This window comes from Manihot esculenta, chromosome 13 (assembly GCF_001659605.2).
Source record: "Manihot esculenta cultivar AM560-2 chromosome 13, M.esculenta_v8, whole genome shotgun sequence".
NCBI lineage: Eukaryota > Viridiplantae > Streptophyta > Magnoliopsida > Malpighiales > Euphorbiaceae > Manihot > Manihot esculenta.
Window position 1 is genome coordinate 34,681,023 of NC_035173.2, and position 140,042 is coordinate 34,821,064.

A 140,042-nucleotide genomic window follows, 5' to 3' on the forward strand; every position below is an offset into this window, starting at 1 on the left:
AGAAACTAAAAACATTATATTAAAGTTCATGCTTTCATGAGATGCATCATAACACAGACAATTCACATCAAGGGTGAACCTGTCACCAATTAGTCCCAACATAGTCTCGTGCCAGGCCGTAGCATGGGGTCCTGGTCTTCCTGTCATAACATACATAAAGTCTCGTGCCAGGCCGTAGCATGGGGTCCTGGTCTTCCTGTCATATCATATATAAAGCCTCGTGCCAGGCCGTAGCATGGGGTCCTGGTCTTCCTGTCATATCATATATAAAGCCTCGTGCCAGGCCGTAGCATGGGGTCCTGGTCTTCCTGTCATATCATATATAAAGCCTCGTGCCAGGCCGTAGCATGGGGTCCTGGTCTTCCTGTCATATCATATATAAAGCCTCGTGGACTAATTGGATCATACAGCATTCACCCACAACCACAAAATAAAATGCAATGCGACATATTCGTGAACTAATGCAATCAGCCTATTACATGTCATCATGATGCGTGAAGCATGCTCAAAACATTTAATTACTTGATTTAAAACATTAAGCTTGTTTCCACTCACCTCTGGTTAGCTCTGACCAGACACTGAAGCAGCTCACTCACTGCTGGGGTCCTCGGTTCCTCGGGTCCGAACCTACACAGGTGGACTCCAATGAGGGACCAAACATATATAAACATAACTCTAATATATCCCCCAAAAACCCCCTAAAACATCATGAAAACATCATAGAAAATATGCATGAAATGGCTAAACAGGGCACCTTCGGCGGCACTTTCGGCGGCCGAAAGTCCTGGACAGAGACGAAACTCAGCTAGGTTCGGCGGCACCTTCGGCGGCCGAAAGTGCCAGACAGAGACGAAAGTCTCTTTTCGGGGGCACCTTCGGCAGCCGAAAGCTGCCTTCACAAGAGGGGTTCGGCGGCCGAAACTCCCTTCGGCTGCCGAACCTGGTTTCTGCCAAACGGCAGAAACTTGGTTCAAATGAACCTCCTGCCTCCCAAAACCATAGATCATGCATATTTCTCAACCAAAACACACATACAAGTTCCTAGGGGTCTCAAACATGCATATACCCCATCTACAACACTTCATACACACACAATCAAGCTACATTGCTCAAACATCATCAAAACCCATAAACTCAACATATGTCCTAACATGCATTCCTACCCATAGATCTTACTTAAAACTTGTTTAGAACATAAAAAGGGTTCAAGATCGACCCTTACCTCTTGAAGAAACGAGAGGAAAGCGATCCTAGCTTGGAGATGGAGAGATTAAGCTCTTTGAACCTCCAAGCACTCAAAACTTGCTCAAAGCTCACAAATCTTCAAAACAAAGTTATAAACTTGTTAAAACCATGAAAGATCTAGAGGAAACACTCAAGATCGAGGGAGGAACGGTGGAGACTCACCTTGGCCGACAATGGGAGAGAAAAAGCTCGCCCGTGCGGACCAAGGGGACCCTTTTATAGTGGCTGGCCAGGCCACGTTCGGGGGCCGAATGTGCCTCCGCATCCATGCAATGTTCGGCGGCCGAACATAAGGTTCGGCGGCCGAACCTGCGCTTCCCTCACTTAGACTTTCGGGGGCCTAACGTGCCTCCCAAAGTCCATGCATGTTCGGCGGCCGAAAGTGAGTTTCGGCGGCCGAACCTGAGTTTTTCCTTAAAGAATTTTCATGCAAAAACTTATTTAAAATCATACTTAAAACATTAAAATACATGAAAACATTTTATAAAAACATGCTTTTACCCTTCTAGAGGTTTCCGACACCCAAATTCCACCGGACGGTAGGAATTCCGATACCGGAGTCTAGCCGGGTATTACATTCTCCCCCCTTAAGAACATTCGTCCCCGAATGTTCCTCAACTAGTACATGCATAGCGAAACAAACATAACATACACACATATAGCACATGGAACACATCTCAACTAACCTTAGAAGAGGTGGGGGTACTGCTGGAGCATGGACTCCCGGGTCTCCCAAGTGCATTCTTCCAAATTGTGGTGGTTCCAAAGGACTTTCACCATCGGGATTTCCTTGTTCCTCAACTTTCTGATCTGAGTGTCAAGAATCCGCACTGGCTGTTCAACATAAGTGAGATCCTCTTGGATCTCCACATCAGGCTCGCTAAGAACCTTGCCCGGATCTGACACGAACTTCCTCAACATGGAAACATGGAAAACCGGATGGATTCTCTCCATAGAAGCAGGTAAGTCCAGCTTGTACGATACATTCCCAATCCTTTGCAGGACTTCAAAGGGTCCAATGTACCGCGGAGCTAGCTTACCCTTCTTACCAAACCGAACCACCCCTTTCATCGGAGACACCTTGAGCAATACTAGATCCCCCTCCTGAAACTCTACCTGTTTCCTGCGGATGTCTGCATAGCTTTTCTGCCTGCTGGTGGCAGTCTTTATTCTCTCTCGGATAATGGGCACCACCCTGCTGGTGATCTCTACAAGCTCAGGCCCTGCTAAGGACCTCTCTCCAACCTCTTCCCAGCAAACGGGTGACCTGCACTTCCTCCCATACAAAGCTTCATATGGAGCCATCCCTATGCTAGCATGATAGCTGTTATTGTAGGCAAACTCCACTAAAGGTAGATGTTGCTTCCAAGAACCGCCAAAATCTAGCACACACATTCTGAGCATATCTTCTATGGTCTGGATGGTCCTCTCTGACTGTCCGTCTGTCTGTGGATGGAAGGCAGTGCTAAAATCCAACCTAGTACCCATAGCACTCTGCAGACTCCGCCAAAACCTGGAGGTAAACTGGGGCCCTCTATCTGACACTATAGATACCGGGACCCCATGTAGTCTGACGACTTCATTCATATAAACCTGCGCTAACTTATCCACAGAGTAGTTGCTCCTAACTGGAATGAAGTGAGCAGATTTGGTGAGTCTGTCCACAATCACCCATATGGAGTCTAGTCTGTTGGATGTTGCCGGTAACCCCACTACAAAGTCCATAGCTATGTTCTCCCATTTCCATTCTGGAATAGGTAGCGGGTTAAGCATTCCAGCCGGCTTCTGATGTTCCAGCTTCACCCTCTGACATATTTCGCAGGCTGACACGAATTGTGCCACTTCCCTCTTCATAGCTGGCCACCAATAAACCTTCTTTAGATCTTGATACATCTTGGTGGCTCCAGGGTGAATGCTGTATCTTGCATTATGAGCCTCTCTCATAATGTCTCCTTTAAGCCCGATGTCATCTGGTACACATAGTCTATTCCCATAGCGGAGGATCCCCTTACTGTCGAATCTGAACTCACTATCTTTGCCTGACTGAACAGTCCTGGCAATCTTTACTAACTCTGGGTCCTCGTGCTGTTTCTGAGCCACCTGCTCCAGAAACACGGGTGTTACTTTCATCTGTGCAATCAAAGCACCTGTACCAGACAACTCCATTTGTAGACCCTCCTCAATGAGCTTATAAAATTCCTTCACCACCGGTCTCCTCTCTGCCGTGATGTGGGATAGACTGCCAAGTGATTTCCGGCTTAAGGCATCAGCTACTACATTAGCCTTACCCGGATGGTACTGTATCTTACAATCATAGTCACTGAGCAGTTCTACCCATCTCCTCTGCCTCAAGTTCAAATCTCTCTGACTCAAGATGTGCTGCAGGCTCTTATGATCGGTGAAGATTTCACATTTTACCCCATAGAGGTAATGCCTCCACATCTTGAGGGCAAAGATAACTGCTGCCATCTCCAGATCGTGTGTGGGGTAATTCATCTCATGCCTCTTTAGCTGTCTAGAAGCATAAGCGATCACCCTACCATTCTGCATCAACACACAACCCAAGCCTACTCTGGATGCATCACAGAATACTGTGAAGTCCTCATTGCTGGTTGGCAGAGCTAACACTGGTGCTGAAGTCAACCTCTTCTTGAGCTCCTCAAAGCTTTCTTCACATCGATCGGTCCACTCGAACCTCTGATTCTTTCTGGTCAATCTGGTTAAAGGAGTTGCAATTTTGGAGAAGTCCTGTACGAACCTCCTGTAATAACCAGCCAAACCCAAGAAACTTCTGATCTCTGTCACTGAGGTGGGTCTGGGCCAGTTAGTCACAGCCTCTACTTTCTTGGGGTCTACCTCTATTCCATTCTCTGACACTATATGCCCCAAGAATGATATGCTCCTTAACCAGAACTCACACTTGGAGAACTTGGCATACAAGCCATGTTCCCTCAAGGTCTGCAAAACTATCCTCAGATGATGGGCATGCTCCTCTGCATTCCTGGAATACACTAGGATATCATCTATGAAGACAATAACGAAGTGATCCAGGTATGGTCTGAATATTCTGTTCATGAGGTCCATGAATGCTGCAGGGGCGTTGGTTAACCCAAACGGCATTACAAGGAACTCATAGTGCCCATATCTGGTCCTGAAGGCCGTCTTTGGCACGTCCTCCTCTCTGATTCTCAACTGATGGTACCCCGATCTCAGATCTATTTTGGAGAAACAACCCGCTCCTGCTAGCTGGTCGAATAGATCGTCGATCCTTGGCAATGGGTACTTATTCTTGATGGTGACTTTGTTCAACTGCCTGTAGTCGATACAAAGCCTGAGGGATCCATCCTTTTTCTTCACAAAGAGTACTGGAGCACCCCAAGGTGAGGTACTCGGTCGGATGAAACCCTTGTCTACCAGTTCCTGCAACTGTTCTTTTAACTCTTTCATCTCGGCTGGTGCCATCCTGTAGGGAGGGATAGAGATCGGTCTGGTACCAGGCATTAACTCAATTTCGAACTCTATCTCCCTAACAGGTGGTAACCCTGGCAGCTCGTCTGGGAAAACATCTAAGAACTCACTCACCACAGGCACTGAGGCGGGCTCTCTAACATGACTATCCAACTCCCTCACATGAGCTAGAAACCCCTGACATCCCCTCCTAAGCAACCTACGAGCCTGAAGAGCTGAAATTAGACCTCTAGGTGTACCCCTCTTGTCTCCTCTGAAGACGACCTCTGACCCATCCTGACATCTGAACTTAACTACTTTGTCCCTGCAGTCCAAGGTAGCACCATGGGTAGATAGCTGTAATACCCGGCTAGACCCCGGTATCGGAATTCCTACGTTCCGGCGGATTTTCCGTTGGAAGTCGGGATTCGAGGATGTCGGAGCTTGCCCTAAGGGTATAAGAAAGGTTTTTAAGATGGTTTTTAAGTGTTTTTATCATGTTTGCATGTTTTGAGTTAAGGAAGAAAAGTGAGTTTTTGAAATGAAAAGGCCAAGGGGACAAAAGCCAGGTTCGGCCGCCGAAGGTGAAGTTCGGCCGCCGAAAGTTGCATGGTTTTGCATGCACGTTAGGCCGCCGAAGGAAGAGTCGGTTGGCCACCACAAAAGCCCCTTTGCCCGAGACTTGAGTGTTAAACACTCTGTTTTTGGGTCAAAGGTGGGTTCAAGCTCTCCTTGGTGTGTTTCTCATGTTTTCCTCAAATCTTGCATGTTTTAACATGTTTTAAGCTTTGTTTTAGAGATTTGAGCAAAAGGAAGCAAAGTTGAGCAACTTGGAGACTTTGAGTAGTTTTCCACCACATCTCCAAGTTTGGACCAGCAATCCTCTCGTTCTTCAAGAGGTAAGCATGGATCCTCACCTCCCCTTATGTTTAAAGTAAGTTTTAAGAGTTTTTAGAGAGTTTTATGGGTTAGTTGTTGGTGGAGCTTTGAGTTGAGCATATGTTGAGCATATGCTATTTGCTGTTGTTTTAGGGGTTTGAGTTAGTTTATAGACCCCTATATGCATGAGATATGTTATGTGCTAGTTGAGAAGTGTTGGTATGCATGTTATGGGTGTTTTATAGGTTTTTGGAGGCTGGAACCCTGAGTTGGGTCGGGATTCTGCCTTTCTGGAGAATCCAGGTTCGGCCGCCGAAGCAAGGTTCGGCCGCCGAACCCCTTGTGGAGGCAGTTTCGGCTGCCAAACCTTGCCCCCGAAAGCTAGGCTTTTGGGTGAGAAAGAGACTTTCGGCCGCCGAAAGAGGGAGTTCGGCCGCCGAAAGTGCATGAGTTTCGTCTCTGGACGAGGCTTTCGGCCGCCGAAGGTGCCGCCGAACATGCATGAGTTTCGTCTCTGGAGGGAGGTTTCGGCCGCCGAACCAGCCGCCGAAAGTGCCCTGACCAGCCTTCCTTTGCCCATTTTGTCATGCATGCTTAGGATGTTTTAGAGGGGTTTTGGGGAGATATTAAGAGTTATGTTTAAGTAAGTTTGGTCCTCATTTGAGTCCACCTGTGTAGGTACGGACCCGAGAGACCAAGGAGGCCCACAGAGTTAGAGTTACAGCGACTGCTCAGCAGTTGACAGAGGTGAGTGGAACAGAACTTTGTTTTAAGTTAATGAATGTTTTAGCATGATTCATGCATCATTACTGCCATGTTTATGTAGGATGCTTTGCATTAGTATTCACCAAGTTGAGGCATTGCATTATTATTTGTTTATGTGGATTGGACCGAGGCGACTCCAATAGCCCATAAGTCTGTCATTATTGTATGTCCTGTGTGAGCTCCTTTGGGGCCGGGCATTTAACTTGGATGAGTCCTGTGAGAGCCCTTATAGGGTCGGGCACCATGAGTAGTTAGTGAAAGACCTGTGTGAGCTCCTTTGGGGGCCGGGCACCGACAGAGGGAGTTTTGGGGTCATGTCCAATCTGAGATGTGAAATGTTTGTGCAGTGATGCATTTCATTATAGCATATTTTAAATGTTTTTATGGTTTCCGCTCACTGGGCTTTAGTAGCTCATCCCTCTCCCTAACCCCATTTTTCAGGGCCTCAGAGAAGAGAAAGAGAAAGAGAAAGCAAGGGTAAAGGCATATGTAATAGCATAGAATAGTGGACATGATAATAATGTACAGTACAGAGTTTATGTAATGTATAGAAATGATGTAAAAGCAAGTTATATAGAGTATTAGAGTATTGTGCTTGGCCCTAGTGCTTGTTATCCTTTGTACATGATCCTTTTATGTTATATATGTTTGAGACAATGTTGTGATGAGAGCTAGGCTTGGTGCATGGTAGTATTTCTATCTCTGTAGTTACTGTATGGTACCATAGCAGGTATCACTCTTCGAGTGCATACAGACAGAGCATGCATAGTCCAGGCTTAGTTGATGAGAAAAGTTTCAAGAAAAGAAAAGATAGTCAAGCAAAGAAAGAAAAAAAAGAAAATAATAGAGAAGAGTAAGTAACAGTGTTAAGTTTAAGTGTGATCATGTATGGGTTTTATCAGGTACACAGAGTTTACAGGTGGCTTACTACGGGTCCCGGCGGCCTTAAGCCGATCTGGATCCTAGTGCCGGTGATGGTCCGGTAAGCGGGCTGTTACAGATTGGTATCAGAGCATAGGGCCTCTAGAGTACGGTGTGCTGAGCTAAGATGCTCAGGGATTAGAGATATCTCACATCGGAAAGAGGTTGTTTTAGAGGGCAAGCACAATAGGAAGATCATGTCCACTAGGATAGGATGTTGAGTCCTGTCTTGATGTGTAATGCCATGATGTTATGCATGTGCATTTAATGGTATGCTATGATATGCTATGCTATGAGTTGAGGGTTCATGTTGTTACATGGATCCTATGATGCTAAAGTTCATGTTATGTTTTCAGAAGCTAAGATGAGAGGAACCCGTCGATCAGCTAGATTGACTGGAGCTCCGCCCGAGAATGAGGGAATGGAAGGGCGTCCCCCTGCTTTGCCAAGAGCTATGTCCCAAAGGGCAGGCAGAGAAAGAGCATCAAGAGACCCTAGAAGGTCTTTTGATGAAAGCAGGAGGGAGACAGAACAGAGAAGAAGATCTAGTGATACAAGGGAAGAGATGGATGTGGATCCAAGAAGGGATGGAGGGTTAGGTGTTGGCACTACAGAGGAGGATGTGGGATCATCACAGGGAGGCGGTCAGGCCTCGGGGTATGGTTATCCACCCCACTATCAGCCCTACCCACAGGGCCCAGGATATTCGATGGGAGGTACATCGGATTATCCTAGTTTTCACCCATATCCCACATATATGCCTTATCCACCGTATTACCCCCCATATCCACCATATCCCATGTATCCACCCTCACCTTTTTATCCCAGTCCAGCATACTCTACACCAGAAAGTTCTGCACCTCCCCCACCACCACCAGTGGTACAACCAGAAGCCCCAGTTATCCAAACACCTCAACCTGGCCCATCTGTGAGGAGCAAGGTAAAGATGACAGATTACCTAAAGTTAGATGCTCCTAAGTACCAATCAGGAGATGATCCGTTTGAGTACATTAAAGCAGTCAAGATGATAGCAGATGAGTTAGGGGCAGATGATACCAGAGCCATTCAGATGGCAGGGTTCACTTTAAAATGTAAGAAGGCGAAGGAATGGTTTGGCGTCTATGTGGACCCCAGGTTGGATAACATGTCTTGGGAGGAGTTTGCTAATGAGTTTGCCGGATGGGCATTCCCAGATAGTTCGAAAGAGCTAAAAATGATAGAGTTTGAGCAGCTCAAGCAGACAGAGGATATGAGTATTGATGAGTTTACTGACAGGTTTCTTGAGTTGCTGCGGTATGCAGGACAGGCCTATGATACGGAACAGAAAAAGGCCAGGAGGTATGCTATGAAACTGCATTCCAGGTATTCCTCTTTGATCCATGCAGCCGAGAGGGAGAGTTTCCACACCGTGGTGGATTTAGCACGGAGAATGGAGGCTAGTGCCATTATACAGGGTACAGTGAAACAGCAGCCGGCACAGTCCTCTGGTTCTAAGACCCCAGGTAGGGGCAAGTCAGATCCCTCTTCACAGGGTGCAGCAACTTCCAGTGGTAAGAAGTGGAGTGGTTCCACTCAGAAGTCGAGGAAGAATAAGTTCTGGAATAAGATTAAAGCAGGTCTGGGATTAGGCAGTGGCATGAGTTCAGGCTCAGAGGTTCCAGTGTGTAGTAGGTGCGGTAAAGCGCACAGAGGAGTTTGTCGCTTTGGGATTACAGGATGTTACAGGTGCGGCCAGGAGGGACACATGGCTCGTGAGTGCCCTCAGGCAGCTTTCACGGCACCATCCCAGCAGACAGCTCCAGCTAGCATGCCACAGCCACCAGTTTCAGTTATGACGCAGGGCAGAGGCAGAGGGAGAGGGTCAGCCTCTTCATCTGCAGGTCCCAGAGGTGGAGGTCCGTCAGCTCCGGCGCGGATTTTCACGATGACACAGCAGGAGGCAAACACTTCTAACACCGTGGTGTCAGGTAACCTTCTCATTGGGTGTTCTGAGGTGTATGCTTTGTTAGACCCTGGTGCTTCACATTCCTTTGTTGCTCCTAGAGCCATAGAGAGAGTGGGTTTGATGACGTCTGGGTTAGAGTGTCCCCTATGGGTCAGTGGCCCTAAGTGTGATCCATCGTTGGCAGAGACAGTCTGTCGACATAGTCCAGTGTTTATAGATGGTAGATGCCTTCCAGCTGACCTTGTGGTTCTAGAGTTGACAGATTTTGACGTCATTCTAGGGATGGATTGGCTATCTGCATATGGTGCTACCTTGGACTGTAGAGACAAGGTAGTTAAGTTCAGAGATGAGGATGGATCTGAGTTTGTCTTCAGAGGAGACAGGAGGGGCACGCCTAGAGGTCTGATATCAGCCCTACAGGCTCGTAGGTTGCTCCGGAGGGGATGTCAGGGGTATCTAGCTCATGTGAGAGAGCTGGACAGTCAGGTTAGGGACCCCAGATCAGTGCCCGTAGTCAGAGAGTTCCCAGATGTGTTTCCAGATGAGCTTCCAGGACTACCACCTGATAGGGAAATAGAGTTCGAGATTGAGTTAGTGCCTGGTACCAGACCGATCTCTATTCCTCCCTACAGGATGGCACCAGCAGAGCTTAAGGAGTTGAACGAGCAGCTACAGGAGTTGGTAGACAAGGGTTTCATCCGTCCAAGTACCTCACCCTGGGGTGCTCCAGTGTTGTTTGTCAAGAAAAAGGATGGATCCCTTAGACTTTGTATCGACTACAGGCAGTTGAACAAAGTCACTACCAAGAATAAGTATCCTCTCCCCAGGATCGATGATCTATTCGACCAGCTAGCAGGAGCAGGTTGTTTTTCTAAGATAGATCTGAGATCGGGCTATCATCAGCTGAGAATCAGGGAAGAGGATGTACCTAAGACAGCTTTCAGGACCAGATATGGGCATTATGAGTTTTTAGTGATGCCGTTCGGGTTGACTAACGCCCCTGCAGCATTCATGGATCTCATGAACCGAGTTTTCAGAGAGTACCTGGATCACTTTGTTATTGTCTTCATAGATGATATCTTGGTGTATTCCAGGAATGCAGAGGAGCATGCCCATCATCTGAGGATAGTCCTGCAGACCTTGAGAGAGTATGGTTTATATGCCAAGTTCTCCAAGTGTGAGTTCTGGCTAAGGAGCATTTCATTCTTGGGGCATGTAGTGTCAGATCAAGGTATAGCAGTGGACCCCAAGAAGATAGAAGCTGTAGCCAACTGGCCTAGACCCACCACAGTGACAGAGGTCAAGAGTTTCTTGGGTTTGGCAGGCTACTACAGGAGGTTCGTTCAGGACTTCTCTAAGATAGCGGCTCCTATGACCAGATTAACCAGAAAGAACCAGAGATTCACATGGTCTGACCAATGTGAAGCGAGCTTTGAAGAGTTAAAGAAAAGATTAACTTCAGCACCGGTTTTAGCTCTGCCTACTAGTGATGAGGACTTCACAGTATTCTGTGATGCATCCCGAGTGGGATTAGGTTGTGTGTTAATGCAGAATGACAGAGTAATAGCTTATGCTTCTAGACAGCTGAAGAAGCACGAGCTGAACTATCCAACACACGATCTTGAGATGGCAGCTGTTATCTTTGCACTCAAGATGTGGAGGCATTACCTCTATGGGGTGAAATGTGAGATCTTTACAGATCATAAGAGCCTACAGCACATCCTGAGTCAGAGAGAGGTAAATTTGAGGCAGAGACGGTGGGTGGAATTGCTTAGTGATTATGATTGCAGAATCCAGTATCATCCGGGAAAGGCAAATGTTGTAGCCGATGCCTTAAGCCGGAAATCACTAGGTAGTTTATCTCACATTACAGCAGAGAGGAGGCCGGTGGTGAAGGACTTCTACAGGTTAGTTGAAGAAGGGCTACAGTTAGAGGTAACTGGTACAGGTGCTTTGATTGCACAGATGAGAGTTACACCCGTGTTTCTGGAGCAGGTGGCTCAGAAACAACATGAGGATCCAGTGTTGGTCAAGATTGCCAGGACTGTTCAGTCAGGCAAGAGCGAAGAGTTCAGATTCGACAACCAAGGGATTCTCCGCTACGGGCATAGACTATGTGTACCAGACGATCTCAGTTTGAAAGGAGACATTATGAGAGAAGCTCATAATGCGAGATATAGCATTCACCCTGGAGCCACCAAGATGTATCAAGATCTGAAGAGAGTGTATTGGTGGCCAGCAATGAAGAGAGAAGTGGCACAGTTTGTGTCAGCCTGCGAGATATGTCAAAGGGTGAAGCTAGAGCATCAGAAGCCGGCTGGAATGCTTAACCCACTGCCGATTCCAGAATGGAAATGGGAGAACATAGCCATGGATTTTGTAGTGGGCTTACCGGCGACGTCCAACAGACTAGACTCCATATGGGTGATTGTGGATAGACTGACTAAATCTGCTCACTTCATTCCTGTCAGGAGTGGCTACTCTGTGGACAAGCTAGCGCAGGTGTATCTTGAGGAAGTTGTGAGGTTACATGGGGCTCCTGTTTCTATAGTGTCTGACAGAGGACCCCAGTTTACCTCCAGGTTTTGGCGAAGTCTGCAAGAGGCTATGGGCACGAGATTAGATTTCAGCACTGCTTTCCATCCACAGACTGACGGACAGTCAGAGAGGACCATCCAGACCATAGAAGATATGCTTCGAATGTGTGTGCTAGATTTTGGCGGATCTTGGAGGCAGCATCTACCCTTAGTGGAGTTTGCCTACAACAATAGCCATCATGCTAGCATAGGGATGGCCCCATATGAAGCTCTGTATGGGAGGAAGTGCAGGTCACCAGTTTGTTGGGAAGAAGTTGGAGAAAGGTCCCTAGCAGGGCCTGAGTTAGTAGAGATCACGAACAGGGTGGTGCCCATTATCAGAGAGAGGCTCAAGACTGCTGTTAGTCGGCAGAAGAGCTATGCAGACGTTCGCAGAAAGCACATAGAGTTTGAGGAGGGGGATCTGGTCTTGTTGAAGGTGTCTCCAATGAAAGGGGTGGTTCGTTTTGGGAGGAAAGGTAAGTTGGCTCCGCGGTACATTGGACCTTTTGAGATTGTGCAGAAGGTCGGAAATGTGTCGTATACGCTTGATTTGCCTATGTCTATGGAAAGAATCCATCCAGTCTTCCATGTTTCGATGCTAAGGAAGTTTGTGTCAGATCCGGGTAAGGTTCTCAGCGAACCAGATGTGGAGATCCTAGGTGATCTCACGTATGTAGAACAACCAGTGCGGATCATTGACACCCAGATCAGAAAGCTAAGGAACAAGGAGATCCCGATGGTAAAAGTCCTCTGGAACCACCATAACATAGAAGAGTGCACCTGGGAGACACGGGAGTCTATGCTCCAACAGTACCCCCATCTTTTTTGAGGTTAGTGTTAGCTTCTTTTGTTCTTTATGCGCTTTATGTTATGTTTTTACTCTGTTTGAGTTAGAGAGGAACATTCGGGGACGAATGTTCTTAAGGGGGGGAGAATGTAATACCCGGCTAGACCCCGGTATCGGAATTCCTACGTTCCGGCGGATTTTCCGTTGGAAGTCGGGATTCGAGGATGTCGGAGCTTGCCCTAAGGGTATAAGAAAGGTTTTTAAGATGGTTTTTTAAGTGTTTTTATCATGTTTGCATGTTTTGAGTTAAGGAAGAAAAGTGAGTTTTTGAAATGAAAAGGCCAAGGGGACAAAAGCCAGGTTCGGCCGCCGAAGGTGAAGTTCGGCCGCCGAAAGTTGCATGGTTTTGCATGCACGTTAGGCCGCCGAAGGAAGAGTCGGTTGGCCACCACAAAAGCCCCTTTGCCCGAGACTTGAGTGTTAAACACTCTGTTTTTGGGTCAAAGGTGGGTTCAAGCTCTCCTTGGTGTGTTTCTCATGTTTTCCTCAAATCTTGCATGTTTTAACATGTTTTAAGCTTTGTTTTAGAGATTTGAGCAAAAGGAAGCAAAGTTGAGCAACTTGGAGACTTTGAGTAGTTTTCCACCACATCTCCAAGTTTGGACCAGCAATCCTCTCGTTCTTCAAGAGGTAAGCATGGATCCTCACCTCCCCTTATGTTTAAAGTAAGTTTTAAGAGTTTTTAGAGAGTTTTATGGGTTAGTTGTTGGTGGAGCTTTGAGTTGAGCATATGTTGAGCATATGCTATTTGCTGTTGTTTTAGGGGTTTGAGTTAGTTTATAGACCCCTATATGCATGAGATATGTTATGTGCTAGTTGAGAAGTGTTGGTATGCATGTTATGGGTGTTTTATAGGTTTTTGGAGGCTGGAACCCTGAGTTGGGTCGGGATTCTGCCTTTCTGGAGAATCCAGGTTCGGCCGCCGAAGCAAGGTTCGGCCGCCGAACCCCTTGTGGAGGCAGTTTCGGCTGCCAAACCTTGCCCCCGAAAGCTAGGCTTTTGGGTGAGAAAGAGACTTTCGGCCGCCGAAAGAGGGAGTTCGGCCGCCGAAAGTGCATGAGTTTCGTCTCTGGACGAGGCTTTCGGCCGCCGAAGGTGCCGCCGAACATGCATGAGTTTCGTCTCTGGAGGGAGGTTTCGGCCGCCGAACCAGCCGCCGAAAGTGCCCTGACCAGCCTTCCTTTGCCCATTTTGTCATGCATGCTTAGGATGTTTTAGAGGGGTTTTGGGGAGATATTAAGAGTTATGTTTAAGTAAGTTTGGTCCTCATTTGAGTCCACCTGTGTAGGTACGGACCCGAGAGACCAAGGAGGCCCACAGAGTTAGAGTTACAGCGACTGCTCAGCAGTTGACAGAGGTGAGTGGAACAGAACTTTGTTTTAAGTTAATGAATGTTTTAGCATGATTCATGCATCATTACTGCCATGTTTATGTAGGATGCTTTGCATTAGTATTCACCAAGTTGAGGCATTGCATTATTATTTGTTTATGTGGATTGGACCGAGGCGACTCCAATAGCCCATAAGTCTGTCATTATTGTATGTCCTGTGTGAGCTCCTTTGGGGCCGGGCATTTAACTTGGATGAGTCCTGTGAGAGCCCTTATAGGGTCGGGCACCATGAGTAGTTAGTGAAAGACCTGTGTGAGCTCCTTTGGGGGCCGGGCACCGACAGAGGGAGTTTTGGGGTCATGTCCAATCTGAGATGTGAAATGTTTGTGCAGTGATGCATTTCATTATAGCATATTTTAAATGTTTTTATGGTTTCCGCTCACTGGGCTTTAGTAGCTCATCCCTCTCCCTAACCCCATTTTTCAGGGCCTCAGAGAAGAGAAAGAGAAAGAGAAAGCAAGGGTAAAGGCATATGTAATAGCATAGAATAGTGGACATGATAATAATGTACAGTACAGAGTTTATGTAATGTATAGAAATGATGTAAAAGCAAGTTATATAGAGTATTAGAGTATTGTGCTTGGCCCTAGTGCTTGTTATCCTTTGTACATGATCCTTTTATGTTATATATGTTTGAGACAATGTTGTGATGAGAGCTAGGCTTGGTGCATGGTAGTATTTCTATCTCTGTAGTTACTGTATGGTACCATAGCAGGTATCACTCTTCGAGTGCATACAGACAGAGCATGCATAGTCCAGGCTTAGTTGATGAGAAAAGTTTCAAGAAAAGAAAAGATAGTCAAGCAAAGAAAGAAAAAAAAGAAAATAATAGAGAAGAGTAAGTAACAGTGTTAAGTTTAAGTGTGATCATGTATGGGTTTTATCAGGTACACAGAGTTTACAGGTGGCTTACTACGGGTCCCGGCGGCCTTAAGCCGATCTGGATCCTAGTGCCGGTGATGGTCCGGTAAGCGGGCTGTTACAATAGCCAATCCATCCCTAGAATGACGTCAAAGTCTGTCAAATCTAGAACCACAAGGTCGGCGGACAAGCATCTTCCCTCTATAAAAACTGGACTACACTGGCAGACTGACTCTGCAACTGACGGGTCACACTTGGGTCCACTGACCCATAGGGGACACTCTAACTCAGAGACCATCAATCCTAACCTCTGAACGGCTCTCGGTGCAATAAAAGAGTGAGATGCACCCGGGTCCATTAATGCATACACATCAGAACACCCAATGATGAGATTACCTGACACCACGGTGTTGGATGTGTTAGCCTCCTGCTGCGTCATGGTGAAGATCCTGGCTGGAGCTGACGGACCCTCACCTCTGAACCCTGCTGAGGAAGAAGCTGACCCTCTCCCTCTGCCTCTGCCACTGGCCTGTGTAGCAGCTGGAGCTACTGGCTGTGCCACACTTCCTGAAGCTGTCTGCTGTGTCTGTGCCGTAGGAACTGCTTTAGGACATTGCCATGACATATGCCCCTCTTGCCCACATCTGTAGCAGGTCGTTGTCCCAAACCGGCATAAACCCCTGTGTGGCCTACCACACTTCGCACAAGCTGCATTATCTGCCCCAGAACTAGAACCACTGCCAAATCCCAGACTAGACTTGACCTTGTTCCAGAACTTATTCTTCTTACCCTTGGGCTTACCCCATCTCTTACTGCCTGAAGCTGCTGCACTCAAGGTAGAGGGATCTAACCTTCCCCCTCCCGGAGTTTTAGAACCAGAAGCTTGTGCCACTGTCTGTTTGACTGTCCCCTGAACGATGGCACTAGCCTCCATTCTCCTAGCCATATCCACTATGGCGTGAAAACTCTCTCTATCTGCTGACTGTACCAAGGAGGAATACCTGGGATGGAGCTTCATGATATACCTCCTCGACTTCTTCTGGTCTGTGCTAAGGTCTTGCCCAGCAAAAGGCAGCAACTCCATAAACCTGTCAGTATACTCGTCTACACTCATGTCATCGGTTTGCCTCAACTGCTCGAATTCTATCATCTTCAATTCCCTTGAACTATCAGGGAAAGCCCATCCTGCAAATTCATTAGCGAACTCCTCCCACGATAGGCTATCCACCCTCGGCTTCACATAGTTTTTGAACCACTCACGGGCCTTTTTGCATTTCAAGGTGAAACCAGCCATCTGAATGGCTCTACTATCATCAGCTCCGATCTCCTCTGTGATCATCTTGACCTTCTCCAAATACACAAACGGGTCATCACCTGACTCAAACTGGGGAGCACCCAACTTCATGTAATCTGTCATTTTAGCCTTGCTTCCCCCAGATGAGCTAGGCTGAGGTATCTGGATATCTGGGACTGTAGGTGCTGGTGGTGGAGGAGGTACAGCATCCCCTGAGGTAGGGTTTGCTGGATTTGGATGGTATGGTGGAGGTGGGTACATTGGGTACTGTGGATATGGAGGGTAGTATGGTGGGTATGGCATCTGTGTGGAGTAAGGGTTAAAACTAGGGTAATCCGACGTACCTCCCATCGAATACCCGGGATTTTGGGTGTAGGGCGGATAGTGAGGTGGCTGAACAAATCCCGAGGCCTGAGTGCCTCCTTGGGATTCCCCCATACCCTCTTCTGACATACTGACGCCCAAACTGCCATCCCTCCTTTGATCAACATCCATCTGATCCCCCATATCCTCTGACATACCTCCCTGCACTGTTCCTCTGACTGATCTGCTTCTTCCCAGATCTAAAGACCTTCTAGGGTCTCCCTCAGTGCCTGTGGTGAGTGAGTTCTTAGATGTTTTCCCAGACGAGCTGCCAGGGTTACCACCTGTTAGGGAGATAGAGTTCGAAATTGAGTTAATGCCTGGTACCAGACCGATCTCTATCCCTCCCTACAGGATGGCACCAGCCGAGATGAAAGAGTTAAAAGAACAGTTGCAGGAACTGGTAGACAAGGGTTTCATCCGACCGAGTACCTCACCTTGGGGTGCTCCAGTACTCTTTGTGAAGAAAAAGGATGGATCCCTCAGGCTTTGTATCGACTACAGGCAGTTGAACAAAGTCACCATCAAGAATAAGTACCCATTGCCAAGGATCGACGATCTATTCGACCAGCTAGCAGGAGCGGGTTGTTTCTCCAAAATAGATCTGAGATCGGGGTACCATCAGTTGAGAATCAGAGAGGAGGACGTGCCAAAGACGGCCTTCAGGACCAGATATGGGCACTATGAGTTCCTTGTAATGCCGTTTGGGTTAACCAACGCCCCTGCAGCATTCATGGACCTCATGAACAGAATATTCAGACCATACCTGGATCACTTCGTTATTGTCTTCATAGATGATATCCTAGTGTATTCCAGGAATGCAGAGGAGCATGCCCATCATCTGAGGATAGTTTTGCAGACCTTGAGGGAACATGGCTTGTATGCCAAGTTCTCCAAGTGTGAGTTCTGGTTAAGGAGCATATCATTCTTGGGGCATATAGTGTCAGAGAATGGAATAGAGGTAGACCCCAAGAAAGTAGAGGCTGTGACTAACTGGCCCAGACCCACCTCAGTGACAGAGATCAGAAGTTTCTTGGGTTTGGCTGGTTATTACAGGAGGTTCGTACAGGACTTCTCCAAAATTGCAACTCCTTTAACCAGATTGACCAAAAAGAATCAGAGGTTCGAGTGGACCGATCGATGTGAAGAAAGCTTTGAGGAGCTCAAGAAGAGGTTGACTTCAGCACCAGTGTTAGCTCTGCCAACCAGCAATGAGGACTTCACAGTATTCTGTGATGCATCCAGAGTAGGCTTGGGTTGTGTGTTGATGCAGAATGGTAGGGTGATCGCTTATACTTCTAGACAGCTAAAGAGGCATGAGATGAATTACCCCACACACGATCTGGAGATGGCAGCAGTTATCTTTGCCCTCAAGATGTGGAGGCATTACCTCTATGGGGTAAAATGTGAAATCTTCACCGATCATAAGAGCCTGCAGCACATCTTGAGTCAGAGAGATTTGAACTTGAGGCAGAGGAGATGGGTAGAACTGCTCAGTGACTATGATTGTAAGATACAGTACCATCCGGGTAAGGCTAATGTAGTAGCTGATGCCTTAAGCCGGAAATCACTTGGCAGTCTATCCCACATCACGGCAGAGAGGAGACCGGTGGTGAAGGAATTTTATAAGCTCATTGAGGAGGGTCTACAAATGGAGTTGTCTGGTACAGGTGCTTTGATTGCACAGATGAAAGTAACACCCGTGTTTCTGGAGCAGGTGGCTCAGAAACAGCACGAGGACCCAGAGTTAGTAAAGATTGCCAGGACTGTTCAGTCAGGCAAAGATAGTGAGTTCAGATTCGACAGTAAGGGCATCCTCCGCTATGGGAATAGACTATGTGTACCAGATGACATCGGGCTTAAAGGAGACATTATGAGAGAGGCTCATAATGCAAGATACAGCATTCACCCTGGAGCCACCAAGATGTATCAAGATCTAAAGAAGGTTTATTGGTGGCCAGCTATGAAGAGGGAAGTGGCACAATTCGTGTCAGCCTGCGAAATATGTCAGAGGGTGAAGCTGGAACATCAGAAGCCGGCTGGAATGCTTAACCCGCTACCTATTCCAGAATGGAAATGGGAGAACATAGCTATGGACTTTGTAGTGGGGTTACCGGCAACATCCAACAGACTAGACTCCATATGGGTGATTGTGGACAGACTCACCAAATCTGCTCACTTCATTCCAGTTAGGAGCAACTACTCTGTGGATAAGTTAGCGCAGGTTTATATGAATGAAGTCGTCAGACTACATGGGGTCCCGGTATCTATAGTGTCAGATAGAGGGCCCCAGTTTACCTCCAGGTTTTGGCGGAGTCTGCAGAGTGCTATGGGTACTAGGTTGGATTTTAGCACTGCCTTCCATCCACAGACAGACGGACAGTCAGAGAGGACCATCCAGACCATAGAAGATATGCTCAGAATGTGTGTGCTAGATTTTGGCGGTTCTTGGAAGCAACATCTACCTTTAGTGGAGTTTGCCTACAATAACAGCTATCATGCTAGCATAGGGATGGCTCCATATGAAGCTTTGTATGGGAGGAAGTGCAGGTCACCCGTTTGCTGGGAAGAGGTTGGAGAGAGGTCCTTAGCAGGGCCTGAGCTTGTAGAGATCACCAGCAGGGTGGTGCCCATTATCCGAGAGAGAATAAAGACTGCCACCAGCAGGCAGAAAAGCTATGCAGACATCCGCAGGAAACAGGTAGAGTTTCAGGAGGGGGATCTAGTATTGCTCAAGGTGTCTCCGATGAAAGGGGTGGTTCGGTTTGGTAAGAAGGGTAAGCTAGCTCCGCGGTACATTGGACCCTTTGAAGTCCTGCAAAGGATTGGGAATGTATCGTACAAGCTGGACTTACCTGCTTCTATGGAGAGAATCCATCCGGTTTTCCATGTTTCCATGTTGAGGAAGTTCGTGTCAGATCCGGGCAAGGTTCTTAGCGAGCCTGATGTGGAGATCCAAGAGGATCTCACTTATGTTGAACAGCCAGTGCGGATTCTTGACACTCAGATCAGAAAGTTGAGGAACAAGGAAATCCCGATGGTGAAAGTCCTTTGGAACCACCACAATTTGGAAGAATGCACTTGGGAGACCCGGGAGTCCATGCTCCAGCAGTACCCCCACCTCTTCTAAGGTTAGTTGAGATGTGTTCCATGTGCTATATGTGTGTATGTTATGTTTGTTTCGCTATGCATGTACTAGTTGAGGAACATTCGGGGACGAATGTTCTTAAGGGGGGGAGAATGTAATACCCGGCTAGACTCCGGTATCGGAATTCCTACCGTCCGGTGGAATTTGGGTGTCGGAAACCTCTAGAAGGGTAAAAGCATGTTTTTATAAAATGTTTTCATGTATTTTAATGTTTTAAGTATGATTTTAAATAAGTTTTTGCATGAAAATTCTTTAAGGAAAAACTCAGGTTCGGCCGCCGAAACTCACTTTCGGCCGCCGAACATGCATGGACTTTGGGAGGCACGTTAGGCCCCCGAAAGTCTAAGTGAGGGAAGCGCAGGTTCGGCCGCCGAACCTTATGTTCGGCCGCCGAACATTGCATGGATGCGGAGGCACATTCGGCCCCCGAACGTGGCCTGGCCAGCCACTATAAAAGGGTCCCCTTGGTCCGCACGGGCGAGCTTTTTCTCTCCCATTGTCGGCCAAGGTGAGTCTCCACCGTTCCTCCCTCGATCTTGAGTGTTTCCTCTAGATCTTTCATGGTTTTAACAAGTTTATAACTTTGTTTTGAAGATTTGTGAGCTTTGAGCAAGTTTTGAGTGCTTGGAGGTTCAAAGAGCTTAATCTCTCCATCTCCAAGCTAGGATCGCTTTCCTCTCGTTTCTTCAAGAGGTAAGGGTCGATCTTGAACCCTTTTTATGTTCTAAACAAGTTTTAAGTAAGATCTATGGGTAGGAATGCATGTTAGGACATATGTTGAGTTTATGGGTTTTGATGATGTTTGAGCAATGTAGCTTGATTGTGTGTGTATGAAGTGTTGTAGATGGGGTATATGCATGTTTGAGACCCCTAGGAACTTGTATGTGTGTTTTGGTTGAGAAATATGCATGATCTATGGTTTTGGGAGGCAGGAGGTTCATTTGAACCAAGTTTCTGCCGTTTGGCAGAAACCAGGTTCGGCAGCCGAAGGGAGTTTCGGCCGCCGAACCCCTCTTGTGAAGGCAGCTTTCGGCTGCCGAAGGTGCCCCCGAAAAGAGACTTTCGTCTCTGTCTGGCACTTTCGGCCGCCGAAGGTGCCGCCGAACCTAGCTGAGTTTCGTCTCTGTCCAGGACTTTCGGCCGCCGAAAGTGCCGCCGAAGGTGCCCTGTTCAGCCATTTCATGCATATTTTCTATGATGTTTTCATGATGTTTTAGGGGGTTTTTGGGGGATATATTAGAGTTATGTTTATATATGTTTGGTCCCTCATTGGAGTCCACCTGTGTAGGTTCAGACCCGAGGAACCGAGGACCCCAGCAGTGAGTGAGCTGCTTCAGTGTCTGGTCAGAGCTAACCAGAGGTGAGTGGAAACAAGCTTAATGTTTTAAATCAAGTAATTAAATATTTTGAGCATGCTTCACGCATCATGATGACATGTAATAGGCTGATTGCATTAGTTCACGAATATGTCGCATTGCATTTTATTTTGTGGTTGTGGGTGAATGCTGTATGATCCAATTAGTCCACGAGGCTTTATATATGATATGACAGGAAGACCAGGACCCCATGCTACGGCCTGGCACGAGGCTTTATATATGATATGACAGGAAGACCAGGACCCCATGCTACGGCCTGGCACGAGGCTTTATATATGATATGACAGGAAGACCAGGACCCCATGCTACGGCCTGGCACGAGGCTTTATGTATGTTATGACAGGAAGACCAGGACCCCATGCTACGGCCTGGCACGAGACTATGTTGGGACTAATTGGTGACAGGTTCACCCTTGATGTGAATTGTCTGTGATATGATGCATCTCATGAAAGCATGAACTTTAATATAATGTTTTTAGTTTCTGCTCACTGGGCTTTTAGCTCACCCCTCTCCCCTAACCCCCAGGTTTGCAGGTACGGGATTGATAGAGAAGAAAAGAAGAGAGAAGTCATATGTATGTAATAGCTAGAGTATGTGGACATGACAAATGATAAGAATGTAATTATGTTGTTGAGGATAGAGTTGTGCTTGACCATAGTATATGTTAATCCCTTGGTATGTACATGATCTTGTGTTTTGATATTGATGTAAACCAACTCACCATATGATGTATAGCCCTTGAGGCTTTGATGAGATCCCACAGAGGGATTAATGTTTATGTATATGATGAATACAGTGCATGCACAGGTTGAGTTTGGTGTATGAAGAAAAAGAAAAAGTTTTTAATTCTTATGTATGTTTGTTGATCATGTATGGGATTAAACAGGTAAACAGGATGTATGTAGGCTTGCTACGGGTTCCGGCGGCCTTAAGCCGACCTGAATCCTAGCGCCGGTAGCGGTCCGGATTTCCGGGGCGTTACAGTGCCAGACAGAGACGAAAGTCTCTTTTCGGGGGCACCTTCGGCAGCCGAAAGCTGCCTTCACAAGAGGGGTTCGGCGGCCTTAAGCCGACCTGAATCCTAGCGCCGGTAGCGGTCCGGATTTCCGGGGCGTTACAGAGTGGTATCAGAGCTAACCAGAGGTGAGTGGAAACAAGCTTAATGTTTTAAATCAAGTAATTAAATGTTTTGAGCATGCTTCACGCATCATGATGACATGTAATAGGCTGATTGCATTAGTTCACGAATATGTCGCATTGCATTTTATTTTGTGGTTGTGGGTGAATGCTGTATGATCCAATTAGTCCACGAGGCTTTATATATGATATGACAGGAAGACCAGGACCCCATGCTACGGCCTGGCACGAGGCTTTATATATGATATGACAGGAAGACCAGGACCCCATGCTACGGCCTGGCACGAGGCTTTATATATGATATGACAGGAAGACCAGGACCCCATGCTACGGCCTGGCACGAGGCTTTATATATGATATGACAGGAAGACCAGGACCCCATGCTACGGCCTGGCACGAGACTTTATGTATGTTATGACAGGAAGACCAGGACCCCATGCTACGGCCTGGCACGAGACTATGTTGGGACTAATTGGTGACAGGTTCACCCTTGATGTGAATTGTCTGTGATATGATGCATCTCATGAAAGCATGAACTTTAATATAATGTTTTTAGTTTCTGCTCACTGGGCTTTTAGCTCACCCCTCTCCCCTAACCCCCAGGTTTGCAGGTACGGGATTGATAGAGAAGAAAAGAAGAGAGAAGTCATATGTATGTAATAGCTAGAGTATGTGGACATGACAAATGATAAGAATGTAATTATGTTGTTGAGGATAGTGTTGTGCTTGACCATAGTATATGTTAATCCCTTGGTATGTACATGATCTTGTGTTTTGATATTGATGTAAACCAACTCACCATATGATGTATAGCCCTTGAGGCTTTGATGAGATCCCACAGAGGGATTAATGTTTATGTATATGATGAATACAGTGCATGCACAGGTTGAGTTTGGTGTATGAAGAAAAAGAAAAAGTTTTTAATTCTTATGTATGTTTGTTGATCATGTATGGGATTAAACAGGTAAACAGGATGTATGTAGGCTTGCTACGGGTTCCGGCGGCCTTAAGCCGACCTGAATCCTAGCGCCGGTAGCGGTCCGGATTTCCGGGGCGTTACAAAACTCTACTTGGAACAATCTTTACCTAACAGAATGTACCTGATGTAGAGGGTTTCAAGCTTCAAGATGGACAAAGGCAAGACTATTGAGGAGAACTTAGACGTTTTCTAGAAGATACTATCCAATTTGCAGAATCTGCAGGTTAAGGTGGAGGAAGAAGTCTAAGCAGTGTATCTATTGAATTCTTTACCTCTCCTTATGAAAGTTGAGGGAGGTTTTAAAGTATTCAAGAACCATTATCATGGCTGAAGAGGTGAAGATTGCAGCAAGGTCCAAAGAAGCAGAACTCAATGCTAAGAAGGGTACAAGAAATCAGGGTGAAGGTCTGATAGTAAGGGGAAGATATGAGTATAGAGACAATAAGAATAGGGGCAAGAACAAATCGAAGGCAAGAACAAATCGAGGGCAAGATCGAAGTCCAAGAGCAAAGTTACTTTAAGAAGGACTGCTACTCGAGGAAAAACAATCAAAAGTGTTTTCTGAATGAGAAGGGTGAAGCAGTAATTACAAACAACAATATGTAAATTCTGAAGTTTTAATTGCAGAAACTTTAGAGGTTTTGTCCATCATTGAGTTAGAGATTAAAGAACAATGGATATTGGATTTAGGCTGCACATTCCACATGACTCCGATAAAATAATAGTTTGCCACATTTGAAGAAAGAGATAGAGGTAGGGTCAAGATGGGAAACAACACAACCTGCAAAGTCAAATGAGTTGGAACAATGCAGATCATGATTCACGATGGCTCGACTGTGATGTTAACTCAAGTAAGGTACATTCCTAAACTAAAAAAAAACATTATTTCTCTTGGTGCACTGGAATTGCAGGATTGCTAGTACAAGGCTTAGAAACGCATAATGAAGATTGTCAAAGGCTGCAGAGTAATCATGAAAGGAGAGCATATAGAGGTTCTATACGTTTTGCAAGGCAAAACTGTGATGTTAACTCAAGTAAGGTACATTCCTAAACTAAAAAAAAAAACATTATTTCTCTTGGTGCACTGGAATTGCAGGATTGCTAGTACAAGGCTTAGAAACGCATAATGAAGATTGTCAAAGGCTGCAGAGTTATCATGAAAGGAGAGCATATAGAGGTTCTGTATGTTTTGCAAGGCAAAACTGTTTCTAGTAAAGCAAATTCATCCGAGTCTACTCAGGATCAAACCTGTCTTTGGCATAGCAGGATTGGACATATGGGTTAGAAGGGAATGGATACTCTGGTAAAAAAGGGTTTGCTTTAAGGTACCAATCTATCATCTCTAAGTTTCTGCAAAAAATGTGTCTTTGGTAAATCTCACAGGTTATCCTTTCAGACTGGAAAGCATACAATAAAGAGAATTATTGACTACATTCACTCAGACCTATAAGGATCACCAAATATTCCTTTCTTTCTATCAAAGTGTCAGTATTTCATCTCCTTTTATTGATGATTACTCGAGAAAGGTTTGGATTCACTTCCTAAAATCAACGGATGAAGCCTTTGAGAAGTTTATGGAATGAAAATGCTCAGTAGAGAATCATATAGGAAAGAAGATCAAGATATTGAGGACAAATAATGGTCTTGAATTCTATAATCAGAGGTTTGATTCATTTTGCAAGAAGTAAGGAATCCAGAGGCACAAAATATATGCTTATACACCACAACAGAATGGTGTTGCAGAAAGAATGAATAGAAAAATAATGAAAAAGGTCAGAAACTTGCTCAGTGAGTCAAGTTTGTCACAAAATTTCTGCCAAAAGCAAGAAAGAGGATATTCATTAGATATCCTCAAGGAGTCAAAAGTTATAGGATCTGGTTGTTGAAGGAGAAGAAGCATGTCATTAGCAAAGATGTCAAATTCAATGAAGAACAAGTGTTCAGAGACCTGCAGAAGGAGAAGGAGAAAGAGGAAGAGATTACAAGGCAAATCTCAGGAAATGAGACTGTTACTCTTCAGGTTCCTACATTGCAGAACAAGAACAATGAAAGGACTAAAGATCAAAGTGGAGTTTCTCAGAGAATAATTGAGAGTTCATTCGGATCTAAAGAGAAGGACATCTCTTCAGACGATAAATTCGAGAATGCTGAAGGTGCAGAATCGGGACAAAGGCCAGAGGAAGAGGTGGATTCCGAGCAAGAAGATCTTAGTGATTATATACTTGCAAGGGATAGAGGTAGAAGAGAAATCAAATCCCCATCAAGATATAATGATGCTAAGACTGTAGCTTTTGCCTTCACATCTACAGAAGGGATCGAATCAAAGAACCAAAGTCATATCAAGAAGCCAAGTAGTCTAAGGATTGGAAGAAGTCGAAAGAAGCAATGGAGGAGGAAATAAAGCCACTGAAGCAGAATAACACTTGGATTCTCACCAAGAAACCTGAAAAGAGGAAGATTATAGGGTGTAGATGGGTTTTGAAGAGAAAGCCTGACATTCCAAGTGTGAAACAATCCAGATTCAAAGCAAGACTGATTGCTAAGGGTTTGTTGCAGGTAGAAGGAATATATTACAATGAAATCTTTTCTCCGGCTATAAAATATGTTTCAATCTGAGTTCTGTTATCATTAATGGTATATTAGAATCTAGAGTTGAAACAAATGGATGTGACGACTATGTTCTTACATGGAACTTTGGAAGAGTAGATTTCATGAAACAACATAGGGTTTTGAGGAAAAAGGGAAAGAAGATAGGGTTTGTCAGCTTCAGAGGTCTCTTTATGGTCTAAAATAGTCACTTAGACAATGAAACCAGAGATTTGACTTTTTTATGTAGGATAATGCATTTCAGAGAAGCAATTTTGATTCCTGTGTCTATTTTAGAAAGATTGAAGTTCAGTCTCTAATATATCTAATGATATATATAGATGGCATGTTAATAATGCAAAGGATCAATCAGATGTCAAAAGATTGAAGGAAATGCTGGGAGCAAAATTTGATATAAAGGATTTGGGGTCTACAAAGAAAATCCTAGGAATGAACATTCAGAGAGATAGAATTGGAAATTGATTAACTCTATCTCAAAAGGATTACGTGTAGAAGGTTTTAACAACATTTGCAATGGACGAAACAACGGTTGTGAATACTCCATTAGGGGCTCATTTCAAGCTAAGTTCAAGCAATGATTCAGAAGAGTTTGATGAGTCATTCAAAGAAATGGTTCCATATTCAAGTATTGTTGGTAGCATCATGTATGCTATAATCAGAACAAGGCCTATTTTGGCTTATCTAGTCGGAGTTATCAGCAGGTTCATAAGCAAACCAGAAAAGAACACTGGAATGCTATGAAATGGGTATACAAGTATATTAGAGGAACACAGAAGTTGAAACTCAATTATATTAGGGAATCAAGTATGAAAGTTAAAGGTTTTTGTGATTCTGATTATACAACTGATCTGGACAAAAGGAGGTTGGTGTCAGTGTATGTATTCATTGTTGGTGGAAATGTTGTAATTTGAAAGTCCGATCTGAAGCATGTTGTAGCTCTTTCGAATACATAGGTCGAGTATATGGCATTAACAAAAGCCATTAAAGAGGGAATCTGGTTAAAAGGTCTGATGGAGGAGCTCAGATTCAAACAAGAGAAAATAGAGATATTTTGTGATTCTTAGAGTGCCATAAATTTGTCAAAGAACAACGTGTATCATGAAAGAATCAAACACATATATATCATATTGCATTTCGTCAGGGATTTGATATCTAAAGGCATTGTCAAGGGTTTGAAAATCTACATAGAAGAAAACCCTACTGATGGACTCACCAAGACTTTATTGGTCAATAAGTTCAAAAGAACGCTGAGCTTATTGAGGCTGATCGAAGAATGACGAGGGTCAGGTTAAAGAAGGGACAAGGATTCACATGAGTTGAAGAAGTTCAAGCAAGATGGAGAATTGAAGGATTGATGCTCAAATTCTTCAAAAGAGCTCGGAATTTCTGGATAAAAATAGAGAGAGAGATCAGACGACCAGTAGATGGCCTAGCAGATTATCAGACGAGGTGACGACCTGTGACGAGGTGTGACAACCTGTTGACAGGGTGATTTATTGAAGCGCCAACCTGCCTAATGGAAGCAGGGCTGAGTAAGGCAGGTCTGATGAAAGAAGGGCTAGAGTGCCCGGGATGCTCATAGAGCTGGTGGAGCCCAAATACTTTTCAAGGCAGGCCAGTTGTCTAGAAAGTTCAGATGCTCATAAGCTTGCAAGGCAAGAAGGAAAGCCTAGAGGCTCGAAGACTCGGTAAAGCTTGAGAGCTCGAAAGCTCGGAAGGCTGGAGGGCAAGAGTAGTCTGGAAGCTTGAAGACTCGTTAGAGTAAGAGTAGCCTGGATGCGAAAGTTCAGAATGTCCTGAAGCTTACAATTCATGAATTCTTTAAAGTGCTTGGAACGTCTAAGAAGACTAAGAGGAACACTGACATTTTGTTTACCCGCCTTTATTTAAAAGAACTAAGGGACTTTTCAGTCTTTTAATGGGTCAAGGTTGTTGAGTCTACTATTTAAGAAGTAGATATTTCTCTGTTTTGAGTGTGAAAAAGTACACAAAGTGAAAAAGAGCCAAGGTTGTATTCTCTGCCATTTGTTGATCTGTAATCAAGTTTGTGCTCATGTGTGGTTTTTTTCTTCTCTGTAACTCATCGTAAATAAAGGATTCTCTCTTCCGAGATATATGATGATCCTTAAAAGATCGATTTGAACTCGTAAATCTCTTTGTATTTTTCTTCTTCTCTGATTTTTCTTTCTTTTCTTTATTTTATCTTGTTTCTGTTATGTCTGCTCATCAAATATCAGAGTTTAAGCTTCCAGCAACTACAAAAATATTAAAAGTAGGAATTATTAATCAAATTGTATAAAAAAAATGAGGGTATTTAGGTAACTTAGTTATTTTTAGAACAATACTGCACAATCAACTCAAACAATGAATGATTATAAAACCATGATAAACTATATAATCTTTTTCAAAATATGAGTTCGAAGTTTCCTTCGTAACTTGCACAACTTTTTTCTGGCGTCTTCATTTCATGCTTCATTTTATAAGAAACCTCAAAGTGGCAATATTTCATTATATTCTATTCATATCTCAATTTCATTCATTTAATATCCTTTTTCGGTATCATTGACATAAGATATGTTGTTTCTAGTCCATCTCTTTATATATGGAAAGATTGAAAAATCATTATATAATAATCCAGAAATTGCAATAAAAAAGAAAAAAAAGATGTTTGAGATGATTTTTTAATCTTTCATATTAGGTAATCTAATATTCTTATACATGAAGATAATCAATTCAATTATTGTGGTTGAACTCAATTATGGATTTTTGACCACATTCTCTATGGAGCCTTTTTATCTCTTCCTTTTCCGCACTCGAATTATAAAAAAAAAAAAAGGAGAAAGAGGAACTAAAAAGAAGGTATCAACAACAAGTTTTATGAGTTACAGTTGTATTTTGCCAAGTTCTTTAGATCGCTCCTTTAGATATCCACCTGCATCAGTATTATACAACACAATATATTATTAAATCATACAATGATACCATGGAAAATCATATATTAATGAAATTACAAGAAAATATCATCAAAACAGGGCATAAGAGACAAATAATATTGTAACTGATTTGTCATAAAAAAATAGACAAATTAAGTCTAGGGCTTACATAAAAAGTTGCCTAAGTAAAAAAACATCTCTCGCCACCAATCTAAAACAACCATCGTATTATGAGATCATTATATGAGGGTGTAAAAGATAAATAATATTGTAACTGGTTTGTCATGAAAGAAATAGACAAATTATATATCGAAGGAATCGAGAGAGAGTCTAGGGCTTACATAAAGAGTTGCCTAAGTAAAAAATCAGCTCTCGCCACCAATCTAAAACAACCATCGTATTATGAGATCATTATATGAGGGTGTAAGAGACAAATAATATTGTAACTGGTTTGTCATGAAAGAAATAGACAAATTACCTATCGATGGAGCCGAGAGATAGTCTAGGGCTTACATAAAGAGTTGCCTAAGTAAAAAAACATCTCTCGCTACCTATCTAAAACAACCATCGTATTATGAGATCATTATATGAGGAAGGAGATGAGTGTATGCAAGCATTCTCCTTTCGAACACCACTGCACATAAGCACCAACAATTGCAATCTAGAGAGTTATTTAAAAATAAAAAAAAGAAAACTAAAGGAATAAGGCATCATAATAACAAAATAGAAATAAAATTTAAAAAAATAAAAAATGATGAAAATCGAAACAACTCTATTAGGTATTTCTAACTATATTCTCTATAGAGTCTTTTTATCTCTTTCTTCCCCGCGCTCGAGTTATAGAAAAAGGAGAAGAAAGAATCGAAAAGAAGATATTAGAAATAATAAATTTTTTTGAGTTATGAAACTATTTTATCGAGTTTTTTAGATCGTTCACCTAGATGTTTTTCACTTATCAATTTGTATCAGTATTATATAACACAATATATTATAAAATTATATAATAGATATGATACCATAGAAAACTATATATTAATAAAATTATAGAAAAATATAATTAAAATAGGGCGTAAGATAAAAGTAATTTTGTAACTCGTATTTCATAAAAAGAATAGGCAAAACATTTATCAAAAGAACCTAGAAATATAAAAAGCGATGTTTCGCCTCCGATCTAAAACAATCATAGCACTATAAGACCATTATCAGAGAAAGGAGATGAGCGCAGCAAACATTTTCTTTTCAACACCACTGCAGAGAAGCCCCAAGCGTTGCAATATAGGAAGTTATTTAAAAACTCAAAAAGAAGACTAGAGAGGAATGAAATATCAGAACTACAAAAATAAAAACAAAAGAAAAAACAATGCAAACCAGAGGGAAAGGAGGAGAATGGACGGTAAAGAGGCCAGACCTCCACTGTGAGACAAAGTTGAGGAAAACTAATTGTCTAGAGGAAGGTGACAGAAAACTGTTTAGACAGAATATTACTTTGTATTCAATGTAGATTAATAATTCCTTTAATGGAATTAACGAGTGAAATATTGTGTTAGCGAAATTAATGATTATTATAATTATTAAGTTTTTTTTTTAATTAGTAATAATAATTAAGAAATATTTTTATTATTTTACAGCAAATTACCATTTGTTATTTAATGTATAACAGTCACGCTCTCGTGGAGCTCACGCACAGCACTCAATCCTCGTTGATTGGTCCTAGTGTCGCACGCACTGTTGCCACACGTGAGTCCAACGGTGGTGATATTTGTCATTAGACTTCGCCAACACGACTCTTTTATACACGAATGCATGCGAACCGTACACCTGTAAGATAAGGGTATAGTGAGGTAGAGGGAGAAAATAGAGAGAGAAATTAATTTTTAGAGAGAGAAAGTTTTTTCTAGAGAGAGATAGAGCGGGGGAGTGAAAAAGGAAGGAGATCTGATCGAATCGTGAGAGAGAAAGGAAAACAAGCACGAAACCCTAACCCTACTGCTTCTTCCAATCGCAAATCGTCTTTCTTTCTATATATGTTCGTGTATATAGAGACTTATGTGCGTAGATAGTTCTCTGTGCGTGTGTGTATATATTTGGATTAGAGTAGATCGATAAAGGTTGGAACTTGCTGTTGGATAGTTGTTTGTGTTTCGTGTTTTGCCCTAATTGAATTCTGATTCTAGGGCAAAATTAGGGTTTTGTGGCTGGTTATACTGGGAGGTGGAAAACCCTAGTTTTGGGCCGATCTGTTATTTCCTTCGTGTGGAGAAAAAGAAATTAGGGTTTTGGCGTTACATGTATGGCTTCGGGCACTATTGTTGGAGATGGAGGTGGAAATGATGGAGCTAGAGAGAAGCAAAGGTTTACAGAGAGTAAAGTTTATACGAGAAAAGCTTTTAAAGGGCCTAAGAACAACATCAAGAACCTCACCACCACCACTTCCACCACTGCCACTGCCACTGCCACCGCCACCGCCACTAACAACAACACGACAAACGCTACAAGCACCACAGTGACCGCCACCGAACCTGAAACCACAGCTGCAACCAACAACAATAAGAGCAGCAACAGCGAAAATAACAACGACAGGAACCATGTGAATGACTCCATTCAAGTGCCGGAATCGCAAAAACCAGCTTTAGAAGACACAAATTTGCCCCACCAACAGCCCACTTCACTCCTTGATGCCAACTCCGATGATTCGTCTATCCTCAATAGGCCGCAAGGTATGCCAGTTGTGGCCCCAAGTGGCCCGGACTTGACTGCTGGCAATGGAGTGGTGAAGCAAGGTTTTGACAATAAGGTAAAGATAAATTTGACGTCCAAATCTAAGCAGGAGATGAGAGAGCTCAGGAGGAAGCTGGAGAGTGAACTTGATATGGTAAGGAGTTTGGTGAGAAGGATTGAGGCCAAGGAAGTGCAGCTTGGTGTTGGTGGTTATGGTAATTCACGGGTGTCTCTAAATGAGGTCGGCAATGGGTTGAAGAGGGTTAATTCGGAGGTGGGCTCAGTGGGTGCTCCTCGTGATATTACTACTCCTATTCTCACTCCTACTCCTAGGCAGTCTAGGCCATTGAATCAGCTTAGCATATCAGTCCTGGAGAATAGTCAGGGTCCAGGTGAGACCGTGGAGAAAGAGAAAAGGACACCAAAGGCAAATCAGTTTTACAGGAATTCAGAGTTTTTGCTTGCAAAAGACAAGTTTCCACCAGCGGATAGTAACAAGAAGTCGAAATCTAATGGGAAGAAGCAAGGGGGAGGGGACCTGGGATTTGGGTTTGGGACCGGTTCTAAGGTTTTCAAAAATTGTAGTGCTTTGCTTGAGAAATTGATGAAACACAGGCATGGTTGGGTGTTTAATACTCCAGTTGATGTAAAGACTCTTGGCTTGCATGATTACTTTACTATTATTAAGCATCCTATGGACTTGGGAACAGTGAAAACAAGGCTGAACAAGAATTGGTACAAGTCTCCTGAAGAATTTGCTGAGGATGTGAGACTAACATTTCATAATGCTTTGACTTATAATCCAAAGGGGCAAGATGTTCACATAATGGCAGAGGTGCTACTGAAGATGTTTGAGGACAGGTGGGCCGTTATAAAGTCAGATTATGAACGTGAGTTGAGGTTTGCCGCCAGTTATGAGCTGGGTATTCCTACACCAACATCAAGGAAGACGCATCAGCTGCCACCCCCTCCTCTTTATATGCGGAGGGTTTTGGATAGATCAGAATCAATGAATTATCCTCCTGGTGATCCTAGACCAAAACCTATTAGTACAACTCCTTCAGGAAGAACCCCTGCTCCAAAAAAGCCCAAGGCAAAGGACCCACACAAGAGGGACATGACATACGAGGAGAAGCAGAAACTTAGCACAAACCTCCAGAGCCTACCATCAGAGAAGCTGGATAATATAGTCCAAATAATAAAGAAGAGGAATTCATCACTTTGCCAACATGATGATGAAATTGAAGTGGACATTGATAGTGTTGATACGGAGACTCTCTGGGAACTGGATAGGTTTGTTACCAACTACAAGAAGAGTTTAAGCAAGAACAAGAGAAAAGCTGAACTTGCCATTCAAGCTAGAGCAGATGCTGAGCACAATGTCCAGGAGAAGGTAATTTATTCTGATATTGAAGCTTTCTCTTCCTGAATAAGGTACAGTTGCCAAATGGATCTTTGTTTCTGTCTTTGCAGATAACAGCACCTGTAGCGGCGGAAGCACCACTGGAAACTAGAACAGGTACAGATCTTCAGATCACACTAGTTGATAAAATATGTGTGTGCGCTTGTGCTTGTGCTTGTGCTTATGCGTGTGCATGTCAAACATTCGTGTGCATGTCAAACATTCGTGTGCATGTCAAACATTCGTGTGCATGTCAAACATTCATTTGAAAATCCTATTCACGTTCTATTAGCAGATGAAAGGAACGTTTCCACTTCGTCACCTGCTCAAGTAGATAAACATGGTGATAATGGAGCTAGGTCGAGTAGTTCTAGCAGCTCGAGCAGTGATTCTGGATCTTCCTCAAGTGGTATGGCAATAAATTTACTACTTTTGTAGTTTGTCTTTTTTCGCTTGCATGTGCATATGGTATTTTCTTGTAAATTCAGTGCGTCTCTAACATATCATTGATATATCTTCTTTTTATGTGTGATGTTGCAGACTCTGATACTGACAGCTCATCAGCATCTGGATCTGATGTAGGGCATTAACAGAGTTGTCGAGTAGTTATGGTAGGTTTTTTTTTATCTGGCTTTCCTCAAAATTTTATAGCTTTATGTGAATTTGGCAACCTCCGCAATTCTGAATTCATGAATTTACAAAATTGCTCGACTGCTTACTATGGGAGTTTTGCAGCAGCTTGTAGTTCTGTTAAAATAGAATCATGGTTTTAATTAAAGGCCTTTTACGTTATGTAAAGGCTGTTATTTATAGGTTTTTGGCCTTTCCGTTACCATTATACCACTTTTTTGAAGGCAGAGGAAAATTTGTTCGTGTAATGGCCATTATAGCCATTACTTTAATGGTAAAGGCCATTATTTACAGTTAAATAACAATAAAAGTCCGTTATCTCACTTTTTTTTCATTAACCAAACAAAAGCAACAACTTTTGATTTTTTTTCTTTTCTCTAGCTCGGAGAGTTCTAAATTGTTATAACTCATCTTCTCTCTCAAATTTTCACAAAAGTTAATTGTCTATATACAAATCTTTCACTTCTTCTCTCTTGAGCTGAAATTATAGACTGTTTTTCTAGTTCTACACATCTATATCTTACAAAAGTTTAGTTATTGTTTTTGTTTTTTTATTTTTTTACGTATTTGTTGAAGAAAATTTTGTTTGATGCCTAGTCTTTTTTATTAAACTTATAGCATGAAGAATTATTATTTACTATATGTTACTGTAGTTTAAAGTGACTATTGCCAATATGTCTAACAATAATTGAATTAATGTCTTCTGCTTGATATATTTAGCTCATTATTTGGTTATGTATCTTAGTTGTACTCATATCATTAAACATCTCTTTATTCTATGAACTTTATAATTCTTTTTGAAAAATTTGCATAGCGATAGGCCGTTATTGTTATGTTACAACCGTTATAAGCCTATTTCCATTACCCGTGACTGTGGCTGTGAATGCGACTTAAATCAATGAATAGAATTGATTGTGCGTCAAAAAGTAATTTGGGTTATTGATACTGTATACCTGTTCAATAAGCCAGAATATGATTGTGTAACGCGTAGTTAGGTGGATGATGTGGTCTTTGATGCTCTGGAAAGCACCTGTTGTTGTATGTTTGGTTGGTTCTGAATTACGATTCATATGCATAAGTTCCATCTATGAATAGGGTACCTTGTTAATTGGGCACGCACATAATTTTTGTGCCTTTAATAATGGAGACGAAACAAATTGAGTCATTTTATGTAACGGATTTATAGGCAATGTGATGCCTTATAAATGGGAACTGATTTCTGTATGATAGAGGAATCGTGCCCAACAGTTGATGAGTCCCGACCCTGGGTAACTAAACATAGTTTAGGAGGGTAGAAAGTTGGGGATTGAAGATAATTATTTTGGTTAAGTACACGATGCTATTGGTGAAGTTATATCAATCAGTTGTAAATTTGAGGTGCCCCCCTCTTTGCTCTGTAAATTGGATCAAGATAATTGAAAAAAGCTGCATGTGATTTTGGAAATTTTTGTTGGAGATCATATTCATTAGTGAGTGTAAAAGGATTTATATTTGGAGTCGTTAATTGTCTAATAACATTGGGCATTATTTGCAAATGCCTGAAATGGTTTCTCACTTTCGCTCTTTAGATAGAGATTTCTTTTGTTGGAAAACCATGTGCTACATAATAGGATAAAAGCAGGTTAGATTGCTGGCCTGAAAATTTTGAACTGTTGGACAATCATGGGAATAGCATTTACTGATTCTGTGCGTAGGTCCTTATTCTCGATAAAATAAGTTAAAATTATCCTTTACATCTAGCTAGTTGCACTGTGTTCACCTTAATGGGGGCTTTTCTAATTCCTTTTTTCTTCTTTTAAAAAACTCTTTGTTCCCAAATTATCATTGGTCATTTTGGTAGTTATCTTGACCTTTTGATATTGACTTGTGCTCCTAAGGAATTTGTTTTAAGCATTCTGATTCAGGAGGGCAACTCTTTCCAACTCATGATTTCAGTGTTCTAGCAGGGTGACATTTGATATGACTCTCTTTTGGTCATTGTTGTTGGTCTTGTATATATTTTAAGTGCCTCGTGTCAACAATTTGTGTCAAATTTAGTGCTTACTTGGCATTGTGGTTTGAGGCCTAAAACTGCTTTTTTAGGAAAACAGCACCATTTTAAAATGCTAATAAAAAAAGCAGTTTTGTAATTTTAGTTTTTTCTTTTTTGTTTTCTTTAGCTAGTAAAACTTATCTAATTTAATTGTATATCACTCTTTATTACTCTCGAACTAATATAAATTAAAAAGTTGATTTTATCAACAACACCATCAATACAAAACAGACCTTTAATCTAATCTTGTCTTGTAAGCTTTCTGATTCTTGATCTCACTGGCACAATTCAAGGTTTATATGTCCTCCATTTATTAGTGCAGGCGCCTTATACTTGCTTGGGGATGAGTGTGTAATAACTGATATGGAGAAGAGAGCATAAATTGGCATGCTTTAGTTGGGGATGAGTGTGTAATGATAACCGAGATGGAGAAGAGAAGAGAGCATAAATTGGCATCTGTGTTCTTGTGAAGTTTTGGAGTAAATGCTTCTTTGTAAATTGCTACTTCCCTTGTACCTTGTAAATTAGTTGGTGTTTAATTTTAAAAGATAGTTGGATTCTAATTTGGCCAATTTTACTTGTCGCTTCACTTATTCCTGAATTTCAGAGTGATCTCTAAATTTTATTTTATATAAGCAAAAACCTTTAATTTAATTTTGTTTCAATATCGACACAAATGCTAAATTTTCATGCAGATTTTGGTTGCTGTAGTTATTGAACATTATTTTTGGTAATTAGCGGCAGATCTCATTCTTTCATATGTTTCCTTTGCCTCGTCAAAAGAGCAAGGGATCACATTTTCAAATGACCTGTTTAAATTCTATGTTATATCTATGATAAATAATAGACTGGATCTCTGATCATGCCTATTTCCATTTTGTGTAGAGTTTCACCCTTACTAGTTTCTGCCTTTTTTGCATCTACATGGTGACTATTGTATTAACTGTGTTTCTGATCTGAAATTTCCACACTAAAAGCAATTTTCCTAATTAGACTATCCTCCTGTTTCAGATTGCAGGAAAATTAGAGTAGATGATGACCTGATATCAAAGTCATGAATTTGGACAAGGAATCTGCAGGTGCTGTACAGTGGAGAAGTCTCGATAGTTGATAACAGCAAGTATCCTGGCAGTGCTGGGAGTTGGGGGGGGGGACCGATTCCTTGAATCTTCAAGTGGCTTATTTGTCTAGTGAAAAATTTGTATAATATTTGGGTAGAATGTGGCGATGATTAGGAACAGCAGATTGTTTTCTGTAGCACATGTACATGACTAACGACCGCTACTCATCTTAGTTTCAGTCACTTTGTTGTTGATTTTCTCCGTGCAGATTCAGGATTCTTTGGTGTTATACAAAAAAGATAAATCTGTAATTCCAGCCTCCTGAAAAGTGATGGATATCAATATTGCTTTATCAGAAATAATTCTTCCAAGGCCATTTTCACTCTTTTCCATGGTCCAAATATGCCCCTCGACCAAACAGTATGTGGCTCTGACAAGGGAGATCTTATCATTTTGGTTGTGGATGATCATTTTCCATTGGTGCTTTGGAGGTCTTTTAACTCTTTGGAGATCTTTAAATTCTTTATGTATGTTTTATAAAAAAAAAAAAAAAATTAAATGAATCGTTGTAAAATTCTTTATAATTTATTTTCAAATATAATGAAAATTTTTTAAGTTAAAAATTATAAATTTTTTAATTTTAAATAAAAATTTTATAAGAGAAGAATTTAATTTAATTGATTTACAGAATTTTTTTATTTCAAATAGAGGCTTCACTTCCTGGCGTGTATTAAATTATTAAGCTGTTAGTTCAGTGGATTTCAACTTTTGAGCATAATTTGTTTTAAGCCTTGAGTGGCCTGTGAAGAAACTCCATTTGAAAAGTTGAAAGGCCTTGGAGAAGGTTATTGGATGTCCGTCGACAACCTAAGTGAAGAACAAATTAGACCAGAGTATGAGAAAAGACGTGAAAAGGGGGAGAAGAGTTTTTTTTTTTTTTTTTTTAAATCATGCAAAATATATAAAAGAAATTTTAAATCATACAAATCAGAACCTATTCAATAGGTGTATTAGACCCTTTCAATGTTTAAATAAGTTAACATCATACTTGTTCTAACACTCAAAAACTTTAATACGTTAGACATGTTTAACAATTTTAAATCCGAGCATTATTATCCTCCACGATTCAACTCCACACTCGTAATGTCAAATAAAATTATATAATTATAAAAATTTATGCATAATACCTTATCAATATTCGACAGTGTTTTTTCGATTATTGTAATTTAAACTCAAAAAAACTTTTTTTTAAATTTATTTTTTTGTATTAATAAAAATTTTGTAAAAAAAAAATTGTACAAAGAGATTTGAGAAGAAATCACTTGAATTCATTTCATATTCTTACTTTCACTATAATAAAAAAAAATATCGATAAGTTTTATATATATATATATTTTTTAATAAAATTTATTTTATATTTTATATAATAATTAAAGTTAATAAAAAATAAATATTTAACAAATTATTTATTCTAAAAAATTGTACGGTTTCATTTCATCAAACTTACATTAAAAGGTTTCATTTCATCAATAGAACTTACATTTAAAAGGTAAATATATTGAAAATTACAAATTCTTGTTTATATATATATATATATATATATATATATATATATATATATATATATATATATATATATATATATATATCTTATTTACTATTATTAATTTTAATTTAATTAAATTTATATGAATTTTATATATATTTAAATTCAATTACTTATATGTTATGTTATGCACTCACAGTTTAACCTGATAATAAGTGCATCTAAATAAATTTTAAAAAAAATATTGATGAGTTTATTTAAAAAATAATTTATAAAATTATTGCTATAAAACATAATTTGATGAGATTATTATTAATTAATTTTATTTATATTTATAAATTACTTTAATTTTTGAAAAAGGTAAAAACTTTAAATAGAATAATATTAGCTAATTCATGTCAACTTGTTAGACATTCAAATATTATTATTGCATAATTTTTAATTTTTATTTTATTTTACATAATTAAAAAAAAAAACTCAAAACTGCATGAAATGTGGATGAGGAAAAGGGGACCATGCAATTGATTATTGATACGAACATGAGAGCCAAATACCTAAGCAATAGACCTAAGCAATAGAATAAATGTAAATATTACATTACCTTCTAAATAATTAATAAAAATAAATGTAAAAAAACAAAATTATGGTTATTTTTTATTTATTGGCCACAAGAAAACTCTTACAATTTTTTATGGAAAAAGGAAAATAATATTTGTGAGCTTTAGACAACCTTTTACCTTTATGTTCAGTTAGTAGTTAATAAGAAATGAAATAAAAAAGAAAGTAGAAAATAAAAATGGTTGCTTTTTTTGTAACAGTAACCAAACACACACATTGCAGCAACAAAGGATGCAAATTCATCCACTCAACCTCAAATTCATGCTCTCTCCAACTCTGTTAACTTTCTCCTCTCTCCCCCGTTTCCACTTCAAAACCAAATCCTTCTCTTCTTCTTCGTCTGCTGAGTTCTCACCATGGTCCGGTCTCCAAGCCTGGCGGGAGAGTCCGCTTAACGAGAACCGTCTTTGGGGACCCAATGGCCCAGAACCTCCTCCGCCGCCGTCACCTCCCTTTTCAAGTTTCATCAATGATTATGGATTGGGTTTTGCTTCCTCTCTTGCCGAGCTAGGTGCTTTGATTCTATCCACTAGCGACCCCCTTACAAAATCCAAACTTTCTCATTTTGCTTTCTCCAGGTGGAGCAACGAGAAGCTTCCCATTGGGGCCTGTGCTCCTCCTGCTAAGCCTGCTCGTCCTTCTAAACCCGAATTGGTTCGTTCTTCCTAATCAACTTGTTGGAATTTTGTGCTTTCATGGATGGTACAGTAAATAGTTGTTTGATACTTCTGATTTCTTGCGCCTATTGATATGCTCTGATGTAATTCGGAGAGGGGGATTGATGGAATTTGTCCTTAACCTTTTTTTACCATTTAAAATAATTGGAGTTCGAGTGTTTGGAAGTTCTCTAGTTCGATAGTTCAAATATCATTATGTATTCATTCAACCTTAATAAAAACCTTTCTTTGTTCAAAAAGTCATCCTCTTAAATAAATCCATTACTTTAAAAACTTCCTCCCAAACATACCAAGTGATTTGGTGATGTTGGTATGACTGTTACTCAATCTATAGAAGGACAATGGTTTCGTGATGTGACTTGCTGCTACTTTTGTTCATTAAATTTAGGGTCTCTTAAGCATTGTTGTTGGAACTGCCATCAGGAAAAGCACTTTCTTAAATATATTAGTTAGAGAGTATTGGATATTAATTCAAAAATAATTCGACATGTTTAAGTTATAAGAGTACAAAAATAACAAAACAACTTTTCCAAACTGTTTTTTCAACAGCATTTAAAATGTTGCTTTTTTTCTGATAACGCTTTTTGGCTTTCTGAATCTCAATGCCTAACGGACACTTAACTTGTCGACATATAGAGTTGATTTTTGATGAATCCCCTTCATTATTGATATGGTAGAGATGTTCATGTGTTCATCTATTGCCTACATTTGTGACATTTTGGTTTGCCAATGGGAGATTCACGTGCTCATCTCTTGTGAACATTTTTGACATTTAGGTTTCCCCAAAGGAAATTCCCACCCCCAAAGATTCTGGCCTACCTCTAAATGCTTATATGCTCCACAATCTAGCTCATGTGGAGCTCAATGCAATTGATTTGGCATGGGATACAGTTGTTCGATTTTCACCCTTTAGTGAGACTTTGGGAGAAGGATTCTTTGCTGACTTTGCACATGTTGCTGATGATGAGAGTCGCCATTTTGCTTGGTGCTCTCAGAGACTTGCTGAGCTTGGTTTCAAGTGAGCAGAATTATTGCAGTGGTTAAACTAATTGTTTCTTGGTCTTTGTATTGAGCAATAGAAATTTCCATTGTAATTAGGTATGGTGATATGCCTGCTCATAATTTGTTGTGGAGGGAGTGTGAAAAATCTTCTGACAATGTTGCAGCACGATTAGCTGCAATCCCACTTGTCCAGGTAATATATTGATATGCTTTTGTATTTTCTAGATCTAATGAGCTAGCACTTGGTAAAATATGAGCTTGCACTATGTAAAGACTATGGTATGTAGCTAGTAAGTCATTGTGATGTTAAGCCTTAAGGTTTACCATCCACGTAGCTATATTTGGCTGCCAATGTGAATAAAAGAAGCATTACAAATCATCAAAAATATATTGTATGTCACAGTTGTTTGGGAAAAAAGTCATGCGATAACTATCATCATAGGAACATAAACTGAAACCTATTGGTATAATGAAACCTGGGGCATATAGTATATATAGACAGACTGAAATAGTAGGAAACTTTAGTAATTCCCTATATCTGTGCTGTCTGCTTACCAAGATATAAATAATTTCCATTTCTTCAAGCTTCTTCATCTGTAATTTGACTCTTAATGAGTTGTTCAGACCTCTCAAATTTGACGAATCAGGTAAGGAATTATGATGTTGAACCACCTTCAATTTTGCTAGTAACTGCATGCTTTTTGGAAAAGTTGTAGGAAAAAGGTGGGGGTGACATAGGGCTGTTGTGTTTCTCTTAGTTCTCCTTTTTTTTTTGCTAGATTTCCCTCTTTATTTGTGAACTGATTGAGCTTTGATTCAGTATATTAGTTTCATATGGTTGTAGAGCATGACAAGATTAACTCCTTTAATTTTTTCTGTTTTCTTGCCTTGAGCTGCATTTTGGCTCTGCTTACTACTGTTAACATCACATATTTCCTTTTTTAGTGGGTTGGAGGATTTCTGCTATTTCTAGGCTAAGAAACTTGTGTTACTTGAGAAGAGGAAAACCAAATCAATGGTATAGTGCTAAGGCAGTTTGGTTGTTTCACTCTCTAAGAACACTTGTTTCCTAAGATTTTGTACTCTTTTAGGGAGACCTGAAATCTCAAAATGTTTGGCTATTATATTTTAACTGTTGGCACCCACCACACAAGAACATCTGGCCTTCATCACTTCTGGGTAGCGATGTTACCGGTATCTTATAAAGTTAAGGAAAAAAAAGGAAAGAAAAGAATGACCTTAAGATGGTCATCAAAAGCATGATAATCACTTGCAGAACAGTGAGCTCTTCTTTTATTTATTTATTTTTTTATGATTTTTTCAGGCAGTCATGACATCTTGGTCTTGCTAGACGTGTAGTTTATTAGTTGTAGTTGGGTCAGGAAATTGTCCGCACCATAGGTACTTAGCACTGAGTTGTGATGACCACTATTTCAAATTGGACTTCTCTGGCTACCATAGCCAGGGGTGTTTCATCAATATTTTCTTTGGGGCCTTAAATCAGACATTTTTGTTAATGCCCTTCTCTCAGCTTCTGAATTGCAATATATAGATAGATAGAATATAGATAGATTAGATATTTATATGTGATGAGATTTTCAGCATTTTTTTTCTTTGTTATTGATTTAGGAAGCAAGAGGACTTGATGCAGGACCGAGGCTAGTGCAAAAGTTAATTGGTTTTGGAGACTCTAAAACATCTAAAGTAGTGGCTAGAATTGCTGATGAGGAAGTTGCACATGTAGCTGTTGGTGTATACTGGTTTGCCTCTGTCTGTCAGAAAATGGGCTGTGCCCCTTCTTCTACTTTTAAAGGTATTGGCAGCCCTTCTCACGTTTGATTTTTATATAGTCAGTCATGCAGCAAATATTTTTACTCCCATACAAAACCGGCAACATATTTATTCGCAGAATTTAAAATCTTGCAGACTTGTTAAGAGAGTACAATGTGGAGTTGAAAGGGCCCTTCAACTATACTGCTAGAGATAAAGCTGGGATTCCCCGTGACTGGTAAGAACATCTGCCCTGGTGATTCCTCAGGTTAAATTAAAAAAAGGATTCATGATTTGATTCCTAAACTATAATCCGTCGACTTATTTTGTCGGCAATGAGATGGAGACCCGTTCTTTTAAATCTGTATGCAAAATTAGCTTATTTCAATGTAACTTCTTGTATTATCTGCTGTGTAGGTATGAGCCATCTTTTACAAATAAAGAAGACAACAATAAGAAGAGTAAAAATGAACAGCTCTCTGTGGTATGTGATTGAGATCGCTCCTCTCTCTCTCTCTCTCTGTCACGTATGCATAAGCACGAGGAAATGAAACTTCTTAGGAGATTAAAAGATATCATGGAGGGAGGCATATCATGTAACAAGCTGGCTAACATTACAACTGTAATTTACAGGTTTACGAGAGACTGGCTTCTATCATCTCCATGGAGTGTGAAAATGCAAGTTTGAATAAGCCCCCAGGTTGATACTCATTTAATATAACAACTCAAAACTCAAGATGTTATGCCCTCCGAATGCAAATTTGAGCTCTACACCTGTGCTCACTCTCCCCCTCTCGAAATCTATAACTTGAGGCATGTCATTGTAAATTGGAAACTGGAACTTCAGCCTCAGTAATCTTGAGGGTGAATGATTCCTGGAGACACGACCTTCAGTTAACATTTCCAGCTTCTATAGAAGTATACTGAGCTAGCTTTAGCTTCTACATAGACGTGCATGTTTGGTTAATGTGAAGTCACTTGTTTCATACTGTTAATGTAACAAATGCCCTCCAGTTTTGGAAGTTACAATATCAAATCGGTGAGGATTTTGCGTGCACTCAACATGCTGGTTACGTAGCTTTGCTTGATTGACCTTCTACTCTACAGAAACTCCTTAGTGAATTTCATAAGCAACTGCTTGAGACTTCTATTCCTTTCTTGTGGGCTCCCTTTACGCAACAATAATAAGCTAACACTAATGGCTTTTTTTTTTTTTTTAATCAGATCGGGACTGAATCTAATCACGATTAATCATACATAGTGGGTTGGGGCCAAGGATTCTCCATCTCTTTTAGTTTCATGCAAGCCGCATATGGGGGAAGATAAATTAAAGGTTGTCTACCTTATTTATTTATTTTTTTGGGTTATGATTGGTTCTGGGGCTCGAACTCGTGGCTTGTGCTGAGCTAAGGTACAGCGGAAGTCAAAAGAAGGTGGCCTGTAAAGGGGACATAAATCACTGAATTAGAATTTAGAAACTTTGCGGAAATCCCTTTCAAGGTCAACATGTAGAACTTGGGGCATTCCTGTCTTTTAACATCTGATAATTATTAAACAATTAAAAGAATTACAAAATTATGACTATAAGTGGACATGGATGATTTTGCCTTCAAGGGAAAAGCTTCGATTTTTTTTTTCTTCTGGGTCTAATTTCGCAGAAAGAGAAACTGAGAAAGGCAGACAGAGTACGCGACTCTGCTTCTGGCTCGCTGTACTCATAAACAACTTACGCGTAGCCTTCAATAATTGACTTATTATTTCTTTTTTAAAGTTTTGCACACAGTATATAAAGTAGAAAAAAGAAGAACAGAGAATCAAGCTACGAAGCAAAGTTAGGAAAGAAGAGGAACGCAAGAAAAAAACATGTGCGACGGTGATTGTAGACCTTTGGGCTTTCTTTTAGGCCTTCCCTTTGCCTTTCTTTCTCTCCTTGTCTCCATTGTTGGAATCGTTGTTTGGATTGTCGGGTTCGTTCTCTCTCTCTCTCTCTCTCTCTCTCTCTCTCTCTCTCTCCTTCTAGTTTTACTTTTTCTATCATTAAATTCTGGGTATTTGAGATTTTCTCCCATTTTTGATATTTTTGCCATTATATACGAGTTCTCGATGCATTTCAGTTTCTGGGTATTTCAGATTTCTCGATTTTCTACCAGTCTTTGTTACTTTTGATACGATATGTGATCTGGGTAGCCTTTAGTTTGTGGGTATGTTGTGACCTTAATTATCAGTTTGGATCACTGACGGGAATTCTGATCTGTTTGCTGTACAGGTTGCTGTTGTCATGTATATGCCCTTGTTGTTTGTGCGTAACCATAATAGTGGAGCTGGCTCTGGAGTTGATCAAGGCCCCTATCCATGTCATGGAGTGGTTCACTTCTCAGATTCCTTGCTAATTCATATTGTGAACGAAGATACTGACTGGAATTTAGATTTTTGGGTTTGATTTCTTTTATATATTGTGTTTTCTTTGCTCATTGTCGTAGGAAAATTTGTGTTGTGATTCAATGGTATACATAATAGACATGGGAAAGTTTCTGGATTTTCTGAATCTGAGTTTTTTAGGACTTTGTCATGATAATTGAGCTTTCCATTAGAAAGGTGAAAAAAAGCCTTTGTCAGTTATCTGTGCACTGAAAAAGATCACATGTGAAAGAAGATGTAGCAACAGAACGATGATAATTGAAAGTCATTCAATCATCACCTATCCATCAAATGACGATTTTTGGATTTTCATGTCCCCAATTTATTTCATTTACTTTGCATTATGGTGATCTAGACATGTTGGTTTTGGTTCAAATAGGACTTAACTAGATTAAGTTAGGGAAAGTGTTACACTTCCTCCAAAAGAAGAAAAAGCCTTTGATTTTTCAGAAAAAACTTCAAGTTCTAATAACAAGTGAGAGAAAAGCAAGGTATGAAATTTTGGATTGGAATTGTCATCTTGTAAGCTTTCTGTACTTGATGATACTGAGCATAATGTCACTCAAGGCTTCTTTTCTTTCTTTATTCAAAGTCAGCTTCATCAGTTTCTGGTTATCACATTTTCCAAAAACCTTCCTTCATCGGAACCGAAACATCCCCCTTGCTTTCCACACACCGCCAAGCACTAGGCAGACCAGGGCACAACGAAAGTTTTTGCCTCGTAATAAAAAATTTATTGATCTGTGAATTTTAAAAAATATATTAAAATTTTTAAAAATTTATTAATTAATTTTTTGTATGCCACTTCACCAATTCAACGTCTCTTTTGACTTCCAAATGAAACTTGAATAGATATTCCTCCAGAGTCCAAACTATGACAGCTTATTATAGACCCTCAGCAACTCTCTTCTAACCTCTGGTCTTGGGTATTGAATGGGCGCCTTATTAGGAACTGTAGAAGAAGATGTTCTAGTCTCACATCCCCGACTCGTGGGCTTGCAAAGACCCTTCTCGTCTGCCTGTCTGTTTTACCCGTTAGCTGCAAAATATCAATTGCATTTAGAGTTGCAGCTGACGACCCTGACAATAATTATGGTCATGCTAATTTCTTCGTTCTTGAATTTATCCACAATTAAACATCGAATCCCTAATTCATTAATGGGAGATGTGTGCATACGTATCTTATCAGCTATTTTAATATCAATTCTTTTAAAATAACGTACAGGTTCAGCAAAAACCCAATTTTAAGAGGCACTGGAGGTTCGGTGGGACTTCAATTTCAAGGTCGCGAAGAAGTCCTCGACAGCTTCGTGCTTGAAGGACTTACGATGGCTACACGCACCCAGGACAACACTCGTCATCTTCTTCATTAGTACTTTCTTTAGTAGATGTAATTCAGCCATGCTTTCTAAAACTTCCCACAGGAGCTGATTCAGAGAAATGAAAGTGAATTGGCTTATGATCTCAAGCCGAATTCAGTTATTTCTAAGGAATCTTTAGAGGAAAGGGAAGGCTTTTAAAAATTTCAAAAACCTCGCCTTTTTTAATCCAAAAAACTAGAATGTTCGGATATTTTAAGGGATTCTACGAAGCTGAACCATTGACTTCATTTTTATTTATCTACTGTTTGCAAAATTCATTCATCAACCGAGTAGTACTGAAACATTACTATCAGAAAAACAGAAGGCTTCAAAAGTTGTTCAACAGCTCACAATCACATATATAATGCAAATCAAAAACAGCCAAAAAAGTCATGAATACCAATGAACCCATTCAACAAAAACATATAACATAGCTTATAAGATATCATTTTTATCTGCTAAATTTGGTGGTTAGAAGGAGAGGCCACCAAAATCTTTTTCCTTCATCCTCAGCTTTTATGTTGTTCTCGCTTGCTATATTGGATTTGGCCTGCTTCATGGCCGGCACTGTCCTGTGCGCTAGGTCCAATAAGAAGCTCTTTGGTTGTCTGAGCAATCTCAACTATAGTTTCGCCAATGGCGCCGAGCAAACTGCTTCCTTTTTGCTGCTGCCATTGATGATGCTCTTCTTTCTCTGTTCCTCCCTCTTCTCCTGTCCAATGAACCTGTGATTCTCCTCCCTGGAAACCCTCCTATTATCCTCAATTATACAACATTAAATAGTAATAATTACTACAAGGGAAACATGCTTCACCTTAAACTATCACATACAAGAATTATTAAAAAAAAAAGGTACTAAATAGTTCAACCGCAAGGCATTATCAGGTGAAGATGGCGTACCTGTCCTTCGGCAACTTTTCTAGCTTCCACTCCTCTCTCTGCTTCTTCTTTCTTTCTAGCAGTATACTCCTCCATGCTCTCACCAGTAGTCACAGCAGCTTGCTTAACAGCACTGAAAGGCTTGGATGCGAGCTCTGCAGCTTTCTCTGTCACTCCTTGAACGGCTTTCGCAGCTGCCTCAGTCCCCTCAACCGTTTTCTCCGTGGCGTATTGCGCGGCGGTCCAACCAGTCACAGTAGCCCTATCCTTCACATCAAGTGCCACCTTCCCAGTCGCATCTTTAGCAGCAGCCGCCTTCTCTTTCGCATACTGTGTTGTTTTTTGAGCCCCTTCAAGGACAGTATCCTTTGCCTTTGCCCCTTTCTCTGCAATGTACTGGGAAGATTTTTGAGCCCCTTCAACTACAGTGTCTTTTGCTTGGGAACCCTTCTCTGCAACATACTGGCCGGTCTTTTGAGCTCCTTCAAGGACAGTGTCTTTTGCCTGAGAGCCCTTCTCTGCCACTCGTTGAGATGTCGTTTGAGCCCCTTCAGCTACAGAATCTTTAGCTTGAGAACCCTTTTCTTTAGCATACTCAGCTGCAGCCCCTAATCCTCGGCTCGTCTTTTCTTTCGACTTCTCATAGCGCTCTCGGGCACCGCTTAAAGCTTCCGCAGAATTCTGCTGTGCCTTTTGTCTAAGCTTTGATATCTCTTCCAGAGAAAGTTGCTTGTTTTCCCCATTGTCTTCTTTGCGTGTCGCTCCCCTTTTCTCCTGTCCGCTTCCTTCATCTTTTTCTTTCACCTTATCAGCAAGAGACTCGAACTGGGCTTCCGTCCGATCCGCTGCACCAACTGAACCTTTTGCTGTCTTTGGGTCCTCCGAGTGACCATCTCGCTCAACGGTAATTTTCTCTCTGCGAGATTTCTCAGACGCCATTTTCCGAGTGCTTAAAGACGGTATTACGGGTTTGTGTTTCCTTGATCTGTTGATTTAGCGAAGTGAGGTTTGAGATTGGCTGGAGGAGTTAAAAGCAGGAGGCTATGGCGGTTTTAAGAAGAAAGAGGGACGTGTGCATGGAGTGAAGGTGACATGTGTTGGATTTGCCAATGCCACGTGTTAGGGATGCATGAGAAGGTTGATGAGTCTTCGGTTGTTCTTATCTGTTCCGGTGTGCTACTTGTTAATTTAGAATTAGAATTACAATTAGGATGACAACGGATCGGGTATTTTTGGTTACCCAATCCGATCAAATCCTAATAAAATGAATTTAAATAGTTATAATCGGCTTTGATATGGATTCGAGTTTTAAAAATAATACGCGTTGCGGATTTAGATCGGATTCAGATTTTATATATAGGGTATCCACTATCCGAACCATTTATATAAATAATTAATTTAATATAAAAAATATATTTTATAATAATATTTATAAATTTTTTTATATATTTATATTTAAAAATTTAAATTTAAATATTCTTTAAAAATATTAAATTTTTTAAATGCAAATTATTAATGAAAAATATATTTAATATAAATTATTAATTAAAATATATAAAATTAAACGGATTCGAATTTTATTCAAATATTGGATTTGAAACGGATTCGGATAGTTTAAATTAATTTTTAATCGAGTTCGGAACGAGTTCGGATATTACTAATATAATTCGGGTTTGGATTCGGATAGTTTAATTTTCGTCAATATTCTACCCGTTTACGTCCAAAATTACAATAAATTTATTAATAAAAATTAAATTTATTTATTGAATATAATTTTATATTATTTATATCATAGGTTGTTGGATTTCTCAACTCTCTCTGAGTATTGGGTATTGGTGATTAAGTACAGGCTCCGACCATGTGATTGGATCATATATCGATACTGTTTGGACATGGTTCCATATTGGACTATGCCTGAGCTGTAGGGATCCTAGCCCAAATTTAAGAGTATATCTTAAGGCCCATAATACCACAGATTCCATAAAAATTATTATAAAAAGATAATTTTATAAACATATATAAACTAATAATTTTATCAAGTTAATTCAAATTAAAAAAAAAAATTTAATAACACTCAATAAATGCTACAAATATTTTAATAAATGAACAACAATTATTAGCTTCACAAAGAGGGTGGAAGAGATGCTCGCCAGAATTTCTGGAAGTCGTTAATGTCATTCATAGCCTCATCTCGCCGGAGAAAATTATGGAGGTCAGGCATGTTTTTCGTGAAGCAAATTTTGCTCCAGATAGAATGGCCATGCTTGCTACACATGTGCCCGCCGGCCTAAGTTTATGAGAATCCTCCGGAAATGCTTAAATTCTGGTTGGATATAGATATCATTGGAGAAAGTGTTCCTAGATTAAGACTGTGTGAGCTGTGAGCTTTTATTTTATTTTGAAAATTTTATTATTTAATCTTTTTATTATGAAAAAATATATTAAAATATTTAAAATATTTGAAAGAATTTACTAATTACTCTTTTCTATTATAAATTTTAACCGTTAAATACTCCTAATATATAAAAATTAATTAGTAGAACTTTTAAAAATTTGAGAGACTAATTAACGTGTTTTTCAAAATCATAAAAATTAAATAGTAAAATATTTAATAATTAAAATTAACGAAAAAATTAACAAATAGACTTTTCAAAATGTTAAGAATGTTTTAATATACTTTTCAAAATATTAAAATTATTTTAATATATTTTTTAAAAGTGAAGGACTAACTAATAAATTTTCTCATATTATAGAGACTAAGTAATAATTTTTTTTCTTTTATTTTTACAAACAATCGGTGTCTGAAATTTATTTACTCAACTAATTTAAATTCGAATATGATATGCACCGTTAAAGAAGGCATAGTGCTCCTATTTCTATGTTTTAAAAGTGTTTTCATATTTAGAATTCAAATTAGAGATTTCTAATTAAAAGATAAGAATCTCATATCATATCATCTTTTAGAGACGGTTCTAAACTTTTTTTTATATTATAAAAAAAAATATCAGAGGACAATATTTTATGGCAACAACTTTATTGCCAAAAATAACAATTTAAAATTTACAATTGAAACATCAATCACCCTCTTATTGTCTACATGCATAAGATAAATGAAAGTAACAAAGAAACCTTAAAACCTGTAATGAAAGATGATTAATTAGTAATCCTAATTAATAATAGTGTCAACTGAAGAGAAATGCGTATAAAAGCTGATTCCAAGTATCAGGCAATCCAGGCAAACACCAGTGGCTACAATCTGTGCTGTGATCATCGTTATAGGCAGATGGGTGAGCATCTTTTCGATATTGTGAGAGGGCGGTCACGTCTAACAAGTAGACTGGTTTCTTTATTCTACTCAATACTTTGTTAACCACAACCCAAGCCATTGGCGTGCCTGCTGGGTACCTCTGTCCAAAGAATGGTTGCGTCTCTCCTGGACATGACTTTGCTGGTTGATTCCAATCCCTCCCCCTAATTGTTTCAATAATATTAATAATAATAATAATAATAAGTAACTAAAAAAATTAATGAAGGAAAAGGATTTGCTTACTCATAGTGAGTGGGAGATATGCCTTGAAAGAAGACCTTGGTTTTTGAAGGATCAACATTTCTGTTGACCCATCTAGCCCAAGTAGCGAGTCCTTTGTAAAATGCGATCAGACGGTTCATATCTGTATACTTTTTATTACCCTCTTGCATGTATTTCCATCTGTAACATATGGAAGATACAGAATTAGCATCTTTTGTCTTAATAAGACAAGGAAATGAGATAATGGATCATACGGTTGGGATCTTCCTGTGTGAGTCCACCAGTGCCAAGAGTTAAAGATGAGCATGTCCATGCCTTCCCATGCTCTGCCGCCATTTATTGAGTCAAGCTTCAAAACTACTCCATCTTTCTCGTTGACAAGGTCTACTAGAAATGGAGTTCGATACAGTAATATTGTGACTCCATATTCCTGCTCAAAAGTTTTAAGGATTTCTTTTATTAAAATATATTAGATTCAAGTCTTTCCATCTCTACGGCTCTATCCTTTAACTTTGTCTGTATTCCTAGAACATGACAATATTAAAAGGGATTGCTAAAATTAGCTGTCCTAATCTATGTATGCTGTTCCAGAAATTTGGAAAATGACATAACAAATAAATTAATTATCGATTATCTCTTTACTTGACACTCATTATCTTATCTATAATTTGTCAATTTGGTGCGTTTGTATGTTACTAGAAAGAAAATTGGCGTAGAAGCAAAGAAGATGTTTCAATTAAAGCATGTCAAAAGTGGTCCTTTTGAAAAGTGCTCAATTACATTAAAAAAATATATTTTTTTAATAATAAAATCAAACATTTTTAGTTAGTCATTATTTTAGTTAATTATATAGTTTTAAAGGTGAATTTGAAAGGCTAACCATTGCTAATTCAAACTTGCTTTATGCAAATTAGAGGAGAAGATTTTGGTGTAATCATTACTCTAAAATGAAATAATTTTAAATTTTTCTTTTTTTTTCCTTTGTCATGTTTGAATTTCTTCTTTTATGGAAAATTAAAGTTGTCAGAGTTTAAACTCTAACCTTCCCATAGTCCAATCAAGGAAGTCTGACTCTAAAACTTCATAATTTCAAACTAGAAACTCAACTAAAATTAGAGGAAGAAAGAGATTGCGAGTGGGCAAAATGGGGGAAAAACTTTACTTTCTGATCAAAAGCTACAGAGACAGAGAGAGTGAATTAAAAACGACAAGACGTGCATGCACTGCAGCCAATCAATTATTATTGTTTTTTTTTTTTTATGTTTTGAAGCCAAAAAAAAAAAAAAAAACAAAGAAGAAAATTACCTCAAATGTGACTGAAGATAACCCATCTCTCCTTATAACTGTAGTCTTTGAATTAGGCACCCAAACATGAAGCATACAAGTCAGAGATTGCCACTGGTTCAGACTCAGTGAGTCACCCACGAACATGATCTTCTTCGCTCTCCATTTCTCCAAGAAATTCAACCCATTAAACCTGAAACAACGTAAATGCAAAAACTGGTGAATCTTCTTACGTTAATTATGAATTTAGTATATTACCAAAAACATTAAATAAACAATTATTACCTGGGCAAGTTGCAAGAGAAGGGTTGCCACCTGTACTTGAGATAGCTACTATCAGGACGGCCATTTCTTTGGCAGTTGAATTCTGAATCAATGAAGGGACAAGTTGAAGAATCATAAAGAGGATAGGAAGAATCATAAACCCATTTTCCTTGGAACCAATTGCATTTGCTTGCAACTAATTTCCTGGAACTGAATGAAGTGTCTGAATCTGCAGCAGCTGCTGCAGTGCTATTGAAGAAGATGGTGTTGAAACTCACAGCTTGACAAGAAGTTATTAACAAAAAAAGGGAGAGAAATATTGAGCATGATTTGAACAAGAAACAACACATATCTTGGGTTTCTAACCAGAATTTTGTTTTGAAGAAAAGGACGACAAGGTGATGAAAAAGTTGTCTCAGACAAGTCTTAATATAATGTAAGAGAGAGAGAGAGAGAGAGAGAGATCATGTAAGGTACTCACATGGAATGCGCCAAAGGGAGGTACTTTTGATTTGCTGCTGACATGAGGAGAGAGGGAGAGAACTGGATAGTTTTTTTACCCTAATTTTATTTAATTAGTATTTTATAGAAAAATTATTGGTTTTTCAAGTTGGTTTATTTTTCATAAAAAGTTAAAAAAATCAAACTGATTGATTTAGTATATTTTAAGAATTTAATTTCAATTACTTTAATTAGATTTAGTTTAAAAATGAAGCAATGAATTCTGAAGTGCACTGGAGATGGAACATAAAAAATAAAATAAAAACCTCAAGGCATGTGGTGATGATTTCAATTCCAATCATTTAACTTTGAAAAATAGGAATCTTGATGAGTTTGATTCTAAAAAAAAGGCCACATTTTCCCCACCAAGAAAGGTTTTTTTTTTTAAATTTTGTGGTACCAAAGGTTTTTTCCCTTAATTCTGTTGGCTGATGCAATAATTTTTTTAAGATTGTGAGTTTTTTTTTATGGTTATTTTTAAATTAGATTTTAAATAAATTTACAGAGTTTTGTACTATAACTTGAATTTCAATTTTTAATTTAAATTTTTAATCTTTAAAAATTAAATTTATACACGATTAGTTATATATTTATAATATTTAACTCGAAAATTCTCAAATTAAATTTATGGAAGTGACCCCTACCAAATTCAGATAAGAATCATCCTCTACCTCAATCATTTGCCATACCCAACTTCAGTCAAATCCTACCCTCCTTTCACTTTGCATCTTTGCCCCATTAGTGCACTCCACCATTTTCCCCCTTTTCCAGAAATAAAACAAAATGAAAATTGACAGTACAATAATTTAAAAATAGATTTATTTGGCGAATAATATATTTTTAATTATTAAATTAATTTAAATTAAACATATAATAAAAAATAAATTTTAGATTTAAACAAATATTTAATTATGAATTTTAACTTATTATGTAATTTTAAAATTTTCAACGTTATTTCAATTTTTTATTTCAGACAATATTTTAAGAAAGTTTGGAAGTAGTGGACATGAATAAGTGTGGAAGGGACCACAGAAACTTTAATGGAAAAGTGACCCACTTGTCTCATTGTGGTTGTTGTCCGAAGGAGTTCAATCTGGATTAGTAGTATTATCCCCACAAGTTTTGGAAGACTAGCTAATTTTTTTTAGGATCTTGATTTGATTTGTCAATATTTTCTCAAACCAAATTAATTATTATTTATTAAAAATTTAAATACTCATCATCTTTATGAAAAATCAGTATGTGAATTATGAACTTAATTATATCAGAAAATTTTTTAATTTGTAATGATAATTTGATTTTTTTTTAAAAAATAATTTTGATATACAAGAAAATCCAACTAATATCCCATTTATAATATAGGTAGAGTTGAATATTAAATTAATTAATTAATTAATTAGCTATGAATCAATTTATTTTCATTTATAATAATAATATAAATAAGAAAACCACATGGAAGCCAAAATGGTGTCAAAGCAGGCAATTTTAAGATAAGGTTAGCGCATGTGAGGTTTTTTTTAAAAAAAAAATATTTATATTCTTCTATATATTTTATGGCTGGCATGCACAGAGAATAGTCAAAGGTGGCTAGAAAAATATTGAAATAGAATGATTTTCAAAATTTCATTATTTTAAAAATAACTACAATTAAATAATAAAAAATTAAATGATTTTCTAAAAAATAATTTGCATGGAAAATATTTTTCTCATTCAAATTATTTTTTATGAAATAAAAATGAAGCCTAACTATTATCATTAGATGAATAATTCAGTGGGAAGTTTATATTATATATGTTAAAAGTTTAGATTTTATCAGTTCTGTATTTCTAAAAATTCTAAAATAACAAAAAATAAATTATTTAAGTAAAATTTAAAGTGTTTATAGTAATGGGTAGGAATCTAAAAAATAGCTGAAATAAAACAATTATTAAAAAAAGAAAAAAAAAAAAGAGTTGACTTGCTGATATGTCATCTACATGACCATGCTACTTTTAAGTCAAATAAAGGTGTTTATAGTAAAATTATTTTATAAAATTTAAAAATAAATTAATCTATTTTTTGATAATATATTATTCAGAGTATTTATTTTTATATATATAAAAATGAAAGACAGATTAATTAATATAATTTTTTTTTAAAAAAATCTATTAATATACTTGACACTTGACAGCTATTATTTGAGAAAACAAAGTTTTGTAAGCATTAATAATTATTAAAGAAAATGTTTTTTTTTCCTTCTGTATTTGATGTTATCTCTTGCAAAGTGATATATAGGGCCTACCTATTGAAAAATTCAATCCCAGCTAGCTATGGTGTTTTTTTTTTCTTCTTTAATTAAAAATATTTTTTTCAATAATAAAAAAATCATAATTATTTAGTTTAATATAATTTGTTAGAGGATCAAATTGTAATTTATCCTTAAAAGCTCTGTGTGTATATATAATATATATACAACTTGCTGTAGAAAACAGCATTTTGTAAAGCTGCTTTGGACCCAAAATTGTACAAAAAGAAATTGTCCACATGATTCCTTGCATCAACTTGACAAACCATCTTCAGATTTTGATTAAAGCGAAAAGTATATAAAACTGTCTCAATATTTTAATTTATATTAAAATAATATTTTATAATATTACAATTTAAAGATGAAATTTTATAGTATTCACATATTTAGTCTAATGATAAGTGTTTCTGAGTAAATTTGAGAAATTTTAGATTTTATTTTTAATCCCTAAATTTTTATTTTAAAAAAATGAAATTTTTAAAGATGGAATTAGCTTCCTTCCATTCAAATCAACCCAATTGATTGATCATGATTTATAAATCATACCAAATTATTTTTTCTTTTAATTTAAAAAGGATATGGACAATTTTTCATGGGTTGGACCCCAATGCTCCAAGAAAAAGGTTATCCACTTGTTGTGTTCTAATAATAGAAAATACAATTTTTGAAGCCCAATGAATAGGATATTATTTGTACATCACCAAATTCATGGACCATAGTGGCTAAGTTTGAGAAGAAAAAGCCAACTTCAAGTTGCTGTGCAAAGCTCTCAAACTAATCAATTAGGTTAGAACTTTATAAATAAAGAAATTTATAATAATTTAATTTAATCCTCTTTTTATTAATTACTACATTCAAAATAAAAAAAATTAACTCTTTTAACAAAAAAAGCTATTTGGGTATTTTAATTTTTATAATGAACATTTTAGATTTAATTTTAATAGTTTTGATTTTTGTTTAAAAATCAAACACACCCTAATTGTTGGTTGGTAATGGCAAATCTGCTGGGTTGGAAGAACAGAAGAAAGTATGGCATTTCAAATTGGGCTAAGTGGGCCACAGGCAGGGCCCACTTGATTAGAAATTAGCCGGAAGTTGCTTATATGATGAGCAATGTTAAAGGGTACGCCATTGTTGACTTTTTGAAACCTTTTTTTTTTTTTTAAATTTGTTTGTATTTACCAAACTTCCTTTAAATATTAGGATGGCATGCGGTTTTGAGAAGGCAAGCTTCATTCAGTGATTTTTCTTTTCTTTCCTTCTTAATGTTACATTGTTTTAAGATTTAGTCAATAATATTACCGTTGTTAATTATTTAAATATTTGATAAATATTTCGATAGAGTTTTAAAAAATAATTTTTTATAATTATTTTTTTAATATCTAAATATTAACATTTTATTTAAATTAAAACACTAAATGTCAACTTAAAATTTATTGATTTCGAACAAAATTTTAATGATTGCTATCCAATAATTTATAATTTAAATTTGTTTATGTTTTTTTAATTATATGAATTTTTATTTCATAATATCAAGAGTAATATTATAACTTTCTATTTAAAATTTTTAATATAACAAATATATTTATATTTACGATTTCCTTTTATTTTTACTTAAAATAAATTATTTAATAATTTAAAATTCAGAATATACCCAATTTTGAATATTCTCAATGGTTTACATTTTTTTTCTTTATTCTTTTTTATTTTATTCTAACGTATAATTACAATATTTTTATAGTATCACATGTCGCTATCATATAAAACCATATGTATAAACATACTGCTCCTCTTTTTTTATCGTCAAGCGGCTATTTAATTTTTTTCGACACCTGTGTTGATATAATTTTTTTCGACACCTGTGTTGATATAATTCTGAATGTAGAAAGGTTTATTCTCCGCTAACTCATCAAATCAAATGAGCTGAATCATTTTTTATTGGGTCCAAATTCCATTCTTCCGATCTGTTCGAGTATGGTTTGGACTATATATTAAAAAACACACTTGTGTATTAAATTTTAATGAATTACGATATGATTTTTCTACATGGATTCGACTGCGATAAACGTTATTTTTATTTATTAAACAAAATTTAATTAAATTATTATTTAATTATGCATATTTTAAATAAAGTGAACTTCCTCCATATATATTCATATATGAGAATTAATAGGAAAAAAATTGAATTTTAGTAAACTTTTATGATAAAATTTATGAAATTGTGTAGATTGTAAAAGAAAGGGGAAAGTCATGTTTATCTTCTTATCACAAGTCAAGTCAACCAGAGTAGACAAAATGAGAGATTAATTAATAATTTAAAAAAAAATGCAATGAATTTTTTTATAATATAAAAATTAATTTTTTAAATAAAATTAAGACAATGAAAAATTTATAATTAAATTTGCACTTTTTCTTTTAAAAAAATTATTTTAAATTTAATTTGAGTTGTATTTCTTATTTTTAATTCTATTTAAAAAATAAAAATTAATTAAAATAAATAATTCGCTTCAATTTAACCTTTTTTTAAAAACCGAATTAAATAAAATAAATTCTTTAAAATAAAAAAATTAGACGAATTTATTCATAAAACTCAAATAAAATTTTGAATTGAATTATTTATTTTTCGAATTGGATCGATGATTAAACCCTACCAATTAATCTGTTCTTTTTTTCTTTCAATTCGGTTTTCGATCAATTTATTTCATGGCCCTATTCAATTCACATGGCAATTTGAAAAATTGTTTTTGGAAACAGGGATTAAAAACTTAATATATCCGTCTAATTTGCTTGCAGAAAAATTTTTCAGAAAATTTTTCTTTTGAAAGAATAACTTATTTTTATTGTAATTTAACAATAAAAATTATTAATAAATTAATATTTAATAGTATTAATAAAATTTATAAAATCTAAAAAATAATTACATTTTAATTACTTCTAAATAGAAAAATATTTTCTATTAATTAATTCTTTTAAGTGTACCAAATATCAAATAACAAGAAAAATATGAAATAAACCAAGATTGATTTATATACAAACTTAAAATAAAATTTTATTGAATATTTATTTGGAAACGTACAACTTAACTTAGAAATTAACATTAATTTTTAAATTATTTGAGTTTTAAGGCCATAAGTTTTTATTTTTATTTATTTATTTTTTTGTAAAAAGTGAAAATACATAACAAAGAAGTATATTTTAAATCCATAGAATAGTTGATATAATTTAAGCAATTGGATAGGAGGAGTCGGTGGCTATAGCACAGAGGCCTTCCTTAGCAGCAACATCTCTACGAATCCTCATGTATCCTTTCTCACCCCAATCATCACCCCATGAATTTTTCACAATCCAATATTTAATCCCTTCTCTTGTAATCCCATAGCCAACAATGGTGACCCCATGGTCTACATCAGTTCCACAATCTCCATGAAAAACACCTCCATCATAGTACTTGAACTCCGGCGATCTACTGTCTAAGCAAACAGATACTGGCTGGTTTGCCACAGCTTTCAACAAATTTTTCTCGTTGTTGGGAGGAACAACTTCATATCTCTTGATTTTAGCTGCTGGGGAAGCTTTTTTGCATTGTCCTTGGATTGCTTTGTAAGTGTAATTAGCTCCACTTGATATCCCTTTCTTGTTTATTATGAACTTGAATGCATCTTCCATCATTCCACCATGGCAGCCATTATTGATGCCTTTGATGTCACAATCCATAAGCTCTTGCTCTGATAAAGAGATCAGTTTACCTGTAGCTATCTTGATTATCCCTTCAATTGCTGCCACTGCTGAGAATGCCCAACAACTCTCTATTTTCATTTTTTTATTTTCCAAGGAAAGGAAAAGAAAGTTATACATCACAAAGAAAGAAAAAGGAAAAAGAACAAAGAAACTATTTTTTTTCATAAGCAGAAAAATTTATTACCGCAATCCCCTTGATCCTTTACAGGAGTAACAGCTCCTTTTTTTCTCCAGTCCATGCTAGGAGGAACAACGGTCACATTTTCATATTTAAATGGCGTTTTCTCTAACCTTTTAGATCGAGGCCTCCTATATCCTTTATGGGTAGCTTGAAACTCTCCATCAGTTAGGTCTGCAAATTTGTTAACACTTAGCCTGTAAGTTTTGCCACCTTTTGCATTAAAAGCATCTATATACTCAACATTACGCTTGAATATCTGGAAGCGTCTTTGTTTCTCCCTAGCACTCCTGTGCAACTTTCCATATTTAGCCAACCACCGTTCGTATCTCTCAGCCATGGACGACGACTCGGTGAGCTCATGAGGAGTAGCTTGATTAGCCCAGATTGCCAAAATGAGGAAGAGAGCAAAGCAACATTGCCTTAAGCATAATGAACCCATCTCTTTTATGGTATGTTGTGTAGTGGTGAGAAGCATACAATGTTTATGTATTTGGCCTGGTTTATATAGAGAAAGGTGTAGGTTCGATCCATATAACAATTGGATTGCGTTAAGCTGACTTGAAATGTGAGCCAAATTAATTAAACCATTTTTAAATTTTCTGAATCCTCTACATTCTACAATTGATTGTTTTTCCCACATGCCAAAATCAAATTTTCTTTGTGTTTATATCTCAAAAAGACCTGCTTTGCTAAGGGAAGCTTAGGTGTCATACATGCATGTTCTGCATTAGTCAAATTCAAAGATTTTTAGATATGCTAAATTGTCTTTTGGATACACAGCGTAACACCAATTACACATCCAAGATATTGCCCGACTTTGCTTAATTCACAATTGGCATGGATTTTAGCTATAAAGACTTTAGTTTTGCTCAATTCACAATTTGCATGCACATATATACTTGGATTTTAGCAACAAAGCGGCGAGTGAGGAGACCATCATGACATGGTTTGTCTTTTTTTGTATGAAGATAATGTTTGCATTAAGAAAAGACTTGAGGCCTATTAAGACATGAACCAATATATGGTCAAAGCCCATAATACATAGCCATGATCTACGCAAAAACTAAGCAAGCTTAAAACTATCGGCCCAGAAAAGCCAAACTCACATATCAAACCCTAACCTAGTTGGTTCACACAAAAACAAAAAGGAGGTGACCATGGAAAACCACTCAAAACCACATCTTATAAGCATAATCCAAAAGAACTAACTCCTAACAATCCTAATGAAGTGATGATCAAACGCTAAGAAGGGTACCATACGAAGTTATTCCACAAATCCCAGCATTATCATCTCTTGCTATTCTCATATATCCATTCTCTCCCCAATTTTCACCCCAAGAATTCTTAATAATCCAATAATTAGTTCCATCAGGAGCAGTATCATAACCAACCAATAATACTCCATGGTTCAATACATCAGGACGACAATATTTAGCCCTAAAGATACCACCGTGGTAGTATTGAAATAATCTGTTTCCTGCATCTATACCAACGGTAACAGGCTGCAAGTTCACCGCCGACATCAGGTATGCTTCAGAGTAAGGTTGAACTTTTTGGTAGGAACTCAGTCTAACTGTTGGCTGATCTTCCTTTACTGTGTTGCAATATTGCTGATATCCTACGTAAGGGTAATTAGCTTCTTCAGTCACGCCACCGTTGGCTATTATGTAGTCAAAGGCATCTCTCATATCACCGCCGTTGCATGCATTCGATGCATGATCACAATCCATAAGCTGTTGCTCCGATAAATCATGATAATTACCATATTTCAATAGATGCATAGCTTCCACGGCTGCCAATGCTGCGAAAGCCCAACAACTTCCTATTTGTACACAAACAAAAATAAAAAAGGTTATTAAAAAAAAGGGTTTTATGTATTCCATTATATATGTAGTTTTTTCTTTTGTCCTCACCGCAGTTTGAGCCTTGACTCTTCACAGGAGTAATAACTCCTCTTGATCTCCAATCCAATGAAGTAGGGACATTAATCATGCCTTCATTGTTTAAGGATGTTAGAGTTACATTTGAACTTGTATGTCGAGAAGGCTTCATCCCGAGGTACATGTTCTTGAATTCTTCATGAGATAGATCTGCAAATTTGTTAACACTTACATTGAAGGGTTTGTCGCCAGCTGCATTGAATGACTCTATCATCTTAACATTGTTCTTGAATATCTTATAACGTTTTTGTTGCTCCTCGGCATTTTCATAAACTCTTCCATGTCTTGCCATCCACTGTTCATGCCTTGCAGACATGCTTAGTTGTGGCTTAAGGAGATGACGAGAGGTGGCTTGATTAGCCAAGAGAGCCAAAACGAAGAAGAGCGAAAACAAGCATTGAATTTGAAGTGATGAAGCCATTGTTATGTTATGGCAGGCAACGTTTCCTTGCTAGTTATTTATAGGTAGAGAAATTAAAGATGATATTCATAGTCAGTTGTAAAATAAAATTCTAAGAATGATCTTATCTCATCTCTGTAGTTTTAAACTATCTTTCTTATCGATGTACGTTTGTAGTGAAGCTTATTTACTTGTATACAAATGCTAATTAGGCGATGGGTAATGATTGATTGCTCTGATACTGTTTGAATCATGAGAATTTCTCATCAACATCAAGGTGGTTATACACTCATTCAATACAAATTTTATTAACTTAAATTTAAATTTAAATTTAAATCTATTAAATTTTATCTATAATATTTGATTCCATCACTGGTCTTATCATACCCTACGATATTTACTCCATGGTTTATATCATCTCCACAGACTCCTGTGAAGACACCAGTGAAGTAGAACTGAAAATATAATCCTCCAGCATCAACGGAGGCAGAAACAGGTTGTTTTGCAACTGCCTTCATCAGTGACGTTTCACTCTTTGACGGAACTTCTTCGTAGCCTGTAATCTTAGCTACATGGGAAGCCTCCTTTTTGGCTATACAAGTTCCATTGTATGGATAATTAGATTCACTGGTGATTCCATTGTTTTTTATTATAAACTTAATCCATCTTCCATATAACCACCATTGCACCCTTCATCCTTGCCTTTAGTGTCACAATCTATTAGCTCTTGCTCGGAAAGAGAAATCAATTTACTTGTAGTTATTTGGTGGATCCCTTCAATGGCTGCCACTGTTGAGAAAGCCCAACAACTCCCTTCAATCGCTGTCATAAATTTCTCCATAATATAAAATTTAAATAGTAATTTTTTTGAAAATATTGTCTTATTATATTTAATCAATTTGGATACTGTTTTAATTCTCATTCATGATGATAAACTGCAGATCATGTGACCTTCCATGCATTAATAAAATCCAAATAGTAACCCAAAATTTTCATATATATACAATTAGAAATGGATATTTACACTTTCTTTTTTGTCATTTTTTGGTTGGGGAAATAATTTTAAAAAAAGAAAAATAAATTATTACAACAAAGAGATCAAGCACTAAAAAAAGCATAAACAATCTGACATCAAACACTTCCCAGCTAATGACTGACAACCACTTCCCAACATCACTTATAAAAAAAAAGAATATAAATCAGATTAAAGAATCAGCAGCCACACCCTCTCCTCCTAAACAGTTAAAGCAGACAATTTTCTTTTCTTTTCTTTTATTTTCTTTCCTTTTCTCTCTTAATTAATTTTTAATCACAGCTGCACATGATCTTCCCTGCAATCAATTATGCAAGGTTGAGTGGTCCCCAATCTGATGTGAACACATCACGTGAATGCACAGGAGAACACAGAGATCACCAATCTCTTCTGCATGAATCCTTTTTTTTTTTCCTACCAGATTCTTGATAATAATGAGAGTTTATTAATTACCATTCTTGAAAGAACTCACTGTAAAAATGAGTTAAACTTGCAGAAGAAGCTGTTCTTTCTCAGGAGCAGTAGTGGGATCAGTTGCTGAATTTTCCATCTTCTTGAGATTTTGTTGGTGATAAACTTGCCTCAGTCTCTCTATTTCTCTCTTCAGTGCTTCTTGATGAGCTGGATTTGTTTCAAAATCCACTAATAATTATTACATAAATCAAATGATTCAAGATTAGATCTCATTTTCAGCAGACTTTAAATTAAGATCATTCTTAAAGTCCAAATTATAATAATTACAATCTTAAATATTTTCTACTATATTTGACATATTTAATTATGGGATATTCATGAAAAACTTGACCAGTATATGTTTAATAAAAAGCATATTTAATAAACTTGACCAGTATGTGTTTTATTTTCAAAATTACAATTTGATTTAAAACTCTAGAACAAGAAATTTTGTAATTGAACATTTGTAGATGATCTAGTGTTGAGATTGGGATTGATCTAATGCCATGTTAATAAAAAAAAAGGAAAAAAAAGGAACTTAATTTCATCAAAAAGGCACTTTGTAAGGATTGTCTGGGTCATATATAAAACATTTTTCCTTGTGGGACTTGACAAAAAGCATTTATTTTTCAACCCACCACTTCCTTATTTGCAAAGGTGATCTAAGAAGCTAGCACATGAATGATGCATCTGAAATTACTTCTGCCATAACTGTGCACAGCTAAAGAGCACAGTATAGTTTGTTTTTTTTAAAAAAAAATTATTTACTCAATTATATTAGAAAAAGAATGAGATCCTCAAACCCACATGCATAGTTTTGATTGAATTATGTAATGATTAATTAAGATAAAATAAGATATTTTGTTGAATAATAATAATTAAGCACTTACCATCTTTGAAGATCTTGTCTTGGGCTAAAGCAGCAATTCTTTGCTTAAGAGCACTATTATCAACATTAAGCAGCAAGCGTTGATGGTCTAGAAATGCAACTCTTGGTGACAGCACTGAGACCTCAGCCTTCATAGTGGGCATAAAAGAAGAAGAAGAGAGAAGAAAGAAAAAGAAAATTAATTATGGAGAAATAATAATTCATACAGATTAATTTAGTATAATGACACATTCACTAATACTTACTTGCAATGAGGTTACACTTCGTTCAAGCTCAGAAATATATTGCAGCTTCCTCACTCTTGACCTCTGCGCAGATTGCCTGTTTGCCAAGATTCTATTGCAAACAAAAACAAAAAATTTGTATAAATGTAATAATCAACTGATTAATCACTATAATTATCATAAACACTATTCCATTAATAACCCATTAGTCAAATATTTTTCTTATAATATAAGATATTGGGTTGAAGTAATGTAATTCGAATGTTTTTAACGCCGAATTAAGTTAAATTGATGGTAAAAAATAATAATAATGACAGAAGTGTATTTGAATTAATCAGAATTTTAATGAAAATGCGTATGCATGAATACCTTTTGACCCTCTTGGGATCAACAATCCGATCAGAAGAATTGGTATCGGTTGCGCTTGGTGGAGTTTGATTCTCTTGTTGGCATTGGCTTTGCACCTCATCGGGTTCATTTCTTATCTTGTTCTGTTTAGTATTTTGATCGGACGACGGCGCGGTTGTATCTTTCTCATCATTAATACTGTTATGATCCGATGGCGTTGATGGGTTCGAGCAAGATGGAGCGGCCACCGCATTGGAGATATCATCATTGAACATAGACATGAATTGTTCATCGTCAAATTTATCAAAGTCGCAGCTGCTGCTATTGTTATGTCCAGCACTATGACGGTGTTGATGCTGAGGTGCCACTACTGCACCCGACGTGCCACGACATTCTTCAAGCAATGGTGGCTCCAGGAAGGCAATGGAGTCACTTACTGACCGCCTGTGAGTCCCACGTCTCGCCAACGAGAAGTCGAGGAATTCGTCAACCCACGAAGGGTTTTGGCCGGTGGCGGCGGTGGGAGAAGCAGCTTTATTAATAGAAGGTGGCATGGTCTTCTGGTGGGAGAAATCAGGCCAAGTTGGCTGCATGTTTGGGATTTTCGGAGGCAATTGTGCCATTTAGTAGAGTATATAATCTACAAACACTCTAAATGGCACAAAAATTCTTCAACAAAGCTTCTAAAAAACTATTGAATTGAATCCCCACAGGAGAACAAAGACTAAAGCTTGATTCTTATATATTCCATTGGCAAGCAAGAGCATGAAAACAAGCAAACTGCAGAAACCCAAATCAGAACTCCTACAACAAAATGTGTTGGGCATGAAAGAAGAACAGTACAATTGAGACAAGAACAAGAAGGTGATGCAGAGTTTATTTTGTTAGAAGCCATTAAATCTTGGAGCTTAATCTTCGTAAGAATGTGGGAGTGGGGTCACATGGGGAGGGATTGGACAGCTATGTACAGCTGTTAGAAGGTTGGGTCTCAACGGTATTACTGGAAAGTCGCCAGTAGTTTAATAACTAGAGGAATCAGTCACCACGTGCCCTAGTGACCTTCTCTTTAGTGGTGGCTACCTTATTATATTCTCAAAATAAATAAATAAATCTCTTTGAGGAACATTCCCATGTAGCTACCAACTCATACACTTTCCTACACCCATTTTTCCTGTCCGTTTGATCTATTAGTCCACTCTAGTAAACCCTTTGATCCATAAAGTCAAATGGGTCATCATCCTTTTATCTCATGATCATGTCTAATTGTCTATGTACTTAGTTGAAATATTGTTGAAACTGTTAAAACTGAGTGGGAGTTGGGATATTTTGATGGCCATGCATAAATAACCTTTTTTGATTATGAAGTTTTAATGTTGGTTCAGTCCATTATTTTCTAAATTTGATTTATCATGAATTTTTTTTTAAATGAGAATTGATAGAGTAAAATTTAAAATCTCTCAAATTTATTTAAATGCACTTATTATTAAACTATATTTTAGTACGTAGACGTAAATTACCATGAATTTAAAATGTAAATAAATATTTTTTATAATATAATTATGTGTATATTAGATTTAAATATTTATCATAAAGAAAGGAAGGTGTGAAAAGAAAATTGAGGAAAAGGGGGAAGGAGATCATGTCAGACCATGTGAATGATTTGTAAGCTTTCTTTGCTTTGTCCCCAAACCACACCCACATGTAGGGTATTATGTCATTTAAATTTCTCTAGATACCACACACCTTTCTTCCCACCTTCCTTTTTCTATCAAACTGGAATTTATGTTGTTTTAACTAATACAAATCCATGGCAGCCCACTAATTTTTTTTTTCTTTAAAAAAATGAAATTTTAAGAATGCAATGAAATTTCAATTGTGATTTGAGGTGGGCATGTGAATGTCTCTCTCTCTCTCAAACAAACAACTTTTCTTTTTTTTTTTTTTTATGTCAATAAATAATCAAAGAGCAAATGATATATGGGAATAAAATGATGGATTTTACTAGTGATGGAGAGTGGACATATATGTTAAATTAATACATTTATGTATATAAAAGTACTCTTTTATCAATAATAAAAAAAATTCAAATCTATAGACAAAAAATTTATGAGTAATAATATTATAATGATTAAAAAGTTAACTAAAGAATTCATCTTTTTGAGAAAAAAAAATAATTCTTATACAATTATATATAATTTTATTTTTTTAAATTAAAAAATTAAACTCTTCATTTTTAAATAAAAAAAATTAATTTTTTTTAAAAAATAATTAGATAGAATTTTTGTAAATTTACTCATTATAAATTAAGATTTATTTGAAATCTTAGTAAAAAACTGAATTAATTTAATTCGATAAAACCTTTGACATAATGATAATGATATTCTCCAAGATCAACATTTCATCAACAAACTGTTTAAGATGCAATACTAAAATAAATTAATTCTTTCCATGGGGGATGATCATTACCTTCATTACATTGATTAGGCTAGACATTTTGTAGCTCCATGAGCACCTTACCTTAAATTTCTAGCAGATATTCCTCAATTATCTTATCTGCCAACTTTATCAGCATCTTCGAAGTTCTGCATCATTATTTGAAACCTGTAATCTGACAAAAATGGCTGATATAACATTGCCTTTTCAGCTGGATAAGCTCAATTGTAATAAAGAAGCATGCAAGATTTCTTTTCGCAACAGTTCCTTCACTTCTTTCCACTACTCACTTCCAGTGTGCAATCTTCAACAGTATCTTTCGCATTCATTCCCTAATATTGGAGCACATCACGTGCTCTGCAAATAAAAAGAAAATAATTGATGTACTTTGTTCCTATCATAAGAGAAATTTGGTATGACAAGGATAGGTCATTTGCTATGCATGCCCCCCAAAAACAAATCATAAGCTATAGAATACAAAATAAATAATGGGAAGCCTTCAGTTTTACCATTTAAGACAAGAAAACAATTGCAGAAGATGATTCCAATAATAATGCAATTCATATGATAGTTTTAACAGTCTGTCAATCCAATATCTGCAAACCCCTTATCTCTAAGTTAGTTTTGGTTCAGTTCATACCACCTGCAATGAACATTTGCATTCATAAACCTAACAATATCAAACTCTGCCCACACAGTTTTCTGCTATAGAGTTGATATTAAAGGCTTAAACTGGGATAGGAAAACAAAATGAAAACATGCACACGGATCTACTATACATGTTAATGAAACAACTGTCGAAGACTTGCAAACTAGTATGTTTAGATGCATACAGTGGGAGGCAGCAGTAGAGTGTTCGGTTCCGGTTCTGAGACAGTTTTTTACAGGAACTAAAATCAGAATTAAAAGTCGTTTCCTTAATTTGTTTGAAATCAAAATCAAAATTAAATTTTGATACAGTTTCGATACGGTTCTATATGTTTTCAGATCCGATTCGGTTCTAGTTTTAGTATAATTTTCGATTCCTACAGTAAAATTTAACATAATATTAATATTACTAATATTAAACTAACAAATCTCACATCCTAACTTCAAATAATATCCGATATCCACAATATTATATAATATTTTCATCTAAAATATATGAAAACACTAAATAACTAAATATAATATAGTCTTTTTATTATAATTTTCAAACTCTTAAAAGAAGAAGAAAAAAGAGATAGAAATTTCTAATAAAGCTTCCAAAAACTTTGTTGTAATGGTTCTTCGTGTCCGTTCGAGATCCAAAAGCCGTGCATAGCCATAGCCGTAGACATAGGCAGCAGCTTAAGGCTACAACGAGCATTCAACATTCATTAAACAACAGCCTTAACATATTTAACCTGCCACTAATTTTCTTTCTTCTTGGTTAGCTATCCTAAGCTTCTATTACGCAGCTAAACCTGCATGTTTCACACAATGTGAATGAACAAGAAAAGACTTGCTTGCTCCACTAAAACTGGATAGCACAAAAACGTGACAGAACAAAACTACAACTGAAATACCTTGAGCAAAGTATGATCTAGCATAAGTCGTAAACTACGTTATGTAGCCAAGCCCAATATGATCTCTTGGTTGCACTAAAATCTTCATTTATAAGCTCTCATCCTCTATGCACATCCTCAGCCAGACATGGAGACACCCATAATGGTAAAGAATGCTGGCTTGCTACTTACAACTCTCTGTGTTCTATGGATACCTTCAATGGCCTCAGAAACTCATCGTCTGCCCAAATATAACTCCGAATCCATGCAGAGGAGGTATAATAGATGGCTGGCAAAACATGGTCGAAGATACAAGACAAGAGATGAATATTTATTGCGTTTTGGAATATACATGTCCAATGTTCAGTTCATCAACGACTTTAATTCTCGGAACTTATCATATAAGCTAACTGATAACAAGTTCGCAGACCTTGGCAATGATGAATTTCGGTCTATCTACTTAGGTTATAACCACGACACAAGACAGTATCCAAGTTCCAATAGCTCAGCACGCTTCAAGGTGCCAACTGCAGTAGATTGGGGAGAGGAAGGAGCTGGAACCGGAGTAGATTGGAGAGAGGAAGGAGCTGTAACCGCAGTTAAGGATCAAGGCCAATGTGGTATCATTTCCCCCTTTGTTTATATTTTATTTTTTCACTTTTCCTGAGAATTTAGGTTCAGAGTGCACTTTTTTAAAGGGATGAAATTCATGTTCTGACAAGCTCTTACCTGAGCATTGGGACAACTAATAGCTAACCCTGAAATAGTTTTTCAATATCGTATAGATAAAGAATGGCTGGGTTATTTGACTGTACAGATACCCTCTTTCAAATTTTAATTAATTATCTCATTCTTGAAGTTACATGAGACGATCTAAATATACATTTCTGTAATACAGGTAGCTGTTGGGCATTCTCCGCAGTGGCAGCTATAGAAGGCATTAACAAAATTAAGACAGGAAAGTTAGTATCTCTATCAGAACAAGAGCTTGTAGACTGTGACGTTAACAAAGATAACCAGGGCTGCAGTGGTGGATACATGGAAAAAGCATTTTCATTTGTCACAGAGAATGGGGGAATCACCTCTGAAAATGATTATCCATACAATGGACAAGATAACCCTTGTGAACAAGCAAAAACCAAAGATTATGCAGTGACAATTAACGGCTATGGAAAAGTACCTCCCAATGCTGAGGAGTTCCTACAACTTATACTTTCCCTTCAACCTGTATCTGTTGCAATTGACGCCAGTGGTTATGAATTTCAACTTTACTCCGAAGGTATCTTCAGCGGCTTCTGCGGAGTCACACTCAACCATGGAGTCACAGCCATTGGCTATGGTGGAACGGGTGATGATCGATACTGGATTGTGAAAAATTCATGGGGAGAAGACTGGGGTGAGAACGGCTATATAAGGATGGCACGTGGTACTGGAGATGAGAAAGGTATCTGTGGCATTTTAATGGAAGGTAGCTACCCTATGAAAAATTGAGCAGCATTTTGCGTGTAGTGGGCTGATCCTGGTTTTAGGATGATTCGATGGTAGCTTAAAACAAGATGCTTTTAGATAGTAATTACATAAAAACTGAAGTAAAAGAGGTTGCTGGAGATTTAAGTAAAAAATATTGATATTTACAGGACACAATACTATGGAAAAAGTTTGCTCAAAGCATAAGAAAATGGGAAATAGCAATCCCTTATATCACAGTGACAGTACAATAAAATTACCAGGAGATCTTCAGTTCTTAGTATACAATGCTTACATTATGATAAAAGTTCCCTCTATCTTCCATCCATTTCACAGAACCCCGTAAAAGAATTTCTGGCAAAAATATCATGATTCTTTTAAGCAAAAGGTACTAAATCAACTTTTGGTAATAGAACAACTGCCATGTTCAACAGCCAACTATATTTCGTTTGGGTTCTGGAGTAGAAATGAAATTTCCAAACATGAAAGCATACACCCTCGATTCCATAATTTTTATTTATTTTATTTTTCACCCATATTCAAAATTATAATTTTTTTTATTAATTTTTCAATTACATTCATTTTAAAGTAATATATTTATTAAATACTAAAAGATAGTTTGAAAACTATAAAATTAAATAAGATTATAATTATAAATTTATATATTCCTATAGTCTAAAAAAAGAAGGGATGATAATCAGTTTTGTTAAAGCGAGGCCAGGCCTCTTTCAAGAGGCGTTGCCTTGCCTCGCGAGTGGCGAGTGAGAAAAAAAGAAGGTGAACAATAGGCGAGGCCAGGCGCCAAGCCAGGTGCCTTTCAAGAGGCGCTCGCCTTGCCTCGAGGCGTGAGCGAGGCGAGCCCCTCTTGCTGAATCTTTTTTTTCTTTTTAATTTTAAAGGGTTCAAACCCAAAACTCTTAGATCGCAACCTTCTTCTGCATTCTCTAATAGCAGCTATCAAGACACAGCCTCCAAACAGCAGCCATCGACACCAGTAACAAGTACACTGGTGTATGTCTCTTCTTCTCTCCTCTTTCTCCTTCTTCTCCCGAACCACGATCTCCTTCTTCTCCAAATTCTTCGTCTTCTCTCCTCTTTCTTCTTCTCCCGATCTCCTCCTTCTCCTGCCACTTCAACCTTTCCTTCGCATTCATAGGCTCCAGCATTGCAAAATTCATTCATGATTCAACATTGCAGAAATTAATTATAATGGGTGTTGTTGATTTATGATTTGTTGTTCATTTATTTGTGAGAATTTTTCCATATTTATTAAGAACAATATTGAATGAGCCATGGGTGTTATTAATTTTAAATTGTTGTTTATTCATAATTTATTTTGGTGTAAGTGTGACACTGATACTAGTAGCATGCCTAATGCCTATCTAAAATATATAAAAATTTTAGCCTTCTCACCACTTGCCTAAGGCCAAAGAAGATTGGAAGACCAAAAAAGGGAAAGATAGATAAAAATCATCACCACTTGCCTTAGGCCATAGAAGATTGGAAGACCAAAAAAGGGAAAGATAGATAAAAATCATGGGACAAAGGGAGTATTTAGGAAGAATGTGTTATGTGTGTATAGTTGTCAAGAGCTATAATTGCAACAAAGATCTGGTATGCTATCTGCTTCTATTGATTATTACATAGAACAAAATACAAAAAAGAAAGTTCACCACTTGAACTGATTTAGCAGACCTAGTTGAGGTAATTATGGCTCTGCTGAGCTGCTTAATAGATACATACAAATATATATAAGCTAAACAAAATTTTCAATTCCAGCATTCATTAGCAGAATCATGCTACAAATAACGTATAATAAGTTAAGAAAAGATAAACCTGTACGCTTGTAGTCTTGTTCCAACTTTCAACAGGCACCACGGATTTCAAATCCAACACCCTCTTGGCCACTGCAGGAGAAAATATACCACTATGGATTAATCGTTATTTCTATTAGACAATAAAATATCACGCAGCTAGGGGAACAAAAAAGGAAAAATAAACAAACCATATCAGTCATTACATGTGTGAATTTATTTGCTTCTCACCAGCAGACTTCACAATGCACTCCCATAAAAAATGGAGGAAACTATGAACTCAATTCTGTGAATCTTTGCCTTACAGCACAAGCAAGCTTCCATTCACCGACACCAGCAAGCTTCTCTACCACCTTTTGCCTGACCTTGATATAAGGTATAAACCGTTTCTCTGTCATTCTCATCGCCACTTTTCCAGCCAAAAGATACTCTTTGCACTCCAAACACCCCTCAAGCACCAGCTCATAGCTCTCAAATCCGACATGGCAACCTTCCCTCTCCATGAACTCAATCATTTCAACAGCTGTCCATATCTCTCTATTTGCCCGCAATGCCGCCGCTATTTTCACCACGGTTCCATGCCTTGGGTTCAACCCAATTTTGACCACCATTTCCTTCAACATCTCTACCGCATCAGCAGTTCTTCTGGCTGTGCACATTGAGCCAATAACAAAGCCATAACCTTCCAAATCAGGAACACATCCTGCTCTGCCCATACCCTTCAGAACCTTCACTGCTTCCTGCAACTGATCAACAGCACAAAGAGAAGACACAAGATAGTTACAAATACCAGAGTCTGCACGATACCCAATAGACTCCATCTCCTCTAGAATATTAGCTACAGTATGAGATTGCCTTCTTCGATCCAACCAAGCAGAGGATAGAAGAAGACGTGTTTGGGGCACAGGTGAACACCCAGAACGAAAAGTTCGCTGGAGGATGGCTAGAGCAAGAGGGAGAGGACTAGGACTTTGAAGGGTGTAAGAAAGGAGACAGGAATAAACAAGTTGGGGGCGAAAATGGGGTCTCAAAGGGATAAAAGATTGTAAAATTTCATCAACTACTTGTGTTCTGAGATTCAAAGAGAAGGTGGAGAGGAAGGAGAAAGGATTAGGATTTTCGAAATATTCACCTCTGTAAGATTCAAAAAGGTCGGGAATTTCTTGATAGGCCTTGGCTTCTACTTTAGCTTTAAGGGTTTGTTCAAGTGAAGAAATTGAGCGAACTAAAGGAAACTGCAGGACAAAATGATGAAAACGAAGTGGAGAACTGCACATTTTGGTCACACCGATTAGCATCTTTAGCAAAATGCAACTAACTCAACCAGGCGACGGCCGATCACAGAAGCACTGGGACTTGGGCGGCCGTCACACGTTAGCTTTCCTCCGGCCATAGGATGCACATACAAGTAGAGCTGCACATGGCCCGTTTCTGACCTAAATCAGATTGGGCCGGTTCTAACACTCTCAATCCAGAATCAAAACCTGTGATTTTCCCCAGCATATAAAAAAAAATTCCATGCGTCCTAAAAATCCGAACTTTACTGATTTATTTATAGTTTAAATTTTAAATTTTAAATTTTCAAAAAAAAATTTTAAATTTTAAATTTTTTATAATTATAATATTTTTTTGAAAGCAAAATAATTTTTTAAATGAATTTTAATTATATTTAAATTAATTTATTAATATATTATTATTTTTATCACATAAATAATTTTATTAACTATAATTAAACATTAATTAAAATCCTAAACTTCTAATTACTGAAAATTTTTAAATTATATAATTAAACTATTTAATTCTCTCATAATTAAATAAAAATTTTAATTAAAAATTTTAAGTAATTAAGAGTTTATAGTCTTAATCAAATTTTAATTCAAATTAATCAAATTATTTTTATAATAAAAATAATGATTCATGGTGTGGTGTGTCATATATGCTAATTTAAATCTGATCAAAATTAATTTATAAAATTATTACAGTTATAACAAATTTAAAAATTTGAGATTTTTTAATTTAAAATTAAAAATTTAGGTTATAAATGTAAAATCTTGTAAAATTGTAATTTTTTAGTTAAAATTTTTTTAAAAAATTACTATTTAATTCTTATGTTATATGAAATCTCATAATTAATTCATTAATTTTAAAAAATATATTCAAATGTCCATAAAATATTAATAAAATTTATTAATTAATTTTAGTTATTAAACGGTGAGAAATTTTTAAAATATTATCCATTTAAGGACTAATTAATTTAATTTTTATAAAATTAAAGAATTAATTAAAAAAAAATTTTATATTATAAAAAATAAAAAATAAAATATTTAATATATAAAATTTAAAAAAAAAACTGATATACTTTAGATACACTTATTAATAAATTTTACTAAATTTGAGAATTTTTCAAAATAAAATAAAATTAAAAATATCTTGATTCATTCCCTTCCTCAACTCTAATTCCCGGGTTTGGTCTGAAATGTGGCGAGGTTTAAATGCAAAACTTCTTTAGGTTATTAGGTCTTCCGTTTAGACAATTTGCACGTTGAGCTATTTGTGCAAGTTCTATTGTTGGAAGCAGTTGACCATGAATTGGCTAGGGAAGCAGAAAGAAAATTAAAAAAAAAAAAAAAAAAAAAAAAAAAAAAAAAAAAAAAAAAAAAAAAAAAAACTAAATGCACTGTGGCAAGGATTTTTTTGGTCGTGGGACAAAATTTTTTTATGGAGATGGAAATGTGAGGAGTTGTCATACGAAAAAAAAAAGAAAAAAAAATATTTTAATTTTAAAAAATTAAATTAATCATCAATAATTAAAATGAAATTTAGATTATGATATTTTCCAAATTTAATATGGAGTCAAATACAAGGGAAAAACCTATAATGCAGCTGTATTGCCTACTGTTTTTTTTTTCCAGTATCACTGTGTAGCTTGATGTTGAAGTATATGTCCCAGCAAACAGAGATTGTGTTATTTGCAACATATGCAACTCTACACTTTGTATAACCAATGCATCAACCTCCATATAGTCCGATTCCCATGAATATACTCTGTATCGAGAAGGGAAAAACCTCCAAGACAAAGGCTGTTTATGCATAAATTACCAGGATGTATCAGCAGAAACCAGCAATTATGGATATGGGAGATATAATGAAAGCACAACCATGATTAGCAAGTGGGAAGTTCGACCTAACAAGTAGAAGTGGGACTACCAAATGGTAAAGAGACTTTTACCCAAATTGTCAATGGATTTCTTCAGTGATTATGCCTTCTTTTCAATTTTTCTCGCCGACAAAATAAACGAAATGCTATTGCACAACCAAAAAGAACAATCTGTAGAACTATTACCGTCTTCAAACCTGGAATCACAAAGTATAGCATCATTTGCATTACTTACAACTGCAGCTTAGCTTAAAAAAAGAAATTCACGTAAGGAAAAAAAAAATTGTTACTGAAAGAAAACCTTTAGATTTATGTAACAAGTCCTCCAAAAGAAGTTCATCTTTTGATTCCTTTGAATCAATAGATGAGACAAAATTTTTAGCCCTGTACTCCAAATTTCCGCCCATGACACATGTATTTGGACAATTGATTCCACTGTCATACTCGTCACTTCCATCACAGCAATCTGCAAAGTTAACAAGTTTCATTAATCTAATAGAAAAGGCAAACTTCATACGTTATAGAAACAAGATTGAAGCAGTATGCTTGAAGCAAGCATAGCAACTCATTCAGTATTAACAAATATGACGTTGCCAACCAAGCCAACTTAAACAGTGCACATTTGATGGACCTAAAGCCTGATATCGACGAGGAGAAAGATATACCTGAAGTTCTTAAGGGCACAGGAATTATTACATTACTAGTTTGTTAACGTAAATGTGCTACTTTAGTAGATCATAACAATTTGATGACCTCCTAGCATCAGGTCATACAGCTGCAGGAATAAGTAAGCATGACAAGTACATAAACAAGGCACAAGCAAACAGACAAAGTAATTTGTTATCAAGATTAAGAAAATCAGAAGTCTCCTCGCGAATGATGCAGGTCAACCTCAAATCCAGTGAAAGGCATAGATCATAAACCTTAGGTTACTGCACCTGAACCATATATCTGCCCTAAAAATGATTGGCAAAGAAGCCTTAAGCAGTAAAGGAAAAGAAAGAATGTTTCTTACTATACTCACCACAAATTTGATCATTGACATGAGATGAAAAAATAAATTGAGGTTTACTTCCTAGATTTCTGCAATAAAATTTGCCTCTGGGACAGGCTGAAGTTCCTGCAGGCAAAATCAAAATAGCAATTAAAAATGATTCACTGAAAACGAAGAGCATAAACAGCTATATGATTTTGTAAAATCTACAGCGAAAATGTATGGCAGAACAGGAATTAGCATTCAATCTATTGGTAAATCCCTATAATCATCTATAATGTTAAGATTAAAAAATTAAAGAGAGAGAGATAAAGAGAGTTATTTGAAGGTAGAATGGCAAATTTTATGTAACAGCCTAGCTGGTGATAAAAATATCAATCAATTTAAACAATAAAAAATAAAACCATGAGAAGAATAGTCCAGCTTCTGAAATGAAAGCTATTGGACCTTGGCTGTTGCAAACACAAAACTACAATCATATACAAATATTTTCCACCTGATGAAAAATCATAAATTTTCCAATTAACCAAACCATATCAATCAACATTATACATCAAATATATATATATATATATAAGCGCCCAAAATATCAAGTGCTAAGCTAAGAACCCATCAATGTGAAAGGCTGAGAAATTGAAGCAATTCATTGAAATGGATGTAAAATGGACTGATGAAGTACCAGGCTCGTCCGTCCCATCAACACAATCGCAGAAATCATCGTTGAGACGGTCTCTGGTGAAGGATTTCGAGCCATCCTTGCACTTGATAAACCGTGAAGAAAAGTACTTCTCATCTGTAAAGGTAAGAAATCGAGCTCAATTCCCAAAAAGATGAAAAACATTAGATGAAATCAACAATAACGTGCAAATTGACGATCTGGGTCTCATTCATAGAACAGCAAACACAAAGATAAAGACAGGGAGGCACCTAAGGGATGAACACCGAGGAGAGGTGATTTTGAATGGGCGGAGAAGACAAGGAAATAGAAGGAGAAGAGGAAGGCAATGAAATGGCTGAGACTGCAATGGGTCGTCTCCATGAATGTTGAGAATTTGCCTCTCAGTCTCAGAAGTCAGAACCCATAATTTGGGCTCTGTTTTATGGTTTAGAGGGAAGGGTTGGCTTGGACTGGACTTGACCCAAGTCAACCTTTAAACTATATTTTTATTTTTATTAGTAATTTATAAATTCATATCAAATTTTAATTTATTCAGTTAAAATAAATAATCAAACTAAATACTTGGATTTAGTTTAATATTTGTGTAATTTAATTATGAAAATTATATTCCAAACAATAAATTTAATAGAAATGAAATGAAATAAATCGTAATTTTATGAAAGTTTTAATGGAAATTTATTAAATATTTTTATTTTTTTTTCTATCAACAAAATATTTTTTTTATTCTGTTTTTTCGTTAAAAATAAATAAAAGATAAAAAGAAAATTTTTAAAATTCAATTTTACTTTCGAATTAAACTCCACATTTAATTTTTTTAATATTATTATTATTAACAAATTAATTTTTATATTTTTAGAAATTTTTATTTTTTTTATAACTATTAAAATGTCCTTATTATTTTTTTCGGTCAATAAAATAATTTTTTCCTCTTTGAAAAAGAAAAGAAAAAAAGAGAAGGAAAAGATGATGATGATAATAAAGGAGAAGAAGAAGAAAAAGAAGAAGAAGGAGAAGAAGAAGAAAAAGAAGAAAAAGGAAAAGAAGAAGACGACGATGATGAAGAAAAAGAAAAAGAAGGAGAAGAAAAAGAATCTTCGCCTTAAAAAATAATAAAAATTTATGAAGAATAAAAAAAGAAAAATCTATAAAGAATAAAAAATAGAAAGAATAAATAAGAATATGAGAGAAAGAATTAATGAAGAAGAAAAATGAGGAGGAAGAGAAGGAAAAGAAGGGGTAATTTAATTTTTTATTATATTTTTAATGATAAAAATAAATGGAAAGACTATTTTGTTGACGGAGAGAAAATATAAAAACGTTTTAATAGATTTTTGAAAATATAGAAATTAACTCATTAATAATGATAATATTTAGAGATTAAATCGTAAATATATCAATTTTAATTCTAAATAATACTGAAAATTTATAGGTACTTATTCGGATTTAATCCATCAATGAACCAAAATCAATTTGAAACTAAATTGAAACCGGCTGCTGGCCAGGTTTCCTGCAAAACCATAATTTCCATTTTAGAAAAGAAAGCCCATTGATGCATGCAGGAAAGGCAGTCCTATGATTTATCTTTGCTTGGCTATGGTCCATTAGCTTCACTTGGCAATGAAGCGAGAAGAAGAGTTATGCCATTTTCGCCAAGAAAGTCACAAATGGGATGATTTAATTCCAGAACAACTTTTGAAGGACGATCTATTGATCTGAATGTGTCAATTTTCTCCATCACAGGTCATTTCCAAAGGACATAAATATGATCATTTTCACATGGATGCTATCACTGCCTTTAATGACTCCGACCCACATCTTGATATCAAATCATGATCCTAGATTTTTACCCTCTTTCAACATCTCAAGTTTATGAAAAATTCTCAGTACAAAAATGAATATAAACCATGGACTACACATTAGGATATAACAAAAGTTAGATTTGGTAAAATGCCGGTGATCAGCACATCAATCTCACTTACAAATTCTTCCCCCAATTATGGCTACACCCACCAAAGTCATTATCATCTCTTCATTTCTGCTACCTTGACCCAGCTGTGCATTGATTTTTCCATTCTACTGTCTTCAAATTCTCCCACATAAAAGATGCATCAACCAAGAAAAGTCTCAATGGTTCTGTGTCATAATTTTGCCAGGAAAGCACGGAGGTTTCATGCCTCCAATAAAAATATACCCTGAATTTTCACCTTCACCTAAAAAATTTAAATGTTAAAAAATTAAAATTTTTATTTTAAATAAAAAATTAAGGGATTCTTACATTTCATGATAATCATTAGGCTAATTAAGCAATGTAAAACTTTCATTTTTTTTTTCTTAGTATTGATGATTCAATTCCACCCTTGTCCAACACTTAACCAACAACTAACACTATCACCAAACACTTTTGTTAGTGTTTTTGGTCACTGTCCTTCCCCTTAAAGAAACAGAAACCCACTTGGGCAATCATGGTAAAGCTAAAACAACTCCAGCTAAAGTTGGGTGCTTTGGTTTCTCACCTTATTAAATTCCTTCTCTTTTCCCCTCCATTCCTATTCAAATTTTAAACCCAAATCGACTTCAAAAACATCCTCTCCAACTCCATTCTTTAATTCCCCATTGAAAATCTTTTGAAAATAGCACAGAAGCCAGTGGGATGAAGTAAGAGAGTGAAGAAAAAACACAGAGATTCAAAAAAATGAGCACAGCTAGGTTTATCAAGTGTGTCACTGTTGGGGATGGAGCAGTTGGCAAGACATGCATGCTCATTTCTTACACTAGCAACACTTTCCCCAGTGTATGTTTTTGCTTGATCTTCCATTATTAGAGTTATTTTTTTAAAGAAAAAAAAATCATGATTTTTCTCTTTTGCCAGGACTATGTTCCTACAGTGTTTGACAACTTCAGTGCTAATGTGGTTGTTGATGGCAGCACAGTCAATCTTGGATTATGGGATACTGCAGGTTTAGTGATTTTTTCTTTTGTAACAATTTTCAAGCAGAGAAAATTACCCATTTTTAAATCACTTCTTTATTCTTCCTTTTGATGAGAAAATTAGAATATTACATATTTATTTGAGTGTAGCTTGTCTCCAGGACAGGAGGATTATAACAGATTGAGGCCTCTGAGTTACAGAGGTGCAGATGTGTTCATTTTAGCCTTCTCCCTCATAAGTAAAGCTAGCTATGAGAACATCTCCAAGAAGGTTTCTACTTCACTGTTTACAACTTTTGGATATTTCTTAATGTAATTTTCTTAATTTTTCTTTCTTTTTTTGGGGGACCAGTGGATTCCTGAACTGAGGCATTATGCTCCAACTGTGCCAATTGTGCTGGTGGGAACCAAGCTTGGTAAAGATTAAGATCTAGTACTGTGGAAAAGAACTGCTGAATTTTTCATAATTTTAAGGAACATCACTGTTTCTGATACTAGAATGATGTAATGAAATGCAGATTTGAGAGATGACAAGCAGTATTTGATTGATCATCCTGGTGCTACACCAATCACAACTTCTCAGGCGAGTAGTCATTTGCTTTCTCTGATTTGTATTTGAACAAAATGAGTGATTGTCAATTTCATGAAATAATTGCAAGTTTTCAATCCTTGGCAGGGGGAGGAATTAAAGAGGATGATTGGTGCTGCTGTTTACATAGAATGCAGTTCAAAAACTCAGCAGGTTATATAAATTTTTCTATTTAAATTCCTTTGTCTTGAGAATAAGTAGATTACACAGACGAGTTCATGGAAGAATGACTTGTTTACTTGAGAACTTGCATAGCTTAGTATATCTGCAAACGCATTGCAAATAAGACTCCATTTGTTTTGCAGGAAATAATTAGTATGAAAAACATTTTCTAAGAAAATAATTTATTTTCCATTTTTTAATAGCATATTAAAAAATGAAAAATGTTGATAAACTTATGCGTAGAAAGCTTAGTAGTGTTGGTAAGTTCACAAAGTAGAAAAACTAGTCATTTTCATTGAGAATGTGTTTGTTTCATAGAAAATATTTTTCAAGAAAAACATTTTTTCATATTTTTCCCCCTTGAACAACTTGTTCTTTTTGGTTTTCAAAGGAATGTTTTTATGATGCCTTAGTCTTGCGCTAATCATTTGAATCGGGTACCAATGGGTATCATAAAGCATTATGTTGTTCGAAAATATTTTTCGTAGAAAATATTTTCTATGAAAAATATTTTCCAAATATAAATTATTTTTTGCAAACAAACGGGGCCTAAAAATAACTTGGTTTTCCCTTGTTCCAAATGTGAGAAAATGCAGAAACTTTCTGCGAAATAAATGAAGCCAAATTTCTGAGTTAGATGTTTCAACTTCTTGCTTAAACTGAAGCTTACATATTTTGTTATTAAATTTTGGCAGAATGTGAAGATGGTGTTTGATGCAGCAATCAAAGTTGTTTTGCAGCCACCTAAACCAAAGAAGAGAAGAAGGAAGCAAAGGCCATGCTTGTTTCTGTAAATCAATTTTAGCTTCCCATTATCTCTGCTCTGCTCTTTCTTCTTCTCCTCAACTCTTATGAAACTTCCCTTGCTTTCTTCTTATATATGTATTCCAATTGCTTTCACAAATGAGCTCTGTAATCAATTGCTGCATAGGCAAGTTTCAGTATTCAAACTCCACTTTAAGACTATGATGATATTTTAAATGAAAAATATCAGTTTTTTCATGGATCATAATGTATTTGAACTACACAATAAGAATAGGTTTGGAGACAAAGGTTGGTGATATTACTCTTTGAACCCCAGCCGCCTGCGGAATGTTGCAGTAATAGCTCATGACGACGCTGATGGATCGTTTGTTGAGACAGTGCGTAGCTGACATCCCCCATGAGCGCACCATGGACTCCATCAGCCTTGAGCGCGAGGGTGGCATCACCATCGCCTCCAAAGTCTCTTAATTCCTCCCTTTTTTATTGTAGTAATTTCAATAATTTGTTTGGGTGCTTAGAAAATTAAGAAAAAAAAGAAAGATTTCACATTTGCTATTCAAAATTTCTGCCATTCATTAGCAAAAATTTTTGAATTCGTATTGTGTTCTTATTGTGTTCTTATTGATGGGGAACTGAGACGAGGCGATAAAAATCGCTAAACCCATGAATTAAAATTCGCCAACTTAAAATTCCTATAATTTAAATTCAATTTATTACTAAATTTATAAATTAACAAAAATAGCTAAATTCTGCATTAACTTTATTATAAAACCCATAAAAATAAATAATAATTTAAATATTTATAATATATAAATCATAATATAATAGAATTTATATTCTAATTAAATTTTACTGATCATTATTTTATAAAAATTCAATCACATTCAACTAAATAATGATTATCTGCTATTAAATAATAAATTTAGTAGTAATTATAAATTTAAAATATTTAAAAAAATTTTAATTTTTAAATATTATAAATATCACTTAATTTAATATTAAAATCTAGTTTTTTTTTTTTATTAAAAAGAGATTAAGTTTATATCAACTTGAAAGCTTTTAAGCGGTTTCAATATTTTTTTAATAATTTTAATTATAATAAAAAATGTAATAAAAATAATTTATTGTATAACTTTAATTTTAATATTTTTAAATATAAATTTATAATTATAATTAAATTAGAAATTATAATAAAATAATTGTGAAATTTAAAATTTAAAATCAAAATAAAAAAAATCTTATGAAATGAATTATGAATTTAAATAAAAAAATCACTTAATCAAATATATATTTTTTTAAAATTTATTATGTTATATATTTCTTTAAACTTACAGTAAAAATAGAATTTAACTACAAATAGAACTAAGAATTTCAAAATTAAGTGAACTCTAATAATCCCTCTTCCCATACATAGTATATCATAAACCCTAAACCACTGCCACACCATGTTGAAGTCAGCAACGATTAACTAGAACACCAGAAAGCTCGTGCCGTTTCTGTCTGAAAAAGGAATGGCGGGTCCTCTGCTTCGCTCTCTCTTCTCCTCCGCCAGAAAATCCGTTTCTTCTTCCTCTTTCTACCGATGTAACCACTGCCAATCCTCTCCGTTTTTCCCACGCGCCACTGGTATCACACGTGCCTTCTCCTCCGCGCCCGCCACCGCCGCCGCCGCACCAAGTTCCTCCTTGGACCCCAGCCGCCTGCGGAATGTTGCAGTAATAGCCCATGTCGATCACGGGAAGACGACGCTGATGGATCGTTTGTTGAGACAGTGCGGAGCTGACATCCCCCATGAGCGCGCCATGGACTCCATCAGCCTTGAGCGCGAGCGTGGCATCACCATCGCCTCCAAAGTCTCTTAATTCCTCCTTTTATATTATAGTAATTTCAATAATTTGTTTGGGTGCTTAAAAAATTCAGAAAAAAAAAGCTTTCACATTTGCTATTCAAAATTTCTGCCATTCATTAGCAAATTTTTTTGACTTAGTATTGTGTTCTTATTGATGGGGAACTGAAACTAGGCGATAAAGAGGGCATTCTGTCAACTTGTACGCTCACCTTGGTGGAGCAAAGTTTGACTTATGTTGTAGTCACGTAGCCTTAATGTTTGTTGAGTGTGCTATTTTTCTCTTATAAACTTCTGTATCTGATGAAGGCAGTATTGTATGCAGGTTACATCCATTTCATGGAAAGAAAATGAGCTAAACATGGTTGATACACCTGGACATGCCGATTTTGGTGGTGAAGTATGTCTTATCTTGGATTTTTTTCCCTTTTAGAGCTCTCATGACTTCAAAATGATTTTTATTTGTTAAATGGTTTGATGACTAATTATTTGCCACATAGTTTTAAATGGAGATCTAAGTAAATCTTGGACTTAAATTAGTAATGTGGTATGGAAGAGATGAAAATTATAACAAATGTGAGTAGTAAATGAAGGCAGCCCAGATTTTATGCAGTTGATATTATGAAAGGATTGGGCTGATCATATCAACATGTATAGTTTACATGTTTAAAAGTTATCTTCTTTGCTACTCTTTCTAAGGATTAAGGATTGTTATAGTGTGAATATAATCTCTACATAATTAGAGTAGATTGTAGAATCATAGGGCTAATTGATACTAATTGATTGATAGAGAATTTTTAGGAGGGTGATTTATTTTCTTAACAAAGTCTTGTAATCTGTGTATAGACATTCTTGTTCAATAGAGAATACACACAATTTTCTTACAAACCTATTTGTTTACATGGTATCAGAGCCTTTGCTCACCAAGGCATTAAATGGGTTGTGCATGATAAATATTTATGTGCCGGTTTGAGAGGGAGTATTATAGTGTGATTATAGGGCTAATTATACTAATTGATTGATAGATGATTTTTAGAAGAGTGATTTTTTTTTCTTAACAAGGCTTTGTAATCCGTATATAAACGCCCCTTGTTCAATAGAGAATACACACAATTTTCCTACAAACCTATTTGCTTACAAGGATGAATGAGGGAGAAAGGAATTATGATTAATAAATTAGTAGTTCAAGTCTAGATGACTAGATATGTGGAAGCTTATCTTTGCTTCGACTTTAGAAACTAGTATGCCATTCTGCAAATCAGTTTGGGATTTTTCATGTTGATCTTTGTGGATGCTTTTTTTTTTTTTCCTTTGATGATCATAGGTTGAGCGGGTTGTTGGCATGGTCGAAGGAGCGATTTTGGTTGTAGATGCTGGTGAAGGCCCACTTGCACAGACAAAATTTGTTCTTGTTAAAGCATTGAAGTATGGGCTGCGCCCTATTCTACTTCTGAACAAAGTGGATCGGCCTGCAGGTATGACTACATTATTACTGCAGCTAGTTGGTTGCTATTACATTGCATGCTCTTATTATAGGAGCAAAATCAGCCCAAATATAGAAAAAGCAAACTGAAGTTGTCAGGTTTCTTATAAATTGTATTGATGAAGTTAATCTATGTATGTGTGCATGTGTGCCTGTTATAACTAAGAAGCGGAGCAGTTAGCAAGGGCAAACAAAAGTATCAATAGATGAAGAGGAAGTAGTTATAGATCTGTTATGGAATCTGCTGTAATCAGTTGAATGTGTTTGTGACGGTCACCTGGAGTAGAATAGGTATAAAATGAAGGGAAGGCAACTGTGTTCCTCATTCAAGAATCAATATAAGAGTTATCTCTTCTCTATTTTCACCCTAAATCTTCTCCTCCTGTTTTTCTCAGCTCAGTATCTTTCTATCTCATTCCCTCCCTTTCTCTTTTTGGATACATAACAGTCTTCTGCTCTAACTTTCATTTGCCATGTGATCATTTATCATGTCCTCTGAATTTCATGGGATAGTGTTTCTGCATTATGATCTCTATTGTTCAACCTTGGATTTGTACTCCTGTATTTTACTGGTGTTTGCTGTGTTTATTTGCATTTGAGAAACACTGATTTGAAAGCATTCTTATGGTAATGTTAATCCATGAATAAACTTATGCTAAATTGCCAAATCTGTATATTTCTTATATGTGACATCCTTGTCTATTAAAACTTCTCCTGAGAAGTTTGAGAGATGAAAAAAATTTGATATCATTTATAATGGTCCTCATGCTCTTCCCCTTCATTCATGCAGTTTCTGAGGAGAGGTGTAATGAAGTTGAGAGCCTTGTGTTCGATCTGTTTGCAAATCTCGGTGCTACAGGTTAAAAAAATTATAGGAAATTCAAACCTTCCATGGTTTGAACCCCTTCAGTATTTACCTGCTTTATTACAAGCTGTACAGTAGCCTGAGATCAATAACTTTATCTTAATTCTTGTTTTAGAGGAGCAGCTAGACTTTCCTGTTCTTTATGCTTCTGCTAAAGAAGGGTGGGCATCCTCTACCTTCACTAAAGATCCTCCTGCTAATTCAAAGAATATGTCACAGTTGCTTGATGCCATCATAACACATGTTCCACCACCAAAAGCAAGCCTTGATGCACCTTTTCAGATGCTGGTTGGTGTTAAATACTCTTGGTTCAGTAGAATGTGCAGTCACATGTGTTTTTTTTTTTTTTTTTTAAAGAAATTATATGTAAACCATTATGTGGTCATGGATGTCTGTTTGTGACTTTTTTTTGGCTTGGAGTTGATCATTTATGTGGTATCTAGAGATATATATATTTTGTATATATGTTTGTGCATTTGTAGAAAGGTTTGGTCCCTTTCATCTCCTTTTTTTACTTCTATCTTCCTCGGTGAGATCTTTGCGCATGACATATTGCAACATATGCTATAAAACCTAAGTTATTTGGTTTTTGTTGGTCTCTCGCTTTAGTTGTAGGAAGAAGTTTAAATTGGGATTCTGAGACTTGCAATGTAGGACAGCTCCGATGCTCAGTTTATGCTGAAAGTTCTATGAAGCATTGATTCTGCAGAAGCTCTCATAGAATTGGAGGAAATGCAATGTTCAACTCAGTGTCATACTTTATTTGGATTAGATAGTTTATTGAGCTGCTGCCAAAGGTCCCATGTTAGCAAGTTTGGGTTTGAAGATTATGGGGCTTGAGTTGATGAACCATGTTGTTGCATCTTGATGATTGACTAGGAGGATTTGGAGGGAAAAAGAAAACTAGTTAAAAGCTTCTAGAATACAGGAAACAAGCAAAGGAGGAGATGCATAGACAAACATAACATCACTCAAGTGGTTCAAGAATTGTTAGGCATTGCGCGTAAGATGTATGAACTAGTATCACTTGCAAGGTTATTAGGTATCATATCTTAAAGAAGCATGCATTACAGATACCATTCATAAAGATCCCTTCACAAAAAGAGCACAGCTGAATTTCTTGCTGAAAATCCCCATTTGCTCCAGTCTTACTTTAGAGTTTGCTTGAACTGTCTCATGGAGTCTGCTATAGAACTTTCTAAAGCCCCTTTGACTAGTATCAATAAATTGCCACTAAATTGCTTTTAGGTCTTCGTAGTTTTGCCTAATTAGGAAGGGAAATTATGCAGCAGGAAAATTTCATTTTCTTTTCATATTAAATATTCTTATCCCTTTTTGTTTTTCTGGGGAGAGGAGAAGCTTCAACTTCTCAGTATTTTGTATCTTTACGTTAACATGGTAATAATTGATATTTTTGGTCAATAGTTTGCTTCGTATAAATTGTTATTTTTGTTCCTCTCTGTCATTTTCTTTCTGGTCAGACATTCTCAGTAACTCTCAGAAAGGGACTTATAGTTGCCTTTCAGGTTTCGATGATGGAAAAAGACTTCTATCTTGGGCGGATCTTAACTGGACGTGTTGCTTCTGGAGTCATCCATGTTGGGGATAGGGTACATGGACTCCGCAGTGCAGAATCTGGCGTTGTGAAAATTGAAGAAGGAAAGGTTAGTATCTTATTCGGACAATAGTGGAAACTGTGAAATAATTCCTTGAATTTCACTGTGAGGGACCTTATCGCTAATTTCAGGAAAACCTTATGGAACATTCATGCTTCATTTCCTGTTCTTATCTAGTGTCAAGTTGCAACATTGCATTTTGATTTCAGTTAAAAGCTTCACTTTCTGTGATATCATTTTCAATAAAAACTAACATCTTTGAGTTTCCATCATGATCTGTCGCTTTTTTGTGTTTGAGAAAATAATGCCTTTTACCGTTTTGTGGCCTGATATCACTGTTTCAAATAATTATCCTTGGCAGTGATGTAGGCCTTAGCATTTTTTCAGTTAATTTTTCAATTGCACAGAAGAGAAACTCATTAGTTTAGTTTGCAAGGGTCTGCTATGTTGATGGAAAGAGAAAACCATGCAATGTTCTGATTTTATTGCTGATTAGGGGTTTCTTATTGTGCTGATCATTTGAATCTGATGATTGATATTTTTTTTTGGCTTCAATTGGTTCCCATATTCATGGATGTCTTACTCCATTTTATATTAAGCCTTAGCAACCCAGTACAAACATCAATGCTTTGTGTTTCCTCTTGTTTTTCACAGTCCAAGAAATAATTAAATTTGCAAGTATCATTATGAACTTTATTTGTTTTCCTTCTTGGTGCTATTTAATCTCTCATCTGAAGCATGGAGATTAAATAAAAGTAGCTATTTTGAGTAACTAATACGGCAGTATAATTTGCAAACATAAAAGTGATTTGAGGTGGCTCGAATTGAACTCCTAACTTCACAAACTATATTTTCAGATGATGACCGTTTTTATAATTAACATGCCCTTGCCCGAACCTTCTGTAGGCAGTAATGTGAGTCTACATATTTCATTCATCTTTTATCTTGTAGGTTTTGAAGCTAATGAAGAAGAAGGGGACAAACATGGTTCTCATTGATAGTGCAGGTGCTGGTGACATAGTGTCAATGGCAGGGATGACAAGTCCATCAATAGGTCATACAATAGCAAATGTGGAGGTATATGACTACTTTGTTTGCTCCAAGAATCAATAGAATGTTTTCTTATGATCTATGTGTGATAATTTTTTTTTTTCAGATTAATTGAAATGTAGAAGTTATTGCTTCCCTGAATTCTTTGATTTGGTACCTAGTGTACTGGATTATGCTAGATTCTTGAGCATAATAACCTATGTATTAGCCTGGTTTAATAAGATTGAAATTATTTGCTATGTTTTCTTTTGGATTAGAATTTTTTTAAGCACTGTAAAAGAGTGTACAGTGTGATTTCAGGTTTATTTGACCAAATACATACTGCATGTGACACCTCTGCTTTGTAAGGTTTGAAGTGTGCCCTGTTTCTCTTTGTGGCTATGCATGCATTACTTCCTCCCTTGTTCTTTCTTTATCTCTCCTCTCGTTTCAGTGGCTATTCCTGATGAACCATTGGTGTTTGAAAAATAGGCATCATACATATATCTTGTGTGTACATTTGATTCGTATGATTTTTGGAGACATTATCCTCGGTTATAAATTCTGATGAGCAGGCCTGTTGGAGGTATTATAATTAATACAAGTTAACACATTGATGGCTAAGATCTGAAGCAGATGGTCATGTAGTGTTTGTAGATGCATACAAGACAAGTATAAGTGGTGCTTTGTTTTAAGAGAAGTGGAGCATTGGGGAACAAAAACTTGTTCTTCTGGTTGTAGAATGTAACTCAACATGACTAAGTTTGTTAGATGTCTTGATGTTGATTAATGATGCAATCTTTAGCTTGATCCACCACATTGAGCTTTTTTTTTTTTTCTTTTTTTTTTCCCGGGGCTTGTCCTACAAAAGGATTTGCTGTTTGAGAAAAAGTATGCAATATAGTTAGCTGTATTTTTTTTCAACTGTCTATAATGTCTGCATCAGATCTGTCGTTTACTACATCACGATGATAATTATTATTGAACACCGTATCTCATTTCTCAAAGTTGTTGGGTTTTATTCTAAACTGAATTTCAATAATATCTTCCAGGTTATGAATGCATTACCAACTGTTGAGTTGGACCCTCCTACCATTTCCATGACCTTTGGTGTAAATGACTCTCCGTTAGCTGGCCGAGACGGTTCCCATGTAAGTCTTGAACTTCTCTTTGTTGTTTTTATGGGCTCAGATGTACAGGCACATGCATAGACTGTACTGACACTTTGTTATTTATTGCATGATGTATGAAACTGTTCTCAAGTTAGAAGTACTTATGAAACTGTTCTCAAGTTAGAAGTACTTAGAGACTATTCCTTGCCAACGCTGCCAACTTTTTAGCTTGGAATCATAATTTTTTTCTCAACCAGTGTGGGCAACAATATCATAATTTGATGTGCATTTTGTCCTTTCTGCCATTTAGATGAGGTAATTGTGTTCTTCTGTATATGTATAGTTGACTGGAGGAAAAATTGGTGATCGGTTAATGGCTGAAGCTGAAACTAATCTTGCCATAAATGTTATTCCTGGCTTGTCAGAATCATATGAGGTACAAGGGAGAGGGGAACTTCAACTTGGTTAGTTCCTCTTAACTATGCGCCATGGTTTATATGACTTATGATCACGTAAAGTATATATTTGTGAGCAATACAACCAAAATTTCATTAATGCTGATGTGGTTTTTGATCTTATAATTTCAGGAATCTTGATTGAGAATATGCGGCGGGAAGGATTTGAGCTGTCTGTCTCACCACCAAAAGTCATGTGAGTTTCTTGGGATGCTTGAGCAAGTGAGACGCTTATTATGCAAAATTAGTTTCTGGTGGTAATTTATATGTCACAATTGATTTGTTTCTGAAATATTCAAACTTAAATGCAAATGTTGATTCAAACTGCATAAAAAAGTAAGAAATAATTATGTATTAAGTGATAAATGATGAATTTCTTAATTGGACATTTGAATGAATGATTCGGCTTTGATTAGGTATAAATAATCCCCATGAAGGTGGACACTTCTTTTACTTAGTTATGCATTTATGTCCTTATGTATTCTATATTTATGCAATGGAAAATAAGTAATTGAGCATTCCGTTGAGCAATTAATTAATGTGTTGCTTGTACTTTTACTTGGTTATGCATGCATGCTTGCATGTGTGCCTTCAACCTTTTACTGAGTGAACAAGTTGCTCTATGAGGTAAATTTGGTCTTGACTTTGTGTTTGGTACTAAATATGTGAATTACTTTTTACCTTTCTTACATATTGTTTGGTCTTACATTTAGAACAATAGAGGCCATTGTCTGGTGCAATAATAAAGTCTTGGGCTTGTGACAAAGAGGTTGCAGCTTCAAGTGTAAACTGAATTTAAAACACTGCTAAACAGTAGGATTGTCACTAAAGTCACCACCTTCCTAGGTGCACTTTTCTGGTTGCTTGAATAATGTTCCTTTGTTGGATCAGGTATAAAACTGTGAAAGGTGAGAAGCTTGAACCAATTGAAGAAGTAATCATTGAGGTCAGATTTACTAAATTATGAATGTTTTAGTTTTCTTGCTCAACGGAATTGCGATATTTACACATCTTTATTTTATTTCAGATAAATGAAGAGCATGTGGGATTAATTATGGAGGCTCTATCTCATAGGCGAGCAGAAGTTGTTGATATGGGTCCTGTTCCTGGAAACATTGGCAGGACTAGATTGTCTTTGACTTGTCCGTCGAGGTCGGTGCATAGTTTTCCTTATAATACTAAATTTCTGGAAATCCATTTGTCATTCATGTAATATTGTGTATGGTCAATGTTATATGCCATTGTAAATCATATTCTGGTGCTTATCCATTCCCTAGTTTCCTGCTAAGGCATGTTTTTCATTTACATGGACTTGTTCACATATAAACAAGATTTATGATTCATTATGATGGTTTTGGAATGCCCTTGTCCATGTCTCCTCCCCCCCCCCCCCTTTTCTACTGGGAAAAAGATTTAATCATGTTGTATATAGATGTAATCGTGATGTATGTGTAATCATTACTATAAATTCATAATCATAGGTGCCACTTGAAAGAACCATGCAGCGTGTACTGTTCATGAAAAAAAATTGGTTTCTTACACTTTGAAAACTAAAAAGCTTGAAAAGGTTCCTTACGTCCAATATTTTATAATCTGGTAATGTTGTTTGCAGGTCATATAGTTAATGTTGAAATTTGAGGAATTGTGAAGGCTAAAATAAGCAAAAATTTAGGTGGAGTTTTAGGGTTTATGATAGAATGGTTTAGAAGCGAATTTAAACAAGAGTAATTTGTGGTCTGTGAATAGTAAAATAAAATGCTTAGACTTTACACCTCAACTTCCTTAGCCATCTCTCCCAAGGTCCATAGGCATTCTAACTATGTTCAGAAAATCTGAAAATACAAATTATCCCTGTGATGTTAATAAAGGACCAGAGCAAATATATTTAAATGGATGCACAAGTAGAACCCTAAAAGAACTAGAAAGCACTCTATAAATTCCCCTATGAACTATTCATTAATATTGAATCATAATCCTAAGCTATTTGAGTATTTAATTATGAATTTTCTTGAATTCCCTGGTTGCATCATTATGAATTTTCTTGCATTCATTGGCTGCATCTTTCATATGCCTTGAGACAATATTTCCTGTTGCCTGGAGCATTTCAATTGTGACCTATATCATCTTGATGATATATAATCTTGTTGCATAGTTTATTAGGGGCGAAGTTGAAGCTGTATATCTTGCTCATCGTGTATTGTGTTGTCCTTTCCATTAAACAGGTGTATTTTTATTATGTTAGATCAGCTTACAACTACGGCTTCTGTTATCATTTCTTGCATCTTGCTTATTATTTATGGCTCTTCAGATTGGAAGTAGGAAGTGCTTGAGTACATTTATTGTTGAAAATTATATCTAGTGTACCAATTATGTGCTAAAATATTTTCTTCCAATTTTTTTCCATTATCTTTTCTCTAATAGTCATCTTTCATTTTATTATAAACTTCAGGGGTCTGGTTGGTTATAGGAGTGTGTTCAGCAGTGACACTCGTGGAACTGGATTTATGCATCGGGCTTTCCTGAGTATGAATGCTTCACTCAAGATAATTATGTTGCAATTCCATTTTTTGCTTGGAATTTTCATTTTCTAAATTTCTTAGTGTCATGTAATTGGGTCATCCAGAAGGGTGATTGCCCCTGGATGATTTGGATTACCTTTCTCGGTGCCAATGTAGAATGTGGAAATTCTATTTTGGTACCCTAATGTAGTGACCGCCTATGTGACTATGTCCAGGTTTGCATTTATCTGTATAACATAAAATCCTTTTTCAATCCAACCTTACAAATTTGCAAAAATTGTGTGTGGCGCATCTAGGATTGGATTGGCTTGTTTGATCAGGTGTACTAATATCTCCTGGTAATTACAAGTCGCCCAATTTAGATTCAATATTATATTGGGGCAGTTTTTTGTTTGTTTGATTGAAATCGTCGAACACGATCAAATTCCAATATGATTAAGAAGTATCCATTTTCTTTTGTTCTGTAGTCTGTAGGAATTGACCAGTTCTAGTGGAAATTTCTTAGTACTTGATTCATTTTTTGCATGTTGCATTTTTGTATTTCTCCTTCCTATAATTGTGTTTGGTTTTTCCCCCCTTCTCCCTCTCTTGAATAATATCAAGCTTTATATTTTATTATGCTGTTGGCAGCCTATGCAAAACATCGGGGTCAACTTGGAAATGTTAGGAAGGGAGTATTGGTACGTTTTACCTCATATTTCATTTTCCCACGGTTGAACTAGAATTAGTTGCTCTTTGATTTTTCTTTAAATTTTTTTAATAGAGGGACCACAAGTGGTTTCATCTTTGGATGGAATAATTTTATTGGTTTTACCTGGTTCAGTTTGAGGCTTTTTTGTTTGTTAGCTTCTATGTTGAGCTGAACTTTATATGCATATACTTGCATTTTACAATTAGAAACCAATGTGGTGGAGGAATAAACTTACAAACTCACATTTTCCTTGGGTTATAAATTCTTTATTGCATTATAATGTTACCTGCAATTGGAACTTTTATCCCTTTTCCACTTTTGTTTCTGAATTCTTGTTCATTGTTTTGTGATTGCTTTCTGAACGTTTAGTTCTTTATTTTTATTTGTTTAGGATATAGGACATGAGAAGGTAAGACATTGATTTGCAGAAAACTGCCCTCCCCTACTTCTCCCTCCCCCTCACTGAGGCTCCTCTTGCCTGCCTTCTGTTTCTCTCGTTCCCCCTTCTTCAATAATCATTTGTTAGTGTAATGTTTATCTGATTTGCTTGTCATTGAAGTAGTTGCAAAGATTGTATTTGACTGCTGTGTTTTTCTGTGTCCTATCCGGTTGAACTTACATTAAGCAATTGAACAGGTATCAATGGGCTATGGTACAATCACAGCACATGCATTAATGAGTTTAGAAGCTCGTGGAACACTATTTGTTACCCCTGGAATGGAGGTTATTTCCTGACAGCTCCTATCAATTTATAAGGAATTCTTTACATTGCACTGCATATTTCCCTAGTGGTGGGCTTGTGTGGGTAAATGGATTCTATTGCACCCGTTTTAGTTGATTCAAGTTAACTTGTATAACATATTGTCATAACCGTGCATCGTATATATTGATGAGTGGTTCCCTAATATGCTGGTCATGTCTGCATGTGTCTCATGAAAAGTTTTGCCTGTAGTCATTCTTATCATCTTTTACTTTATTCATCAATGGTTCTTGCTTTTTTTTTTTGGCAGACATATGATGGCATGATTGTGGGTGAACATTCACGGGATTCAGATCTTGATGTAAGAAGGAAACAAGCCTCTTTATTTTGTGCATTGTGTTACTTCTGGATGAATGAGCTTACAGTTATTTCCTTGTCACAGGTGAACCCAGTTAGGACTAAGGAACTTACTAATGTGCGTGCTGCTTCCAAAGATGAGAATGTGAGACTAACTCCGCCTCGCCTGGTATGCAATGGCTAACTTTTGTCGTTGTATTGATTGCCCTTGTTCTTATGTGATAAGTTACCAACCTTGGTACCTTGCACAATTGGCATGAAGTGTCATGACATGATGGTAACAAGAAATTCCGTTTCACAATTCATTCATTTTCAAAATCTTTGATAAATTGTGTTAACATATATAAAAACATGAAAGGGAATAAGCCAATTGCATGGGTTGCATACAAGAGCTACACAAAAGAGCATTAGAATACAAAAGAATTGGATGGAAAATAATATCAGAAATTAACTAGACTGGAAAAAGAAGATGATTCAATGACCAGGTCATTCATAATTATTTTTTTCCCTTCAATTTGTATAAAAGTTCACATCACTGCTTCTTGAGGAATAAACATCCACTAATGGGAAATTCGGAAAACAAGCAGGTTTTGATATGTGATACACAGCCACACTATACACTTGAGATATGCTTATAACATTAGAATGCATCTCTATGCAGCTGACTCTTGAAGAGGCCATTGGATATGTTGCTTCTGATGAACTCATTGAGGTGAGCTGCGCAACCTTTAGGCATCTTTGATCATTCTAAATTATCTTCAGAACACATGTCAGGAGCAATGCTTGATTGTTCTTGTTAACGGGCACATAATTTTTGCCATCGATTACTTAGCATTTTCTAGAACAATTCTGATATTCTGTTGTGCATGCAGGTGACACCAAAGGCCATTCGGCTGAGAAAAAGATACTTGGATGTTAATAAGCGTAAAGCCATGAGTAAGAGGCCAAAAGAATGAAATCGTTCTTACAAAATTTTGTAGCCTCCATACCTCAAATTCTTCAAAATACAAGAACATGTACCATATTATACCCTAATTTATTATGTCTCGCTAAATATAGTTACATTATTTTACACAATTCTGAATAATTATTATTTGACAAATCTCAAAAGTTCTTGTATTCAATGATCAATAATGCCAATGATATACATAACATCAACAGCTACTTCTGTAGTTCAATCATCATGAAGCCATTTTGCTATGTATCTGTTGGTTCCTTCCCTAAACAAGTGTTGGATATCAGTGCTCTGATTGATGAGTAGAAGAAATTTTGCACAGCTATGTTCCACCTTGATGCTTGGATTCATGTGAAAAGGATGAAGAAATAGCTTCCAGATATGAATGTTGCTGTGCATATTGATATATTATTTTATTTTTGGTGAAATATCAGTGGTGAGCTTTTTCTGCTGCTTTATGATAACTTTCAATTAAGGGTCCATTTGTCATCATCATCATTCGAGACTAAGAGTTTACCGTTGGGAAAAAAGTCACTTTTTATACTGTAAATTTATCTAATTTAATGTCTTAACAGGAAAAAAAAAACCTAAAATAATGTTTTTTTCAAAAAGAAAGCTGGAATTAAAGTGGGAAACAGGGTGTGAATTGAAGAAGATGTAGGCCATTCTTAGAAATCCATTTATTTCCTAAACCCATGTTTTATGTTCCAAAAACATGAAACTCTCCTCTTTAATTCATTTTTAATAATTCTAAAATCATATTTTCTCGATGATAATATTATTAAAATTATTATTTATTATAAATTTTAGTTTTATAATATTGGAATCATCTTTAATGCTTTCCTATCTCAGTTCATGAAATTCAAATATTAAAACTTCACCTGCATGCCATGACTTCATTAATAGTGATGATAAAAATAAAAAATTTAAAATTTTTTAATTTATTTTTTAAAAAAATATTATTTATGCCAAACGAAAAAATAAGTCTAAATGTTAAATTAGAGAATATTAAGTTTATTAATTATATAAATCAGAAAAGATGCTATAATTTAGTAAATGATTATTTTCAAATATTAAACAATAATTGAAAATTAATTTTGAATTTTTATGATTAAAATATAGCACATAATTTTTAATATTTCTTAATTAATATATTGAAGTAATTTTTTTTCCAATAATTACAGTCACAATGTTAAACAAACTCTCATTTCCCTTATTAATCTAAGAAAGAAAAATTAGATCAGCATTTTTAATCCAAAAAAAAAGAGAGATGAAAATCTGAATTACTGTTATTTTATATTGTAAAGAAAATAATCGATTAATAAAATAAAAATGTGAAATGAACTCAAAACATCGATTTTTCGGTTCAAACCGGTTTTTCAAGTTCTCGGTTTCCCTCACCGCGTTGTAGAGAGATCTATCTTCCATAGCTACACATCCAGAAACCGAGGCTTTAATCTTCGTTTTCAAAAACCCACATATCTCATCTTTCAAATCCAAAAGCAAGACTGCCCATTTCTCTTTCATCTTCATTTCCAAAAACCCCATAACCCCTTTTCTTTGAAACGCTGAGAAAGAGAGGGAATTTTGGTTAATGGGGGCTTACAGGGCAGACGATGACTATGACTATTTGTTTAAGGTGGTGTTAATAGGCGACTCTGGGGTTGGAAAATCCAACCTTTTGTCTAGATTCACAAGAAATGAATTCAGCTTGGAATCTAAATCCACCATCGGTGTTGAATTCGCCACCCGCAGCATCCGTGTCGATGACAAGGTCGTCAAGGCCCAGATTTGGGACACTGCTGGCCAGGAAAGGTATATTGCAATAAAAATTTTGAATCCCAAAACTACCAATTTCTGATTCTTCTACATGGGTTTGGTTACTTTGCAGCAGATACTCTAAGCAAACTGCATTGGCTTTGTTCTTGCTTCTCATATTAGATCTGTATCTTAAAGTGCTTAGAGCTGTAGAATTAACATTTCTATGCATTATTGGATTTTTAAAAAGTTTTTCTATGATAACTCTGTTGCTTATTAAAGCTGGAGAAGGTGTAAAAGGAACATTTTTGTTGAATTATTTTGGGATCGAGTTTCCGGTAATGTGCTTTTAGCTATAGCATAGCTATTGCCAAAGTTTGAATGCCAGTCCTGTTAATTAACAGCTGCTTATTTGATCCTGGTAATTTAAGCAGTAGTTCAGTTTTAATCGTTTAATTTTGATCCCACTATATGTTTCTGTTAACATCCATATGGAAAATTTCATGGTGACTATTTTTTTTTCTCTGACTGTGACTTGAACTCTCAACCTCACAGCTAGAGACAAATCTAGTACTATTGAGCTAAAGCACATTGATATGTCTGACCGGTTACTTATTGCCAATAATAGCACCTGAAAGGTTTCATGTGATCCAACCTACTAAAAATATTAGGGTTTAACATTTTCTATTTAGTGTTCTGGAACTTGCTCAAGGATGAATTATTATATGTTCTAAATATTGATGACAGCTACATTACCCCTCTCAATCATTGTGCATTTGTTGAGTGTCTTACTTGGCTCAATAGATCCACTATTAATCTGAAAGCTTTTTAATGCAATATAGGGACACGTTATTACTTCTTCCCTCTGAAAGTGATGGAAATTTTTTAAAATATTTGATTACAAAATGAGTTCCAAAGGTATTTGGATAAGTAGTGAATGTGAGAAAGGAAATAGCTGGCAAGGGCTAATGCCTTTGTGGTTTTCTTAGGGAGGATGCTTTATCCTCTTTGAGTACATAAAAGCTGTCTTTTGCATGTGATCTTGTACCATAGTTCACTGTTTTGCTTTTTATTACTATAACATGGGAGCAAATCTATGAAGAAGTGAAGGCTTTTATAACAGCTGAGGTGTTCATTGCTTTGGCGAGAACTAATGCATCGAGGCCCTTATAACATTCTTGAGTGTTGTGGGTTCTTCTTAGATTTGACTGTGCCTTGTGAGAAGAAAGGCTGGTTTTGTGATCTGATATCAAATTTTGTTCTCTTGCCTTTGCAATGCCTTTCAGGACATTCAAATGTATAATTTAAGAAATGCCCTATGCATCAAAATTGTTGCCTCCGTTTGAGTTGTGGAGGTTTAGTTTTGGACATTTTAAGGGTGGGTCCTTTTTTCTTCCTTTTTTTTTTCTTTTTTTGGAGGGTGTGGGGGTGTGGTTATGAAGATATAAATGAAAACAAAGGGGGAAAGATGTTCACAAAGATCAATGGATCTCGTCTTCCTCCAGCCTCTGAAATGACACTTTTTTTCTTTGGTTTCTAGTTGACAGTTATTTCCTACCATCAAATGAATCTGGTGGAACAGATTTTCATCCTATTGTACCCTTTTTTTTTCAGATACCGAGCGATCACTAGTGCATACTATAGAGGAGCTGTTGGTGCCTTGCTTGTTTACGATGTCACTCGACATGTCACCTTTGAGAATGTGGAGAGATGGTTAAAAGAGCTTCGGGATCACACTGATTCAAACATTGTTATCATGCTTGTGGGAAACAAGGCAGATTTGAGGCACTTGCGAGCAGTTACAATGGAGGATGCCAAGGCATTTGCTGAGAGAGAAAACACTTTTTTTATGGAAACCTCCGCTCTAGAGTCCTTGAATGTTGAAAACGCCTTCACAGAAGTACTAACTCAGATCTACCGTGTTGTCAGCCGGAAGGCTCTTGAGGTTGGGGATGACCCAGCGGCCTTGCCCAAGGGACAGACCATTAATGTTGGCAAAGATGACGTATCAGCAATGAAAAAAGTGGGATGCTGCTCAGCATAGTCAGAATAAAAGAAGCCATGGTGTTAGTAGTTTGTCCTTTAAAGATTTGCATTTCAGTGGCTTGAAGATGCCTTTGTTTATGTTGAAAAGAAGCAACCTGGAATGCTCATAAGCATTTGTAGTTTGATGGTGTGCTTAGAGATTAGCAAATTTGTTTAAGTTGAGAGACAAATTAAGGGTTCAGATTGAAGAGACTTTCATAATTTCTGTTGCTTTTTCTTGTTATTCTTTCTCTTTTATATGTTTGTTTTGATTTGATGGGTGTTGTTGTAATCCCTAGACAAATCCAACCCTTAAGGTTAGATTATATTTTATTGCTCAGATTTGAAAATTTATGTTGAGATAATGTTTTTCTTTTTTTGGATCGATTGATTAATTCATTAGTCTCTCTTGATTTATTGTCTTCTTATGTTCATAGCAGGTGAGCTTGCCATGGACATGGAGGGCTTAAATATTTCCAACATCTTTTTTTTTTTTTAAAAAAAAAAAAAGAAAAAAAGAATGATTTAATTTTTAAATTCTATTTTACAAAAATAACTAATATTTAAAATGTATTTTTTTATAAAAAATATTTTTAATTTTTATAGAACATATTTTTAATAAAATAATTTATTTTATGTTATTTAATTTAAATTTAAAAAATAAAATATAGTAATAAATTTATATAAATATGTTAATAAAATTTTTAAAATACAGAAATGCTGAAAATACCACCGCATCATATCTAGGATATACAGATACAGCGGATATTACTGAATAATTTGTTGGACATGTAGGGGCTTTTGTAGCAATACCTAAAAATACAAGGCTTATTTTGCCAATTAAAAGTTTTTTTTTTTTTTAATTTTTTAAAAGAAGTTGCTTAATTAAAACCCTAGCTATAAAATAACGACGACTCGATTATATAATATCGCGGGCGAGAAAAGAAGGGAAGGTGGGGCGAATGCGGAGGCGGTGGCGATGGACAGAGGGTTGAAGAAGGTAAAAGGGAAGAGTAATCGAAGCGGCATAAAAGGAGGAGCATGTGGATAATGAAAACCTGAGGGGATCATGATGTTCTTTTTCTAATATTGAATAGTTTTCAATCTGAATCTGAACTCCATTGCTGCTCCTCTTCTTTCTTCTTCCTCTCCCTGTGCGCTCGCTACCTATCGCAATCGCTTCCCTTTGGGACCTCTTGATGAGCTTACAAATCTGAAGGTTCCCAATTTCCGGTCCCGGACAAAATAAAAAATATATTATTATTATTTGATATTTTTACTGATTAAATTGATTAATCAGTTCTGTTTCAAAAAAAAAAAAAAAGATTAATCAGTTCTTTTTTTTTGAAAGATTGATTACTCAGTTTAGTTCTTCTTTGTCGTAAACAAAGTCGATGCATTGGAGATACTTGAATTCCTGGCAAAAAAAAAAATGAATTTAAAGGCAAATTTTAAATACAAAAACACTTTTATTTCTTTAGTTTGATTTTTTTGAAAATAAAAATAAAAATGATGTAAATATATTTTTTAAAAAATAAAAATCATATGTTGATTGATTTATAATTTTGAAACTAAACAAATAATTTTAAAATGTAAAATTTTAAAAAAATTACATCATTAATAAGATTTTAAGGGAAGGTAATGATTGGCAGGGATCTAGGTCGACCGTTTCATTGAGCAAACTTCCAACTTCTTTGATGATGAATGGTTATCATATTTGTGGGGGAGTGGCTATAATCTTCGGACAATTCTCACCTACACTGATATAGTGATATTAAAGGTTTAAGTAAAATTTTCCATAATTTTCAGTTTAAATATGCTATACATTTAAATCCAACCTTCAAGGAAAGGGATGGGTTAGTCAATCGCTTCATTTTTCCGACAGTTTTCAGAGCTTATGGCAATTTGGGCCGCTACTATAATTCACCATGTACACACATATTAGTAGATGGATTGCTCTCTTCTGCAGTCTATAGAGTTAGGATATTGACGACTCTTCTAATTTTTAAGAAAGTGAATTCCCTCTGCTCCTAGTTTTTTGATATCTTTACACTCTATAAGCTTGCAATTCTCCTCTGTGGGTCCTTTTCTGTTGCTTCGGGCAGGAGGAAAGTGGCTTTCCATCTTCCTTTCGACCAATTGAGTTGCATTTTACGCGTTTGCTTTGTTTAGTTCTATTGGCATGCAAGTGAATCTCTGCAGAGAGATTTGTATACAACTGTTGTTCATAGTAGTTTAGAGATGCTGGCTTCATTTAGTTGTAGTTATTTGCGCATCTAGCTGAGGAGATTATAATATAACTGTTGTATATATAATAATTGTATTATAATCATTGACTATAATAAATTCCATATAAATTTCACCACTATCAATGATTAGTATATAACCATTATATATTTATTGATTGCATGAAATAATTTTTCAAAAAGGTGCTTGTGAAAGAATAGATACATGGAAATCACTGGTCTTTGAAATGACCTAGATCGAAAGTCGCTGACCTTATGGCTAATAAACAATGCTTACCTCGGACAAGTGTAGCTGCCTTGAATTTTGGTTCTTCATTGGTTTTAATGTTATTTTTCTGTGCTTTTAACAGGACCTCTTAGTATCGTGTTGGTTTTAACATCGATGAATTTCTCTTCTTCCTTGCGACAAAAAGCCTTCCCATCTTATTTTGCAGATAAGCAGTTATGTAAAAATATGTGCTATGAGGTCCATCAGGCAACTTAAAGCAACTGTTTACAGGATCGGGATACAGACATATGGTTTACAGATGACCAGGATGGTATTAGTCCATTCAAAGCAACAGAAGGTGCAGAAGTTTGCATTGTATGTACAATCTCCAAAGGGCCTCCTGGTACAAATCTGAACTAAATTCACCAGCAAATGGTGCAAAAAGAAGGGCCCGCGGGGGTTGGGGTTGCGTGGGGGGGGGGGGGGGGGGGGTTGAATAACCCTATCAAGTTTCTAGGCTTTTTCTCAACTGTAGTGCCTATGAGCTGTAGATATATTGTCACGTGTTAATTGAATCATTTGTAGAAAGTTCTGAAATGTCTACGTTCTTCAAAATAAGGCAAACAGAAAATTTTTAGGCACAAAGTGCACGCTTGCTTCTCCATAGTTAAGTATCATATTTTATCTGCAAATCAAATAATGAAAAAAACTGATTCAGCGCACGAGTAAATATGACACGAGCAAAGATAATATCCCCAGAGACTAGCAATGCTGCACAGTCAGTCGATTAAGTTAGTACTTACTTGTAACTTCTAATTGCAGTTGATTCTTGCACTCATGTTAGATTTACTTTTCATCTTTTGTCACATGGCCATGTCTGAAGTTGAAAAGACCAGCAAGCCCTCGTTCTTTGGCAAGTAGTTCCAGCTCTTCCACTTTCTGTTTAAGAAGTTCAACTTCCCTTGCTAATTCTTCGTCTTTTTGCTTCATCTCCTAAAACGGTTGAAAATGATTTTCTTTAGCATAAACAAGTGTATTGATGCATATTTCCAAAGTTGATGGCAAAATGCATTTGTCCATCTGTGGAAACTTCTATGGTTGTACCACAACCTAAAAGAAACTGAGATCATATACAGAACAAGTTCCAATGTATTTCAATTTGCAAGTAAAAAGAGAGTATTTCAATTTCACAAACCATAAAAATATTTGAATGTATGGCCCAGAAGACATTTGCATTCTACAAAGAATAATCACAATAAAAAATGTAAAACATGTATGGTAGAAAGGAGAAGTGCAGTAGTACGTAGCAAACTGCTTGTTTAACCCTATTATTTTACCAAAATTATACACCAAAAAGATAAATATTTGCCAAAAACACTTGGTACTAATCTGGATATGCACAAGTGTTACAAATTGGAACCACTTTCTTATGGTTCCATTGATTGTGAGGACATGGCATATCCAAAACCATCAACAATTTCATTTTCTATTACTGGAATTTTTACATGCTTCTAGATCTTTGAGATAGAGGCAACCCAATTCGTACAACCTAACAAGAACCACGTTTTATTTAAATTTTTAAGTCAGAGTATACGGTGACCAATAAATGAAATGCCAAAAAAAAAAAAAATTTCCACCAAACCATCAACTCACTGCTCTCTTGCATGGCAACGAACTAAAAAATAGAAAGAAAAATGAATAAAATGAAAGCCACTCTATTAGAAAGATGCTTAAAAATGTTAATAGAAGTATAACGTCAGGGGATCCACTATTTCAATACACTAGTAAGGGGATGATAAAAAGAGAACCTGTAATTCCTGTATTCGCATTTCCTCCTTTCTTGCCTCTGCTCTAGAACTTCTTTGGACTTCAAAAGTAACAGCAGCTGCAGCAACCTGAAGAGCAATGGGTACTATAGGTTTACATGATTTAAGAAGGCTGGACCTATGTACCCAGTGAAATCTTTCTCATTTCATGCACTAAAAAAAATGAAGGACCTCAAATCAATAATACTGGCAAATACAAATATTCTCTCTTGTTATGCACTGGAATATGTGAAGGCATATCATGCATGATAATTGACATTTAACACAATCTAAGCCAGCAAAAGGAAAGGTCAAATAGCAGTACAGTGAACACAAATAGTTCCCCAATAAGATCAGCAGCAGCTTGGACAGCCTTCTCCTCATCCAATGGGCGAATTGCAACATTGGTTGCATGACCGTAGATGTGTCTTTGCACCGTTGTTGTGAATCGATGATTTGCCTAAAATAAAATAAACATATCGCGCAACTCATAAATTCTTTCTTTCAGATCTTAGAAAAGATGAACCTAAAAATTTGCATGTTTGTAAAATATATATAAAAAGAGCAAATACATGTGATGGGAGTTTCTTTAGCTTAGCAATGTGTATTCCCACCCCACTCCCTTTTTTAATCCCTGTTCTTCATCTTCGTGTGGGCAGTTGGGAAATTTGATAGTCTACCAAAATGGAGATTAGAAAGAATAAACAAAAAAAAAAAAAAAAATCTTCCATGTGTTTCTGCTTTCTAGTTTCTACCATCTATCAAATTCTTTCTTTTTCTGGGACAAACTGTCTATCAATTTCTGATAGAAAAGGAAGATACAAAAGAAAAAGGCTTCCTAGAATTCAACACAGGAATTACCAATCAATACAAAGTAGAAGAAGAAATCATCCCCCCAGTTATCGGACAAAGACAAGACTATAATAGGAAAATAGAACACATAATAGACAAGGAAGATTAAGATAAAATAGGTTTTTCTATAGTCCAACGCATGAATTACCAAGCCACTACAAAGTAAACGAAGAATCATCCCCCAATTACCAGCCAAAATCTTTCAAGTCCATAACAAAAAAATAAAACACATAATAGACAAGGAAGATAAGGATAAATAGGTTTTTCTAGAATTCAACACTGGAATTATGAACCCATTACAAAGTAAAAGAAGAATCATCCCCCAATTATCAGACAAATCTTTCAAAGCCATAATAAAAAAATAAAACACATAATAGACAAGGATCCTATTTATCTAGAATTCAACACTGGTATTATGAACCCATTACAAAGTAAAAGAAGAATCGTACCCCAATTATCAGACAAAGAACTTTGCAGACTATAGGAAAATAAAACAAATAGCATAAGAAACGGGATACAAAATGAAACTGAACTCAATTAAGGTATGGACAAGAATTGCAAATGATCAGGCATTGCTTAGTATCTAAGAAATCACGACAGATAATATAGTTCCAACAGAAGCTGAAAAATATATTGGTGAAGATACAGGACTGCAGAGCATCGCATCTAATAGAAGCCTAGCTAACTTGTAATAATATAGGATAAAAAAAAAAAAAAAAAAAAAAAGAGAGATCCACAAAACTAGGAAGCAACTATATGTCATCTATTGGCAGTTAGGCACTAGGTTGAAGATCAGACACATTACTGGAAACACACATTTAAGCTCATCAATAATCCAACAGCATTGATTCCAAAAAAATGCAAACACAAACCAGAAAAAAAAAAAGGCATCCAATTTTAAGGATTAAGTTTAATCTAACCTGTGCAATGTTGATTATTAACTGGCGGAACCTTGGGTGCAGCCCTGCTTCCTTCTTGAGGCGATTGGCTATGGGCTTGCAGATAGTTTTGAGAGCAAGGGTTCCTAGCTTTACCACCGGTAAAATCATAGTATCTTTGTTCTACAAGCTGTGCGCTCAAGTTGTTTGATGTTTTGCCTACCAGAATCGACAAAGATGATGGAGTAGACGAGAACCCAAAGGTGGCCAACATTGAGGACGGGCATCGAATCTTCTGGGCGTTGTGCTATGCTGTAATGAAAAGTAACTACTAAAAAGTGAAATCAATAAATGAATAAGAATATATTTTTCAAAAACAATATCTTTATTATTTAATTTTTTTTTTGAGAGAATTTCATTAGTAAATTTAAAATTAACAGGTAGTTTAATGAATAATCAATCAAATAAATAATTTTTGTGAAATTTAAAAAGTTTATATAATAAGTAACAAATAAAATAGTAGTTTTCATTTAAAATTTATTTGGGAAAAAAAAATCCGATACGTGATTTTAAATTTCTGAAGGATTTGAAAAACTAGGGGCTTTTAAAGTTATGATGTTTCAAAATGTAGCGATATTTGAAAATTTATAAATATAATTAATTAATAATTTATATAAACAAATTCAAATACATATATAAAATACAAATAGGTTCTGAATAAAATATTATTAAATTTATGCACTTTATTAAAATTAATTATTTAATCTCAATTTCATAATCACTCAATTAAATTTTTATACAGTTTATAAAATATTAAACTTCTCTTAACGTTAGTTATAAAAATTAAATAATATGAATAGTTTAAATTATAGTGATTAAATAATATAAATATTAAATTTTAAATAAGATTTCGTTTATTTTATAGAAAATATTTTTTTTAAAATATTTTTTAATTATTTAAAAAAATAATTAACAAAATTTTTTTTATTTAAAAAAATTATTTTAAAAAAATAACTTTCTTTTTACAGAATCTTATTAAAATTTATATATAAATTTATTAATATATTTTATTTTTTAAATTAAAATTAAATAAAGAAACATAAGCTATTTTGTGATAAAATATATTTTTTATAAAAAATATTTTTTTTAAATACAAGTTAATTGCAAGTAAACAGAGACTAAGTTTGTTAACTTTATATATATATATAAAGAGAAGTAAAAGTTTAATTTTACGTGATTAGGAAATAAACATTGTATAACAAATTTTGACAAATCACAGTAATTTATGAAAAACTATTACACGTATGGATGTATATACACCTTCAATTAATAGAAATGTGATTAAATATAAAGTATATCATTTTTTTATTATAAAATATTATTAATTTTAATTAATTTATTAATTAAATATATTTATAAGAAAGTATTTTATTTATAAAAAAAATTACTATTTAATTTTTATTGAGTAGAAAAATTCACTAATTGATTTATTGATTTTAAAAAATATATTAAAATATTTCTGATACTTTAATTGATACTTTAAAAAATTTATTAATTAGTTATTTCGATAATTTTAGCCATTAAATATTATAAAAAAATTTAAAATATTTTTAATATAAAAATATTAATTAATAATTTTTTAAAACCGCAAGACATCAGCTAATAAATTTTTTAAAATTAGAGAAATTAAATAATAAAATATTTAACGGTAAAATTAATAAAAAACGAATTAATAGATTTTTAAAATATTAATAACCTTTTAATGCATTTTTCAAAATCGAGAGATTAATTAATAAATTTTTTTATATTATAAGAATTAAATAGTAATTTTTTAAATAAAAATTCATACTTACTTATACCTAAATCTTGCTGATTAATATCCTTTTATATCTTGGATTATTTTGATTATTTATTCTAGTATATGTCATATGCTTATCATTCATGGAATGTTTTAATATCATATGCTTATAATTTTCAGTTTTGATTCAGTTTTTCGGTTTTATCATCTCCTTCATAAAATACAATTAAATGGAAGCTAAAAAAAAGAAAAAATCTATAAAAGCAGAAACCATGAGACAAGAAAAATCTTAAGAAGAAAAACTTGTTTTCTACTTAAAAGAAATTACTATTACATTCACATTTTGTCATTGACAACATGGGAAAACATTATTCTTTGACTTTCCAAACTAAACACACTTATTATAAATAAGGATTTATAACACCTCTCCTTCAGATCGTGCAGAGTTCAGACATTATTTTGATTAAAACCTATAATAGTTTGATAGCATGCATGGTACATTACGAGATTAATTAAGGATAAACTTCAATGATAGATCTTAAACCTAGCATGGAGATTATCTTATAATTACTGAAACCAGCATCAGAAAAGAGTTGAGCCCATTCTTTCTCGTTTCTCTCTTGACTATTATACAACACCATCATCAGCATATCAAACAACAGCTCTGTTTCCTTGGATTCATGATCCTCTTTCTCCTTCTGCTCCATCACCATATCTATGATTATCAACTTTCCTCCTTCTCTTCCCTTAATTGCTTCTTTACATCGCTTCAGTATCTTTACACAGTTTTCATGGCTCCAGTCGTGCATGATCCACTGTTTTGTCATTGCAAAAACACAAATTCAGATGCCGTTAATAGAAGAAATACTCTCTGAATATTATGAAGCTTAGAGGATGAGGCCAAGAGAGGGAGGGGTTGGTTAATTACCTTGAGTAAAATTGCATCCGCAGGTGGAATCGCCTCAAACATGCTGCCTCCAACGTATTTCAAGTTGTGAGTTCCATGCAGACCAGCCACCACATGTGGGAGATCAAATACAAAGCATTCCAGCTGAGGGAATTCTTTAGCTATGGCTTTGGCTACGGTCCCTGTTCCACCACCAACATCAACCAATGACCTCAACCCCTCGAACACCCCCTTGCAGTCATTCATCAGCACATTCATAGCCAGCCTAGCATCACTCGCCATAGCTTCGTTGAATAAATTATTGAACTCTGGTTCATGACCAGCAAAGTCCCAAATTGTCCTCCCATTAGCCGTAGCAAATGGGGTAGGATCATCATTTTGGAACCAATTGCGTACATAATGCCATGGTCTTGTTAAAGAAGGGTCAAGCATGGCAAGCAAGAAAGGCGACACACTTAAAGGATGATCCTTAAGGAGGAGCTGCGATGCATTAGTGAGAATATAGCCTTCTTCTTGATCATTTTGGTTGATTTTTACTCGAGCAAAGAAACCAGAATGAACCAAAATGCGCATCAGGCGAGGGATACAATTGGCTTTGGCTGGGTGGAGAGATAAAGCAGCAATAAGCTCAGAAATGGTGATGGGTCTGCCATGGCTGTGGATGGCATCTGGAATTCCTAATTGAACTGCAGATTTGAGGGACATGGAGTTGATGAAATTGAAAATGTGGTTCCATATATGTGATTGAGCTTCAAGTAGCTCAGCGTTTTGCTTTCCATCAGCTAGACTACGCATCTTAGGATTTGTGAATTGGAGGTTTCTAACTTTCTAAGCTTTGATTTGATGATAGATGCATTACTGAACTAAGCAAGAACACTATATATAGACATTGAGCCATGGTATTGGTGATATACAGAAAGCTTTATTTTTACTGAAGTAAAATTTTATTTTGCAGATAATTATCATCATATTAATTAATAATAATTTGTCTAATAATAAAAGTAATTAATCATTTTCATCTTCCAAGGTTTACATTAATGATATAAAAAGGTCAATACGTGTATTAACTTGTAGTTAATATAAAAGTAATAATATGGTTTTCTACTTTCAATATTCTTCTAAAAGTAAAAAATTCAATGCTTTACGTTTATTCATTATTCTAATATAATTTTTTTAATTTTATTTTATTTAAAATTTATTACAATTATAATTAATTTTACTGATAAAAATTTAAAAAAATTTTCAATTATAATAAAAATTTTAAATTTTTATAATTAATTTTCTATTTATTGCTATTATAATCCGAAAAAGAAAATAATTTTTCATTGGTATATGAAAGTTAAACGTTTTAAACATTAATAACCCACCTTAATGAAGAAACCCTCTTTCCATCCCATCTGCTACTTTAATTTCTTAATTAAATCTAATTAAGGTTGATGGTGGGAACTTTGAAAAGAGACTTTAATATATATTATTTTATGAGATGATTACTGTGTCAATGTGGAAGAATTCTATCGAGTTTAATTTACTATAGATAGGGGTGCGCAATCCTTTCGGTTCGATTTAAAATCAAATCAAATCGAATAAATTGAAAATTAAAATTTTAGTATTTATAAAAATAGAACTAAATTGATTTTGATCAAAAATTAAATCAAATCAAATCGATTTGATTCGGTTTGATTCAATTCGGTTTGATCGGTTTAAATTTTTAATAAATTTTTTTATTTTTTACACTTTATTTTTATTATTTTAAAATTTAATTAAAATATTTTAATTTTAATATTATTTAATCTTTATATTATTAAAAATAATATATTATTATTACTAATCAGTTCGGTTCGATTCTTTTAGTTTTTTCTAATTAAAATCAAAATGAATTGAATAATCAAAATTTTTAAAATTAAAAATCAAACCGAACTGAAATCAATAAAAAATTAAACTAAATTTTTAAATTAATTTAATTCGATCAATTTTTTTATTTAAACTGAATACGTTTCATCAAATAATAAATTATTTTATAAAATATTAAGAGGCTTTGCATGCCGTATTATAATATTGATGTCCTTTTGTCGTATTGATCAAATTCGATGATTGAGTGAAACTAGCAAAAAAAGAATTTTTTTGATAGAATTCTTCCACATTGGCACAGTAATCATTTTATAAAATAATCTATAGTAAAGTCTCTTTTCAAGCTACAAACATGAACCTAGAATTAACTTGTTAAATTTAATTCCAAAGACAAATTTGCTCATAATTGGCTGATTTGTTTGCCTCAGGAACTATTCTGTATCATGATCTTTTACCATAATGATACAATATTAAATTTCCTTTTTAAGAAATAGATTAAATTTTTTCAATCACGTTAAAAACTTGATAGAATTATTTCATGTTTATACAGTAATTATATTATAAAATAACCTATAATTAAGTCTCTTTTCGGATTTCCATTCTTAACTTGTTAAATGAATAAAGATGATAAAAAATTTAAAGTAAAAGATGATATGCCATTGAAAAGAATATAATATTACAAAATGTCTATCAACAATGACGAAGACAAAGGCTGATGTTTAAAACGTTTAGGATTATTACAAATAAAAAGTAGAACTTACTTTGTATCTATCCCTAAAACTTCTTTTGTCCCTGTTGAAACGTTTGTGAACGTTATTGAGTTCAATAGTAATCGGTTCATTAATTAAAGTTTATAAGTTCAGTTTATTTTTAAATTTATGTGCATGTTCATGACTTGCGAATAAATTTTTTGATCATGTTAAATTCAGTATCAAAATAAAATTAAGTTGAACATGTATAAACTTGTAATACTCGACTAGATTTCTGTATCGAAGTCAATTTGGATCCTAGCACCGGTAGCGGTTCGATTTTTGAATCGTTACAAAACTTTTCAAAATTATGTTCTGTTTAATTTAATTACGCTCGTAAAGCTTATAAATATTCAGTTGGTTAATAGTTAATAATTTATTTATTTTTTTATTTATAAATTTATAAATTGACACTTATATATATTTATTTAATTAAAATTATTTAATTTTAAATTAAAATTTATAAAATTAATAAATAAATTAAATTATTTAAAAATCAGTTGGATAAAAACTTAAATTACTTTCACTTGTTTATTAAACAAATCAAATCTGGACTTATTATTAATATAAGACTAGCGAGTGCAATTCAATCTCTAAAAAATTTGATAAATTAAATAAAATTTGGCTCGATTTAATTTATTTATGCTATTAAAATTATTATTAAGTTTCAATATTTTACCTAAATTAATTATTTATTCCCTATTTCAAAATCATTTAATTAAAAAAAAGTTTTATTTTGTAAATGTAAAAATCATTTTAATTGAATAATTAAGAAATAAAGAATAAAAATTAAATTTAACAAAATAAAGGACCTATAGTAATTCATCCCTATTTAAAACTAATACTTTGCACGCTAGCACGCATCCTGCCAAATTATAGTATTAATTTCCTTTTAACTTATTAATTAAATTCGATGCTCTGGCTGGGGTGAGCAGTATTCGATTCAAATAGAAAAAACCGACCGAATCGAATCGATTTAAAAATTTAGTTCAGTTTTTTATACATTTCGATTCGGTTCGATTTTTAATTTCAGAAATTTCGGTTATTTCGGTTCGGTTCGATTTTGATAAAAAAAAAATTAAAAAAACCGAACCGAATTGATTAGTGATAATAATATATTTTTTCAATAATATAGAGAAATTAAATCATATTAAGATTAAAATATTTTAATTAAATTTTAAAATATTAAAAATAAAGTGTAAAAAATAAAAAAATTATTAAAAATGAAACCGATCAAACCGAACCGAACCGAATCAAACCGGTTCGGTTCGATTCGGTTTCTGACAAAAATCGGTTCGGTTCAGTTTTCATAAACACTAAAATTTTGATTTTCAATTTATACAGTTTGGTTCGATTTTAAACCGAACCGACCGAATGCTCACCTCTACTTTAGACATTTCCTTTTAAACTTATTAATTAAATTGGTTGATTAAGTGAAACTATGAAAATAAAATAAAAACTCATTAATTTCACATGTATCTATATCCCAAAGTTCTAAATTGAATAATTTTATTTAAATTAATAAATTAAATAGTAAAAATGCATGAAAATGGCCTTTTTCCCTCCGGTGTATATTAACAACTTGGGTTTGAAGCTTACTTTTTTTAAATATTTTAAAATTATAAATTAGATTTGCAAATCTCATATTGCACCATAATTTTTGAAAAGAAAGAAGAAAGAGAAAAGAATCATGCTTAGAAATGATTGATGTGTTGATGAAAACAGTTCTATTGTGTTATTTTAAAATTTTAGATATTATTTGAATAAAATCTAAAATAATAAATTATTGTGATTTAGTAAATTTTTATTTTTGTATTTATAAAAAATTAAATTCTGCATTTTGAATATATCCGTAAAATATTTTTTTTATTTCAAAAAAATATTATAAAAAAGAAATTTAAAAATTATAAAGGTATGAATATAGTTTAATTTAATATTAAATTATTTATTATATAATCTTAAGAGTATATTGACTGAAGTATTGATTTTAGCATGAGGGAAATGTACAAATTATTAAGTGGATATTTATGATTTTTTAAATGGAAAATTATGCTTGATAATGATTTTTAATTTAAACAAAGTAAAAAATATCAAATATAATGTGTAATTTAATTTCATTGATAAATAAAATAGGTAAAATTTATTCCAACGAAATAAGATATCAACGATAAAAATAATATTAGATATTAAACAATGAACAATAAAAATTATTTTTTCATCTTTTATTTAAATTATTTTAAACCATTTAAATTATAATAAAAAAATAAGAGAAATTAAATACAAATAAGATTAAGAATTTTAAACTTAAATATACTTAAAAATTAATTTAAATAATAAATAAAAATTTAAAATAATTTAACTACTAATTAAATTTAATATTTTATTGTGATAAAAGAAATTTTTAATAGACATTGTTAGGTAATATTATTATTTACGTCCTTCTTACTTTTTTTTTGAAATAGGTTTCCTTCTCAATTTATACATATTATATAGATACAAAATATAATTTTAATTTTAATTTAGTTATATATATATGTATATATATATTAAAATAATTTAATTCATAAAATATTATAAAAATATCAATTTTATAATTAAAGTATTTTTTTAAAACTTTCTTACCAATAGATTTAAATTTCATAAAAAAAGTCAATTAGACGGTTTTAAAATTTACAAAATCTAAAATAGTAAAATTTTAAAAATTCTTATTAATGGATTTAATTTTATGTAAATTAATGAAAAAAAAGTTTTGCTCTTTAACTTTTAAAAAAGATTTTGTATTTAATAAATAAAAAATTCAAAATTAAAAAAAAAAAAGAAATTTCACCGTGCCTCCTGGGTGGAGGCACGGGTGGAGATTGAAGGCTTTACGTCACTCTAAGTGATGTCGAACCTTCTATTTATGGCAAAAAATTTCTGCCATGAAGAGAGAAGTCTCTTCATAGCAAAGAGAAGTCTTTTCATGGCAGAGAATCTCGCCACAGGAGGTCACTCAAATTTCATCAATATTAATTGTTCCTAGCAGCACTCCAAATCTTTTAGTTTGGCGTCATACTACGAGTAGATTTTACACTGTGCATTCTGTCGCCAGCTTTTAGGTTCAATTTTCTCATCATCTCTTGTCCTTGTCATAGTATATGGAAGAGTATTTGGTCCATTTCAGTTACACCGAATTTGAGATTCTTCATTTGGAGATCACTTCATAATGCTTTGTCCATTTTAGCTAGTTTAGTCAAGCATGGCTGTTTATATGATTCTAAGTACAAGATTTGTCACTCTAAACTTGAGATTCTGAACATATATTTTTTCACTGTTTCTCTATCCGTTTAATATGTTTTACCAGTCCATGTGCGTGTGTCTACGCTTTCCTTTTTTTCTTGCCTGATGAGAGGCTCTTTTAGCATAGTCCAACTCCAAACTGGATCCTGAAGGTTTGAAGCTTTAAACTCTTTCCATACTTACACTCTGGCATATTTTGAAAGAGCGTAACCATTGTGTTCTCAATAAAGTTCCTTCTGATCCTATGCACATTGTGTCTTGTATCTTGTTTGATTTCTCATAATTACAGCTCAGTGGGATTTTTGCTGATCCTTCCTCGCATCCTTCCATATGTCGGCTACAGGCATGAGTTTGATTACTCGTTCTCTAGATTGTGTTTTATTATATTGTGATGTATCGTGGAAGAATCAGTTGTAATACCCGGCTAGACTCCGGTATCGGAATTCCTACCGTCCGGTGGAATCTCGGATGTCGGAAACCTCTAGAAGGGTAAAATCATGTTTTCATAAAATGTCTTAATGTATTTTATGGTTTTAAGCAAGAAAGAAATTAAGTTTTGAATGAAAATAGTCTTGAGAAGAAGACTCAGGTTCGGCCGCCGAACATGCATGCACTTCGGCAGGGCCTTAGGCCCCCGAAAGCATAAGTGAGGGAAGTCCAGGTTCGGCCGCCGAACATGGCATGCATGCGGAGGCACGTTAGGCCCCCGAAAGTGGCCTGGCCAGCCACCTATAAAAGGGTCTCCTTGTCCGAATGGGCGAGCTTTTCTCCCCATTTTCGGCCAAGGTGAGTTCTTCGTCGTCCCTCGCCGATTTTGAGTCCTTTTCTTCAAATCTTTCATGATTTTCATGAGTTTTTACTTTGTTTTGAAGATTTTGAGCATTTAAGCAAGTTTTGAGGCTTGGAAGACTCATGAGCTCTTTTCCTTTGGTTTCCAAGTTTAGGTCGTCTCTCTCTCGATCTTCAAGAGGTAAGAGCCGATCTTGAGCTCATTGTATGTTTTAAACAAGTTTTAAGTTGATCTATGGGGTAGAAATGCATGTTTAGGTTAGTTGAACTTTGTTAGGTTTTATGTGATTATATGGACAATGTGTGTTGGATATGCATGTTTGATGTGTTGTAGTTGGGGTTTAAGTTAGTTTGAAGCCCCTAGGAGCTTATGTATATGTTTATGTATGTTTTGGTTGAGTTGTATGCTTGATTGGAAGGTTTGGGAGGGAAGTATGCAGAGAAGAGCTGGTTTCTGCCCTTTCGGAGAAACCAGGTTCGGCAGCCGAAAGGAGTTTCGGCCGCCGAACCTGTCTGTGAGGCAAGCCTTTCGGCTGCCGAAGCCTGCCCCCGAAAATGGACTTTCGTCTCTGGAGGGCACTTTCGGCCGCCGAAGGTGCAGCCGAACCTGCATGACTTTCGGCTCTGGAGGGACTTTCGGCCGCCGAACCTGCCGCCGAAAGTGCCCTGTTCAGCCTTCCTTTGCATGTTTTCTATAGATGTTTTGAGGTGTTTTGGGGGGGGGGTTTTGGGGAGTATTTTAGAGTCTTGATCATAGATGTTTGGTCCCTCATTTGAGTCCACCTGTGTAGGTTCGGACCCGAGGAACCGAGGACCCCAGCAGTGAGTCGGTCGCTTCAGAGTCAGTAGAGCTTCAGCCAGAGGTGAGTGGAATAAACTCTTTATGTTTTAAAGTAAATAAATTAATTCTTAGCATGATTCACGCATCATGAATGCCATGAGATATATTAGGTTGTTTGCATTAGAATTCACAAATATGTTGCATTGCATAATATGTTGATGATGTGGATGAATGCTGAATGATCCTTTAGCCCTCCCATGATATGATATGGTATGATATGATACGGTACGGAAGACCAGTGAGGCCCATTCTACGCCTCTGGCACAGTTGGAATGTTATGTTATGATATGTTATGTAAGAGAAAGACCAGTGAGGCCCATTCTACGCCCCTGGCACAATTGGACCATTTAGAGGGCTATGGGTGACAAATTCATCCTTGAGGTGATTAGTTGTGATGTGATGCATTCCATGATATCAAATGTTTAAATAAAATGTTTTATCATTATGCTCACTGGGCTCTAGTAGCTCACCCCTCTCCCTTAACCCCCAGGATTGCAGGTACAGGGTAGACCAGGAGGTCAGCAAGAGTAATGAAGTTATGGTCACGTAATAGCTAGCTGTGGACATGAATATATTGTAATGTAAAAGTATAATATAGAAATGATATGTAATGATGTCTATTGAGGTTATAGTTGTGCTTGACCCTAGTTGTGTTAATCCCCTCTGTTTACATGATCTCTTAAATGTAATGATTTTAATAAATGACTATGGTTAATCAAACTCAATGTATGTTATGTCGCCCCATTGGAGCATTGATGAGGACTCCAATGAGGGGTTAATGTTTATGACTATGTTATGTATAGTGCATGCACAGGTTGAGTTTGGTGAATGAATGAAAGAAAAGTTCAAAATTTTTATGTATGTTGTTGATCATGTATGGGATTAAATAAGTTCACAGGATGAATGTTTGGCTTGCTACGGGTCCCGGTGGCCTTAAGCCGATCTGGATCCTAGCGCCGGTAGCGGTCTAATTTTCGGGTCGTTACATCAGTTTTCTCCTGTGGCTATAGCTATTATTATCATTGATCAAGCTGGATATGTAATCCATGGTCTTGCTATACGTCTTTGGTGTTTATCGGTTTTGGCAGGTAAAGTTCGAGTTATGTTAGATGGTATTAAACTGGTTGTCTCTGGGCTATCATCCCTCGTGTGTGACACAAACTCTCGTAGTTTATATTCTGCAGTCCAGAATCTTGCTCGTCCAGTACCTTGGAAAATTGGGATATCAGTAACATCTATTTTGCAGGTTTAGTCCCGTTTGTAACAAGTCTCCTATCAATATATTCTTTAATATTTAAATATTTAGACAGATATTATAACTAAATTGTGTCGTTTAAATTCTCAAAACTAGATTTTGTATTATCTGTGTCATTTATAAATTCTTTTATAGTCTTACTAGTTTCGTAACCTTGAAAATGTTTTTTTTTTCAGTTTAAAAAATAAAGTAAAATAATTTGCCAGTATTTTTTATAATTTAATAAGTGATTTGATAATTTACATTTATGACATAGTACTAAAAGAAATAATAAAAAATTTATTAGTAATTTCCAACTCATTATTGTCCACCGTAAAAGGAGTAACGAAGACTAAATTATCTATAATATATACGTAACAATAATGAAATTGCTAAATTTAATAATAATAAATTTTCATTTATTTTGATTTGAAAAATATTTGTTATTATTTAAAAAAAATTAATTTAGTTAATTAAACTGATTTCATACTTAAATTCAAATAATTCATTTTTTCAACATTTATCTTCTTTTAAAATTATTTTTTATTATAATCTTAAATAAAACAAAAAGTTGAAGTTTTTTAAAGAAATTTCATAACTGGTATTGTTTAAGGTACAATAACAAAAAATAGAAAAATAGAATTGGTCGCTAACCTAATTATATTATTTTATTGCTGATTGTATTATAATTCCTAGTTTATCACATAAATGATTTAAATATTATCAAAGTAAATAAAATATATCATGGTATAATTGTGAATAAAATAAATATCATCAATATTCACTAATTTTTCATTTTTGTAATAAATAATTAATTAAATTAATCTCATAAAAAAATAAAAAATTTTAATGTAAAATCATAAAAATATCCAAAATATTTATAATGTTTCTAATATATTTTCAATCCAAACTATCAAATACAACATCACATTTTTTACCAGACACAAAATCAAGTTTAAAATATGAATCCATAGTTGCAAATCTATTAAATGTATTTTCAAATTTTTCTATTGTTCTCAACATCAAATAAGTGGAATTCCACCTAGTGAAAACATTTAAAGATAAATGACATTTACTTTGAATTCGTTTCATCTCACAATATGATTTGAATTTTTACAATATAGTAGGAGATTGTCGTACATATATCATTACATTTCTAACCTTTTTTACTGCATCAATATTTTCTTTCAGTTCATCAACCGCAACCAAATCTCATATGAAGATATTTACAATTTAAAATTATAAATCCTCAACCATTGATTTTCTATTTTAAATATGCAACAATTACATTATTTGAACTAGCATTATCTACAATGATTGTAAATAGTCTCTTAATTCTCCAATTAAGCAAATAACTCTCAACAGTTATGCTAATATCATTACCCTTATAATTTTCAATTGGATAAAAATTAAAATTTTTTTAGTAAGTGTCCAATTACCATCAATGTAGTGTGCAATCATATACATATAATTAATTCTTTGCAATAAAGTATATGTATATGTAGTAATACAAATTCTCTAACTAGACTTTTAAAAGTAACTCTTTAATTTCTTTCTCTCCTCTAAATATAATTCATAACAATCCCTTGAAATAGTCTAATAAGATGGAATTCGAAACTTAGATTGTATGCATTCAACCCATTCTTTAACCCTTCCCCTTCTATAAACATAAATGACAGCTCATCAACAATTATCATTTTAGCTAACAATGTCTAGTCACATCTTGATCAAAATGCCAATTACTTAACGTGCCTAATTGATAATTTATCCCTCCTTCTTGTATACTAGAAGAAACTAGTTGTAAAGACAATTGTGACTATCTTATAGTCACACTATGGAGTTCTTTATACATGCAGATATATGATGTCTAAGTGCAGTAGTGCTTTTTTTTTTTTTAAATAACAATAAAAATTCTTTTCACAATAATTACACTTGCTTTTTTGAGATCCTGCATCATCAAGAAATTTAGTGAAGTGGTTTCACATAGTGGATCTTGGCTTCATGCTCTTCCTTTTCATTTTGAAAGCTGTCTCGTAAGCTTCAGTATTGCTCGAAGCAACTGAAGGTTGTAATGTAAGATTTGATGATTTTTGTTGATTCATCTATAAATAAATAAATTATAAATCTCAGTGAATTATAAATCTCATTACAAACTTACAATCTAACATATAAATTAATATAAATTCATACAAATAACTTATTATAAGATATCAATTTAAACAAAAACAGCAAATGAAATCCAAACTCAATACTCATGATCAAATTTTAGTGTAAAATGATAACTCAAGATAAAATCTCAAGCTCAATATAAAATGATAATAGATTAACACGACATACCCATAATTTACTATAAAGATGGCAACTATTGATTGATTTGATAACTTTAAACACCCATTATTTTCAATAGTCATTATTCAGTGACTGAGAATTTTGTATTTGATGGCACAAAATGATAACCCATTTTTGTTGGTGATTGTTCAAAGTTCAAATCAATATAATACCCATTATTTTCGTTTGGTCACAAACTAACATACTCATAATTGAGAATTGATAAATTCTCAAAATTCAAGCACAAATACACAATTGAGAATTGATGCATTCTCAAAATTCAAATACAAATACACAATATATACACAATTGAGAATTCATCATAGTCTCACAAATAATTGGCAAAATTCAATAATCTGATTTAATAGCACACAAATATTATTATCAAATTAATGATTTCTATTTAAAATTATCACATATTGAAGTGAAAGGGATAAATTGAGATTTTTTTTTCTGAATGCAGGTTACATATTATATAATATTGTGGTGGTGGTGCTACTGTGATTCAAGATTTGATAGTACAATATACATATTACAAAATACAGAGCTGAGGGTACAGACCTGGTGGTAGTGGCGTAGTGCAACTGTGCTAGGTTACAACCAGAATTGGGGAGTGGTCGAGTGGGGACTGTCTGACTAAGGTTTGGTCAGTAATGGAGGAGTAGATGACAGCACGGTGAACAATAGGCAATGAAGAGCTCAACCAGCAAAAAAGGGGTGACAGGCTGATAGCGATAGAGGGGTAATGATACAAACTGCTCAATCTTTTCGGAGAGCAATTGATGATGGCGTGACTCATGAGCAATCGACAACAGCATGTCTCATTTGCATGCATGAGGAGAGACTGAGAGAAGATGAATTTTAGTTTCAGAGAGTAATTGATAACAACATGACTTGCGAACAATCAACGACGGCGTTGCATTTGCGAGTGTGAGGAGAGACTGAGAGAAGATAGATTTCGATTTCAGAGAGTAATCAATGACGGCGTTGTGTCTGCGTGCATGAGGAGAGACCAAGAGACCATGATTGAGGGTTTGAAATCTGAATCGTGACCTAACGGCAATGTACACAGTGCATATTAGTGTAGTTAATAAAACGACAGTATTGTATCCTCTTTGATTCGGTTCGGTTCAATAAAAAATTTTTCAATCAAAATCAAACCAACTGAAATCATTGATTTTTTAAAAAATACAAACCGAACCAAACCGAACTATAAATAAAACCTAATCGAATTTCTAGAATTGATCGGTTCGAACAGTTATTTCGATTTGAACCTAATATTGCTTATCCTATCCTCAGCCTCTTTGTCATACCTATCCCTCCTACTTTTCCTCTTAACAACCTCCTGAATATCATCCGTATCTAACTCATTAATGCCATCAAATCACTAAGATCATCAAAAGATATGTACTCACTCTCATTGTTATTAGTTTGGTCACTTTCTTTTGTCTCTATATGATTCTCAACGTCATCAATAATTTTCTCTACAATTGAAACATCACTCTCACTTTCATTTTCATTTTCCCTTAGCTCAATACTATCCCATCCTGCATGGCCTACTCTAGTTTCATGTCCTAAAGGATCATGACTAAAAGCAGGCACATCTTCTCTCAATTCCCTAAAATCAATATCCGATCTTCTAAAATCAGTATCGAATCCCCCAAAATCATCATTAAATAATCCAATATCTAGAAGATCATCATTATTAATTAAGTTGTTTTGCATTCCTACCCCTTTATCATGAGTAAATGCTTCATGTACATCTAATCCCTTAAGGTCATCATTAAATACAAACCCAATTTCTGGCATATCATCATTATTAACTGAGTTGTTTTATGTCTACCCTTTTATTATAAGTAAATGCTTCATTTATATTGTCTAGCCCCTCTTCACCTATATCAACATTTATATTAAATACATTCACATTACTTATACTTGGTTCATGGTCTACACTATTAATGATGTTACTTAGAGTAGGAAATGACTCACTAAAGGTTGGAACATTAACCTCATGCTCCTATATATATGTGTCCTTAATTTTACCATAATACAATACAGTTTTGTGAGAGAATTGTCGTCAATTAACATGAACACATCTTCCTTAAGACTCTTGAAAGGATCTGCAATTCATATATTAGGGATATTTTTGATTTAAATCCATTTTAAAACACATCTTTAATGTCCCAATAACTTATAAAATCAGTATCATAATTTGTAGCCATATAAATGTTCTCTCTCATAATTCAGTTCACCATTCTTTTCAACTAAAGTACTCTCATGATAAAACAATATATCTACTATAGACGTCATCCTCTATAATAAAAATGTCCCACGTTTACAATATAAGAAAAAAAAATCAATACAATGTACAAAGGCATTGAAATAAGATATTTAAAACAAACGTTTATGCACTAACAAATAAAATTAGTCCACTAATATTACATATATTACAAGACAAATATGGACCATAATATAATTCCAACAACCCATTTGATAGAGAATTAAATAATTTTTTTAAAATTTTTTTTACAGAATTTAGAAGTAATTATTTACCATTTATATCGTTAATATAAATATTGAAAGTTAGAAAGTGATATATCACTTTTATATGAATTATAAACTAATAGACGTTTTTTTTTTTCCTTTTTTAATATCATCAGAGTAAATCTTGAAAGTTGAAAATGATTAGCTACTTTTATTATTAGATAAATTATTATTATCAAGGGAAATGGTAAGGCTTATTTTTCCAAATTTTGGGTGCAATTGCGTAGAAAGTTGGAGAATGAGATGATCATGTAGAATGATTTATAGCTTGAAATGACTGAACAACTTTTTAAAGTGTCTTCTTCTAACTTCTGAATTTTCAAACTTGTCACTTCAATTTCAGAGAGACAGAGAATTTATTGCTGTCTCAGCTGTGTTTTAGAAAAATCAAAATAGAAGAGCACTCATCTGTAAACGGTAACTAATGAAATTATCCAGTATGCGCTTTCAGCCATATATTTAATCATATTTCTACTTTCAATTTTCTTTCTATGGCAATATTGCCTTGGAAAAGGTTTTGAAATTTTCAAAGATTAAAGACTAAATTAAATTTAGAAAAGTTAATATTTAACTGTAATATATTTCTGAGGTTTGTAATTAACAAATGTCCCATTGATTTAAATTTTTTAATTTCATTCGGTGGACTCTCTTAAAATGATCTCCCAAATAAAATTTATGCATCTAGCACTGCCCCAAGAGATAACTCCTAAACCTAACCCATGAAAAATAGAATCCTAGCGAGCATTATCAATTTATTGATATGTGACTCGAATTAAGGTATGTGACTCGAATTAAGGTATGTGACTCGAATTAAGAAATAAAGATAAGAAATTAAATTTAATAAAATAAAAGACCTATGGTAATTCATCCTTATTTAAAATTAATACTTTGCACGCTAGCACGTATCCTGCCAAATTATAATATTAATTTTCTTTTAACTTATACATATTTACTTTTTTATATTATTAATTAGTGTAAATCTTTGGAAGTTGAAAATGATTAATTATTTTTATTATTAATTAATATGATGATAATTATCTACGAAAACTTTCTGTATATCACCAAAACCATGGTTGGTTCTATGTCTATATATAGTGTTCTTGCTTAGTTCAGCAATGCATCTATCATCAAATCAAAGCTTAGAAAGCAAGAAACCTCCTTCACAAATCCTGAAGATGGCTAGTCTAGCTGATGGAAAGCATAAAGCTGAGCTACTTGAAGCTCAATCACATATATGGAACCACATTTTCAATTTCATCAACTCCATGTCCCTCAAATGTGCAGTTCAACTAGGAATTCCAGATGCCATCCACAGCCATGGCAAACCCATCACCATTTCTGAGCTCATTGCAGCTTTATCTCTCCACCCAGCCAAAGCCAATTGTATCCCTCGCCTTATGCGCATTTTGGTTCACTCTGGTTTCTTTGCTCGAGCAAAGATCAGCCAAAATGATCAAGAAGAAGGCTATATTCTCACTAATGCATCCCAGCTTCTCCTTAAGGATCACCCTTTAAGTGTCTCACCCTTGTTGCTTACCGTGCTTGACCCTTCTTTAACAAGACCATGGCATTATGTAAGCAATTGGTTCCAAAATGATGATCCTACCCCATTTGCTACGGCTAATGGGAGGACAATTTGGGACTTTGCTGGTCATGAACTAGAGTTCAATAATTTATTCAACGAAGCTATGGCGAGTGATGCTCGGCTGGTTATGAATGTGCTGATGAATGACTGCAAGTGGGTGTTCGAGGGGTTGAAGTCATTGGTTGATGTTGGTGGTGGAACAGGAACAGTAGCTAAAGCCATAGCTAAAGAATTCCCTCAGCTGGAATGCTTTGTGTTAGATCTCCCACATGTGGTGGCTGGTCTGCACGGTACTCACAACTTGAAATACGTTGGAGGCAGCATGTTTGAGGCGATTCCACCTGCGGATGCAATTTTACTCAAGGTAATTAACTACCCCCTCCCTCTCTTGGCCTCATCCTCTAAGATAGTTTCATAATATTCAGAGGGTATTTCTTCTATTAACGGCATCTGAATTTGTGTTGTTGCAATGACAAACAGTGGATCATGCATGACTGGAGCCATGAAAACTGTGTAAAGATACTGAAGCGATGTAAAGAAGCAATTAAGGGAAGAGAAGGAGGGAAGTTGATTATCATAGATATGGTGATGGAGCAGAAGGAGAAAGAAGATCATGAGTCCAATGAAACAGAGCTCTTGTTGGATATGCTGATGATGGTGTTGTATAACAGTCAAGAGAGAAACGAGAAAGAATGGGCTCAACTCTTTTATGATGCTGGTTTCAGTAATTATGAGATAATCCCCATACTGGGTTTAAGATCTATCATTGAAGTTTATCCTTAATTAATCTCGTAATGTACCATGCATGTACCTCCATGCATGCTATCAAACTATTATAGGTTTTAATCAAAATAATGTCTCACCTCTGCATGTCTCCATTATGTGTAAAATGTGTGGTTAGTTTGGAAAGATAAGGACTAATATCTTCCCATGTTTTCAATGGCATCAAATCTATGATGCGAATGTACTAGTAAAAAATAAATTTCACAAACTCGTTTCCTTTTATTTTAATTAGAACCTTCAGAATTTTTCTTTGATTGGTCCTAGTTTTCTTTGGATGATAAATCTGATCTTTATCAGTTTATTGCGATTGTACCTGCCCTTTTCGGACTGAGGTAACTCCTCCCTTAACTCATCTGGATATGGATTGTCTCTCCTCTCTCATCTAGGTTGTAAATATTTTTTATTATTTTTTAGTTTTTGGAGAGCAGCACTTAAAAGAGAGAGATTTCCTGTTGCTTGTCTTAGTTTATTTGATCGTCTTTTTTTATTTTCTCTTTTTCACATGTGCAGGTTTGGCCTTTAGGCCATTGTTCTCTAAAGAATCATGATGGTTGGAAGATGTAAGTGCTGTGGAGCTGGGTTTATGGTGCAACCTCCCTTTTCCACTCGCTATTGTTCAAAATCTAGAAGCTTCTTCTATGCTTTTGGAGGTCGCGATTGAGCTCAATTGTGGAAGATTGACCTTCCCTTTCTCAAGCGTCTGGCTCATCGTCTCTCTCTAACTCGGTCTTATATGTTTTCCTTATTGCCTGATCGAGGTTTCCTTGTCAGTTTGAAATTCTTTTTTATCTCGTTGCTATCTTAGTTTAGCTTTATTCTTGGTTCTTCATTGAATTGTTTTGGCTCGTGCCTTTTATTGGAAGAGTGATGCTCTCCTGAAACTACGATGCTAGTAATGACAATAAAAAATCTCACAGAAGAGGAGTGGTATATTTGTTTTGTATTAGTTTGAATGGTACCACGAGTTGTCGGATTATGAATTTTTAGATTTATGTGCTTAATTAGGATTTTATCTCTTAGGCACTAGGAACCCTAATATTATTGTAATGTCTATTTGCTACCTTGGGACTTGTTGCTATATTTTGGGCTTTTCTTAGCCATTTCAATGAATTCATCTACCTTAGGAAAAAAAAAATCTGATAATAGTGAGATCGGGTGAGGCGTCAAGATGAGGACATCTAGGCAGAGGTCTAATTTGTTGGGTTAATCATTATTATATGATCGGTCCGTTAGATCCCTCTATACTTGGCTTTAAGAAATGAGACCTATAAGATGAAGAAGACGGTCAGGGGACTACTGGGAAAGTTTCCGGTGGAGATCCTCCGACTCTCAATTCAGATATGAAAACTTCATGGAGTTAAAGAAAGTAAAATAGAGAAGAGAAGAGAAGAGAAGAAGATGGTGATTTTGGATTCTCCCTGTATGACCGTCAGAGAGAGAGATAGGTCCCTCTTTTCAAAAGGAAAGATCCCTTTTTTGGGGTTAGTCTGGTGCATAAATACCTTTGAATAAAGTTGATACCCCTGGTGCCATATCCTCTTCTGATTGGACATGGATGCTTTTGTGCAAGTGTGTCAGGCAGTACATTAATAATGGGCTATAGGACAATAAATGCGGAGTTAGCCGGTTCATACCCTTTACATGCGCATTTATGATCCCTGTGCTGAACCAAGGAGGCGACCAGCTCATAGGAGGTCGGCATCTTTACCCTAGTTTCATCAGGTCGTGCCGGGCTCATTCGATCTACATAGAAATAAGCTTCTTCTGGTTACTGAGATCGGCCACATCGGCGTTTAAAGCCTTATTGTAGTACAGGCTTTTGAGGAGGTTGGTCTGTCTGTCCCCTTCGGTCTTTGAGGAGGTCAGTCAGTCTGTCCATTTCGGGCCTAGGTAAACTCAGGAGTGTTGCTGGTTTAATTCTTTGTATTCAATAGGTTGGGCTTCTTACTTTCCGGTCCGACCAGATGGAAAGGTTTTCGATTCACGTATACACGTGTTATGATTTTGGAGGGTCCTATTTTTTTATACGTTATCAGTTGCTCTTTCGCTTCTCCGATGGTTATTTATGACCGTCGGAGAAGGGAACCATTCTGCTAAATCGACTCCACCTGTTCATTTGGTTGATGCTTATGAATTTTAAAGGGAAGTGCGATTAATGGAATTGGTCAACTTAATATAGACCGAACTGAGAGAGTAAATTTTATATCTTGATAATCATTCCTTTAGGAGATCTGATCTTGGTGGTCTTTTTCATGGAAAGTCTGACCTTGGTAGTTTCTTCTTTTGGAAGGTCTAACTTGGGTGCTCTGCCCTTCTAGTCTTACCTTTTCGATCTAACATTAATGGTATACCCTTTTAGGTTTCCTTTCCAGCATTTTACTCTGAGGTGTCTTCCGAGCTTTAAGCTCTAGGTCTTTTAATAAGCATTTCAGTTGATTGATTTTACGAACAGTTTGGCTCTTTACTAGGCTCTCTAGCCTGAACATTCGTCCGAACTCTTTGATTTTTTATATCATTTTGGACTCTTTAGCCTTGACTATTTTTACGAGCATTTTAACTCTTTTCTAAGCTTTTTAACCTTGATTTTTCGTCCGACTCTGGACTTTTTAGTACTAATTCTTTCTTTTGAGCTCTTTGGCTCTCTGTAACTTCCAGACATTTTTGCCATCAAGTGCTTTCTAGGCTATTTTCACCCTTATTTGCTTTCCGAGCTATTTGCCCTCGAGCTTCTTCCGAGCGTTTTTGCTCCTCCGGGCTATGCCCTTAAGCATTTTGGGGCTCAAAGCCTTGATTCTTCATTCCGAGTTCCTTGCTCTTTGCATTCTTTATTTGAGCCCTTTTGCTCTTTCGGGCTCTTAACCCTGACTCATTTCTTTGAGCCTTTCGCTCTTTTGCGTCTTCTAGGTACTCAACCCTGAGTATGCTTCTAGGCTTTTTTGCCCTTAGTCCTCTTGTGAGCATTTCTGCTTTTTTGCATATTTCGTGCTCCTATCCTTGATTTTTCTATTCGAGCTCTTCTTGCTTTTGTCGTATTCCGGGCTCTTCTAACCCTGGACCATAGTTCGAGCACTTTTGCTTTATGTTCTCTTATGGGCTTTCAGCCTGAGTTTTCGTCTGAGCTATTTAGCTTTTTGTCTTAACTCGTTATCCGAGCACTTTTACTTTGTTATCTTTTGGGCTCTCTACCCTTAAACACTTTCTGGGCCATTTGCCCGTAAGCATCTTTCGAGCATTTTGACTCTTTGCTGGACTTTTTCGCTCTAATTATTCATCCGAGCTCTTTTGTGAGGTCGGACCTAGGCTTTTAGCCTTGTTTGCCTGTGAGCCGAGCTCTTTTGTGAGGTCGAAGCTAGGCTTTAGCCTTGTTTTCCTGTGAACTGAGTTCTCTCTCTCTTTTTTTTTTTATGTCGGACTGAGGCTTTAACCTTTTTCTTGTGAGTCTTGAGTATGCCAAGGTCTTCTCTTGAAGTTGGCATCATGTCTCTTAGTTCATTTTCTTTTGGCCCATAGTCTTGCTGGTATGGACCTTCATTATTGGTCTTTATCCCTCAACCGGTTTTGTGATGCCGACAGTCTTATTTTTGAGACCGGTCACCTACCTCATTAAGGGCTTTGTCTTCCCAACCTATTTTGTGGTGTCGATAGACTTATTTCGGAGACCAGTCGCCCACCTCATTGGGGTCTTCATCTCCTCAACCAGTTTTGTGGTGCTGGTAGTCTGATTTTCGAGACCGATCACTTACCTCATTGAGGGCTTTGTCTTTCCAATCGATTTTATGGTGTCAATGGTCTATTTTCAAGACCGGTCACCCACCTCATTGGGGTCTTCATCTCCTCAACTGGTTTTGTGGTGCCGGTGGTCTTATTTTCGAGATTGGTCACCTACCTCATTCAGGGCTTCGTCTTCCCAACCGGTTTTGTGGTGCTGGCGGTCTATTTACGAGACCGGTCACCCACCTCATTGAGGTCTTCATCTCTTCAACTGATTTTGTGGTGCCTGCGGTCTGACTTTCGAGACTGGTCACTTACCTCATTGAGGGCTTCATCTTCCCAACCGGTTTTTTGGTACTGGCGGTCTATTTCTAAGACCGGTCACCCACCTCATTAGGGTCTTCATCTCCTCAACTAATTTTGTGGTGCCAGCAGTCTTATTTTCGAGACCGGTCACCTACCTTATTGAAAACTTCATCTTTTCAACCGGTTTTGTGGTACCGGCAGTATATTTCCGAGACCAGTCACCCACTTCATTGGGGTCTTCATCTCCACAACCAGTTTTGTAGTGCCGACAGTCTTATTTCCGAGATCGGTCACCTACCTCATTGAGAGCTTCATCTTTCCAATCGATTTTGTGGTACTGGCGGTCTATTTCCGAGACCGGATATCCACCTCATTAGGGTCTTTTGGTTTTATGGTCGGGGCTTTGAGGTTTATTAGCCTTGTTCTTACTTTTAAAATTTATGTGCAAAATAAAAGTTTGCACAGAATATATGTAATAAGAATGCTCTTTGTTAATTTGAACAACAAGATATTTAGCTTCATATTTCAACTGAGTGCGAAATATTAATTTTGTCCAACTATATCATCTCATATAATTTCAAATAATCTAATAAACAATATTTCTCATACCTAAATCATTATACAGTTTTTAATTCTCATAGCAGCATGTTTTAAACAAATAACCCCTTTCTTAATGAGTTCATATTAATCACATATGAGAGCTTTTTAAGTTATTTCAGTACACTACCATGTTTGGGACTCATGTATACAAGGCTTTCATTTGAAACTGTAAATTTTGTGAATAGTTCATGATAGCAAGAATGTTTTGAGCTAAAGAAAGTGACCGTACAACTGGAGTGACTCGTGCACGTCACCTCTCTTCTATGCTGAGCGAATTGCCCTTGTGTCGCATTCCCTTCTCATATTACCTCTCTTCTATGCTGAGCGAATTGCCCTTGTGTCGTATTCCCTTCTCACATTGGCGCTTGCCTTTTTTTTTTTTTTCTTTCACCATGTGGTTTTTAGATACCTTTAGCAATTTTTGGGTCTTTTCTCTCTCTCTCTCTCTCTCTTTCTTTTGGTTTTTCTTGTTGTTTGGCTATTAACTTTTCTCAGTTTACCATGTGGATTTCAATGGATTTTATTTGGAAACTCCGGTGATAGTATAGTCTCCTTCGTTCCCACAAATGGCACCACTTGATAATAGTGACATTCGGCGAGGCGTGCAGATGAGGACACCTAGACAGAGGCTTGATTCGTTGGGCTAATCATCATTCTATGATCGATCCGTTAGATCCCTCTATACTTGAATTTAGGGAATGAGACCTGTAAGATGAAGAAGATGGTCAGGGGACCACTAGGAAAGTTTCCGGTGGAGACCCTCTAACGCTCAAGTCAGATCTGGAAACTTTATAAAGTTAAGAAAAGTAAAATATAGAAGAGAAGGGAAGAAGATGGTGATTTTGGATTCTTCCTGTGTGACAGCCAAAGAGAGAGATAGGTCCCTCTTCTCAGAAGGAGAGAATATTTTTTAGGGTTAGTCCCGTGCATAAATACCTTTGAATAAAGTTGATGCCTCTGGTGTCATGTCCCCTTCTGATGGGACAAAGATACTTTTGTGCAGGTGTGTCAGGCAGTACATTAATAATAGGCGATAGGACAACAAATGCAGAGCTAGCCGATTCGTACTCTCTACATACGCTCTAATGATTCCCGTGCTGAACCAATAAGGAGACCAGCTCATAGAATGTCAGCATCTTTACCCCGACTTCATCAGATCGTATCGGACTCATCCGATCTATATAGAAATGAGCCATTTCTAGTTACTAAGGTAGACCATTAGTATGGATCTTTGAGGAGGTCGGTCTATCCGTCCTCTTTGGTTTTTGAGGAGGTCAGGCGGTCTGTTCGTTTCGAGTTTGGATTTGGATAAACTCATGAGTATTGCTGGTCTGATTCTTTGTATTCAATAGGTTGGACTTCTTACTGTCCGATTCGACCAGATAAAAAGATTTTTGATTTATATATATATATATGTATCACGATCTTGAAGGGTTATATTTCTTATATGTTATCACAATCAAACAATAAAAATAATAATTTCTTGCTGGATTTTTTCTTTTTAAACTTTTTCTTATTTCTTCCAACATGGTTTCTTCTTTTAAAGAGGGGGAATCACGAACTTGAAGGATTGTATTTTTTATATGTTATCACAATCAAACAATAAAAATAATAATTTCTTGCTGGAGTTTTTCTTCTTAGGCTTTTTCTTGTTTCTTTTAGAGAAATTCACCTCTTTTATAATAGTTGTGATGTTGAATTATAAAATTGATATGTTTCATATTATTATGTATTTTTGGGCCCAAGGCCTGTGCTTCATTAGGCTTTTAAGTTTTGTTGGGTTTTAGGGCTGCTTTGTTTTGATTTGGGTTTAAGCTTGTATGTTTTTCCTCTGCTTATCTACAGAGGAGACTATCTGCTGCATGTAGTTTCCACTTAAAGCAACTGAACCCATTAAAACCTCCATCCCATGTAGAAACTAACAACACCATTTTAGGTGATTAAAATAAACAAACTGAGAAGATAACTAAAAGAAGAATACATATCATGTTTGCCTCTAAACTTTATGACAATGTCTAATTTTTACCCAAAATTAAGTTTTTGACAAAGTTTTACCTGAGCTTTTCACTCAATGCCCAAATTTGCTCAATTTTTAAACAAACAAAACAAAATATTAATTTCTTAAAATTTTAATAATAATATAGTATTAATTTTAATCTCCTAAATTTATTTGCAAATTTAATTAAATAAAAAAAATTGTGATAACACAAATTTGCAAAATGCATTCTTATTTCTTTGTTATCAATGTGGTTGAAACAAGACTATACTGTAATTAGTCAATCTGCAAGAAAAAAAAAAGCGAGGTGATGGCAATCACTCCAATACTCAAGTCAATAACATTGAAATAAAGAGCGAGTGTAATGAGATACTTTAAATTCAAGAATAGTTGTGTAAGAATGTGTACCTTCATATCTCTATTCATCTGCTTTTATACTGTAAGTAGAATGAGTTGGTTACCACATCTTCTAGAAATCTGACTAGCACCAGCTAGTAGATATGTGATCTTGTGATTATAGGTATAATGGGAATCTACTGGATTGCGTTCTCTAATGGTAACTTCCTATGGAGCCTCACCCTATAGTTGAGAGGGTGACTTTTGACGAAGAGCTGAGACCCATAGTGTCTGAGTCTTCTTTTTCGTCAATGAAACTAAGTATCATCTGATCAGACCCTTGCCATGTAGTCCTGTCTTCGAGTTCCAACTCATAATTTATTTTGGACAATTATTGTGTTGTATCAGTTATTATGTGATTGCTTGCGTAGTTGCATATTTGAATAGTTACCATTATCATGCACAGTCCAATGTATCCCCATTATGCCTATAATGGCGGGATTATCGACCGATCCTCTAGCGATATCCCTTATTAAGCAGCCGACCACATCATTATCGGATTATAAGAAAATACTAAATTTATCTCCATCTTCTTACAGTATAAAAGGAGAAGGATCACAAAGGCAAAGGTACGCTATTCTCTTACACAACTACACCACCTCACGTTCTCTTTCTTGTAGATCTAGCCAACTACAACACAACTCTGTTTTTCGGCCACATCATTTGGTTACATTGCTAAGAAGTCCATTGAATCCTCTTTGTTCATTTAGAATATGATCAATCTCCTACTCTTTTTCTCATAGAAATAAATCTTTCTTTTGTCTCTCTCAAAATGGCCAGTAGTTCGCAAGCTGCTGCTAATATTGCTGCTAATATTGCTACTAATGAGAATGTCATTGTTTCTTCCACCCCTGACAGTGGACAAAACACGCTCCCAATGGTCAATAAAGTAGATCCCAATAATCTAAATAACAAGCAGATGCTTCATTACATTCAAAGGTTGCAGGCTACCCTTGAACAGTACAAGGCTCAAGGGGAGGAGTTAAACATGGCCCTTAGGAGAAGGGAGGAAGCCTCTGTAGACACCCCAAAGGCTCGGACAGAAGCGATCAATACACGGCTGTAATACCCGGCTAGACTCCGGTATCGGAATTCCTACCGTCCGGTGGAATCTCGGGTGTCGGAGACCTCTAGAAGGGTAAAAACTATGTTTTTATAAAATGTTTTAATGTGTTTTATGTTTTTAATCAAGAAAGAAATGAGTTTTTGCATGAAAATAGCCTTGGAGGAAAACTCAAGCTCGGCCGCCGAACATGCATGCCTTCGGAAGCGATTTTAGGCCCCCGAAAGCATAAGTGAGGGAAGTCCAGGTTCGGCCGCCGAATCTCATGTTCGGCCGCCGAACATGGCATGCATGCGGAGGCACGTTTGGCTCCCAAATGTGGCCTGGCCAGCCACCTATAAGGGGGTCCCTTAGCCGAAAACGGGCGAGCTTTTTCCCCATTTTCGGCCAAGGTGAGCTCTCCGCCGCCCCTCACCGATCTTTAGTTTCTTTCTTCAAATCTTTTACGATTTTCACTAGTTTTCACCTTGTTTTGAAGATTTTGAGCAAAAGGACAAGTTTTTGAGCTTGGAGACCCAAGGAGCTAAAATCTCTCCCAACTCCAAGTTAGATCGCCTCTACTCTCGATCTTCAAGAGGTAAGAGTCGATCTCTAGCTTATGTTGTGTTTTAAACAAGTTTTATACAAGTTTATGGAGTAGAAATGCATGTTTAGGTTGTTTTGAGTTTATGGGTTTAATGTGTGTTCTTGAGCAATGTGGTTATGTTGATGTGTTGTAGTTGGGGTTTAGGCTAGTTTGAGACCCCTAGGAACTTGTATGCTTGATGGTGTATGATTGGGAGTGTTGTAGAATAGGTTTATGCATGTTTGAAAGGTTTGGGAGGCGTTTGTGCATGTTGGAGCTGAGTTTCTGCCACTTTGGAGAAACTCAGGTTCGGCCGCCGAAGGAACTTTCGGCCGCCAAACCAGCTTGTGGAGGCAGCCTTTGGCTGCCGAAGCCTGCCCCCGAAAGAGGACTTTCGTCTCTGGAGGGCAGTTTCGGCCGCCGAAAGTGCCGCCGAACATGCATGAGTTTCGTCTCTGTCTGGGAGTTTCGGCCGCCGAAGGTGCCGCCGAACCTGCCTGACTTTCGGCTCTGGAGGGGCTTTCGGCCGCCGAACCTGACGCCGAAAGTGCCCTATCCAGCCCTCCTTTGCATGTTTTTCTATGATTGTTTCATGATGTTTTAGGGGATTTTTGGGGAGTAGTTTAGAGTTATGTTCATGTATGTTTGGTCCCTCATTTGAGTCCACCTGTGTAGGTTCAGACCTGAGGAACCGAGGACCCCAGCAGTGAGTCAGCTGCTCCAGTGTTTGGTCAGAGCTATCCAGAGGTGAGTGGAATAACTCATTACGTTTTTAAAGCAAATAAATGGATACTTTAGCATGATTCACACATCATTAATGCCATGAGATATACTAGGTTGTTTGCATTAGAATTCACGAATATGTTGCATTGCATACTCTATTGTTGTTGATGTGGATGAACGTTGGATGATCCATAGCCCTCGATCTATGATGTGACGATGTGATATGTACGGTACGGAATGTAAGACCAGTGGGACCCATTCTACGTTCGCTGGCACTATGTAAGAGAAAGACCAGGACCCATTCTACGTTCTGGCACATTGGAATGTTATGTTATGCTATGTAAAGGAAAGACCAGGACCCATTCTACGTTTTGGCACTATTGGATATGTAGAGGGCTACTGGTGACAAGTTCATCCTTGATGTGATATGTTTGTGATGTGATGCATTCCATGAAAGCACGAAATGTTAATATAATATTTTTATTATTCTGGTCACTGGGCTCTAGTAGCTCACCCCTCTCCCTAATCCCCCAGGTTTGCAGGTACAGGGTAGACCAGGAGGTCAGCAAGAGTATTGAAGTCTTGTCTATGTAATAGATAGTGTGGACATGTGTAATACCCGGCTAGACTCCGGTATCGGAATTACTACCGTCCGGTGGAATCTCGGATGTCGGAGGCCTCTAGATGGGTAAAACCATGTTTTATGAAATGTTTTAATGTTTTTGATGATTTTTAAGTAAAAAGGAAATGAGTTTTTGCATGAAAATAGCATTGGAGGAAAACCCAGGTTCGGCCGCCGAACATGCATGCGTTGCGGGTGTGCTTTAGGCCCCCGAAAGCATAAGTGAGGGAAGTCCAGGTTCGGCCGCCGAACCTCAAGTTCGGCCGCCGAACATGGCATGCATGCGGAGGCACATTCGGCCCCCGAACGTGGCCTGGACAGCCACTATAAAAGGGTCCCTTAGCCGAAAACGGGCGAGCTTTTCCCCATTTTCGGCCAAGGTGAGCTCTCCGCCGTCCCTCACCGATTTTTTGATGTTTTCCTCTAGATCTTTCAAGTTTTTCATTTGTTTTAACTTTGTTTTGAAGATTTCAGCTTTTGAGCAAAGTTTTGGAGCTTTGAGGTTCAAGAACTCAAATCTCTCCCAACTCCAAGTTTGGTTTCCTCTACTCTCGATCTTCAAGAGGTAAGAGTCGATCTCTAGCTTATACCATATTTTAAGCAAGTTTTATGAAGTTCATGGGGGTTGAATGCATGTTTAGGTTATAGTTATGTTATGGGTATAAATGTATGTTCATGAACAATGTGGCTTGTAATGTGTGTTTTGATGTATTGTAGTTGGGGTTTAAGGTAGTTTGAGACCCCTAGGAGCTTGTATGCATGTTTTGTTTGAGCTAAATGCATGTTGGTTTGAGTTTGGAGACGTTTATGCATGTTTGAACCAAGTTTCTGCCCTTTGGGAGAAACCAGGTTCGGCAGCCGAAGGGACTTTCGGCCGCCGAACCCCCTTGTGGAGGCAGCCTTCGGCTGCCGAAGCTTGCCCCCGAAAGGAGACTTTCGTCTCTGTCTGGGAGTTTCGGCCGCCGAAAGTGCCGCCGAACATGCATGAGTTTCGTCTCTGTCTGGGAGTTTCGGCCGCCGAAGGTGCCGCCGAACCTGCCTGACTTTCGGCTCTGGAGGGACTTTCGGCCGCCGAACTTGCCGTCGAAAGTGCCCTGTCCAGCCTTCCTTTGCATGTTCTTGCATGGATGTTTTGAGATGTTTTAGGGGGTTTTTGGGGGATGTTTTTAGAGTTATGTTATAGTATGTTGGTCCCTCATTTGAGTCCACCTGTGTAGGTTCGGACCCGAGGAATCGAGGACCCCAGCAGTGAGTTAGCTGCTTCAGTCAGTGTCAGAGCTAGCCAGAGGTGAGTGGAATAACCCTTATGCTTTTAAGTAAATAAATCAGTTTTGAGCATGTTCATGCATCACGGTTGCCATGTGATATTTTAGGTTGTTTGCATTAGAAATCACGAATATGTTGCATTGCATAAAATGTTGTTGATGTGGATGAATGTTGAATGATCCATTAGCCCTCATATGTTATGACATGATGATATGATATGGAAGTCCAGATGTGGCCTGCACTACGCCCCTGGCACTATGTAAGAGAAAGACCGGACGTGGCCTGCACTACGCCCCCGGCACCATGGAATATGTATGTTATGTTATGTATAAGAGAAAGACCAGGTGTGGCCTGCACAACGCCCCTGGCATGATTGGATTATGTAGAGGGCTAGATGGTGACAAGTTCATCCTTGATATGATTAGTTGTGATGTGATGCATTCCATGATAGCATGTGTTTTAAATGCTTTATGATTCTGCTCACTGGGCTCTAGTAGCTCACCCCTCTCCCAAATTCCCCAGGTTTGCAGGTACGGGTTAGACAGAGAAGTCAAGAAGAGTAATGAAGTCATATGTATGTAATAGTTAGAATGTGGACATGACAGATTGTATAATGATGTATAGACATGTAATGTAACGATATTGAGGTTAGAAGTGTGCTTGACCATAGTATAATGTAATCCCTTGTTGAAGCATGATCTTAATGTTATTGATGTCCATGTTTAGCCAACTCAACACATGTATTGCCCCATTGGGGGCATTGATGAGATCCCACAGAGGGGTCAAGTTTATGATTATGTATATGTTCAGCGCATGCACAGGTTGAGTTTGGTGTATGATAGAATGTATGAAAGAAAAGTTTTAAATTTTTATGTATGATTGTTGATCATGTATGGGATTAAACATGTTTACAGGTTACATGTCAGGCTTGCTACGGGTCCCGGCGGCCTTAAGCCGATCTGGATCCTAGTGCCGGTAGCGGTCCAATTTTCGGGTCGTTGCAGAATGGTATCAGAGCCCTAGGTTCATATGGTCGGACCTAGAGTGTCGGGCTCATAGATGTTATAGAAGGTCAAGCACAATAGGAAGATCATGTCCACTAGGATAGGATGTGGAGTCCTGTCTTGCATGATGATGTGAAATGCCTTAATTATATGCATGTGCATTAATGATATGCTATGATGTGTGATGCGGGTTCATGTGTGCCCACATGAACCATATGATGTTAATGTTTATGTGATGTGTACTGTTTTTCAGAAAACAGGATGAGAGGAACTCGTCGATCAGCAAGATTGACTGGAGTACCACCTGAGGATGAGGGCACGAGCGCCCGTCCTCCAGCATTGCCTAGGGCAATGTCTAGTAGGTCTAACAGAGAAAGAGCAGTAAGAGACCCTAGAAGGTCTTTGGATCTGGGTAGAAGCAGATCAGTCAGAGGAACAGTTCAGGGAGGAGCGTCAGAGGACATGGGGGATGATATGGATGTAGAGCAGAGGAGGGATGGCAGTTTGGGAGTTAGCATGTCAGAAGAAGGAATGGGAGAATCCCAAGGAGGCACTCAGGCCTCGGGATTCGTTCAGCCACCTTACTACCCACCCTTCTCACAAAACCCTGGGTATTCGATGGGAGGCACATCGGACTACCACAGCTTTAGCCCTTATCCCACACAGATGCCATACCCACCTTATTACCCACCATATACCCAATACCCAATGTATCCACCCCCACCTTACTATCCAAATCCAGCAAACCCTACCCCAGGGGATGCTGCACCTCCTCCTCCTCCAGCAGAACCAGCAGCCCCAGCTACCCAACCTCCTAGACCTAGCTCAGCCAGTGGGAGCAAGGCCAAGATGACTGACTACATGAAGTTGGGTGCTCCCCAGTATGAAAAGGGGGATGACCCGTTTGTGTATCTGGAGAGGGTCAAAGTGATCACAGATGAGATTGGGGCTGATGATAGTAGAGCCATTCAGATGGCTGGGTTCACACTTAAGTGCAAGAAGGCACGAGAGTGGTTCAAGAATTATGTGAACCCGAGGGTGGATAGCATGTCTTGGGAAGAGTTCACAAACGAGTTTGCAGGATGGGCTTTCCCAGATAGTTCAAGGGAGCTAAAGATGATAGAGTTTGAGCAGTTGAGGCAGACTGATGAGATGGGTGTAGAGGAGTTCACAGACAGATTTTTGGAGTTGTTGCCATTTGCAGGGCAAAGCCTTGACTCAGACCAGAAAAGGTCAAGGAGGTATATCATGAAACTCCACTCCAGATATTCCTCCTTGATCCAGTCAGCAGATAGGGAGAGCTTCCATGCCATAGTGGATATGGCCCGGAAAATGGAGGCCAGTGCCATCGTTCAGGGGACAGTTAAGCAGTCAGTGGCACAGCCTTCTGGTTCTAAGACCCCAGGCTCTTCTTCAATGAGTGCAGCAACTTCAGGTAGCAAGAAGTGGGACAGAGGTCCCAGGAAGTCTAAGAAGAACAAGTTTTGGAACAAGGTTAAGTCCAGTCTGGGACTAGGGAGTGGCTCAAGCTCTGGTGCAGATAATGCAGTTTGTGCAAGGTGTGGTAAGCCACACAGAGGAGTATGTCGGTTTGGGACGACAGCCTGTTACAGATGTGGTCAGGAGGGGCATATGTCTCGAGATTGTCCAAGAGCAGCCCCGATGGCACAGTCCCAGCAGACAGCTTCAGGTAGTGTAGCGCAGCCAGCAGCTCCAGCCATGACGCAGGCCAGTGGCAGAGGCAGAGGGAGAGGGGCAGCCTCTTCTTCAGCGGGTTTCAGAGGTGAAGGTCCATCAGCTCCAGCACGGATCTTCACCATGACTCAGCAGGAGGCAGATGCATCTAACACCGTGGTGGCAGGTAACTTAGTCATTGGTTGTTCAGATGTGTATGCCTTGATGGACCCTGGTGCATCTCATTCTTTTATTGCTCCGAGAGCCGTCCAGAGGTTGGGGTTGATGATCTCTGATTTAGAGTGTCCTCTCTGGGTCAGTAGACCCAAGTGTGATCCATCAGTGGCAGAGTCAGTCTGCCAGTGTAGTCCTGTGTTTGTTGAGGGAAGATGCCTGTCCGCCGACCTTGTGGTTCTAGACTTGACAGATTTTGACGTCATTCTAGGGATGGACTGGTTATCTACCCATGGTGCTACCTTGGACTGTAGGGACAAGGTAGTCAGGTTCAGAGGTCAGGATGGGTCAGAGGTTGTCTTCAGGGGAGACAGGAGAGGTACACCTAGAGGTCTGATATCAGCTCTTCAGGCTCATAGGTTGCTTAGGAGGGGATGTCAGGGGTATTTGGCTCATGTGAGAGAGCTTAGCAGTCAGATTAAAGAGCCCGCCTCGGTGCCAGTGGTTAGAGAGTTTCTAGACGTCTTCCCAGACGAGTTGCCAGGTTTACCACCTGCTAGGGAGATAGAGTTCGAGATAGAACTGATGCCTGGAACTCGACCGATCTCTATCCCTCCCTACAGGATGGCGCCAGCCGAGTTGAAAGAATTGAAAGAGCAGTTACAAGAGCTGGTAGACAAGGGCTTCATCCGACCGAGTACCTCACCCTGGGGTGCTCCAGTCTTGTTTGTCAGAAAAAAGGATGGATCCCTTAGACTTTGTATCGACTACAGGCAGTTGAACAAAGTCACTACCAAGAACAAGTACCCTTTGCCAAGGATCGACGATCTATTCGACCAGCTAGCAGGAGCGGGTTGTTTCTCCAAAATAGATCTGAGATCTGGGTACCATCAACTGAGGATCAGAGATGAGGATGTGCCAAAGACGGCTTTCAGGACCAGATATGGGCATTTTGAGTTCCTTGTAATGCCGTTCGGGTTAACTAACGCCCCTGCAGCATTCATGGACCTCATGAACAGAGTATTTAGTCAGTACCTGGATCACTTTGTTATTGTCTTCATAGATGACATCTTGGTGTATTCCAGGAATGCAGAGGAGCATGCCTATCATCTGCGGTTGGTTCTGCAGACCTTGAGGGAACATGGCTTGTATGCCAAGTTCTCTAAGTGTGAGTTCTGGTTGAGGAGCATTTCGTTCTTGGGGCATGTAGTGACAGAAAATGGGATAGAGGTGGACCCCAAGAAGACAGAAACTGTGGCTAACTGGCCTAGGCCCACTTCAGTGACGGAGATCAGGAGTTTCTTGGGTTTGGCAGGTTACTACAGGAGGTTCGTTCAGGACTTCTCGAAAATAGCAGCTCCTCTGACCAGACTAACCAGGAAGAATCAGAAGTTTCTGTGGACCGACCAGTGCGAAGAGAGTTTTGAAGAGCTTAAGAAGAGGTTGACTTCAGCACCAGTTTTAGCTCTGCCATCTAGTGATGAGGACTTTACCGTCTTTTGTGACGCGTCCCGTGTGGGACTGGGTTGTGTTCTGATGCAGAATGAGAGGGTGATTGCTTATGCTTCTAGGCAGCTGAAGAAGCATGAGTTGAATTACCCCACACATGACCTTGAGATGGCAGCAGTAATCTTTGCGCTCAAGATGTGGAGGCACTACCTCTATGGGGTAAAATGTGAGATCTTCACAGATCATAAAAGCCTGCAGTACATCTTGAGTCAGAGGGATCTGAATCTGAGGCAGAGGAGATGGGTGGAGCTGCTGAGTGACTATGATTGCAAGATTCAGTATCATCCGGGTAAGGCGAATGTCGTGGCAGACGCCCTAAGCCGAAAGTCACTAGGCAGTCTATCCCACATCACGGCAGAGAGGAGACCAGTAGTGAAGGAATTTTATAAGCTCATTGATGAAGGTCTACAGTTGGAATTGTCTGGTACCGGTGCTTTAGTGGCCCAGATGAGAGTGACACCTGTGTTTCTGGAGCAAGTGGCTCAGAAACAGCATGAGGACCCAGAGTTAGTGAAGATTGCCAGGACTGTTCAGTCAGGCAAGGACAGTGAGTTCAGATTTGACAGTAAGGGGATCCTCCGCTATGGGAGTCGATTGTGTGTACCAGATGACATAGGGCTAAAAGGAGACATTATGAGAGAGGCTCATAATGCAAGATACAGCGTTCACCCCGGAGCCACCAAGATGTATCAAGATTTGAAGAAAGTTTATTGGTGGCCAGCGATGAAGAAAGAAGTGGCACAGTTTGTGTCAGCCTGCGAAGTGTGTCAGAGGGTGAAGCTGGAACATCAGAAGCCGGCTGGAATGCTTAACCCGCTACCTATTCCAGAGTGGAAATGGGAGAATATAGTTATGGACTTCGTAGTGGGGTTACCGGCAGCGTCCAACAGAGTGGACTCCATATGGGTGATTGTGGACAGACTCACCAAATTTGCTCACTTCGTCCCTGTCAGGAGTGGCTACTCTGTGGACAAATTGGCGCAGGTATATGTGGATGAGATCGTCAGGCTGCATGGGGTTCCGGTTTCGATAGTGTCGAATAGAGGGCCCCAGTTCACCTCCAGGTTTTGGCGGAGTCTGCAGAATGCCATGGGTACTAGATTGGATTTCAGTCCTGTCTTCCACCCCCAAACGGACGGACAGTCCGAAAGGACCATCCAGACTATCGAGGATATGCTTAGAATGTGTGTGCTGGACTTTGGCGGTTCTTGGAGGCAACACCTACCTTTGGTGGAGTTTGCCTACAATAACAGCCATCATGCTAGCATCGGGATGGCTCCATATGAAGCTTTATATGGGAGGAAGTGCAGGTCACCTGTTTGCTGGGAGGAAGTTGGAGAAAAGGCCTTGGCAAGGCCTGAGCTAGTAGAGATCACCAGCAGGGTGGTACCCATAATTAGAGAGAGAATCAAGACTGCTGCAAGCAGACAGAAGAGTTATGCAGACATCCGCAGAAGACAGGTAGAGTTTCAGGAGGGGGATCTGGTATTGCTCAAGGTGTCTCCAATGAAAGGAGTGGTTCGTTTTGGGAAGAAAGGTAAACTAGCTCCACGATACATCGGACCCTTCGAAATCTTGCAGAAGATTGGGAATGTGTCGTACAAGCTAGATTTACCTGCTTCAATGGCAAGAATCCATCCGGTTTTCCATGTTTCAATGTTGAGGAAATTTGTGTCAGATCCGGGCAAGGTTCTTAGTGAGCCTGATGTGGAGATCCAAGAGGATCTCACCTATATTGAGCAGCCAGTGCGGATCATAGACACCCAGATCAGAAAGCTGAGAAACAAGGAAATCCCGATGGTGAAAGTCCTATGGAACCACCACAATATGGAAGAGTGCACCTGGGAGACACGGGAGTCCATGCTCCAGCAATACCCTTATCTTTTCTAAGGTTAGTTTCTTATATGTTTCATGTGTTTTATGTGTATGATATGTG

At 36.5% G+C, this 140,042-nt stretch overlaps 16 protein-coding genes and 1 pseudogene across 29 annotated transcripts; 7 read left to right on the forward strand and 10 right to left on the reverse strand.

Annotated features, from left to right (window-relative positions):
* The first annotated feature begins 30,549 nt into the window (after positions 1-30,549).
* Positions 30,550-36,944, forward strand: LOC110629737 (transcription factor GTE4). 4 transcript variants are annotated; one of them, XM_021776831.2, is made up of 5 exons: positions 30,550-32,827; positions 32,908-32,953; positions 33,129-33,245; positions 33,377-33,447; positions 36,510-36,944. In XM_021776831.2, the coding sequence occupies exons 1-4, from the start codon at positions 31,007-31,009 to the stop codon at positions 33,424-33,426; spliced, it is 2,034 nt and encodes a 677-aa protein (XP_021632523.1). In that variant the 5' UTR covers positions 30,550-31,006; the 3' UTR covers positions 33,427-33,447; positions 36,510-36,944. The 4 variants fall into 4 exon arrangements, with proteins under 4 accessions (XP_021632523.1, XP_021632524.1, XP_021632525.1 ...); XM_021776832.2 differs by lacking the exon at positions 36,510-36,944 and adding an exon at positions 35,816-36,496; XM_021776833.2 differs by lacking the exon at positions 36,510-36,944 and adding an exon at positions 35,821-36,496.
* A 1,960-nt stretch (positions 36,945-38,904) lies between these two features.
* LOC110629974 (uncharacterized protein HI_0077) lies at positions 38,905-44,717 on the forward strand. Its single transcript, XM_043949912.1, has 8 exons — positions 38,905-39,377; positions 40,177-40,418; positions 40,499-40,595; positions 42,032-42,215; positions 42,329-42,410; positions 42,590-42,656; positions 42,806-44,139; positions 44,439-44,717. Exons 1-7 carry the CDS (start codon positions 38,955-38,957, stop codon positions 42,875-42,877), a joined length of 1,167 nt encoding a protein of 388 aa, XP_043805847.1. The 5' UTR covers positions 38,905-38,954; the 3' UTR covers positions 42,878-44,139; positions 44,439-44,717.
* Positions 44,718-46,263: 1,546 nt separating this feature from the next.
* LOC110629975 (seed biotin-containing protein SBP65) lies at positions 46,264-47,838 on the reverse strand. 2 transcript variants are annotated; one of them, XM_021777226.2, is made up of 2 exons: positions 46,852-47,838; positions 46,264-46,691 (listed from the first exon to the last, which is right to left on the reverse strand). In XM_021777226.2, the coding sequence occupies exons 1-2, from the start codon at positions 47,767-47,769 to the stop codon at positions 46,461-46,463; spliced, it is 1,149 nt and encodes a 382-aa protein (XP_021632918.1). In that variant the 5' UTR covers positions 47,770-47,838; the 3' UTR covers positions 46,264-46,460. The 2 variants fall into 2 exon arrangements, with proteins under 2 accessions (XP_021632918.1, XP_021632916.1); XM_021777224.2 differs by having other exon boundaries at positions 46,264-46,703.
* Positions 47,839-49,800: 1,962 nt separating this feature from the next.
* On the reverse strand, positions 49,801-52,368 carry LOC110629386 (protein trichome birefringence-like 39). The gene is made up of 5 exons (XM_021776325.2): positions 51,929-52,368; positions 51,665-51,836; positions 50,614-50,789; positions 50,381-50,539; positions 49,801-50,301 (listed from the first exon to the last, which is right to left on the reverse strand). The coding sequence occupies exons 1-5, from the start codon at positions 52,255-52,257 to the stop codon at positions 50,013-50,015; spliced, it is 1,125 nt and encodes a 374-aa protein (XP_021632017.1). The 5' UTR covers positions 52,258-52,368; the 3' UTR covers positions 49,801-50,012.
* A 5,454-nt stretch (positions 52,369-57,822) lies between these two features.
* LOC110630555 (senescence-specific cysteine protease SAG39) lies at positions 57,823-59,053 on the reverse strand. The gene is made up of 2 exons (XM_021778093.2): positions 58,615-59,053; positions 57,823-58,498 (listed from the first exon to the last, which is right to left on the reverse strand). Exons 1-2 carry the CDS (start codon positions 59,048-59,050, stop codon positions 57,915-57,917), a joined length of 1,020 nt encoding a protein of 339 aa, XP_021633785.2. The 5' UTR covers positions 59,051-59,053; the 3' UTR covers positions 57,823-57,914.
* A 793-nt stretch (positions 59,054-59,846) lies between these two features.
* Positions 59,847-60,972, reverse strand: LOC110629307 (ervatamin-B). Its single transcript, XM_021776215.1, has 2 exons — positions 60,525-60,972; positions 59,847-60,433 (listed from the first exon to the last, which is right to left on the reverse strand). The coding sequence occupies exons 1-2, from the start codon at positions 60,970-60,972 to the stop codon at positions 59,847-59,849; spliced, it is 1,035 nt and encodes a 344-aa protein (XP_021631907.1).
* A 271-nt stretch (positions 60,973-61,243) lies between these two features.
* LOC110629308 lies at positions 61,244-61,873 on the reverse strand (annotated as a pseudogene).
* Positions 61,874-61,927: 54 nt separating this feature from the next.
* LOC110629942 (basic leucine zipper 61) lies at positions 61,928-65,959 on the reverse strand. 2 transcript variants are annotated; one of them, XM_021777161.2, is made up of 4 exons: positions 63,920-65,959; positions 63,572-63,662; positions 63,328-63,454; positions 61,928-62,626 (listed from the first exon to the last, which is right to left on the reverse strand). In XM_021777161.2, the coding sequence occupies exons 1-4, from the start codon at positions 64,519-64,521 to the stop codon at positions 62,469-62,471; spliced, it is 978 nt and encodes a 325-aa protein (XP_021632853.1). In that variant the 5' UTR covers positions 64,522-65,959; the 3' UTR covers positions 61,928-62,468. The 2 variants fall into 2 exon arrangements, with proteins under 2 accessions (XP_021632853.1, XP_021632854.1); XM_021777162.2 differs by having other exon boundaries at positions 61,928-62,605; positions 63,920-65,953.
* Positions 65,960-66,207: 248 nt separating this feature from the next.
* Positions 66,208-72,650, reverse strand: LOC110629941 (pentatricopeptide repeat-containing protein At1g06270). Of its 4 annotated transcripts, none has more exons than XR_002490327.2 (3): positions 71,330-72,650; positions 71,161-71,231; positions 66,208-66,688 (listed from the first exon to the last, which is right to left on the reverse strand). XR_002490327.2 is itself a non-coding variant. In XM_021777160.2 (2 exons), exon 1 carries the CDS (start codon positions 72,434-72,436, stop codon positions 71,411-71,413), a length of 1,026 nt encoding a protein of 341 aa, XP_021632852.1. In that variant the 5' UTR covers positions 72,437-72,649; the 3' UTR covers positions 70,923-71,231; positions 71,370-71,410. The 4 variants fall into 4 exon arrangements, 1 of the variants encoding a protein (XP_021632852.1); XR_002490325.2 differs by having other exon boundaries at positions 71,370-72,649; XR_002490324.2 differs by having other exon boundaries at positions 71,345-72,647.
* LOC110629943 (ervatamin-B) lies at positions 68,006-69,356 on the forward strand. Its single transcript, XM_021777163.2, has 2 exons — positions 68,006-68,477; positions 68,756-69,356. Exons 1-2 carry the CDS (start codon positions 68,006-68,008, stop codon positions 69,346-69,348), a joined length of 1,065 nt encoding a protein of 354 aa, XP_021632855.1. The 3' UTR covers positions 69,349-69,356.
* A 1,292-nt stretch (positions 72,651-73,942) lies between the features above and the next one.
* Positions 73,943-76,393, reverse strand: LOC110629576 (glucosidase 2 subunit beta). Its single transcript, XM_021776609.2, has 6 exons — positions 76,217-76,393; positions 75,969-76,082; positions 75,320-75,415; positions 74,597-74,761; positions 74,368-74,492; positions 73,943-74,218 (listed from the first exon to the last, which is right to left on the reverse strand). Exons 1-5 carry the CDS (start codon positions 76,326-76,328, stop codon positions 74,389-74,391), a joined length of 591 nt encoding a protein of 196 aa, XP_021632301.1. The 5' UTR covers positions 76,329-76,393; the 3' UTR covers positions 73,943-74,218; positions 74,368-74,388.
* A 1,969-nt stretch (positions 76,394-78,362) lies between these two features.
* On the forward strand, positions 78,363-80,649 carry LOC110629914 (rac-like GTP-binding protein RAC2). Of its 2 annotated transcripts, none has more exons than XM_043949544.1 (7): positions 78,363-78,759; positions 78,838-78,925; positions 79,063-79,167; positions 79,249-79,312; positions 79,415-79,479; positions 79,573-79,638; positions 80,343-80,649. In XM_043949544.1, the coding sequence occupies exons 1-7, from the start codon at positions 78,701-78,703 to the stop codon at positions 80,439-80,441; spliced, it is 546 nt and encodes a 181-aa protein (XP_043805479.1). In that variant the 5' UTR covers positions 78,363-78,700; the 3' UTR covers positions 80,442-80,649. The 2 variants fall into 2 exon arrangements, with proteins under 2 accessions (XP_043805479.1, XP_021632818.1); XM_021777126.2 differs by having other exon boundaries at positions 78,369-78,759; positions 79,058-79,167.
* Positions 80,650-80,757: 108 nt separating this feature from the next.
* Positions 80,758-94,269, forward strand: LOC110629913 (50S ribosomal subunit assembly factor BipA). Of its 5 annotated transcripts, none has more exons than XM_021777124.2 (19): positions 80,758-80,871; positions 82,584-82,658; positions 83,583-83,733; positions 84,532-84,600; positions 84,722-84,894; positions 86,133-86,270; positions 87,174-87,299; positions 88,304-88,402; positions 88,707-88,827; positions 88,951-89,014; positions 89,710-89,764; positions 89,846-89,970; positions 91,268-91,341; positions 91,968-92,017; positions 92,665-92,751; positions 93,039-93,089; positions 93,171-93,254; positions 93,747-93,797; positions 93,958-94,269. In XM_021777124.2, the coding sequence occupies exons 1-19, from the start codon at positions 80,758-80,760 to the stop codon at positions 94,039-94,041; spliced, it is 1,791 nt and encodes a 596-aa protein (XP_021632816.1). In that variant the 3' UTR covers positions 94,042-94,269. The 5 variants fall into 5 exon arrangements, 4 of the variants coding, with proteins under 4 accessions (XP_021632816.1, XP_043805477.1, XP_021632815.1 ...); XM_021777123.2 differs by lacking the exon at positions 80,758-80,871 and adding an exon at positions 81,794-82,265; XR_002490315.2 differs by lacking the exons at positions 80,758-80,871; positions 91,968-92,017 and adding an exon at positions 81,794-82,265.
* Positions 94,270-95,397: 1,128 nt separating this feature from the next.
* On the forward strand, positions 95,398-98,202 carry LOC110630395 (ras-related protein Rab11B). Its single transcript, XM_021777879.2, has 2 exons — positions 95,398-95,855; positions 97,413-98,202. The coding sequence occupies exons 1-2, from the start codon at positions 95,635-95,637 to the stop codon at positions 97,840-97,842; spliced, it is 651 nt and encodes a 216-aa protein (XP_021633571.1). The 5' UTR covers positions 95,398-95,634; the 3' UTR covers positions 97,843-98,202.
* A 1,998-nt stretch (positions 98,203-100,200) lies between these two features.
* On the reverse strand, positions 100,201-104,138 carry LOC110629683 (OPA3-like protein). The gene is made up of 5 exons (XM_043949243.1): positions 103,855-104,138; positions 102,408-102,542; positions 102,086-102,172; positions 101,081-101,270; positions 100,201-100,962 (listed from the first exon to the last, which is right to left on the reverse strand). Exons 1-4 carry the CDS (start codon positions 103,981-103,983, stop codon positions 101,124-101,126), a joined length of 498 nt encoding a protein of 165 aa, XP_043805178.1. The 5' UTR covers positions 103,984-104,138; the 3' UTR covers positions 100,201-100,962; positions 101,081-101,123.
* Positions 104,139-105,885: 1,747 nt separating this feature from the next.
* LOC110629732 (trans-resveratrol di-O-methyltransferase) lies at positions 105,886-107,363 on the reverse strand. The gene is made up of 2 exons (XM_021776826.2): positions 106,539-107,363; positions 105,886-106,425 (listed from the first exon to the last, which is right to left on the reverse strand). Exons 1-2 carry the CDS (start codon positions 107,310-107,312, stop codon positions 106,123-106,125), a joined length of 1,077 nt encoding a protein of 358 aa, XP_021632518.1. The 5' UTR covers positions 107,313-107,363; the 3' UTR covers positions 105,886-106,122.
* Positions 107,364-121,240: 13,877 nt separating this feature from the next.
* Positions 121,241-122,748, forward strand: LOC122721537 (trans-resveratrol di-O-methyltransferase-like). Its single transcript, XM_043949418.1, has 2 exons — positions 121,241-122,078; positions 122,195-122,748. The coding sequence occupies exons 1-2, from the start codon at positions 121,245-121,247 to the stop codon at positions 122,495-122,497; spliced, it is 1,137 nt and encodes a 378-aa protein (XP_043805353.1). The 5' UTR covers positions 121,241-121,244; the 3' UTR covers positions 122,498-122,748.
* The last annotated feature ends 17,294 nt before the right edge of the window (positions 122,749-140,042 follow it).

Coding starts and splice junctions, on each gene's coding strand:
- LOC110629942 (XM_021777161.2), bottom strand. CDS start 64,521: ATGGCACAATTGCCTCCGAAAATCCCAAACATGCAGCCAACTTGGCCT. Junction 63,663..63,919: donor GATCCCAAGAGGGTCAAAAG/GTATTCATGCAT, acceptor TGTTTGCAATAG/AATCTTGGCAAACAGGCAAT. Junction 63,455..63,571: donor GAAGTGTAACCTCATTGCAA/GTAAGTATTAGT, acceptor CCCACTATGAAG/GCTGAGGTCTCAGTGCTGTC.
- LOC110629913 (XM_021777123.2), top strand. CDS start 81,924: ATGGCGGGTCCTCTGCTTCGCTCTCTCTTCTCCTCCGCCAGAAAATCC. Junction 83,734..84,531: donor CAAAGTGGATCGGCCTGCAG/GTATGACTACAT, acceptor TCATTCATGCAG/TTTCTGAGGAGAGGTGTAAT. Junction 93,090..93,170: donor CACGGGATTCAGATCTTGAT/GTAAGAAGGAAA, acceptor TCCTTGTCACAG/GTGAACCCAGTTAGGACTAA.
- LOC110629386 (XM_021776325.2), bottom strand. CDS start 52,257: ATGTGTTGTTTCTTGTTCAAATCATGCTCAATATTTCTCTCCCTTTTT. Junction 50,790..51,664: donor TATCTTCAGTCACATTTGAG/GTAATTTTCTTC, acceptor ACTTTTGAGCAG/GAATATGGAGTCACAATATT. Junction 50,540..50,613: donor CACACAGGAAGATCCCAACC/GTATGATCCATT, acceptor CATATGTTACAG/ATGGAAATACATGCAAGAGG.
- LOC110630555 (XM_021778093.2), bottom strand. CDS start 59,050: ATGGGTTCATTATGCTTAAGGCAATGTTGCTTTGCTCTCTTCCTCATT. Junction 58,499..58,614: donor AAAGGATCAAGGGGATTGCG/GTAATAAATTTT, acceptor AAATGAAAATAG/AGAGTTGTTGGGCATTCTCA.
- LOC110629737 (XM_021776831.2), top strand. CDS start 31,007: ATGGCTTCGGGCACTATTGTTGGAGATGGAGGTGGAAATGATGGAGCT. Junction 32,828..32,907: donor AGCACAATGTCCAGGAGAAG/GTAATTTATTCT, acceptor CTGTCTTTGCAG/ATAACAGCACCTGTAGCGGC. Junction 33,246..33,376: donor TTCTGGATCTTCCTCAAGTG/GTATGGCAATAA, acceptor GTGATGTTGCAG/ACTCTGATACTGACAGCTCA.
- LOC110629941 (XM_021777160.2), bottom strand. CDS start 72,436: ATGCTAATCGGTGTGACCAAAATGTGCAGTTCTCCACTTCGTTTTCAT.
- LOC110629975 (XM_021777224.2), bottom strand. CDS start 47,769: ATGGCGTCTGAGAAATCTCGCAGAGAGAAAATTACCGTTGAGCGAGAT. Junction 46,704..46,851: donor GAAAAGTTGCCGAAGGACAG/GTACGCCATCTT, acceptor TGAGGATAATAG/GAGGGTTTCCAGGGAGGAGA.
- LOC110629914 (XM_021777126.2), top strand. CDS start 78,661: ATGAGCACAGCTAGGTTTATCAAGTGTGTCACTGTTGGGGATGGAGCA. Junction 78,760..78,837: donor CTAGCAACACTTTCCCCAGT/GTATGTTTTTGC, acceptor CTCTTTTGCCAG/GACTATGTTCCTACAGTGTT. Junction 79,168..79,248: donor ATGAGAACATCTCCAAGAAG/GTTTCTACTTCA, acceptor TTGGGGGACCAG/TGGATTCCTGAACTGAGGCA.
- LOC110629683 (XM_043949243.1), bottom strand. CDS start 103,983: ATGATTTTACCGGTGGTAAAGCTAGGAACCCTTGCTCTCAAAACTATC. Junction 102,173..102,407: donor GGGAACTATTTGTGTTCACT/GTACTGCTATTT, acceptor ATTGCTCTTCAG/GTTGCTGCAGCTGCTGTTAC. Junction 101,271..102,085: donor TGCGAATACAGGAATTACAG/GTTCTCTTTTTA, acceptor CAACCGTTTTAG/GAGATGAAGCAAAAAGACGA.
- LOC110629974 (XM_043949912.1), top strand. CDS start 38,955: ATGCAAATTCATCCACTCAACCTCAAATTCATGCTCTCTCCAACTCTG. Junction 42,216..42,328: donor CCCTTCTTCTACTTTTAAAG/GTATTGGCAGCC, acceptor AAAATCTTGCAG/ACTTGTTAAGAGAGTACAAT. Junction 42,411..42,589: donor GCTGGGATTCCCCGTGACTG/GTAAGAACATCT, acceptor TCTGCTGTGTAG/GTATGAGCCATCTTTTACAA.
- LOC122721537 (XM_043949418.1), top strand. CDS start 121,245: ATGCATCTATCATCAAATCAAAGCTTAGAAAGCAAGAAACCTCCTTCA. Junction 122,079..122,194: donor CGGATGCAATTTTACTCAAG/GTAATTAACTAC, acceptor AATGACAAACAG/TGGATCATGCATGACTGGAG.
- LOC110629307 (XM_021776215.1), bottom strand. CDS start 60,972: ATGGCTTCATCACTTCAAATTCAATGCTTGTTTTCGCTCTTCTTCGTT. Junction 60,434..60,524: donor GAGTCAAGGCTCAAACTGCG/GTGAGGACAAAA, acceptor GTGTACAAATAG/GAAGTTGTTGGGCTTTCGCA.
- LOC110629576 (XM_021776609.2), bottom strand. CDS start 76,328: ATGGAGACGACCCATTGCAGTCTCAGCCATTTCATTGCCTTCCTCTTC. Junction 76,083..76,216: donor CCTCGGTGTTCATCCCTTAG/GTGCCTCCCTGT, acceptor TTACCTTTACAG/ATGAGAAGTACTTTTCTTCA. Junction 74,762..75,319: donor TGTCAATGATCAAATTTGTG/GTGAGTATAGTA, acceptor TTAACTTTGCAG/ATTGCTGTGATGGAAGTGAC.
- LOC110629943 (XM_021777163.2), top strand. CDS start 68,006: ATGGAGACACCCATAATGGTAAAGAATGCTGGCTTGCTACTTACAACT. Junction 68,478..68,755: donor TAAGGATCAAGGCCAATGTG/GTATCATTTCCC, acceptor TCTGTAATACAG/GTAGCTGTTGGGCATTCTCC.
- LOC110630395 (XM_021777879.2), top strand. CDS start 95,635: ATGGGGGCTTACAGGGCAGACGATGACTATGACTATTTGTTTAAGGTG. Junction 95,856..97,412: donor GACACTGCTGGCCAGGAAAG/GTATATTGCAAT, acceptor TTTTTTTTTCAG/ATACCGAGCGATCACTAGTG.
- LOC110629732 (XM_021776826.2), bottom strand. CDS start 107,312: ATGCGTAGTCTAGCTGATGGAAAGCAAAACGCTGAGCTACTTGAAGCT. Junction 106,426..106,538: donor CGGATGCAATTTTACTCAAG/GTAATTAACCAA, acceptor ATGACAAAACAG/TGGATCATGCACGACTGGAG.